Source organism: Puma concolor, chromosome D4, assembly GCF_028749965.1.
Source record: "Puma concolor isolate L17-30 chromosome D4, mPumCon1.1.hap2, whole genome shotgun sequence".
Lineage (NCBI taxonomy): Eukaryota > Metazoa > Chordata > Mammalia > Carnivora > Felidae > Puma > Puma concolor.
Window position 1 is genome coordinate 24310933 of NC_141679.1, and position 144179 is coordinate 24455111.

General features: G+C 40.7%; 1 protein-coding gene and 1 long non-coding RNA gene across 6 annotated transcripts in view; one reads left to right on the top strand and one right to left on the bottom strand.

Annotated features, from left to right (window-relative positions):
* Nucleotides 1–7499: 7499 nt before the first annotated feature.
* RASEF (RAS and EF-hand domain containing) lies at nucleotides 7500–88004 on the bottom strand. Of its 2 annotated transcripts, XM_025931663.2 has the most exons (17): nucleotides 87284–88004; nucleotides 54670–54816; nucleotides 51443–51533; nucleotides 45613–45708; nucleotides 42098–42175; nucleotides 39414–39529; nucleotides 36091–36159; nucleotides 33937–34021; nucleotides 32446–32534; nucleotides 28976–29210; nucleotides 28536–28673; nucleotides 28272–28419; nucleotides 26647–26728; nucleotides 24888–25002; nucleotides 19977–20096; nucleotides 17311–17387; nucleotides 7500–10768 (listed from the first exon to the last, which is right to left on the bottom strand). In XM_025931663.2, exons 1-17 carry the CDS (start codon nucleotides 87703–87705, stop codon nucleotides 10663–10665), a joined length of 2214 nt encoding a protein of 737 aa, XP_025787448.2. In that variant the 5' UTR covers nucleotides 87706–88004; the 3' UTR covers nucleotides 7500–10662. The 2 variants fall into 2 exon arrangements, with proteins under 2 accessions (XP_025787448.2, XP_086541202.1); XM_086685076.1 differs by lacking the exons at nucleotides 7500–10768; nucleotides 17311–17387; nucleotides 19977–20096; nucleotides 24888–25002; nucleotides 36091–36159 and having other exon boundaries at nucleotides 26011–26728.
* Nucleotides 88005–96167: 8163 nt separating this feature from the next.
* The window catches only part of LOC147574767 (uncharacterized), a 77797-nt gene continuing 29785 nt past the window's right edge, over nucleotides 96168–144179 (top strand). For 3 of the 4 annotated variants that reach the window (XR_015243483.1, XR_015243484.1, XR_015243482.1), the window contains exon 1: nucleotides 139176–139458. This is a non-coding gene — a long non-coding RNA (uncharacterized LOC147574767). Of the gene's footprint in view, nucleotides 96373–97620; nucleotides 97733–139175; nucleotides 139459–144179 lie in introns of those variants that run through there. The other variant, XR_015243485.1, reaches the window with a different exon arrangement.

The following is a 144179-nucleotide window of genomic DNA, read 5'->3' on the forward strand; positions in this document are numbered from 1 at the left end:
ACCTGGCTGAAGTCGGACGCTTAACCGACTGCGCCACCCAGGCGCCCCCATCACTGTGGTTTCTTAACTGCCTTCAGGTCTGTTTCGTTCCTTTACAGCACAGTGATGGGTGGGAAGGCAGGGGTAAGGTAAGTCTATATTATATACCTAGGTTTTAGGGGATGGTGGGAGGGAATATTTGTTCCTTTCAGCTTCTCTCAGGATCCACAAAGTTTTGCTTCTCACTAACATTCACATGGTGTAGGATAAAGAAGGGTGTTCAGATGGCTGGTAGGAAAGAAAATGGCAAATGTCTACCACTGGTTCTGATCATCTGAATTATCCAGCACAACATTTAGTCAAGAAATTTAAGATACTCATGAAGACCCATTCATCTGTAGTTATAAAAAACATAAATAATTTAATCTCAAGTCAATTAGAGAATGTTTGCAAATTCTGTTCCATGTAAAGTGTTCCACTTTCCTCTTTTTGTCCCTCCTTCCTTCTTACCTTCTCTTCCCTGCTTCTGGGTATATCATTTGAAAATCTGGCACATTAGTCTCTGGAAACAGTATTTACCCAAAACTGGCAATCTGGGAGGATCTAGTGTGAGCTGGGTACTGGATGTCTGCAGCAATATAGGCAGGGAGAGTGTGCAGCTTTCTTCCTCTCTCTCCCTCTCTCTCTCCCCCTCTCCCCCCTCCCTTTTATTTTCTAGTTCCCCATGGCCTCCCACCACCTCCTCGGAAAGGTAAAAACAGAATACTCCTATGGGGTAGAATGAGCAGCTAATCCAAGCAGCAGGGCATGAAGGAGCAAGCAGAAACTTCACCAGCACAGGGCAAGGACAGGAGAGCATAGATGTGGATCAGGGCCAGGCTTACCCTGCCATTCTGTCCTCAGATAAAAAGATGATGTACTTTGTGGTGAATGGCACTTTGTGGTGACAGCTCTCTTAAGTCACACTGTTCTAATATGGACCAGTATCCTCTGCAACAGGTAAAGTCTCTCGGCCTGGGCTCTTCCTTCACTGTCTGTTGCCCTGGGATTGGACATTCCTGTGCTGAATGTCTTACTTTCTGTACTCCATGTCACTTACTCTTCCTTTGTTATAGCAAGTCCTCCTCAAGCTTCTTTAGAAAGGGTATATAGTGTATGAGAGATAAGGTTTTGAGACCCTGACTGTCTTGAAATGTCATTATTATTGACATTTTATCAATGGTTTAGTTAGGTATAGAATTACAGGTTGAAAATAATTTTCCTTTGGAAATTTAAAGGCATTGTTTCATTGTCATTTTGCTTCTGGTATTTCTGTTGAAAGATGCATAGCCATTCTAATTCCTGTTTCTTAATTTCTTTTTTCCTCCCTGCAAACTTGGAGAAATTTTTCACTGGGCAATGGGCCCAAATGACAATATGCTTTATTTCCATTCATTCTTCTGAATTTGTTAATGTTTATTTATTTTTGAGAGAGAGAGTATGAGCGGGGGGGGGGGGTGCAAAGAGAGAGGGGGACAGAGGATCAGAACAGGCTCTGTGCTGACAGCAGAGAGCCCAATGCCAGGCTCAAACCCATGACCTGAGCTGAAGCTGGGTGCTTAACTGACTGAACCACCCAAGCTTCTGGGTTTTAGATAAGCTTTTTCAATCTAGCAACTCATGCCTTTCAGTTCTAGAAATTTGTCTTGATTTATTTGGCTATGTAGTCCTGTTTTCTCTGATGTCTCCTTGTGGAATAGCTATTTTTGGATGTTGGACTTCCTTCTGATTTCTCTTTATGTGTTCCTGAAAGACTCCTCGAATTTGTCTTCCAAACTCTATGTTGTTTACTTTTTTTTATACTTCTCCCATGTTTTTAATTTCTAAGAGCTTACTTTTGCTCTTTAAATGCTCCTTATTGACAGTAACTTGTTCTTGTTTCATGGCTGCAATAGTTTTGTCTCTCTCTCTAAATATATTCATGATAATTTTTTTTCTTTTCTCTGCATGAGCTCTATCTCCCCCAACTTGATATTTTTGTTTTAGTTGGTCTCCATCTTCCATGCTAGAGACTTTCCACAAATATCCAGTGATCCTTGGATTATTCAGAGGAGCTAAAATCCTGATGGAAAGTGTGGGGCGTGACTTGCCAACTTTGAACTTTACTGTAGGATGATGGTATGGAGGTTATATTTGTTGGGAAAATGTCTGATGTTAGTGTCTTAAGGTCTTCCCTCTTGACTGGTCATACTCCAGGGAAAAGTCTTTGAATCTCAGAAAGATAAAGGTGTCAGTGTCCTGTAAGCTGAATGAGGAATATTGGCTTTTAGCAACAAGCACCCAGAATGTATATTGTCACTTAATTCCCCCATTTGTTGTTGTTTTTTTTTGAATAGTACCAACACTCAACTATGCCTGGCACCCATCCCCCAATTTAGCAGCCCTCTGTTTTATTCCAGAAAATACATCTCCAGATGTTGGTCTGGGTAGTAGTGGCATAGCATTGAAGAAAAATACTTTAGGATAGAACTGCTTCTCAAACTTTCATCCCACCTTTCATCGAAACACCAGTTACAGAGGTATCTGCTTCCCTAGTTCCTCAGCTTTTTGGGAAATTCACAGTGTAAATCTAGATTATTCTCAGCTTTCTCCCACTACTGGTTTGGGATTCAACTTCCTAGGGTGCCTAGGTGGCTCAGTCGGTTAAGCGTCCAACTCTTGATTTTAGCTCAGGTCATGATTTCATGGTTTGTGGGTTCTAGCCCTGCATCAGGCTCTGAGCTGACAGTGTGGAGCCTGCTTGGGATTCTCTGTCTCCCTCTCTCTCTGCCCTCCCCTGCTCACTCTCTATCCCTATCAAAAATAAATAAACATTAAAAAAAAAAAAAAAAAAGGATTCAGCTTCCTTAGGTTGTTCATTCAGTTCCCAATTTTCCATCTACTTTGCAGCTTCACAATTTTGTTGTAACGGTCTTCTGTCCTTGTGGGTCTATCTTTAAAAGAAAATCTATAGGACTCTAGTTTTAACGGGATTTTAGAGGAGATAATTTATATGCTCTCTCACCCCTGAAAACATTATTTCTGATTCCTGAGTCTTATCCTCAGTCTTATGTACCATGTGCCAACTTGTGGAGGTTTTGCTGTCAATTTGCTTTATTTTTGCTTTTATTTTGAGGGCGTTAGGCCTTCCTTACTTCCTTAGCCAGCATTCATGGCCAAAAGAGGAATCATGAAAGCAGGCTAGTTTCACAGCTGCAGTTATGAGGCAGAAGGTAGGCTCCAACACACTTCTGCAAGGGGCATATTTTATCCTTCAATGTCAGCACACTGGATGGTCAAGAACGGCAGGCCACGTGCCTTCTTTTTCTTTCATGAGATCTATCTGGCTAACATGTGAAGCAGTATCCATGTTGTAAGCACCATGCTTCCCTTCCCTGGACCTTATGGGGAGTGATTCTGTAGTAAGTAGTACATCAGGGATGCGGAAAAGACAAGGGCGACGGAGCCCCTTCCCATGTCAGGCTTCAGGCTGAAGCAAGCCTGAGCTGGAACAGAGAGAAAACTAACACCACTAAGGCGAACTTGGAGTTCTGATTACGTTAAGCAAATTCTCATCTAGATATACCTTCTCATCAAGGGCCTGAGCTTCCTACTTGGAGCAATGGATCCATTGCCTCCACAGATAGAAACCCATTTAACTTGAATGGGACAAAAATTACACGTTTATTTTCACTAAACTCTAACTGAAATTTAGCATGTCAGTTCATATAAAATGCTGGCAATGAAATGCAGTAGTATTATTGGTACCTGTGACCACCCTGTCCACAAAATCAGATATTCATAATTTACTCTAGATTAATGCAGATGTCTCAACACACGGTTTACTTTCATGACTACATCACAAGTATGGGGACTCTTGGATCCATCACCAGATCTTGCACTAGATCTTGTGCCAATAAAACAGCAAAAATACCATATTATCACATTGTTTAAGTATCCTGGGAATAGTCTTTCAATAGCATTGGTTTCCTTTACAATCCTCTGTATTTTGTTTTATTCATTTAAAAACATTATTCCTAGGGGTTACTGGGCTTCAAAGGAGTCCATGGCATAAGAAAGTTGAGACACTGATCCAGAAGAACCATGAACCTGCTGAAGTGTACATTCAGGGTGGAGGAAGCTTACTTCCACTCAGTCACGTTTAAAGGGCTGCAGGAGGTAGAAATCATCCAGCGTGCCAGGTGCACAAGTCAGCTGATCATGGCAACCACTGACGAAGGGCTGCGATGGGCACTGCAGGGAGACATCACGGAGAGGAGGCTCTGGCTCAGACCTGAGTGTCAGGCATAGCTGCCAGGAGGAACTGAGACCAGCAGTGCGGACAGGAACTGGGTAGGGCAAATGGACACGAGCACATGGTTCTCCAGGCAGAAAGCAGAGCCTGAGTAAAGGGTGGGGGTGAGAGGGCTGGCATATCTGAGAACAGATGTTTCTGTGCCCAAAGGTAGACTTTGGAGTAGAGAGAGGTGAGGAAGAAGCAGAACGTGGATCTTCTTTATTTGTCTGCACATGTTTCATCAAGGCCCACCAGAATGTAATCTGCTTGGGAGTCTATTTTATTCACCCTGTATCTCCAGTGTCTAGAATCGTAGCAAATGTACAGGTAGGAGTCAGATCACAGAGAGCCGCAGAGATCATGTAAAGTTTTTAGATTTTATCTAAGAGGTAAAAACATCTGTTTCTGGAATGACTGATCAAGAAAAGAAGATAGGTGTGGTGAATTAAAAAAACTCCTGAGGCACCTGAGTGGCTCAGATGGTTAAGTGTCCAATTCTTGATATACACTCAGGTCATGATCTTGTGGTCATAAGATCAAGCCTTGCATCAGGCTCCATGCTGAGCATGAGCCTGTTTGGGATTCTCTCTCTCCGTCTCTCTCTGCCCCTCCTCCATTCACACAGGCTCTGTAAAAAACAAAACAAAAAAACAAAACAAAACAAAAAAACAAAAACAGAAAACCCCACAAAACTCCTAAACCCACACTGGAATTATTCATAAGATATGCCTGAAGGGATCTTTGTCCAGCTCTTGAGTTCTGCCTTGCTGCACAGCAATGGGAAGATGTGCCAGAAAACCTGCATGGAAAAATTTCCAGAAAGCCAAAATCCTAAGGACAGTGAGAAACTCTACTAAAGTGTATGTCAAATGCTATGAAATGTGGTTTGTGAACTGCCAGCCTGAAAGGCCACAAGTTAAAGGACCTTGCACCTAAATCCCCATTCTACAGAAATTTAAGAAATATAAATTCACAAATAAACCTGATATGCAGATGCAGAAAAAAATAAAGGAAATTGGGTAACTATTTCTAGGATTTTTCATTTGAAAATTTGCCTTACCCTGCAATTTTAAGTTGAGGCATTTTTGCCTGTTTTCCATTTTCAGCTATGAAAAAGAAGTGTAACATCTAGATCTGGAAAGAAAAGATGTTATTTTTACTTTAAAGCTTGTAAAACAATATGCTTTCCTAAGGATTAATTCCCATCTTGTGGACATTTGCATATATCCATCAGAGATCCTTCTCAACAGGCTACCTGTCATGGTATAAACATAAAGGTTACTCTCTAATTAGTTTGAGAACATCATTAACCACCACCATTGTCTACTGTCTTTTATTTATTTATTTATTTATTTTTTTTTTTTTTCAACATTTATTTATTTTTGGGACAGAGAGAGACAGAGCATGAACGGGGAGGGGCAGAGAGAGAGAGGGAGACACAGAATCGGAAACAGGCTCCAGGCTCTGAGCCATCAGCCCAGAGCCCGACGCGAGGCTCGAACTCCCGGACCGCGAGATCGTGACGTGGCTGAAGTCGGACGCTTAACCGACTGCACCACCCAGGCGCCCCGTCTACTGTCTTTTAGATTCACACTCTCAATCACAGCTCTGGTTTTCTCCATCCCTTTAACTATTTGATACAATTAGACTTTAATAAATGGAGGTTCCACACCTGTAAGGACTCCATTCACAATTTTCCATTTTAATTTTCAGACCTTCGTTTTTCTCTCCATGATTTCCCCCTCTTTTAATTCATCTACACAATAGCCTATCCCCTGTGATACCCAACTTCATGTCCATCGAAATACCAAGAACATATATGGGAAGTAATCAATGAACTTATGTCAAAGTGAGTCCTCTACAATGCCCTATCCCCCAAGTAATCTGGTAAATTTTTTTAAGGTTTAATTTTGAAAGAGCGAGAGAAAGGAGAGAGAACACTAGTGGGGGAGGGGCAGAGAGAGAAGGAGACAGAAAATCTCAAACAGTGCGCAGAGCCTGACACGGGGCTCTACCTCATGAACCTGTGAGATCCTGACCTAAGCTGAAATGGAGAGTCAGACACTTAACTGACTAAGCCACCAAGGCGCCCCTCAAAACTTTCAAAGTGAGGGTGATAAAAGTGCCAGGTAGTATTCCAAGCCCTTTAAATACACTAACTCATTTAGTCTTCATAAACTTTCTGTGAGAATAGTACTTTTATCACTATTTTATCAAAGAAACAGCTGGGGTCCACAGAGGTTAAGCCCCTTGTTCACAGTTACCCCACTAGTAGGTATATGAGGCTGGGTTCATCCCCAAGCAGCCTGGCTGCAGAGCTCAGACCTATGGCCATTAACATATGTTGCCTTGGGGCTCCTAGGTGGCTCAGTAGTATGAGCATATGACTCTTGATTTCGGCTCAGGTCATGATGCCAGGGTCGTGGGATGGAGCCCTGCATCCGGCTCCATGCTGAGCATGGAGCCTGCTTAATATTCTCCCTCTCTCCCTCTGCCCCTCTAGCCAGTTAGTGCTCTTTCTCAAAATAAATAGAAAATAAAATATGCTGCCTCCTGATTACACTGTCCATGACTATTGTGTACGTGCATCTATGTCTGCAGAAACCCTTTGCAAAGCCTGCCTTATTTAAAGTTAGTTATTTGCTCCCCTATTTAAGCACTGCATGCAGCAGAAGGGAGGCAGCAGCAAAAGGCTCAGGGCATGTGTCTAGTTAAACAAGTATAAGGGCAATAAGGATGCCAATCAGTTCCAACGGATGCTACACAAGTGAGGGCAGGAAGCCTCATCCTATTTTAGGGGGTTGTGAGGGAAGACTCCCGAAGAAAGTGACGTTTCTGCTAAAACCCAAGGACAAGCAGGAGTTGGCCAGGCAGTGTGGGGAACGGAAGGAGCAGAATGAGTGTTGGAGAAAGGCACTAACCCCTGAGGTCATGAGGATGGCCAGAACATGCCCTGAAATTTTCCTGCAAAGCCTCCCAATTCCTGGCTGTCACATCCCAAGCTGGTTGACGTGCTGCCCCACTGGCCAAGGTGACATGGCTGTACCGTAGCACCAAGTAAACCATGTGTTATTTGTTTCTCTAGCCAGCTGCTGTCCAGGCCAGATAAGGCAAGTGTTTTAGAGGCATGATTTCATGTAGGCACATCCTAGAATTAAAGTTATTTAGGGATGCCTGCAGGAAAGCTGAAGGAAACACCCCAAAGGCCAACAGAAGCGTGCTTTACTGAATTTACAATGCAGAAAATATTTGTAGTTCCTTAGACATTTGCATTGCTATAAAAATTACACTTTATGGTATAATTATTAATGGTTTGAAGAGAAATAAACAGTATAAGCGAAATATGGCCAATACTATGAAAATGTAAACCATATAAATCAAAATCATGAAACAATTATTCAATACCCAGAGGCCTACTTAATATATACATATGAAATTACTTATACACATATACAATAAAAGCCCACAAAAGCCTTCACTCTGAAGCCGATCACTGTACAAATATGAAAATAAATCTTTATCTTTTAACCTCAATTTTATCTTCAGCAAGAGGGTTGTATGACTTGGGTTTATGCAAATCACATTTGGTATTAAATAATCAAATGTCACATATGTCATATAAAGCAGCAAGTGGAAAAAATAAATTATGAAAATGCATGAGGCTAAAAGTTAACAGTGAAAAATGTCTCCTTATCCAACATTCTTTTCCATGATGAAATTAAAATATTATCCAATGTGTCAGGATGCATAAAAAAAGGAGCATAATAGAATTGTGATTTTAAAAGCTCTCAAAGGAAAAATTGAGTCAAGATGAGTTAGCTGCACAGGACTATGCAATTGTGTCACAATAAGTCTAAGTTAAAAACATTAAATATTTTTTTCTTACCAAAAATACACTGTAACTTTGAGAACACCTTCATGAAATCAAATGTGAGTAATAATTATGATTTCCCACCAATGCAGCTGAAAGAACTTTCAAGTAGCTTTTCTTTAAACAAGATTGCTAACCAAAGCTGTAAGTCTCTAATTTGGATTTTATTGCCAAAATATTTATCTAGGTTCAAATAAAGATGATTGCTTTGTCTATTAAAGGTGCCTTTGTAATCTCCGAATCTATGGGTGTACTAACCATACAATCCAGAGGCAAAAGCGAAGATAATACTTCTGTATCAAAGGTATACTCTAAGTACAGACCGTCATACAAACACAGAGAGACACTTTGGGGGAAAATAAATAAAGGCAACACAACATGTATATTAACACAGTTTTGTGCAACTGCACCAAACACCTGAACATGTGTCCCCTATGTCAACACAGAAGATCCTTTCTAACCTGGGCTCCAAAAAGTGCCACAGAGACAAACAGCAGTGGCCAAATCTGCATCTCACCATAGTCCCAAAATAACCACCTCCCTGCCCTGTTCCATTTGACAAGCAAGGCATTCTTTTCAGTCAAAACTATAAACTTCTTTTTCTGCAACCAAAACCACACAACAGAAATGCATGGTAGAGTTGCTGAGGATAGATCAAACTTTCCAGTGGGGGGAGGGGGGAGGGGGGGCTAGATGTCAATAGAGAAAAGGCAAGCTTTTCAAAGCTAAAGGATGCTGTGGTTATTTATAACCTGTGTGTGTAACATATCTGTCAGTTTTCATTTAAAAAAAATGAAGCTAGGGAATTTAAGGTTTGATCATAAAAATCATAAACAGGAGAAAACTGCTACATGGGATTCTTTTAATTCAGCAAAAAGGAACGTTATTAGCTCACATAATACCATAAATAACCACTATTCTTTAAGTTTTTTCAGCAGACTGCTTGGAACCTGGACCTATATGAACCAAGGTAAGTTCAAACGTCTGATTGGAAATAACTTAATTGGTTCAAGACCACTGAAAACCAAACACCAAAACCAGGCTTCTCTCTAGGGTCAGGTGTCGACTCTCTCAGCTGCTAGCGACATTTCGGTGGAGAAATCTGGGAGGCACTGCAGGTTCTAGAAGAGCAAGGCCAACCAAGATGTTGGTGAGGAGGAGTCACTAGTCACATTCAACAAAGGACTTGGACTTCCCATTCCTAAGGACAATTCCTCTTTTGAAGAGTTGAGTTTCCAAAACCACACATTTCTATCACTGTTCATTATTTCAGGAAGCAAATGCTGGCAACTAGGGAGTTGAGGGATTTGCACTGTATTGGAGATTATGTTTGTAAACCATGGGAAGGTAGGAATCAAGCATGCACATTTTCATTTGGCAAAATGTTAAATTGTTTCTACTGGTAGTGTTTTTTTTTTTTTTTAATGAGGTATAATTCACATGCCATAAACTTCAGCCATTTTAAATTATATAATTCAGTGTTATTTTGTATATTCACAGTTGTACAACCATTATCACAATGTAATTCCAGAAAATTCTCATCCCCCAAAGAAACCACATACCCATTAGCAGTCACTCCCAGTTCCTGTATGTCCCCAATCCATGGTCATGACTTACTGGTATATATTTTTAAGTAAAGAGTGACAACTTTCCTGGGCATTGCATTTTTAGTAGTATGTGGCCTCTTAAATTTTCATTAGAATTTTTAACATTGACTCTAAACCATGGATTTTGTAAGTATTCTGAGATTACAGTACCATTTTTTTCCAACTCTTTGTCACAAAAAAATGTTTTTTTCTTTATATATATAAAAAAATAGATTTTTCTGTCTCCACTGGAGCCTAACACATTACCATGTTTTTTCTCAAGTTCTGTTGTTTCAGAAATGAGAAAAGTCAATATCCCCAATATTTAAAAAGTACAACCAACCAGAGTCCTTATTAACTGTGGGCCAGCAGGGGCTCCTTCCCGCTCCTTACAGCGCACAAAATCTGAGAGGTCAAGGCCCGCAAGGCCAAGATGCTTGTTTCACAGATGAGGAAACAGATCTAATGTGGGTTGCTGACAGATCTCAGGCCACAGGCTAGTTAGCAGTAAAGCTAGGATGGTAACCCCTTTTTACTAATATTCTATTATCGAATATTTGAAATAAAATTTTGTCATGGATTATCTACAAAGTCAGCTACACATGAATCTAATTATGTCAGTTTCTTCTACAGCTTTGATCTGAGCAGGTGACTTTTTTTTTTTTTTTTTATCACTTTTTACACATTATCTTGGAGACTCTGCAAGGACAAGTATATTTAACCAGGGGGCCCAAATCATTCACTGAAACATAGCAAAAAGCCAGGGCTCCAGAGAGATCTAGAGCACGATTCAGACTCCCACACTGTAACTTCCCACAGGCAGTGTCTGTAGGATGTACCACTCTGCAAGAAGCAAACAGGTCATGGGAACTTAGCACTCTGGGACTTGAGAGGCCAAGGATGTGTGGGATTTAACTACTGCAACAGTTCTTCATCTGGGTTGACTTTTTGGAACTGGTCCCGCTCAGATTGGTAATGGATTTGCTGTCATCCTCATCAGTTCTTTTTTTCACTTCCCTGGGGGAAGGGGGAAAGGGAGGGAGGGAGATAGGAAGAGAGAAAGAGAAAGAGAATGAATTATCGAGGTACAAAACCGAACCACAAATGGCTTTGTAGAAATAAAAACAACACTGCTGAGCATTTGCTGTGTGCCACCCAGACCTTGTGGTAAATGCTTTATAGGTATTGACTGTCTTAATCCTCACCAGGACCATATGAATTTGTTGTGCCCCATTTGATATATGATGAAACCAAGGCAAAAAAAAAAAGGTTAAGAAATTTCCCTTCAGTCAGGCAGCTGGAGGAGACACAGAGCTGTGCTCTGAGCACGAGGCCACACTCACACGTGCACAAGGCAGGCACACACACATGTGCATAGGTACACACACACACACACACACACACACACACACACACACAGCCTACTCTTGCTCTCTCTGGTGGTTTCATATACTTTATTGTCTCCCGCATGCATAGCTCACTCCTTAATACTCTGGAACCTGGCTTCCATCCCTGACTCATGCTCGCTGACCTTCATGAAAACAACGATAATTTTATAAGCATTCTTTAATTATACATGATCATGGATGTCGTGATGAATGTTTAAGTTAAAATCCAGAAAAAGAAAAATCTTCCTAAATTTCTCTTAGAATTAACAGCCAGAGGCAACAATGACAAAAGATCTGTAAAATCTTGCAAAAGTCTCCTAGGGAAAGATCCTTCCACGTGTATTCCTTGGGATGCTCGTGAAACATGCAGGGACCCTGAAGTCCCACCTGAAACTACTAAGGACTGGCATATTCCTAGTACAGCAATATATTTCAGTAGAAATAGAATATAATCCACATATGCAATTTTAAATTTATTAGAGACCACATCAAAAAATGTAAAAACAAACATGCAAATTTAATTTTATTAATATATTTGATTTAAATGAGTATAGCAAATATATTGTTATTTCAACATTTATTATCAATAAAAACAGTAATGAAGTATTTTATAATTTTTATACTGTCTTCAAAATCCAGCATATACTTAATACCTACAGCACATCTTAATTTGGGTTAGCCACACTTCTGGAATGTCTGAATTGGTCAGCACAACTCCAGAAGGTGCTCATTTTTGCTAATAACTTTTGAAAACCACTATACTGTGAATTCGAAAGAAGATGCCTCAGTGGAAGAAAAAAAGAGAGAGAAATTAATTCTTGCTGAAGGCCAGCTAATAAATGCTAGGCTTTACGTTTTTACATTTTTCTTATCTAATGCACACTCACATGCACACAACATAAACACACATGCAACCCTGACAGGTTGACAGGTGAGTACTATTATCCTCTCTCCACAGGTAAGGAAACAAAGACTCAGGATAAGAAGGAAGAAACACGAGCCAACCTAGAACAGCCCACGAGACTCATTTCAGACTTCTGACCACCAGAAGCGGAACATGATAAATTTGTACTGCTTAAGGGACTACGTTCGTGGGAGTTCATCACAGCAACAACAGGAAAGTGATACAACTTCCAACTGCATCATCTCAGACATTTGGTCATTCAACAAACTCTGGGACCCTCTCTGTGAGCTTTGAGGGGGAGAAAGTCTAAACAAATCATTACAAGGCCCTGAGAGAGCTGTTAATGCCCATACACAGTGTGATGTGGGAATACAAAGGGTATACCACAGTCGTGCTGGCCTGCAGGAAAGGAAGGCTTTATGGAGACAGCTTCATGGAGACTTTGACAATGGAAGGATCTCTTAAAAGGACAGGGATTGAAGGGTTCCTGGGTGGCTCAGTTGGTTAAGCATCCGACTTCGGCTCAGGTCATGATCTCAGTTTGTGAGTTTGAGCCCCATGTCAGGCTCTGTGCTGACAGCTCGGAGCCTGGAGCCTGCTTCGGATTCTGTGTCTCCTTCTCTCTCTGCGCCTCCCCGACCTGTGCTCTGTCTCTCTCTCAAAAATAAATAAATGTAAAAAAAAAATTTTTTTTAATTAAAAAAAAAAAAAAGGACAGGGATTGGCCTTCAGTTAATGAGGAAAGGAGAGTCCAGGTGCAGGGAACAGCACGCATAAAGGCAAGGAAACATAAAAGAGCCTGGCCACAACTAGAAATAAAGTTTGACTGTGTCCACAGATTATCACTCCTTTGGGAAGCAAGATAAGAGATGCCACCAGAAAGGTAGGTGAGGCCAGGCTGTGAGGGTTTAGACATGTTGGATACAGTCATGCCTTCAGAATTTCTACTTGTTGATGGGTTGGGGATGTGGTTTTGGAATTTTAAAAAGAAGTGGAGGTTAAAAATACAGAAAGTGGAAGTCACCAGCTAGAGACAGTTCTAGAAACACTGGGGACAGAAGGCATTAGGTGGAGAGAGAGTAAAGAAGAGTATGTGGAATGCAATCCTGAGACTGCCAACACTGAAGTGACAAGCCTACGCTTCAGATTCACGTGACAAGTCCCAATGATGCCACTTAGTGGCTGTGTCACTTTGAGCAAGTTGATCAAGCACTCTAGTTCTCCATTTTCTGATCTGTAGAATGGGTATAATAATCATAGCACCTTCACAAGACAACTCCTGTCTCTCCTTCTGGGGGTTCCAACAGCCTCTATCAGCTACAATCATCTGGCTGCCTGGTCATATGTTTCTTCTTTTCCTCTCATGTTATTATTTTTTTGTTTTCAGAGACAGGGAGAGAGAGAGAGAGAGAAAGAGAAAGAGAGAGAGAGGGAGAGAGAAAGACAGTATGAGCAGGGGAGGGGCAAAGAGACAGAGAGACACAGAATCTGAAGCAGGCTCTAGGCTCTGAGCTGTCAGCACAGAGCCCGATGTAGGGCTTGAACTCATGAACCGCAGGATCATGACCTGAGCTGAAGTCGGACGCTCAATCGACTGAGCCACCCAGGCGCCCCTCTTCCTCTCATGTTAAATTGCATGGCCTGTCTCATATTTATTTCCTCGGTATCTTTACTGAATCATGTATGGGGCCTCCATGGGCTGAATGCTCATATAATGCAGACATTATAGAACGTGAAAACAAATATTAAGGAGGAAAAACATGTACCCACATTTTTTATCCGGCCTTCGGGTTTCTTTAATCGATCATAAATGCAGGCATGTCCCACTTTAAGGAAATCAACAGTGTTAAGGCTGGGAAAACTAGACTATCTCTCCAAAAACTACCACATGCCTAACAGCTGCATTTTAGGTGAGTCAGTCTCATGAATGGATTTACACCCACAGGCTCAGCTCCTCGGCTGAACTGATAATATCAACCTAAGCATTTTTTGTGGGTTTTTTTTTTTTTTTTCAATTTTTAGGCCATTGATCAATTAAATGCCCCTGGAACTTGAATCTAGTGCAAAATGCTTAAAGCTTGTGGTCCTGGTATGGCAAATTCACCTGCCAAGGGATGATGATTGTGACAGATGTCCCGTCAGCATTACAAGGAAACTGCATTTCTAGGAGAAACTTTTCCTGGGATTGAGAGGTTTCCAGAAAAAGCAGTATTAGTAGTTGCAGGTGTTAACCAGACATTTATGGCCTCCTTTCAAAACAGAATTCTGTTTCAGACAGTGCAAATTCATAAACTCTTATAGTACACGTTTTAAGATGTAACACAGTGTGAAAGGGGCCACGACAGGAATTATCTTGTGAGATCCAAATCGAGAATGTGACATGCTTTGGATGATACATAGCTTTCTGAAGGATGAAAAACTTTTAAAAATGATAGTTTCACCTGTGGTGACTCTGCCATTTCAAGACATAGGTACTTTGACAAGCAAATCTGAAGGCAGGATAGAAAGCAAATTCAAGCATTTACACGTTTGCCCTACTTGTAATTTTCACATTTAACACATCGCTAACGTAACTAAACCAGAGGCCTTGCACCAGGCCACAATGCAATAACAACAATAAAAGAACTCCTTGATAAGTGATTCACGAGAAGTGACCTCGTTATCAAAATGCCTCTGCACACAGGTGTTCTAAGGAAAGAAGCACATGGCTGTGCGGATGCTGCATGGTAAACAGGGCGCCGGGCGGGAGCAGATGGGGAAAAGGCACAGGCGGCTCACAGCCTCTCCCATCTTTACAATACAATAAAGGGAATCGATTCTGTGCTCTGGGTGTGACTGTGGCAATTTGGAGTCATTTAACTTTAATATGACCCCGTGAAGACAATTCAGCATTAAACAGTGATTATGGGATTCAGTGGACTACTGGCTATTATACACAGAACCATGGACTGTCAGAACCGGAAGGACCTTGGGGGTCGTTTCCTCCAGGCTCCTTCCTCATTTTACAGATTAGAGAGGCCGAGAGGAGACTCCATGGCTGTGCGAGGGCAGATTTAAGATTGGACTTTGAGCCTCCTGACACTACAGTCTTCCAAAAGCTAGGCAGCAAATGACAGCCTCACAGGGGGCCTGACGTACAGCATCCTTTTCTCCCCACTGCCAAAGCTAAGGCTCCCTCCACCTCCCCTGGGGTTCCAGGTCAGCCTCGGGCCCTGCAATGTTCTGCAGACCTGCAGGCAGGCCCTTCCCACACCCATCGAGCCCAGCAAGTGCATCACCTCCACCCTGGAATCCCCAGGTATACTGCAGTGAAACACCATATGACCACCTGGAAAAGTGTAAACAACTAATAGTTCAGCAATGAATCCATCTTTCGTGCATTTCGCTGAATCTCTCACCACCTCTACTGAGTGAGCCTTCCTTGGTCAAAATGGCAGGAGGCCCCTATGCACACAGAGGTGCACGAAGTCACTTATTTCACCCAACTTACAAAGGTTTTACTTGGGTTCTTGTTTGACAAATATAATACTAGCCCATGATTCTCCCTGCGACTCACAGGCAGAAAACCAAGTAATTCCCCTGAATCTACAAATGTTTAATGCTTACCTTTTTTCTACCTGTTCTAGGTCACACTCAAAGTTAGCACTGCTTTTGCTTTAAACAAAGATGATTTCCAGTGTGGTGGGGAAAGGTGGTTCTCTATCTTGGACTGATAGCAAAGGAGATAATTTTTAAAGACAGGCCATTTAAAATCCTGGGCTAATTTCCTGGGGCAGCTGAGTGGCTCAGTCAGTTAAGCATCTGACCCTTGATTTTTGGCTCAGGTCATGATCTCATGGTTCATGAGATCGAGCCCCACCAGGCTCTATGCTAACAGTGTGGCACCTGTTTGGAATTCTCTCTGTCTCTCTCTCTCTCTCTCTCTCTGTCTCTCCTTTCTCTGCCTCTCCCCACCCCCAACCTCACCCCATGTGTGTGCCTGCGCACTCTCTCTCAAAATAAATAAATAGTCTTAAAAAAAAAGTCCTGGGGCCCATTTCCTGATTCTCTCAAGTGAGGGCAAGGATCTTGCCCAAGGCCCCAGTCGAAGCAGCTAGTAAGCACTAGAAACACCAAGTCATCAATATAAAAGCAGCACTTAAAACACTGCAAGGTATTTTACTTGTCAATGTATATTAGCAAGCCAACTATCCTTCTAAAATTAAGATTCTTGTAGGGGTGCCTGGGTGGCTCAACCGGTTGGGCATCCGACTTCAGCTCAGGTTATGATTTCACAGTCGGTAGGTTTAAGCCCCATGTCAGGCTCTGAGCTGACAGCTCAGAGCCTGGAGCCTGCTTCAGATTTTGTGTCTCCCTCTCTCTTTGCCCCTCCTGGGCTTGTGCTCTGTCTCTGTCTCTCAAAAATAATAAATAAAAACATTGAAAATTTTTTAAAAAAAGATTCTTGTAAAACCTCACAAATGACCAGGAAAAAAAACCTACACAAATTACACTAAAATTATGGCTTTGTCAGTAATTAAAGATCACTGGCCTGAATCTTGCTAATGTACATTTTCTTTTTTTCCTTTCCTTTCCTTCCTGTTTTTTTTTGGATATTTAATTCCTTTAGGCCAGTAAAGAATCATCTTTTCATTTGTGGCAGAAAACTAGGCAAAAAAGAGAGATCTAACAGATAATACTGTTATTTCCTAAAAATTAAATTTACTCCAAGGATTAAAACACTCACATTTACATTCAAGTTCCTCAATGATATAATTTTCATTCTAATCTATATCCCAAAGTGTTATTTATTATTAACACCATTACCTTAGCTTAGTAATTATCTGACTAATAATTTTAACAAGGTGCTTCCAACTGGCATGACATACAATTTGCTTTGTTGAGGTTTTTTTTTTTCCCTTTACCCAGGAAAATGTCATAATAGATAATTTCATAATAGTCTCTTGTGTTTAAAATCTGGTTCCTGGAAATGATTCATACAAGTCAACTATTAGCTTTGCAGTGACATTTTGCAGAAATGTCAACGACACCTCAGATGCACCTGTTTTGTTTGGCAGTAAAGGTACTTTGCCAACATTCACAGTGCAGAGGCAGCATTACCAGTTTTTATAAAATCTGTGCTCAATTGTTTCACTCACCACTACTAAATACAAGACTTGTGTTTTCGAATGTATATTCATGTTACGGTCAAGAAATTTGATACATGCACCAACTACACGGAAATTCAATCCTACTTCCAGTTTTCCAAATATGAGGCAGCACTTTACCGAGCGAGATGGAGAACAGCTTCCACTACATTCGAGCCATCTTTGGCGCTGGTTTCACAGAATAATGCCCCATAGGTCTGTAGAAAAGAAATACACACAATTAAATGAAGAATTCTCTCTCTCTCTCAGGTCTCTTTCTTAGGTCTCCCGGAATTTTAGCTTTTAAAACCAACCAATAAAATAAAAATACTCTTCTGTTGAGGATGTTAATAGCCAAGAAACTGGATTCAGAGTTTCAATGCTTTAAGAAAGAGTGAATCTGAATGTAGTTGTGCCAGAAACAGTTTCTAGTCAGAGGAATTTTATTTTGCCTTAAAAGTAAGCACTGTACACAATTTCATGTTTTAAGGTTCTTCCCACAGTCCTATCGCAGTTGCTACAAATGTTCTCTAAAAGATCATCTGAGAGAAGTAAAAATGATAGTTTAAGGTAACCACTCACGAATTAAATGTCCATCAAAAGTATGTGTCCTTTGGGCCAGCAGCTAACACACATCCCTTCACACTATCATCTTTTCCTATCAAGATTCAGCAACCTCCATGTTGCTAAAACCAATGGACATCTTCTAGGCCTCTATTATTCAACCTCCCAGCAGTTATGTATATGATGATCACAGATCATATTCTCCTGCTTCAAACCTTTCAATGCTTCTCATTCCTCCTCAAGTAACGCTCAAGTGCTTCACCACGGCTGACAATGCAGTCCCAGCCCACCCCCCAGCTTTACCTGCCATCATCTCCCCTCACTCACAATGCTCCAATTACCCTGACCTTCCCTCCATTTCCCCAATGTTCTAAATTCCCTCCTACCTCGGGACCTGTGCACCTGCTGTTTCCCTTACCTGGGTTATGCCCTTCCCCCATCAAACCCCTTCTGCAGGCTGACTCCTACCACCCTTTGGGGTTTTCAGGTAATCTCCCCGGAGGTTAAGATTCAGTGTTGTCTCACCCTGACAAGTTGCTGCACAGCCCTGTGTGGTTTTCCTGCATTGCACTTGCCACAAGTGTAATGGATGAAGTTACTTTTGTGTCTTTGCCTGGAGACAATTTCCCTCAGGAAAGGCCTGGGTGTGGGCAACACTGTCCATGTGGGACAAGGGGAGGATGTAATGGCTGCTCTGGAGCATGGAGAGAGAGAACGACACAATGGGGAAAGATTCCACTCCACAGTGGGACCTTCACCCATGAGCCCCTGTGGATTCCACAGAAAATGCATAAAAAATCACAAAATTCTAGTGGAAATGGGGAGCACTGCTGCTGAGTTCTAGAGCTAGGATGTCAGGGGGTGAAACAGAGATTGCCTCCACAGATGCACAGGGGTAGGGGTCACAAGACACACAGGTAAACAAACCTTGGGAACTCAGAAATCGTGAGATGGGAATAAACCTGGCATATGGCCAGGAATGATGTGCTCTCAAGGGGGTGTGTGGGACAATGTGGCACGCGCATTATGTAAGTTTTACATAAATCTCCCCCAGAAATAAACTACATGAAGACAAGGACTGTCTGCTTTGTGCTCTAGTCTCTGCTCAGCACACAATGAAGTGGATACAATGAAGCGTGTGTTGAATGAATCCCCTCTGTATTTCACTGCCTGGTTCTGATGTTTAGCATGTTAGGCTCACAATTCCAAGATTTAAATCAAGAAATATTTTCCAACTGAAAATAGTGACACTGAAACTCATTGTTCAAGCCCGCATGTCCATGCTACAGGGCAGCTCTTCCATGGTGCTGATGACAGACAACAATGACCACATTATCAGATCAGACTGTTAGGGCATGAATTTATTCGACCCAAGTACCTCTGATTCCTTGTTGGGGAAGGACAGGTCGTGAGAGGGCCCTGGAGCATTCTCACACACTGGTAATAATGGTAGAATAAACACTTCCCATGGTAATAGGCTGGATAGACATGGGCTTCATCCTCTATTCAAGTGCATAACCAAATTTAGACTATTCAACTAAGCACAAATCTTAGAGAAAAAAAAACAACAACAACAAGTTTCCCAATGCTCTTCCACCCAAGTGACACACTGCCCTTTGGCACAGTAAACCTCTGGAACTCAACCACGTTTTCTAAACAGGAAACCCTTCTTTTTCCTTGACATTGATTCCAGAACTACAGGAGTCCAGGAACTGGTAGAGAGTGGGGAGGAAGGCAGGATAACTCTGGCTACTCTTTGTCAATGTTCTCCACTGGAGGATGACCAAGTGGTCATTTTACTTCCATGAGAGGTTTAAATCCTTGGTACAACTACATCCATTAAAGGGAGGTGAGCGGAGTTCTGCCTGAATAAGGACAGGAGACCCATCAAAAAGGATGGAGGTTGGGGTGCCTGGGGGGCTCAGTTGGTTAAGCATCTGACTTTGGCTCAGGTCATGATCTCACCATTCATGGGTTCGAGCTCCACATCGGGCTCCGTGCTGACAGCTCAGAGCCTGGAGCCTGCTTCGGAGTCTGTGTTTCCCTCTCTCTACCCGTCCCCCACTCCCACTCTGTATCTCTCTCTCTCAAAAATAAATAAACGTTTAAAAAAAAGTTTTAAAAAAGGATGGAGGTTTGCCAAAATACCTCTTAAAGTGAATGTAGACAAAAGTGAAGGGCCATAAACTACAAAGCTCATGAACTGCTAAGGTCTATCCCAATAGACCCACTTTTACCCTTACCATGGCTAGCTTTTCTCCAAAGTATCCTGGGACACACTTTTGTCCCTCTGCTGCAGCAGCGTCACGAAGATCAGCCTTGTTTCCCACCAACATGATAGGAATGCTCTCCTGGGTTGCATCCTGCCATAAAGAATAAAATTGTGTGTTCATCAAACACCGAACAAGTTCCACTGACAAGAGCAGCAATACCAACCGCAGCTTCCATTCTCCAAATGCCCCTCGGGTGCCAAGTGACATAGAGGGACGATCTTTAAGCCTCAAAATATCTCTAAAAAGAGTCAGACTTCTTCCCATTGCCAAGTGAGAACACTGAAATTCAGAGAAGCCAAATAAGAACTTGTAAAGGCCCAGGCCACGGTCCAAATGCACTCCACCCCCCCCTCCCCCGCCACCATACAAACCAATATAAACTCAAGAGGCATGACCACAGAATTATATTTGGCTGTGGCGCCCACAGCATTTTCTGCAGCTTTCACTCCAGTGAGCGGTGATGACCAGTCAACTTCGTTATCTCAGGTACAAAACACATAGGAAATCCCTCAGCCATAATGGGATAAAAACAGAGCCTGAGGGCTCCACATGCACTGCTGTCTGGTTTACAACAAAAGCAAAATATGAAGGTTCTAAAAGGTTCATTTTTCTTACAAGAGTTAATTACCAATCATTCAAAGGAATCAATTGTAAGGATAACGCTCCTAAATCAACTTACACAAACTGTACCACCATCTGGGACCACACAAGCTGGCAGAGCGTGAAATGAGAGAAGCACAGCTGAGGCCCCCCCACTCCCACCACCGGGCTGCCGGTGTGGGTGTGTGAAATCAGGCAAATCTCTTCATGTTTCTGCCTCAGTTTCCCCACTTGTAAAATGAAGGAGTTAGTAAGAGCACACCTGACCTCAAAAGGTGCTGATGAGAACAGAGGAAGATGACCTGACCAGCACAGAAAAACAGGGTTCTGGTTCCTAAGCACGAGAAGCAGGAGCCCCGACTAAGGCACATGGGACATGCCCTTTGCAGTGTCTAAGATACGAGGTGTTCTTTCAGTTTGGTGCCCTACCTGTCATGAGATCAAGAAATAAGCATTAAAAATGATGACATTATACCTGACTTCCTTTCTCTTCAGACCATTTTCCTTGCACCAGAGTGTGATAACAGCAAAGGGGGAAAGGAAATAAAAGGCCCTCCCAGAAACTAGGCACTCCATCCACTAACGTGTTAATTAATTGTGCTTCTTGGGCAAACTGCTCAGGTTCCAAGGGGGCACCATTTGGAAGCCATTAAACAAATATTCACTTAAGTAAGCCAAGAACCCAAGCATCCAAATGACTTCCCAAAGTCATTCCAGTAAAGACTGGCAGTTCCTTCAGGTCTTGACTCAAACTTCACCTTCCAGGGAGGCCACGCTGACCACACCACCTGCGGTCCAGTGCCTCATCATCAGGCCCCTTCCCCTGCCCTCTTCTTGTTGCTACAAGATTTGTTATTTTCTACCATTCTATTTATTTTACATATTTATTGCTAGTTATGTTTCCCCTACTAGAGTGCAAGCTCCGTAAGGATAGGGCTCTCCGTTTATTAATGGATACACTGCAGGCTCTAGAATAATACGTGCACAAAGGAGGCACTCCCAAAATGCTCTTGAACGTGTAAAAGTCAGGAAGAGATCCCACATCTCAAGTGTCTCCTCCCTTCAACTTTCACCCAATTATTCAATCAATACATTATTCACGACAGGTGAGTAAATGGCCAAAATTTAACTTTATCCCTAATTTTGTTGCACGATTTTGTAACCCAGTGGTTTTTATCAAAGTGTATTCATTAATAATTCAGAGGGTCTGTTCACCGCTGAAGTTCTACTACAACCCTCTGGCTTACCCCAACAATCATAATCTGAGTTTCTACCCATATTTATAGTGGCCATATAAACTGTCCCTACAGGGGATGCCTGGGTGGCTCAGTCAGTTAAGTGGCCAACTTCAGCTCAGGTCACGATCTCATGGTTCCTGAGTTCGAGCCCCACATCAGACACTCTGCTATCAGTGCAGAGGCCGCTTCCTATCCACTTTGGATCCTCTGTCTCTCTCTGCCCCTCCCTGCTCTTGCTCGCTCTCTCTCTCTCCCTCTCAAAAATAAACATTTAAATAAATAAATAAATAAACTGTCCCTGTAGAATTTCCTCAAATTAGAGTGAGCCATGGCAAAGGTTTATCACACTTTGTTTTTTTCTGAAGGTGAAAGTCTAATGCCAACTGGTATCTAATTTTTCCTCATTGCAAATTCAATCATTCATCTTCAATACAGTTTTCATCCTTTCCAGACCCTGTGAAAGGTGATCCAAAGAGCTAAAAAGGTCACTTATCATGTGTTGGTGATTAGCAAATCACGGCAAATTATGAGGTCCTGGTACATGCTGTGACTGGTCACTAAGGGCCGTTTCAACATGGGCTGACCTTGCCTTTAGGCCTCCTTGCCTTGAGCATAAATCCAAAGACTTAAAGACTAAGTCTAAAAACAACAACAACAATTAAAAAACCAAACAAACAAAAAACAACGACTAAGTCTGATAGTTTTAACAACAAAAAGTTTTGCTATAGATTTTGAATTTCTGTGGGGTATGAGTTTGCTGGGATTATGTCATTCTGGACTCATCGCTCTGTCCCAGGGAGGTCTGTCTGTTCCCTTGAGCAGCTGCTTTTCCTCTGTTCACTGATGGTACCTTGGAATTCCTTTCTGGACCTCAAAAGCTTTTCTCCACCCACTGCTTACTCTGGCGCTTTATCCCAGTAGCAACCAGGGTTGAATCAGGAGAGCCAATTCCCCATTCAACTCCTAACCTCTAAATAACCACAAGCCATTGTCCTATTCTTTCTCTACCTCAAGTTTCACATAAAAAAGTGAGAAAAACATTACACTTTTTACTTCTTTTCTCAGATACATTACAGAGATGAATATAACATGTGGAAAGTTTTGTGAAATAAAAATCCTACATAAATGTCAACACACTTTCATCGTTATTTATAACAAATTTAAGTCATGATATTTCAGTAGAACAAAATGCACATTTCTTTGTCATTTCTCACATCACTTCTTTAGTTAGAAAGAGATCATTAATTCTATTTTTGATAGGGTATTAAATAGGCCCAAATGAAGAATCTAGAGGCTAACCTGGTATCATACAGCAATCAGTTCTGTGTTTAGCCACCACTGTACTATTTCATGCCTGTTAAAAATTATAGATAATGGACTTAATTGAAAAATTATATTAGCCACTATTTTTTTTTTAATTTTATTTTTCCTAAAAGAGTATATTGAGTGGTGCCTGGGTGGCTCAGTTGGTTGGGTGACCGACTTTGGCTCAGGTCATGATCTCTCTGTTTGTGAGTTCGAGCCCCGTGTCGGACTCTGTGCTGACAGCTCAGAGCTTGGAGCCTACTTATGATTCTGTGTTTCCCCCTCTCTCTGCCCCTCCCCTGCTCACGTTCTGTGTCTGTCTCTCAATAATAAATAAATGTTAAAAAAAAAAATTAAAAGAGTATATTGAACCATAGCTTGTAGTTTTATGTTGATTAATAACTGTTGGGGGCTCTGGGTGGCTCAGTCAGTTAAGCGACTGACTTTGGCTCAGGTCATGATCTCATGGTTCGTGAGTTTGAGCCCCACATTGGGCTCTGTGCTGACAGCTCAGAGCCTGGAGCCTGCTTTGGATTCTGTGTCTCCCTCTCCCTCTCTGCCCTTTCCCCATTCATGCTCTGTCTCTCAAAAATAATAAATAAACATTAAGAAAAATTAAAAAAAAAAAATAAACGCTGACAGCAAAACACCTGGGTGGCTCAGTCGGGTAAGCATTTGACTTTTGATTTTGTTTCAGGTCATGATCTCGTCATGGTTCTGGGATCGAGCCCCACATCAAGCTCTGTACTGACAGCATGGAGCCTGCTTAGGATTCTCTCTCTCTCAAAATAAATAAACATTTAAAAAAATAAATAAAACTTAAAAAAAAAATAACCTCTGGCAGCACACTATGGTCAAAATCATTTCCTACTTTCAGAAATTATTCACCATGAAACCAAAGATAAGAAAGGTCCTCAGATGAAAGGCATCATCTCATTTAACAAACAAACAAAAAAGAGCACAGATGTTACCACATATGTTTAAAATACCAACTGGAGGGGCACCCAGGTGTCTCAGTTGGTTGAGCATCCGACTTCGGCTCAGGTCATGATCTCACAGCTCATGAGTTCGAGCCCTGCATCAGGCTCTGTGCTGACAGCTCGGAGCCCTGGAGCCTGCTTCAGATTCTGTGCCTCCCTCTCTCTCTGCCCCAACCCACTTGCATTCTGTCTCTATCTCTTTCAAAAATAAACAAACATTTAAAAAAAATTAAAAAGTAAATAAATAAATAAAATACCAACTGGTATTTCAGTGATACCCAAATTACTGCCACCACAAGGCTGAGAACGCAGGTGCCACAGAACTGGGCCGTGCACATGCTCACATCCGTGATGCGACACCCACACGTCCGGCATGCATGGAAGGCCCTGTGCAACACCCAGTCATGCTACACACTACCCCATGTGTAAAAGCAGCTTCTTCTCAGGCTGCCTACATGTGCATTTACTTCCAAAAGGGTTCTGATTTCATCTGTAAGAACACCCCCAAGTTTCATTCCCAGAAGCTCCCTTCAGTGGTATCCATGGTTCTGTGGAAACCTACCCAGCTACTGAGGAAGAGACCAATACTGCCAAGTGTCACTGGAAACTCCCTCTAACACCCAGTCCTTCCTGTGACAGCCTGGACCAATGGTCTCTACCGGTGTGCACTTCAACCAAGAAAAGAAATCGCACGTTCCAAGACGGCCTATGACTCTCTTGTGTAATTTTTGGTTTGTTTCTCTGTGTTGAGGTCTTACCTCAATCATATCTACCCACTCTCGTACATTAAGAAAGGATTTCTCGCACGTCACATCATACAGCAACAGAACGCCATCTGCTCTCCTGAAGTAAGACTTGGCAATACTTCTGAATCTGGCAAAGAGAAAAGCATGTTAAGTAACGGTTCTAATCAGTCCACTGGGCAGGAGCTGCCCCTTCATCTTTTATGCTTTTTTTCTCATCTTCTAGAACAAGCCTCCCCTGAGAAGACTCTAACGGCAACCGTCACTGTGAAACAGCCACCTCCAAGGACTGGGATGTCTCAGCGGAAGGTAACTGAACAACAATCTGGGGTGCTAATCTACAAGAGCCAATCAATTTCTCCATCAAACTACCCCCAAGAATGTCTGCAAACCGTAAAACATAACCAGGACAAGGTTGAAGCATAATTTCTTAAAAATTTCAGCCTTGGCAACAAGCTCCTGAACCTACACGTGGGACACAGAAGAGGGAGGGAGATGCACAAGAGAGAAAATCTCCGTTTTGGCGGGGGTGGGGGGGTGTCACATGAAAGAAGAACAACGGCTGCAACAGACCAGAAACTGTATACACAGGGTGAGGGGCAGCTCGTGAGGGGAAGAGCATATACCTCAACGTGTATGTCCCAACTCTAAGCCAACTGCCCTATTTTATATTATCTTCAGTAAGGCCACATCAACCGTGAATGTTTTTTATTCCTTTTTTTAAAAATATTTTTTAAATGTTTATTTATTTTAGAGGGCAGGGGCAGAGAGATGGGGACAGAGGATCTGAAGCAGGCTCCATGCCGACAGCAGAGAGCCCGATGCGGGGCTTGAACTCACAAACTGTGAGATCATGACCTGAGTTGAAGTCGGTCGCCCAACCAACTGAGCCACCCAGGCATCCCAACCACAAATATTTTTTTGTTTTTTTTTAATTAATTTTTTAATGTTTATTTATATTTGAGAGAGAGAAAGAGAGAGAGAGAGAGAGAGAGTGCGTGAGTAGGAGGGATAGAGAGAGACGAAAACAGAGAAACTGAAGCAGGCTCCAGGTTCTGAGCTGCCAGCACAGAGCCTGACGTGGGGTTCGAACCCACGAACTGCAAGATCATGACCTGAGCCGAAGTCGGGTGCTTAACTGACTGAGCCACCCAGGCGCCCCATGAATGTTTTTTAAACGTTGAAACTCAGCCTGCTCCAGAATATGAGCTCCAGGTGAACAGCTTTTACATATCTGTGTCTGTTTACTGCTGAATCTTAGCAGCCTGAGTAGTGCCTGGTACACAGGCAGGCAGCATCCAAACTTAGTTGAACAACTGGAGAGATTCTATTTCCAAAGAGTTAGACAAGATTAAAACCTGTGCTTAATACTTATGGTCATTGGCAATGAATGCAAGATAAGGCAATGCCACCCAACATGAGTCTTCCATTTAGTTTGTGCCTCTGCCCCTGAACTGAAGGAAGCGGACAGATTCTCTTTTCCATCACTTACTGTACCCGACTAAGTACCTGCCCCCACTGATACTGCATTTGGACTGCTGGGTCACCTAAATTCCCTTGTTCTCTTTTTCCCAAGTCAACACAGGCTCAGAGGAAGCCTAAAGATCTCCACGGACAACTGACAGGTAAGTGAAGGAGGTAAGAATGTGGCAAAAAGTGCGCATTCCTGAAACTGTAATATAATTATATGATCACGAGTAGAAAAAAACACCAAGCACCTTAGGAGGCTTGTCTAGGCAAACCTAAGCAGAGCCCGAAGCACCAAAGCACTTGCCTCTCCTGACCAGCTGTATCCCAGAGCTGCAGGACCGTTCGCTCTCCATCCACAATGAGAGTTTTCATTTGAAAATCAACTCCTAAGAAGGAATTATAAGAGAACATGAGGGAACATGATGTAAATAATTCTATTGTTCTTTTACTCTCAAGCACTACTGGGATAAGAAAAAAGCCAATAAGCCCAAGCTCAGTGAGGTAAACAGGAATGAATGTGGCCTTCAAGGGGACTGACCTTCAGATACTAATTACAAGTCAGACCACACGTGTGCACACAGATGTACCATCTGCAGGTTGGCTGACTTGGGGAAGGATTTAATCTATGGACAAAAGGAAAATCTATGTTCTATTTGCTTAGGTAATCAGACAAACTCAGTTATGTCTCTGTGTTTGTGTGTGTGCATGTGTATGTGCTTGTGTGCACATAAACGTGCATATGTGTATGTATGTGCATGTGTATGAGTGTGTATACGGGTAAGACACACATACGTGCCATGCTCTTTAGCAACTGAACAAAACACTGCAGTCTTTTTATGAATCAAATTACAGTGAACTTTCAGCTTTGTTATCTTGAAGGGTATGTAACAAAGGACCATAAATTTACAAAGACACCCACTGTGAAGAGGGTAATCAATCTGTTCTAATATTTCTAGTTATCAAAATAAGAACTCTTAGATGAAGAACAAAAGTGAATGATAATTTGCATATCTTCAACCCTATTTACTGATTATTATGCAAATCTGGGAAATCAGGACACTTCTTTTCTTGTTCTCAGAAGTATTTACTCATGTATTCCATTGTAAAGGAGGGGAGGGATCATACACCTGCCTATGATTTTGACCATGACACACTGGCCATTAATAATGTCACTTTAGGGGCGCCTGGGTGGCGCAGTCGGTTAAGCGTCCGACTTCAGCCAGGTCACGATCTCGCAGTACATGAGTTCGAGCCCCGCGTCAGGCTCTGGGCTGATGGCTCAGAGCCTGGAGCCTGTTTCCGATTCTGTGTCTCCCTCTCTCTCTGCCCCTCCCCTGTTCATGCTCTGTCTCTCTCTGTCCCAAAAAATAAATAAAAAACGTTGAAAAAAAAAAATTAAAAAAAAAAAAATAATGTTACTTTATCAACAAGTGACATCTTATCAGAAAAGCTTTCCCTGGTCACCCTGTGTGAGATTTCGCCTCTCTCCAAGCCTCATATTTTTTTATTTGTTTTTCACCGACTCCCATCCTTTGGGATGTAGCTTCCTTCGAGGCTGGGTTTTAGTTGACTGTTCATTGTGTGCCCTCAGCACCTACAACTGCATTTGGCTCATAGCAGAACCCAGGAAATGTTTGCTGAACAAATGAATCTCCAGCTCTGAACTTGGTTCAGTTTTTCTGACCGGCTAAGTAGATTATCTTTGTCCTTTGTCAGTCTTCTTTTCCTAAAGTTGGGCCTTGACTAAAACAGAAGAGGACCATTCTACAGACAAGGAGACACACACACACACACACACACACACACACACACACACGCATGTACGTATACAGAGAGAGATCTGTATATCTGTGTATCTAATCTCTAAAGAAAATAAACTCAAGCTAAACAAGGTCATCTCCCCATTATCAACTGAAGAAGGAACCATACCCAAAGTGGCACTTGTATTTCCTCGAAATTCATTCTTGCAAAGTCTCATGAGGAAACTAGACTTCCCCACTGCAGCATCTCCAGCAAGCACAATCTTGTAAGCCTTCTGTGAGCTGGAAGATTTATGGTTACCATCCACCATGTCTGTCTAGGGGACAAAAGCCACAGTGGGTGATAAAGGTCATGCCAGTTTTCTTCCTAAAAAGTTATATGACACCGAAAATTCACAGTGTTCATGAATAAAATACCTCAGCAACTACCTACCGGTGGTGACAGTGCCGAGATGGGCTTTCTCGAAGAACTGACAATGCTGCCTTCGCTAGAGGGCCCCTGGGGCTTCCAGTCCAAGATGGAAGCCACGCCTTCTGCACCAAACGTCTCTTCATCTCTTATATCAGGAACCTAATTTTTTTTTTAAGGCAGCGATTAAAAAACAAAGTCTCTCATTACACATATACCTCATGGATTAGAGAGAAGAAAAATAAGTAGCTGAATCTATAGTCAGTGCTGTTAGGGAACAGAGTAGCCCCGAATGGCAATCTGTGAGAATTTCTTCCCAACTTGGTGGAGGGAAAAACCATTCGGCTGACTATGTTTCATGTTTATAACCGTTAAGTCGTATTCCCATGACGGATACAAGTCAAATGGGGTGACAGATTTCTATCAAAGGTAAGGCCCAGGAGACCATGATTTCTGGGGCTTACGTCTGTGTCTGAAGCATCGCCCGCAAAGCTCTCCTGCGTGCCGTGTGACCTCTGAAGTCCCCTCTGGTGCTTGTACTCCACCTCTGAGTCGTACTCATTGGAGTCTCTCAGGGTAGACAAGCCGCTGTCGAAGCAGCTCTCAGGCAGGCTGTCAACCTCACAATTCATTCTCTGCATTGGATCACAGAGGGCCAACGAGTCACAGTCCTCATCCACATAGGAAGAGCGGGATGACCTGGTGACAAAGGGGAAGAGAGATTTACCAGAGAGCTCACAAAGCTCAGGACCACACAGCAGTGGACTCCAGAAGATCAACACTCTAGCTTTGGCCAAGAACCACAATGTATTCCATGATTATGCATCATGGGAAACAAAATGTTCAAAGCAATATCAGTTCATTCCATGCAACAATTAGTTAACATAAAGATACTCAAATCAAACATTTAACAAAAATGAAGCTGTTTTTAAAACCACTTTATTTCCTGATACAAAAGGAATTACAGTGTCCAGGGCATAAATGCAATCTCAAGTTAAGAAAAATGTATGCAGAACATGTGAACCTTTTTACTCTGATGTGTTTGGACCATATTCCAAACAGCTTGTCCATTTCTGGATAACTCTCTACTTAAAAGAGATGCTGAGAACCTGGACAGCGAAGGCATCTATGGTGACATGAGACTCAGATGCAAGAAATAGTTCCGTGAACTCAGCTTAAGTCTCGTGAACTCAGCTTAAGTCTTAACAGTTTCTCTCCTCAAATACTCAAAGAGCGACACATAATGAAGAAGAATACATTCTCTCAAGTTGCACAAGACAAAATAAGGGCCAACTGATAAACTTTTCCAGGAGTCATACTTCTAAACAACATGGTGAAAAATGACAGGCAATTAGAAAGGTATGGTACTGGAATATGACCTGGGAGTTTTCTGCCAGTAGGTGTTGATACAGAGTCTAGAAAGACTCCTATAGGAAAGGTACTTGGATAAAGGCTAGATCCCCTGACTTCTATGGATGTTTCCATTTATCAAACTCTCTAACATCTTATAAGTGAGGCAGAGATTAACATCAAACAGGAGAATCAAAAGAAACCACATTATTTCCCTATATACTTTTGCTTTTCCATTTGATTTTCACAAAAACCTAAGTTTATGTTGAAATAAAAGCAAGGGCTATAACTCATTTAGTCACCACTACACTCTGGGGACCATTCTGGCCACTTGGCATAGACCATCTCATCAGAATGGAGAAATGGGCAGGGTATATAAGTGTACAGAGATAAAAATATTAAGAGATTAATATGCTTAGAAAACAGAAGGTGATCTCAAATATAAGTAAATATAAGCCATATAAATCTGAGAACTCAAAAATATTTTGGTGCCATTAGCAAATGTGTCAAATTAATTAAAAAGGTAGTAACTTAAACCACCAAACTCTCCCTAAATATGTTGCTCATATCCTGGGGCATGTATTCACACCATATCTGTAGCTAGCTATCTGTGTGTGTGTGTGTGTGTGTGTGTACATTTTCTTGTTGTTTTATAATTTATGAAACTCTCTTTCCAAAACTGATTTAGGTAACACTATAAGGAAACTAAGAAAACCATACTCATAATATAATACAAACTACTTCAGCTCCATGTAATTATTGATCAGAGCTTTTTTTAAAAACTTATTCAGATTTTTGATAAGGAATGAAGAAGTGAAATCCTGAATTGAGAAATCACTTCCATGAATATCTAGACTCCAAATTAAAAATATAGGTACAGATCAGACTTTCTCAAAATCAAGTTCTAGACATACTCTTTTAAAAGTAAACTATTCTTACTTCCCCAAAGAATATTTTCATCATAATTAAATATGTACAAATATAGAACAAGTCATATTTTTGTTACAGATCTTAGAGAAAACACAAAACTAAAACAAATAGACAAGTTAAAACCCAGTAAGGCCACAAAAGCAATAAAATTCACAATGTGCTTTTGAGTTTTTATATTAGCATCAAAAAGTAAATTTAAATGTTGATTTCTTACATCAAATTAATGACCCTCCAAAGGGGACATCAGTCCAGACCCCACTGGCCCACTGGTTCCTATTCAGGGTGATGAGCACCTGAGTGCTATGCTCTTATCTCTCTGAGCCACAGGCGTGTGATGACTTTGTCCCTTAGAACCTACTGTTGAGGAGTTCTTAGTCCAGTACTATTCAGTCTTACCCATAGTGTGTAATCTTTTCCAGAATGAACTATGGTAAAATTTCTGAAATTATTTTCAGTTATATATCTTTTCCCTTATGTGCTTAGAATTGATCTTAAATATCAGTCCAGAAAAAGCACATTGCACCCACACATTGTTAAAAAGAAGGAGCCTGGGTGGCTCAGTCGGTTAAGCTGTGCTGACAGCTCACAGCCTGGAGCCTGCTTCAGATTCTCCCTCTCTCTGCCCCTCCCTTGCTCTCTCTCTCTCTCTCAAAAAATGAACATTTAAAAAAAAATTTAAATAAAGATGAAAAATGTCTACTGCTTAGTAACAGAGCAACCAAGTTGCCTACACGTCTATAAACCATCCACATTTATTATTTCACAAATCAGTGAGCAACAAAACTTCTGATACCTGGATAGAATTTTCCTAAAAGTGACCACCAATAAGCCTTGGTAACAGACCTTTCTGAAAGGGGACCTGACCATCTTGCTATCTCTGGGATAGTAAGTACATTATTCTTGAGAACAAAAGTTCTCAAATGCAAAGGGAATGAACATGAATTGGAGGGTTGCACTGGAAATGGAGAGCTGGAAACCTAGAGTTTATGTGCTCACTTCTATTTACAAACTTTGATACACTCCAAAGTTAACTTTTTAAGTACGACAAAGGACATATGTGTTTGTACACACATGTATACATACATGTAACCTTTCAGTCCTTATCACTAGATCTCAAGCTAGGACCAATATTTCACTTCATATGATTCAGAATAGAGGTAAATTCTCACTTCAGCTTCAATACAATAGCTCACCAACACCTACTAGTCATATTTCTATTTGTTTTTAAAGTTTCCCTGCCCTTGAACACAGCTTACATATTATGCTGAGCTATTAAACATTTACAGATCACGCCAAGAGTCTCAAAATCATATACCACACGTACATCAACATCCTACACTGTAATTCCATTTATTTCCCTGAAACAGCACTCAGAGTCCATTTCTTAGGAACACGACATGATGAGGGATGAGGTAATGGGGAGCACATGTAAAATCAAGTCATGATAACATCTTAAGGAAACTACTTTGCCCTCTCTGGGACATTTTTACTTGGAATTTTTACAGGTTTCAGAAATTTACAATGACATAGCAGAAAATAGAAATTTGTGCCCAAAGTAGATTCTACTATTTTATTAATTCACCTTTAAGGAAATTCACTTTCCTTTTAACTTTGATCCAGAATTCAAACAAAAAGTAAGTAGGTGTTAACATACCTGTCATAGCCCAGAGGTTGAGGGGAATGACCATTAAATTTGGGACTGCTTCTAGAAATTGTATTCCCTGGTGATATATTATTTATGCGCTGCAATACAAAAAATATATAAGCAATTTTTTGTTATGCCAGGTACATATAGTACATATACATATACACATATATACAACACACTAGTTAACTTCCACTGTAATTCAAATCTTGGTATCCTACATGAGTAAGTGTTGAGTACGGACGCTGAGGTAAAAACTTCAACAAGGCACCTGCACACAGTACCTTTGCCTCATTGTGTCTTCAGTCCAAGCCTTACTGCATAAGCGATAAAGGGGTATCCCAGTTCCCCACATCTGCCAGGACCCTGCAATACCAACTTCTTTGGATTTCTCTCTTCTCAAACCATAATTTGGCCGAGTGACTGACCTGTCCATATGTAAAGCTACTGCATAGGAACCCCAAACTGGAAGCTGACCTCCAAAAGTGGGAGAGGAGGATTTCTGGCATGTGCCCTCTGGGGAAGTTCCTCAAATTTCCAAGAAGGGCTTAGCTTGTTTCCACAGCAGGGTTTTAAAACTAATGCCTCCACTCTGATAATCTTACCACCATAGAAAATACTTACTGTGTCTAAATGCATGCCTCAGTCAGAAGTGCGTTCTCCCTCCTCAGAAATGAGCAGTATTTTCTTTGTACTTCTATAAGATTTCCCACTTTTTCTTATATTATTGCCATCCATGCACATCTTAACTCCCCACTACATTATAAACTCTTCTGGGACCCAGGTCACACTTTATACATCTTTCTCTGGTTTCCCTGAACATCTAACAGAGAGTCAGTTAACATCTAGGTATTTATGTCTACAGAGGGGTGGCATATTTTTTAATTTGGGAAAATGTTGCTTCTTCTCATTAAATGGAATAGTTTCTCATTATTGTAAGTTCCCCTTTAAGAAAATACATGATTTGTGGGGTGCCTGGGCAGCTAAGTCCATTAAGCAAGTCTGACTCTTGGTCTTGGCTCAGGTCATGACCTCACTGTTCATGAGTCCAAGCCCCACGTCGGGTTCTGTCCTGCCAGTGGGGTCCTGCTTGAGATTCTCTCTCTTCCTCTCTCTCTACCCCTCCCCTGTTCATGCTTGCTCTCTTTCTCTCAAAACAAACAAACAAACAAACAAAATACTTTAAAAAGAAAATACATTATTTTCATCAAAATATCCCACTACAAGAAGGAACAAAATGTATTCTAAAATTCTACTTGCGGGGCTCCTGGGTGGCTCAGTCAGTTAAGTGTCTGACTTCAGCTCTGGTCATGATCTTACGGTTCGTGAGTTCAAGCCCCACATCAGGCTCTGTGCTGACAGCCCCGAGTCTGGGGCCTGCTTCAGATTCTGTGTCTCCCTCTCTCTCTGCCCCTCCCCCACTCACACTCTCTCTCTGTCTCTCAAAGATACATAAATGTTAAAATTAAAAAAAAATAAAATAAAATTCTACTTGCATACCAAAGATCTGTTGAACTTGCTGTAACTGTTTTCAAGGGCACTCCTCAGGCCGTCATTACTGTCATGCAGTTTCCGGTTAGCTGTTCTACAGAGCAAATAAATTAAATAGATAGATAAGGAAAGTGGGGGTGAAAATCACTGCCTTTGCAGGCTCTCATGTTCATTCTATGGAATTACTTACCACCTCTTGCAACTTTGTACCACTCCCCTTCAAACCTCATCAACTGAGATCATAATTCATTACTAGAACTACAACTTGGTGAATCACCTCTCTTTTAAAGGTTTGGAGGCATTTAAGGAAGGAATTAGCTATGCTGTGGAATCCCCTCCCTCAGGTAGGTTCACAGTGTGAGTAGGTTTCCTGCAGGTCTCTGTTCCCTAAGTGCCTGGATCCAGCTGGCCCCCTGCGCGTGTCCCAGCCAGGTGTGGATGCGATGTGTTTTATCACACTTCTTTCTCCTCCTGGCTATTCCCACATCCTACTCATGGCCTGCCACTGCCCAGGTACCAGTTAAGGTTCCAATGTTGACTGTGGATTCAAATCCCAACACAGGCATGTACTTTCCATATAATTTATGGGAGTCATTTAAGCTGTCAAAGCCTCGGCAACCTCTTCTAAAAAATGAGGACAATAACAGAGACCCTGCCTGAGAGCAGCCAATCTTTTCCTACTGAAGGCTTATCCATCCTTCAGATCTCAGCTCAACTGCTGCACCTGCCAGAACACTTTCTGGACCTTCCTGGTTAGGAGGAAGCTCTGTCCTGTATGCCCCTGGGGGACACGTCCCTTTCCTCTGTCCCACCTCCCCTGCAGCACTTTATGTTTGTTTCTATAATTATTGATCAGTTTCCATTCTCTTTCCCTAGATGAGCCCCATATCTAGAGAGACTTTTTTTTTTCTTTTCTTTTTACTTGTACTCCATCCTCAGCTCCTGGAACACCTGACCCATAAAAGGTAACGAATGTAAATCTGCTGAATGAATGAATAAATGAACGAACAGAGTTACTATGTCAACCCTCCTGTACCTGCTACAGGTGAGAATTAATAAGCATTGTAAATGGTGAAAAAAACAAAACAAAACAACAGGGGCGCCTGGGTGGCTCAGTGAGTTAGGCATCTGACATCGGCTCAGGTCATGATCTCAACGTTCGTGAGTTTGAGCCCTGCATTGGGCTCTGTGCTGACAGTTCAGAGCCTGGAGCCCGCTTCAGATTCTGTGTCTCCCTCTCTCTCTGCCCCTCCCTCACTCACACCCTCTCTCTCACTCTCAAAAATAAACATTAAAAAAAATTAAAAACAAACAAACAAACAAACAACAACAACAACAAAACTTGACAAGCCTGACCTTACTTCCTTTGGGAAGACAAACCAGAAGAAAATACCTGGATATTGAAAAGAGCAGGGTGGAGGAGGGGAAGGTTTTGTGGAGAAGGCCCTCACAGGCTAGAATTACAGTAACTCAGGAGGAAAGTTGACAGGGTGGGTATAATATTTCCAGTAGGGTTTAAAAAAAAAAAAACTAAGAAAAATAGCCATGTCACCAAGAACAATACACTGGGAAAGAATGATCCTGTGTACCTGGTGCTGTGGCATGAGCTAACAGGACTCCTGACAACCTCTGCTGGGCTGCAGAGGAAACCTCTGAGGTCACAGCCCTTAGACTTTTTTTTTTTTTTTTAACTTTTATTTATTTTTGAGACAGAGAGAGACAGAGCATGAACGGGGAAGGGGCAGAGAAAGAGGGAGACACAGAATCGGAAGCAGGCTCCAGGCTCTGAGCCATCAGCCCAGAGCCCGACGCGGGGCTTGAACTCACGGACCGCGAGATCGTGACCTGAGCTGAAGTCGGACACTTAACCGACTAAGCCACCCAGGCGCCCCAGCCCTTAGTCTTTACAGAGGTATTATAACATACCACCTGACTTACGAGGGTTTTTAGAAAATTACACTCTAGCCTCTGGATTTGAATAGTTTACTTAGGATTAAAAGCATGAGAAAACCAAGCGGATGTGCTGGAGGCAGCATGGCGAGAAGAAACAAGCATATATCCGCAAACCCAGTATATGGCAACTTGTGTCAGATGTGGCACGGCTCTTATTAACAAAACATTAGGAAAATGTAGATGTAATGAGCATTTTATATGAGAACTTACTGGAGTATTTCGATTTGCCTCTCAAGACTATTTCGATCTTCTGTGTACTCTTGGATTATTTGCAGATCCCTGTAAAATCATATTTTATGTTTGAACAAGAAGTAGGTATTCATTCCTGCCTCACCTGTACCTATCTTCCCAGACCCCCTTTCTCAAAGATGTGTCCCTGGCCCTGGTTTTCTAGCTCCCTGCGCTTCCCGCGCTCCTGCTCGGTTCCTCTGTGCCGTCAGCACATCCCCTCTGCTTCCTGTGCGAGTTTCAGCCTGTGTTCCTCCCAGAACATCATGACCCCTCCCCTTCTGCTAAGTCCACTCTCCCCAGGCACTCATCACCAGTCCCTTCAATCCAGCCTGCTCTCTCACCTCTGACCCTTCCCTGCTGATTGCCTGCCTTACACAATCCCAACCCAGCTACCTTCTCCTGCCTTGTGATTCCTTCTCCTCTCCTTGCCTGGGCCTCCCCTCCTCACCCTGGACCGCAGAGGAGTCCGCAGGACCAGGCTTTCTCCGTCTGCTACAAACCTATGCTCAGAGATTCCTGTTGCTTTATTACAAAGCCCTGGCTGCCTCCCCATAACGTCCACTGAAAACAGCCACTCACCACCAGCCCATATTCTACCCCCATTCCTAAGTGGACAAATCCCTAAGCTTCCAAAGACTCTGAGGCTCTCAACTTTTGTTCACAATAACCTGTCTGCTCACTCTCTTGATGATAAAGCTCAAAGTTTCCCAATGGACTATAGGAATTTTTTTTTTAATTTTTTTCAACGTTTTTTATTTATTTTTGGGACAGAGAGAGACAGAGCATGAACGGGGGAGCGGCAGAGAGAGAGGGAGACACAGAATCGGAAACAGGCTCCAGGCTCTGAGCCATCAGCCCAGAGCCCGACGCGGGGCTCGAACTCACGGACCGCGAGATCGTGACCTGGCTGAAGTCGGACGCTTAACCGACTGCGCCACCCAGGCGCCCCCAAAATTTTTAATTTTGTTTAACTTTTATCTTTCCATTCAAAATATCTTTTTCTGTCCAAACGTCTGAGCACTGTTCCCCAAACAGTCTTATCTGTCCCTATGCTTTTGCCTCTGCCTTGGTTACTGCCTCACCTGGAACATCTCTGAGACTCTCTTTTTCCATCTGTGAAATAGGAATACTAAAAGTCCCTATCTCGGCTAGTATCCAAAATCTATAAAGAGCTCACCAAACTCCACACCCGAAAAGCAAATAACCCAGTGAAGAAATAGGCAGAAAACATGAATAGACACTTCTCTAAAGAAGACATCCGGATGGCCAACAGGCACATGAAAAGATGTTCAGCGTCGCTCCTTATCAGGGAAATACAAATCAAAACCACACTCAGATATCACCTCACGCCAGTCAGAGTGGCCAAAATGAACAAATCAGGAGACTATAGATGCTGGAGAGGATGTGGAGAAACGGGAACCCTCTTGCACTGTTGGTGGGAATGCAAATTGGTGCAGCCGCTCTGGAAAGCAGTGTGGAGGTTCCTCAGAAAATTAAAAATAGACCTACCCTATGACCCAGCAATAGCACTGCTAGGAATTTATCCAAGGGACACAGGAGTACTGATGCATAGGGGCACTTGTACCCCAATGTTCATAGCAGCACTCTCAACAATAGCCAAATTATGGAAAGAGCCTAAATGTCCATCAACTGATGAATGGATAAAGAAATTGTGGTTTATATACACAATGGAGTACTACGTGGCAATGAGAAAAAATGAAATATGGCCTTTTGTAGCAACGTGGATGGAACTGGAGAGTGTGATGCTAAGTGAAATAAGCCATACAGAGAAAGACAGATACCATATGGTTTCACTCTTATGTGGATCCTGAGAAACTTAAGAAAAACCCATGGGGGAGGGGAACAAAAAAAAAAAAAAAAAAGAGGTTAGAGTGGGAGAGAGCCAAAGCATAAGAGACTGTTGAGAACTGAGAACAAACTAAGGGTCGATGGGGGGTGGGAGGGAGGAGAGGGTGGGTGATGGGTACTGAGGAGGGCACCTTTTGGGATGAGCACTGGGTGTTGTATGGAAACCAATTTGACAATAAATTTCATATATAAATAAAAAAAAAAAAAAAAACTTTCTGGTTACCATGGGAAAAAAAAAATAAATAAATAAATAAATAAATTAAAAAAAAAAATAAATAAAAAATAAAAGTCCCTATCTCATAGGATATCCTATGGACTGAAAGAGTTAATACTAGTAAAGTACTAAGTACAGGGCCTGCAGACGGTAATGCTACTTTTGTTACTTGCTGATGTTGCCCCTTCAGCCAACACAAACCAACTCCTTTCAAGCTCACCTCAATGTCTCCTCTTTAATAAAGTTTTCACTTCTTCTGAATAAAAAGTACATTTTGCCTACCATCACATGGCAGTGAACCCCACCTGTAACACTGCTGCTGGTATTGTTTCTGACCCTGCTTAGCTCTCACGTTAACTCTGTCATCTTTTGGCTTTGAATCTTTCTCAACAACATTTGATGTTCTCACAGAGCAGAGACCACATCTTTGCTTTTTTATGTATTCTACACTCATAACTCCTTATTTAGTTTAGGAGCCTGTGTACAGTAAGTACTTGCTTCGCTGCTTTTCATTACAGGACTTTAATTCTGATTAAAGTTTGCAAGCAAATAAAACAAAAAGCAAGATAGTTTTCCCAAGTGTACATGTTTTATATATATGAGTGTGCATATGAATGTATGTGTATGTGTATACACATACATACATGTACGTATTCTGTGCATATATCCACATATGCATTCACATGCAAGTGTGTGTATACAAATACATGCATTATACATTTGTACACCTTTACCTATATAAATATACAAATATATATAAATGCATGTGTTTGTGTGTGTGTGTGTTAGGTCTTGTGTTATTAACACCATACTAATAAAACTAAAGCATATCAAAAGGAAATGACTTACTAATAAGATGCTACTTTTTCCCCTTTCATATGTTGAAGGGCCAGGATTCCCACCTTCAAAGCACTTTAATTAGCACTGACTCCTGACACTTCATATTCTTCTGGTCCCAATAATTTAAGTATTTATTAAGTCCTGCACTGTCCTAAGCACTCAATAACTAAACTAATCTGTTTGTTAAAAAAATTAAAACACAAAAATCACCAGGAAACATGACACTGAAAGTGAAAGCTTTAGAAAGAACATATCAGCAAAAGTTAATAAACAACTCTTTATTTACTTCAGTTATTACACAGCTCAGCTTCATTCACATGAATGGTCATCAAAACAAACATTCCACTCAAACTAAAGAATAAAATGGAGAGTTTCATACCTTTCTGAATTCAGACTCTGATCGGCATAATCACTTTTCAAAGCATCTAATTCACTCTGAAGAAAGGCTATGTTTGTCTGTGCTTCTAAAAGATCTTTCTTAACTTTCTGATTTTCCTGGAGAAGAGGAACAGCATGGGCAGTTAGATTCAGGAGTGTCTTCCACCTGAGAGAGTCAAGTGCAGGGGAACCTCGCGCACCAACCTTACCCCTCCACCGTTCTTCCAATCTTGGTATTCCAACAAACTATCAATTCAAGGTGTTTTAAAATTATTATAAAGTATTAAAATCTCAAAGAACTAAATCCTTGAAGCTGTTCTTTTTTTTTTTTTTTAATGCTTGACATTAGGTGCCAAACATTAGTCTAGACCTGATCATGAGGTCCTTTAACATGTTATTGGCAAATAAACTCCAATCAAATACTTAAACATCTGTTTTACTCAATGAGAGCTACAAAAATGCTGACAAATATTCTGTGAAATTACTAGTACCGTTACCAAGTAGACTGCCTAGTTTTTACAATAAATCCTATCACCTAATGTTTGTAAGTTTTGCACTTAAAAATAAACTAGTGTGGTTTAAAAAATGTCCATATTTTTCAAAAAAAAAAAACAAACCATTGGGGCCTTCTGGTTCAAAATGATGGACTGAGCACTATTCTTTCCCTTTTGAGACCCCATTAACATGAGATACCAAATAACATGAAATAAACCAATACAAGTTAAAAGAACGGAGGAGGGGTCCCTCAACCATTCAGTGAATTAAATACATTTTTGGAAAATGGAAACTGGATGGAAATAAGCTAAAGGGAAGAGAACAGGAGCAAAGGAGGTACAGAAGAGGCAGAGGTGAAGGTTCTGCCATAGAACAAAGGAGGAGGCAAAGGAGAAGACAGTTGGAAATGGGGCTAAAAACAGAGATTAAATTTTTATATTAAGGCACACCCCCCCCAAGGCCATCCCCTTTATACTAGCAAATAATAGCAGATAGTTGATTCCCAAGGCAGTAATACAGGGCATGTCTTTTAAAAAATAACTGGAAGACCCTGATACTGTTAGCTACAGCTTCTCGATTATCCATACCCCACTCATTCCGGTAATCAGGGGTCCCACAGTCTGACAGTCAGCTTCACACACAGAGCTCCTAGGAAGACTCTCTTTCAGGGAAGAGGCCTTGAGGTAAACAGATCCATTTACCTAGCTGCACAGGGATCCTACACCAGCAACCTTTTAAAATGCTCAGAAATTACAGGATGACATAAGGGGAGCAAGTTTGAAAAACAATCACTCCAATAAGAACTGAAACTTTGTGGACTCCAAAATTAATATTTTCAAGGAGAAAAAACAAACTCCATGCATTGGGAACAATAAATAAGAACCTGTAAGGCATCAGTGGATGATATCATGAAGATGCCAGAGTTGGGGTTTTTTTGTTTGTTTGTTTGTTTTACAAGAAACCAAAAACTCAACCAGAAAATCCAAGAAAAACAAGCAATTCCACAAGAAAGTCACGATCCAAGTACAAAGCCAACTAAGATGTGGCAAAATTTGGAACTGCTGGTGCATTCCACTTTGACCATAAAGCTGGGAGCTTCCCTTCTGAACGGTACGGAGTAATGACTACAGAGAAAGAAAGGCACTTCTGCACAGCCAGCTCACTTCTGGCTCTGCAATGAGAATATTTAGACTCATAATAAAGGAAATGCTCACTACTGGCTTTCAAGAGTCCACCTAAAAACAAAATAAAGACAATTTTAAGGATGGTAACAAAACAGATGCAAATGCTGTCAACTGCGGCAACAGAAAGAGCAAAAGGTATGGTCAGCAAAAGATGGGAAAGGGACAAAAAGAGGAACGCTGGAGGAAGAGAAGGGCAATAACAGTCATCCTACAAAGCCAGGGACACAGACAGAGCTGAAGTTGTAAGAATGCAGGGTTAACAATTTCGAGTTCAAGGGCGATGCCATTACTGCTTTGAATTAAAAATTAAGTAAAAGCATTCACAATAGGGGGCACCTGGGTGGCTCAGTCACTTAAGCGTCTGACTTCGACTCAGGTCATGATCTCACAGGTTCGATTTGTGAGTTCCATTCAGAGTTGGAGCCTGGGGCCATGTGGGGCTCTGCACTGACAGCTCAGAGCCTGCTGCCCCTCCCCTGCTCTGGTGCACACATGTGCACATACTCTCTTTCTTTCTCAAAATTAAATAAAAAATATTTTTTAAAAATCCAGAGGAATGGGGGTGCATGGGGGGCTCAGTCAGTTAAGTGTCTGACTTTGGTTCAGGTCATGATATCATGGTTCATGAGTTTGAGCCCCACATCAGGCTCTGTGCTGACAGCCCAGAGCCTGGAGCCTGCTTCAGATTCTGTATCTCCCTCTCTCTCTGCCCCTCCCCTGCTCGTGCTCTGTCTCTCAAAAATTTTAAATGTTAAGAAAAATTTTTTTAAAGTCCAAGGCAATGCTTTATACTTAAAAAAAAAAAACCATTCACAATAGTTGGGGTATCACTGAGGATAAAAGCCTGAGTAACACCCTTGGTCAAAGGTATGTCAAAGACTTTAACTGCGGTATTAATTTTTCTCTATGCTTCCATCCCTGGAACACTGAAATAACAGCATGATTATGTCTAGGAAACAGTCATCTAAGAGAAAATGTATTTCTGTAAGTGAAAGTTGATTCTTACCATTGACAAATCATAAATTTGCTTTTTTAATGCAGCCACATCTTCCTTTTGACTTATGTGTTTTGACTGTTCTTCTAGCTGAAAAAGCAAATAAAAGTTGTGCATTTTGCAAACTCGCTTTGAATTGCTTCAGTTAAGTTTCTGAATATCCATAAGTGTAGATACAGGAATTCTGAAAGTCTTCAATTTTCAACTTTATCAGTCATTAAACTACACATAACTCATGAGGATTTGAAAATTTGCTTTAAATAATTTCAAGTTCCTGAACTTGAAAAGGGGGTTTTATTGTTTAATGAACTTCCTTCGAAACAACTGAAAAGTCCTTTTGGGAAACCTTTCAAATATTCAGCAACCTACCTTCGCTTTTTCGGTTATGCTACATAGGAGTCTGGACCTTTATATTCCCCAAGAACTTTTATCTGTACTTTTTATCTATCCTCTATTATGATTATTTATGAAGGCCTTAATTCTACCAGAGTCTAAGATTTTTAAAAGAGGGTTAGTGTCAGATTCAACTGTTTTCTTCACAACGATTTCAGTAAATGCTTATTAAAATAACTGAAATCAATAAAATGTAAGTATGACATAAGGCTAATGAATACATACTTTAGTTCTGCTTTCTGGCTGACTTATTAGTATATGAATATATACACAAACTACATGAATACATACACAAGCTTTGCTTTCTTATTGACTTGTTAGTATTACCAGACTAAACTGGCTCGGGAGCATCTCTAACATGGACAACAAAAAATATCTTCCCTACAAACAGCTTACTTACCCGGAACCTTAGGGATTTGTGGGTTTCCATTAATTGAATAGTTAGGTACTGAGCAAAAGGAATGCTGTATTTCATCAAGTCTAAGTCAAAGGCTAAGTAATCTGATGCTGGACTTTCTTCATCTTGCCAGACATCATCAACTAAAGATTTTCACACAACTATGCCGTGACTGCCACATGGCAGACCATACGACTGTAACTAAGAAGAGCTCTTGATTTTATAAGAGGGATGTCAACTTCAGAGAAGAAAAACTGTGTGTGTGTGTGGCGGGGGGGGGGGGGGGGGTAGGATCTAGCTCCTCAGCATCAATGGCATAAGGTAATGGCAACTGTAACCAATTTGTGAACGTTTCCATAGTTCTTTAAATCCTTTAATGTTCTTACCCTATGACCCAGCAATGACACTACTAGGTATTTATCCAAGGGATATAGGAGTGCTGTTTTGAAGGGACACATGCACCCCAATGTTTATAGCAGCACCATCGACAACAAAGTATGGAAAGAGCCCAAATGTCCATCAACAGATGAATGGATAAAGAAGACATGGTATGTATCTGTATGTATGTGTGTGTGTACGTACACACACACACACACACACACACACACACACACACACACAATGGAGTATTACTCGGCAATCAAAAAGAATGAAATCTTGCCATTGCAACTACGTGGATGGAACTAGAGGGTATTATGCTACGTGAAATTAGCCAATCAGAGAAAAACAAATATCATACGACTTCACTCATAGGAGAAATTTAAGATACAAAACAGATGAACATAAGGGAAGGGAAGCAAAAATAATATAAGCGAGGAGGGGGACAAAACATAAGACACTCTTAAATATAGAGAACAAACTGAGGGTTGTTGGAGGGGTTGTGGATGGGGGGATGGGCTAAATGGGCAAGGGGCATTAGGAAAACACTTGGGATGAGCACTGGGTTCATATGTAGGGGATGAATCACTGAAATCTACTCCTGAAATCATCATAGCACTATATGCTTAGATGTAAATTAGAAAATAAAAAAAATAAAAATAAAAATAAATAAATCCTTTAATGTTCCCTCACATAAATCATTGCTTGCTCTCTTGCAGAACAACCCTCAAGCAGGCAAGAAGTCTGGTGTGAGAAAGCACAAACTGTGTACCAAGACCACTCCCTTGCTTATTGGCTCTGTGACTCTGGACAAGTTACTTCACTTCACAAGGAACTCAGCGTCCTTACCTGTGAAAGTGGGAGATTTACCTATCCTCAGAGAAAGTTTGAGAATTAGATTTAAAAATTATGAAAAGGAGCTTAGTAAATCATGAAGTCAAAAAAGTATTGGTTATTACGGTTAAGCAAGACGGCCAATGATTAACCCCATATTACGGATGAGAAACTAAAGATAAGATAAAGAAGCCAATTGTCCCAGGTGTTACAGGCAGAAAGTGGCATAGTCTCGATAAGAACTCAGGTCCCAGGCTTCTGACTCATGCTCTTCGCTGACTATTTGGTCCTCATCATATGCCTTATCATGGTAAGAAATTTTGTGTCTTTCTTGTGTAACTTTCTCTTAGCCTAAAGATTTGGAAAGGCATGAGGATAACTGAGGACAGGGACTAGGAGAATCTGTGATTCTGGCATAAACAAAGAATTGGTCCATTCAAATTCTGTAATGCAAGCATTATGTATGGTCTAACGACCTTTGGAAATCAGAGAAAAAGGCTGACATCAATAATAATTTCCCAAGAAGGCTATTGGGGAAAATTTTTAATAATTCCAGAGGTTTGAACTGCAATAGCCCACAAAATACAGTTAACTGTCCCTTAATCTCATGAATATAAACATTGGAAAGAGCTTGAAAGCTTATCATATCAACAACCAGAGAAGCAAAGTGATGTGCCAGAATCCATGATGCTACTTTCAGGGATGATTATTTTTTAAGTAGCCATTTGCCTTTTAGCAAAGATATTTCCACTAGTTATGGAGACAATCCACATGCAAGAAGCGGATCCCGTACCGTGCTGCAGACAATCCGTACCCGCAGGTGAGAGCCTGTTTTAAGCATCTCTTGCAAACTCTGCACTTAGTGATTTGAAACTATTAATGGTGGGAGTATTCACAGCATAGAAACTGGCAAATTTGCAGACTCCTCCCTTTCCCCCTTCTGCCTCCAGAACCAGTTGTTAAGTATCTACCAGCACACCACTCGGTGACACGTAACCTACTCATTAGAAACCAAACACAGCAAAGGCCAAAACCAATCACACCTTTTCTCACATTTCAACAAATTATCTCCCAACTCCTACTGATCTGGAACTTTCTACGTAGAAGAAAGTATTTACTTCATTTAATGTTCACTGAATACTGACTGTGTACCTTGAAGTAAGCTGGGGATAGGGATACAGGAATACGTGACGAGTAAAGACAGTACCCCTCCTGTCATGAGCAGAGTCCACTGAACGTGTGGGAATTGAGGGCACCTGAGGAAGGAAAACTGGGGCTTGATGGACAACTGTTCAAGGGATCAGAAATATTTATTAGATCTGTATGCAGAAGATAGGTTCCCCTTGGAAACAGAAAAGGAAATCAGGGATCTTCAAAAAAAACATCTTTCCAGAGAGTGCAGTTTGACTCTGAAATCTGATTCCAACTGCTGCTTTAATATGATTCCAAATGTTTTTAGTTGCCAATAATTAAACACACCGATATACTGAGACTATTCCTAGAAGCCTCACTGCCACAAACCTACCTTTCTGAGTTTCTTTATTGTCACCTGTAGATCCCCTACTTCTGTTTCATACTGACGTCTGAGGTCACTGAGGGCTTCCTCAGCTTTACGTTTTTCCTAAAAAAAAAAAAAAATTATTGATTAAAAAACTTTTTTTAACATTTATTCATTTTTGAGAGACAGAGACAAAGCGTGAGTGGGTGAAGAGCAGACAGAGAGGGAGACACAGAATCCGAAGCAGGCTCCAGGCTCTGAGCTGACAGCACAGAGCCCAACGCGGGGCTCAAACTCATGAACCACGAGATTACAACCTGAGTGAAGTCAGATGCTTAACTGACTGAGCCATCCAGGTGCCCAAAAATTATTGATTTAAATAGGTTCTTCAACACCTCATAAAGCAGGAAATGTTTTGTGTCAAACTAAGGCTGACCCCAAGTCTCCCACACAGGGAGTGTGAGAAGGGATGGAAGAAATAAATCAAATGACTCTTCTGGAACTAGAACCTGCAGGAGTGAAAGAAGAGTGGAACACTAGAGCCTACGTGCACACATCAGCTGAAGAGACACCTCTATGACTATTACCCACATTGTGATGGAAGGCCATAGCACATCAATTAACTAGCTAAATTAATTGTTGTTGTTATTAATTAAAAGATATGGCAACAGCCAAGGGTCCAAGTGCTTGCCTGAACCCTAGCATGTCATCAGTGCCTAGGAAGGTTTGGTGGGTTTGTCCTTTTTCCAAGAGCTCACACATTACCGGAATTCAAATCACATCACCTACACATTGCTATGCTAAGTGCTTCCACATGGGCTCATACTTCCCAAATGTGTCCTATCTGCGTCAGAGAGTGGCAAGGGGCACTCCAGGAGGTCAGCTCCTCCCAAGAGCCCAGGTATCTTCAGATTTCCTTTTTCTCTTAACAAAGTATGTAACTTTATATCCTATGTTTAGTATTCAAATCAAGTTTTATGTTAATAACCAGTGAAATTGAGTGTACAAATATCCACTGATAGCCAACTATATACCAACAGTCCTGGGCACAGAGGAACAAAGCAGGAGCAATGCAGACAAACATGCATCCTGGTGGGGGAAGCCAGGAAACAAAGATGACCTCCGGAAGTACTACTAAGGAGAAGCTAATGATGAGATGTGACAGGAAGTGAGTTAGATGGGGGTAAGGTAGGGCGCTCTCTGCACAGGAGACCTGACCCCATGTCTAAACACCCGCCTGAGATCCAGGGTCTTGCTGCCCACTTACTGGCTGTTTAGCTGGGACAACTTACTTGGTGCCTCCACTTCCTTACTGGATTAAAGGGAGGACTGTGTTAAATTATCCAAGTAAATTAAATAACCCATATAAATTAAATAACCCACATAAATTAAATATTCAATGCTTAGGAGAAAATATATAGGAGAAGAGCAACATTTGCACTCATCATAACCTTTGCCTGAGTAAGCCTCCCGACTTTATCCAGCTTTACGGGTGAGGCAGCCAGTGTCGCCACTTCATGGGTGGGATGAAGATGTGCAGACTTCCAGTGAGGCGCCACCTTGGACAGCCTTCCTGCCATCAAAATGGACCCAGATGTCACTAGGCAAGTCTCCTCACTAAATCCAGGGCCACGACCCCAAACAGGAAATACAGGAAATTATACAGGAAATAATACAGGAAATTATCACTGTGTAGCTCTCTCCATTCCCAACCCGTCACAGGTAGATGTCAAGAGATCAGATAGGAGGTCATCGCAGCAACCTACGTGAGACGTGGTGGTGGTTTGGACCAACTCATCACAAACTTCCAGGAAACTGAAGGGAAGGAAAGCCTTCCCAACTCATTCTATGAGACCACCATTAGACACATCAAACACATCAAAAGAAACCTATAAACCAATATCTTTTATGAGCATGGATGCAAAAATTATAAACAAAATTTAGCAAAATGAATTCAACAAGATATGAAAACAAAAATACATCATAACTGAGGTTTACCCCCAGAGTGCAAGTGTGTTTTAATACTCGAAAATCAATGTGATTCACCACACTGATATTCTAAAAATGAGAAAAACCATGGTCATTTCAATAGAGACAGAAAAAGCATTTGCCGAAATCCAACCTTCCATTCCTGACTGGCACAACAACTCTTAGCCAACTAGGAACCTGCTCAATTCGGTAAAGGGCATCTATGAACAACATGGACAAGGATGGCTGTCTCACCACTTTTCTTCTTCTAACCACTGCAAGTAAGGAGAGAAAAATCAATAAACTGATTATTCACATCAGAAGTAAAGAGAAGTAAAACTGTCTTTATTCATAGATTACATAACCATCTACCTAGAAATTCTGATGTAATCTACCAAACAAGCTACTGAGTGTGAACAAGGTAAACAAAGGCTCCAGGGTACAAGATCTACATGGAAAACTCAAATGTGCTTCTGTAGATTCACAATCAGAAATGGAAATCTTCAACAACACTGTGTAGAGTAGCATTAAAATATCAAATACGTAGGAATAAATCTGAGGAAAGATTTATAAGATCTTTATACTGAATACTACAAAACATTGCTGAGAGAAATTAAAGAAGACCTAAGTAAATAGAAAACGCATCAGGCTTATGGACCAAATTATTCATTATTGTTTAGATGCCATTTCTCTCCAAATTGATCTATGGATGCAATGAAGTCCAACCAAACCCCCAGCAGGTTTTTGTTTTGTTTTTTAGAAATTGACAATCTGATTCTATGGAAATTAAAGGATCTAAAATAGCCAAGACAAGACAACTTTGAAAAACTAACATTACCTGACTTTGAGACTTATTATAAAGCAATAATGTAATACTGGCCTAAAGCAATCAATGGGGAAAATCAGCAGGCCCGGAAATAAACCCACACAAATACAGTAAACCGATTTTGGACAAAGTGCAAAGGCAATTCAGTGGAAAACAATCTTTTCAACAAATGATACAGGAACAACTGGATATCTACCTGCAAAAAAAACCACGAACTTTGATCCACACCTTGCAAAATGGATCCTAAATGTAGAACATAAAACATAAAAAAAAAAAGTACAAAAGAAAACATAGCAGAAAATCTTTGTGACCTTGGGGTAGGCGAAGATTTCTTAGATGCTGAAAGCATGATCCATTAAAGAGAAACTGACAAATTGGACTTCATCAAAATGAAAATTTTCGACTCTTCAAAATACACTGTTAGGAGAGTGAAAAGACAAGTCCCAGTGTGGGAGAGAATGTTAAAATCAGAATATATAAGAACTCTCAAAGCTTCATAACAAGAAAACAACCTAATTTTAAAAGTGAGAAAAAGACTTTAACAGCTATTTCACCAAAGAAGATACACAGCAGTGGCCTGGCAAGGAGGGCAGAGGAGGGAGGAAGGGGCGTGAGGAAACCCACAAGATGGACGGATACACCCCATTATCTTGACTGCGGTGATGGTTTCAGAGTATACAGATATACCCACTATTGTATTCTATGCTTTAAATACGTGCAGCTTCTTGTATATCAATTATACTGCAAGAAAGCCATTACACTAAAAAAATTTAACTGAAGCAATGAATAACACTATACATACAACAGGAGCTATGGTCAGGAAGAGTGGAATACAGGCCAGAGGACTGGGAGAGAGCATCAAGGAGAAGAGGAGACTTTCCCTGAACTTTGCCAAGTTCAGGAAAAGGGAAAGGAGTGGGGCAATGGTTACCCAGGCAAAGAAAAGAGCTGGAGCAAAGCCGGACCAGAGCTGTGTGGTAAAGAATCACAGGGAGCTGAGCTGAGCCAGATGTTATAATTAACCAAACCTGATGCTATAAGGGGTGGGGGCCATGGTAAGGTCTCCAATACTAACAACAAATATGTCTGTTCTGTACTTAGCTGGAAGAAGCAGGGAGACTGGCAGCAGAATAGCATATGTGCTCAATAAGTGTGCGATGCAGGAGTGAGCACACAGATTAATGGACGGAGGGAAAAAAGGAAAAGAATTTACGATTTTTCTGTTTCTAGACTACAACAAAGAAGTGCTAACAGAAGAATGGGATCCCCACTGCACTGAAGCTGGGCCTGTGGATTCTGAGCCATTCACTCAGTTGACTATGACTTCCCAGTAGTTATTAAATATGTCATTAAAGGGGCGCCTGGGTGGCGCAGTCGGTTAAGCGTCCGACTTCAGCCAGGTCACGATCTCGCGGTCCGTGAGTTCGAGCCCCGCGTCAGGCTCTGGGCTGATGGCTCAGAGCCTGGAGCCTGTTTCCGATTCTGTGTCTCCCTCTCTCTCTGCCCCTCCCCCGTTCATGCTCTGTCTCTCTCTGTCCCAAAAATAAATAAACGTTTAAAAAAAAAAAAATATGTCATTAAGAAATAAGACAACAGGGGCGCCTGGGTGGCGCAGTCGGTTAAGCGTCCGACTTCAGCCAGGTCACGATCTCGCGGTCCAGGAGTTCGAGCCCCGCGTCAGGCTCTGGGTTGATGGCTCAGAGCCTGGAGCCTGTTTCCGATTCTGTGTCTCCCTCTCTCTCTGCCCCTCCCCCATTCATGCTCTGTCTCTCTCTGTCCCAAAAATAAAAATAAAAACGTTGGAAAAAACAATTTAAAAAAAAAAAAAGAAATAAGACAACAAAGAGACCTGAAGTCATGCATGTGAGAGAGCAGTTTTAGGCAAAGAATGTGAAAAAAGGCAAAGTACGCAAAGCAACAGGAAAGAGCGGGTAGGCCCCAGGTGCGATGTGCCCACCATACCTCAGGCACGGTGCTAGGCACATAGCCAGATCATCAGGCTTAACCTCCACAAAGCAGGTAGGTGATATTACCCCATTCTAAGATGGAACCACAACCGTCAGAGGGCAGGTTATTTTCCCCGGGCTACCTACCCCAGGCAGGAAGCACACTAAGGCCTGTCAGATGCCAATGCTCGGGCCTTCTTACTCCCCCCTGCTGCCTCTCAGTGGTAACAGAGCAAATGAGTGGAAAAGAAAATAGAATGTTCAACTGAACGATAGCCTCAAAGATATATCATATCTATTTTCTGTTTTCAGTAAACATTAATCACCTAACCATATTACATAAGGAAAAAAAAAAACAATTATTGTGTCTCCGGGAATCACTGAAGGTGTAGCAACTTTCAACCACAAGAGTGCCTATGATGAATAAAAAGTACATCCCATTAGGGGTGGCCTGGGTGGCTCAGTCAGTTGAATGTCCGACTCTTGATTTCAGCTCAGGTTATGATCCCAGGGTTGTGGGATCGAGCCCCATGCCGGGCTCCACACTGAGCATGGAGCCTGCTTAAGATTCTCCCTCTTTCCCTCTGCCCCCTCCCCTGCTCACACACTCTCTCGCTCTCTAAGAAAATAAATAAATAATAAATAAATAAAATTTTTAAAAAAGTATATTCCATTATAAAACATTGAAGTTTGCAGAGAGAATTTTAATTTCCCCACAACCTAGATTTAAAGTTGGCAGTGGACATGGTCAGTGACAAAGGTATAAAAGCTGAGCCACCTTCCTCTACCAAAGAGGGTTCTGCCTTCGTCCTCAGGCCTCAGCTCTCACATCGCCTCTACAAAGAGGCTGCTGGCCTCCCTGCCTCCTTTTCCCATTGCGGTCTACCACACTTGCTTTTCACTGCACTTGTTGTGCTTGAAATTATCTGCCTTATTTGATTACTTATTATCTCTCTCTCTCTCCTTACTCTCCCCACAAAGCCACCACCACCAAAAATTGCCCTCACTGAGAGCCCCCCGGAGCCTGGACTTGCTGCACCACCTTGCCTGGTGCCCGGTCTACAAAAGGTGCTCCCTCAAGATTCGTGGAAAGAAGGGGCCGATCCCACACACTCACGTCTTTCCGCGTCTTGTGCTCTGCCGCCTGAATCCTCTGGTCCATTTCCTCCTCCAGCTCACTCAACTGCATGGCTGCCTTGTCCTGGGCTCTGAAATTCAAGAGGATGCACGCCTTGTCACCGCAACATGCAGAGAAAACTTCAACCTCCGCTATTCCAACCCCTATTTTTACAGATGAGGAGAAACCCGCTGTTTAAAGTAATATTCCCTGTTCCTTCCACGTAATAAAACGAGATTGGCAATTTGACCATTTGGGTGTAAAATGACATTAAAACTAGACATTAAATGGTATAAATTAGATAGAACAGTATTAAACTACATTGTGGCAAAGTACAGATAAAGATACCAAATCACTGGGAAGCTGTCAATAAATTCTGAAAATCCTTTTTACTGCCATGACTGAGTGACAACTCTGGACAAAAAAAGAACCCCATGGCAAACAGATGGTTAGATATAATTTTGAAATTTTATTCTATGAAACACACAGTACTACAGTTAGAAGGGGAAAAAAAAAGGAATCTCAACAACTATTTCTAATCAGTTCCCAAAGTTCTAGAATACAGATATATGGTCTTTACATTGTAGAAAAATTCTGCTTCTTTTATTAATGTCATCACTAAATCACCTCTCTCTAGAGGCAGAGCACACGGATTTGCCAAAAAGTCAGAAATGGGAACATTTCACTGGAAAGAGTTCTGGGATAGTTTTCTTGAGCAACTGTCTAGTATGGAGACATCTGCCACTTTACAATGGTTGAGGCTTCAGATTAAACCCTAGAAAAAGTATCATTTGTTCTCTCTCTGCTGCAGGTCTGATTATCTAAATTTTATCCTGCATGAGCCTTGCCTACTCAACTAGATTACGAGAGACTTGAAAGCAGCCACGTGAGATTTAGACGATCAATGACATGCTGTTAATAAAAAGTAGAGACCAGGACCTAAATATAAGACCTCCCATCTTCCAGTTCGAAGGCTTCTGCCATACCATCCTACCCGCTTTCCACTTACTTACTCCTTGTTAACAGTCTGTTCATGCTATAATTTCTGTATCAAGTTCCAAATGAACACTGAGGGGTTGGGAGAAGGGCCCAGAATAAAATTTTTCATGATTTCCTACTATTTCCTGCTTGTGTTTTCTTCATCCTTACCTTACAGCTTGTCCAAAGGTATGTTAACCTGGTTTAGAAAGTCAGCTATTTCTGGTTCGTTTATAAATACATATCTGAAATCTAGGAATTACATATCTCCAGAGCAACTTTGGTTTGATTTGGTCAACTCTGGGAATGTAAACAGCCAAGCCACATATCCCTTCTCCCTCTATGACCATTTTTCCAACTGCCCCTTCTAGATATGCAGATGCTCCTTCTAAACATCTGGGCATCTGAGACTGCTCCTGAATGTGTTCTTTCTGCCTCCTCATTTCTGAGCAACTTTTTTTTTTGGTAAATTGGGGTACTCTATAATGACACAGTGTTTGCCTCCAGCAATTCCTAACTCCTAGTGAAATGTCTAATGAGATGAAGACTGTCCACTCTAACCTAGTCCAGGGCTCCCATCTAGACACTAGGACCATTCTTCAGGTCCAAGTGCAGGGCGAAAAGATGGAGACCCTCCCCCAACCAAAAGCCCAGGTGAGGACGAATGGCCCTCAGGTAAGAACTGTAAGAACAGTTGTCATGTAAGTCCTTCAGCGAGGTCTCAGACAGCTAGGGCAGAGCCTGACTGTGGATTCCACCCAGACAACACAGAAGCAGGAAGGAGAGAAGCACTAACACAGCTCAACACACATGACACACTCACTCCACAGGAGCAGAGCAGCCTGGCTGCTGATGAGAACATTAAGAATCCCATTCTTTTTTCCCCGATGGGTTTACATGGTAACATCCTTAAAGGTCACATGTAAATGTGTATGTGTGTGTGTTCCACATGGTTTTGTGTGAGTCTGTGTGTGTATATATGTGTGTGTGTGTACAGGGAAGTTAGTCTGTTTTAAGACGTATTCACTGGATACTCTAAAATCTCAACACGTGTGTCTGTGAATCACCCCCAGCTCCATAATGCTCTACAGAATTTGGAATGCAGAGGACCACCCTCCTATCCTACTGAAAGCCCCTAGCAGGCAAACTTGAGGGAGAAGTTCAGGGTCAGGAACTGAAAATTTTCTAAGAAATCCCCTGTGAATGGTACAACTCTTGCGTGACCTCAGCACTGTACAAAGTCCTACTTAGCATCAATGTTTTAAAACATTACTCTTCTATATGTTAATTCCCTTCACTTACTGCAGAGAGTCAATTAGATAGTTTGATCATCATTTTGAAGGAAAGAATAAAGAGACAGAGGAACAGCCCTCTCTTGTCCCCATGCACATGGGGCACATCCTATCAAAGAGGCTATCACAAGTTCTGGCAGAGACCAGCAGGACGTGCTGCACGCTCGGAGATGTTGGTAAAACAGATGGCAGCAACGAGCATCTGTGGGGCAGAACACCCAGGAATTGGGGCAAACAACATGCCCTCTTTCCCACTACTGCCAAAGGACTGTGGTCCTTCCGGGGGGCAAAAAGGCTGATGTTTGGATTGTAACATATCTAAGCTCTTTCTCTGCACTGGGCTGCTGGTAAAACCAATAAGATGAATGGCTTACACAAACTGTCTGCATGACAGTACGCGATTAAAGCTTTTTGGCTTTCAGTTCAGGCTGGGTGGGGAGGGCCGGAGAGAGGAAGAGTCCCACCACTAAGCCCGCGCCAGGGGCTCCAGCCATGACATCATCGATTGCATCTCAACACCCTGAGAATGTGAATATTTATCGTTTCATTCTGCAGATGCAGAAACCTGCCCAAAGTCACACACCTGTCAGTGATGAGGCCAGGCTTCAAATGGGAGTCCTGTCTGCCTCTCTGGATGAAAAGTTTCCCATACGTTTCAAGTGGCTGGATAGAAGATAACAAATCTCTCTGAACTGGTCTGTATGGAATCATTGGCCTTGAAAAGTTTATATGACAGGGTCACAGCGACCTACTGATGGGCTGCTGGCCGCCCCTACAAAGTACTGCCCGACACAGCTGCCCTCATAGCTGGCTGAGTTTAGGCAGCTCCAGATTCCTGAGGCTCAGGAAGTCCACCCACAACATGATGCGACAGTGCAGTTCAGTCCACGTGCCACCTGGTCAGAGAGCCAGTTAAAGGACCCCCGCGTGCCACAGAGAAAGGAAAGGTTCTAATACCTCTTCACTGCAATGGCCAGGCTTTCCATTTCTGTGCTTTGCAGTTTGATCTCGCGGATGAAGTTTCTTATAACATGTTCGTATGGCTGAATTAGTCTTGGCTCCACAAGGTTGATGTTTAGATACAAGGTACTGACTTGCTCTTTTCTGCCAAAAAAAAAAAAAAAAAATTTTTTTTTTAATTAAAATTAAAAACTAAATTAAACCAAGTAAAAAATAAAAGGCAAATTTTCACAATACTTTGAGGAATAAGATACATAAGAACCAAGGAAGAAAAAAGCAACAATAGAAGGACCGGAAGAGAGGGAAGAGATGCCGTTGCGTTATTCTCTGTATTATTTTTTAAATGGAACAGCAAGCTCATTTTTTCCTGGATTTATTGAGGGATGACTGGATAAATAAAAACGGTATATATTTAGTTTTATAAGGTCATGGTTTAGTGTTAGAAGATGTAGACCAGTGCATAGGGAGGGAATGATAGGGAGTTACTGCTGTTTTTCTTTTTTTTTTCCTTTAACAGAAAGGTAAAAAATAGATGTACAGAAAAAAAGTGAGGTAACCATTAAACCGATTAATAACGTGTTCCACCAATCTCTAATAAGACATATTTCAGCATTTATGATCAGAAGAGTGAGTATACCTGTTATTTGATAATCCATTAAAAATTACTTCATATAAATTCATATATATTTATATGTGACAATTCTATTTGTCATTAACTTTTATTAAAAGACAAATACTCCAGAGTCATTTCAAAAGAAAAACTGATGCGCCTTGGCAGCCTGCCTGCCGGAGGATAAAGGAGTGAGTCAGGGGGGCTCGCGGTGCCCCTGACTCAAGTTCAGGACCTGGTGCACGAAGGAAGGAAGGAAGACCCTGTGAAGACACAGAAAGGTGACCATCTAAAAGCCCAGGAGACAGGCCTCAGAAAGAACTAACCCCGCTAACGCCGTGATCTGGGACTTTTAGCCTCCAAAAATGTGAGAAATCTTGGTTGTTGAAGCCACCCAGTCTGGTATTTGTTACTAGAGATACCTAGGCAACCAGAGCCAATGATAAAAAGTCCCTGAGTGACTGAGTGACAGAGCTGGGATTCCACCCCAGTCTGAGGCTGAAGACCACATGATCCACCATAACACTATTTTGCTTCCCAATTGTGTTAGACATCTGAACCTTGCAGAAGAAACGGGATTCAAAATTAATCCACTGAACTATGAAACAGTGAAAACTCTGAGGTATATATTAACCTAGAAGCTTAGTTAAGCATGGCCTCCAGGGGTGCCCATGTGGCTATAAAATCCCCTAGGTCTTAAATAAACTGTTCAATCTGTGTAGATGCCAATTATGATTCAAAAGAACTGCTCAAGTGAAATGTTATTAATAAACCTGCAGGATTAAGTCACTTTATTTGATATAAGACAGAAAGCAGTCATCACCGTTCCCATCAGAATGGAGTACAAATGCTAGTTGCAATAGTGAGCTGTACTTACTAGAGAAGGAAACAAAACAAAAAATACTCTTACCTCAGTGCATAACTGGATCATTAACTTCTTTGCCTTGTGTCATTTACGGATCACCAGCAGAATACAAAACATAAAAACTTTCTCCTTAATAGGGACCTGCCTGTCAGAGATGGCCATTAAGATACTGTCACCTAGAGTCCTTGTTTAGTGGCTAACAGCACAATAAAATGTTCAGAAGCAGAGATCAGATTTCCTGACTTTCTGCAAATTTCAAAAATAAGAAAGACACATAAAGATTTCTAAATCTTCTCAAGTCTTTTGCTGGTCTTGACATTATAAAGAATTTTGGATGGTTTACAGTGAAGTATACAAACAGATCAATTCTAGAAAATATCTGCCATCATCAGAAGATTGGTTCTATAGTTAACCATCATGCTACAGACTACTGGAATGCTCATCTGTCCTGCTTCTTCTTACTGGGCACACAGGGAGAAGTCACTTCCCAGAACCACAGGCAAGTACACCGGAGCCATGTGACTAGTTCTGATCAATGGAGTGGGAAGAGAAATGGTGTGTTTGCCACTTCATGGCTTATTCCCTAAAATCCTTCATAAAATCCTCAGCTTATACTCATTTTTGTCTGTCTCTCTCTCTCTGTGTCTCTCCTTCCACCCCCTTTCCCTCTCCCTCTCTTCCCACTCCTCTACCTATTTCCATCTCTCTTCCTCATCCTCATAGTTTAAGTGGAGAACTCTATTATGGCAAAGACACAGGATAGAGTGCGCTGGGATTCTGGAGTCCCCACACTGAGGTCACCTGCCCTGCAGGGCTGCCTGACCACTTTAATCTGAATGACACGTGAGAAAGAAATAAGTTTGTATTTTGCAAGTTTGTTCCAAGCCACTATGACTTGGAACTTGTTACAGTCAGTTTGAACTTAAAAAGCTGGCATTATAGTTTCCTATGTTGTTTTTTTAATCATCCTCTTCCAGATTAAATTACTTCCTCATTCTCTTCCGTGCTAGCTTTATATTTACTATGTAAAAGCCTCTATGACCAGGGTTAAGTCTTTACCACCACCACCCACTCTCTTTCAAGGAAACAAAAGACTCTTCTGAAGCATTCATATACTGAAGCAGATACTTACTAAGCACCTTCCATATGTAGTCCAGGCAGTGATTTAGCATTTATTATGTACTAGTCACTCAACCCTCCTGGCAACCCTATAAGGAAGTTACCACTAGTATCCTGTTTACCGAAGAGGAAACTGAGGCAGAGACAGGTAAGCATTGTCCTGATAGCAAAGCCAGGATTCCATCTCAGCCCATCTGGCTCGAGTCCAGCTCCCCATGGAGAAACTAGCTCTTCGTGCCAAGAGTAGATGTTGAGCTGGTCTTCAGGGGTCCCAAGGGCATGAAGAAGATTTAACATACCAAGATTTTTAAAAACCTACTTTGCAGGAGGATGTATATTATCGCTGCAGGGATTGTCCACATCACAAAGAGACTCCTTTAAAGAAGGAAGGCATGACTAAGATTAAAATGAGATAATCTCATAAAATTTGGTTTGCCTAAAGCTATTTGGGGAAAGCACGTTAGGAGACGATAAGGCATATTCCGACCTTCCCCCGCCCCCCATATTCCTGTGTGCTTCATTTGGTCTCTATCTGTGAAACCAGAGAACCACCTGGATTATGCTGAGACAGCCACCAGAAAGTACCTGGCAATTCTGACACCTCATGGAAAAAAACAAAGACAAAAAATGTCTTATTGTAACAAGAGATGATACCTGGTCCCTCTATGCAAGCTTTCAATGCTGTGCCCTGTGCACAGGCAGCTAAACACATGTGGGTTCTTCAGCTCAGCAGACCTGGTGCCACTATTTGGTGCCAAGACGATCTTTATTCTGCTAAGAGTGCCGCAGTCACCGGCCTCCCCAGTGTCCTTGCTCCTGCCATCAAAGGTTAAACAAGCAGAGGATGCACAATGCCACACACACAGATCTGTTTTTTTCTGGCCCAACCCAGGGTGGCACAGGTGGGTGCTGAGTGTGGTGCCCGGTGGTGACAAGCCTGAAGCTCTTTTAATTCGTTAAGTCCAGGGACTCATCTCAGGCAATTACGTTTGGATTCACAAGTACCACGTACACCTGTTTATAGGTGTGCTTGACAAATACTGGGTAAAAACAGAGGGTCGAATCATATGCTTTAGTCAGCCAAGACAAAACATGCTCTCTGCACTTTAGTGCTGGGAGAGCCCCTAACACTAAAAGTAATCTAATTTATGTCTGAAGGAAAGAGATCAAATGAAAGGCTGAGAAAGACATCAGATCAGAGAAAAACACACGCTGAATTGTCAACCAGCTTTAGATGTTTAAAACTTGAGCCTACTCATCTTCTTGTCTGATAAACTACAAGATCATTTGTTTAAAAAAAAAAAAAAGACAGCAGTGATGACTGACTACTGATGAAAAATTCACAACTTAGAATTTTAAAATTGTCCCTGGGAAAATAAAAAATAAAAACCAAAATAAAATTATCTTGGGAAATATGCATTTTAAATCACAAATATTCCCACTGAAGCTGAAAGGGCTATTACATGAACTTGGAAGAAAAACAGGTATGCTTAAGATGTGCAAAAATTTTTAAAGGGTCACATATTTTCACGGGATTAACACTTTACTTAGAAGAGCACGTCTATATCTACCTTTATGTGTATGTAATGTAGTAGAGCTGGGATTTAGAATGCCTGCACACTTCTGGTCTAAGGACACCTCTGGGGGGCACCTGGGCGGCTCAGGTGGTTGCCGGCTCAGGTCACAGTCTGTTTGTGAGTTCAAGCCACTTGTGGGGCTCTGTGCTGACAGCTTAGAGCCTGAAGCCTGCTTCAGATTCTGTTTCCCTCTCCCAATCTCTCTCTCTCTCTCCCCCTCCCCTGCTTGTGTGCTCACTCACTCTCTCTCTAAAATAAATAAACATTAAAAAAATAATAATAAGGGCACCTCTGGGAACAGCCAAGCACAGACAACACCACTCCGCACGAAGGAACACAGTGATCCAATAAGGTTGTTAGGAAAAGACTCCATTAGATTCCAAGTCTTGCTCCCTTAAGCATTAAAATAGGGAGCTAACCTATTCATTCAAACTATAAGTTAAACAGATCTAAAGCCCAAACAGTTTGCTGTTGCCAGAAGCTAACAGCATTAAGTACCAATGTCTACATCATTGTACACTAGCGACTGCCATAAGAAAACTGACATTATGACACTAATATATGAGCGTGGGAAATTAAAACATCCATGCCATGCAAGGGGCACCATGCTACATCCTAAAAGTAAAATGCTAAAAAACAGACTGAGTTCCTTCCCTCATTTGAAGGTTAAGTACAAGATGCTCTGGCAGCATAGACAGGTGAACATGACCAGCTTTTAGGGGATTACTTGAGGGAAGAGTAGATCTCAATTAGGCAGAAAGTAGGAAAGAAGTGAGGGAATGGTGGCCTGTCCCAGGCACCTGTAACCATAAGCTGAAGAGGTGGGGGCAGGGAGCAGGTAACTGGAAGAAGCTGGTGGGACTGGACAGCTCAGAGTGGGGGAGGGACAGCAGCAGCAGCAGATGTGGATGTGGCCTGAGAAGTTAGCAGGAGCCAGAGGACCTCACAGGGCCTGAAAGCACAGCAGAGACACGGTGGGGGTGCAGGGCAGTTACTGAGAGAGTAGGAATCCAGTGGAAGTGTTAAAATGAAGTGATAACTTAATCAAGCATGCATCGTTACTATTCCCATCTTCACAACGTTTTGGCTGAAGCAGGTAATTAAGCAAAGGACTTTGAAACAAGTTTGTAGAGATAAAGGTAAATCTAAGTCCATTGTCATTGAATCCAGAAATGTACAACTTCAGAAGTTTTCATGAACTTCTACTTTCCTTTGCCATAGAATGTGTAAAATTATAGACAAGTAAAATCTGATCAGATAGACCAACAGATCACGAGAACTGAACAGAGAGCTCATAAAGAGACTCAGATGAATATAGTCAATGGATATTTGACAAAAGAGCAAAGGTAATATACAATGGAGCGAAGACAGTCTTTGCAACAAACGGTGCTAGAACTGGGCTTCCTCTTACAAAAGAACCAACAGAGACACAGAATTTATACCCTTTGCCAAAATGAAGTCAAAATGGATCACAGACCTAAATGTAAAATGCCAAACTACAAAGCTTCTAGAAGATAAGAAAGGAGAAAACCTAGATGACCATGGGTATGGCAACAAAGTTTTAGATACAACACCAAAGGCATAATCCATTAAAGAAAAAACTGAGAAGCTGGACTCCACTAAAATTAAAAACTGCTTTGTGAAAGTGCCAAGAAAATGAGAAGATAAGCCACAGACTGGAGAAAATATCTGCAAAAGGTACATCTGATAATGTAGTGTCATCCAAAATATACCCCTCAAAAACCCTTAAAACTCAGTAAGAAAACAAACAACCTGACGTAAAAACTGCGTCAAAGACCTTAACAGATACCTCACCAAGGAAGATATACAGATGATAAATAAACATATGAAGAACTGCTCCACATCATTTGGCATCAGGGAAATGCAAATGAAAACAAAAGATACCACGACAACACCTATTAGAATGGCCAAAATCCAGAACACTGACAACATCAAATCCTGGTGAGGATGTGGATCAACAGGAACTCTCATTCATTGCTGGCAGGAATGTAAAATGGTATTCACTTGGGAAGACAGTTTGACAGTTACTTAGAAAACTAAATGTACTCTTAACCATACAATCTAGCAATTTACCTAAAGGAGTTGAAAACTTATGTCCACACAAAACCCTGCATATGAATCCGTATAGCCACTTCAGTCATAATTACCAAAACTGGGAAGCAACCCAGATAGATGTTCTTGGGTAGGTGAGTGGATAAACTCGGGTGCATCCAGACAACAAAATAGTGCCCAACACTAAAAAACTGACCTGTGAAGCCATGAGAAGAATTGAGGAACTTTAGATGCATATTACTACATGAAACAAACCAATCTGAAGAGATTACATATTAATTCCAATTCTATGACATTCTGGAAAAGGTAAAACCTGGAGACAGTATTTCATTAGGGCAATGAAAATACTCTGTACCATAATAATGGGTATATGTCACAGTACCTTTGCCCACATAATGTACACAAGTGAACCCTAATGTAAAATAAGGAATCTGGGTGACTATGATGTATAAATGTAGGTTCATCAATTGTAACAAATGTATCATTCTGATGGGAGTTCTGGAAAATGGAGGAAGTTGGCAAGTGTGTGGCCAGGGGGTATATGGAAGATCTCTGCACATTCCTCTTAATTTTTCCATGGACCTAAAATCGCTCTAAAAACTAAATCTTTTTTAAAAAAATCTGATAGTTTCAGGGTGCCTGTGTGGCTCAGTCAGTTGAGCATCTGACTCTTGATTTTGGATCAGGTCATGATCCCAGGGTCATGGGATCGAGCCCCATGTCAGGCTCCACACTGGGCATGGTGCCTGCTTGAGATTCTCTGCCTCTGCCCCTCTATCCCACTTGCTCTCTCTCTTTCTCTCTCTAAAATAAAAAATAAATAAAAAATAATTTAAAAATCAGATAGCTTTATTTCTCTTTGGGGGTAATAAAAATGGGTATATTCCTATTCAGGTGACACCAGCTGATCTCTCTGGATGCCCTGAACCACCCATACTGTCATTTGGTCAGTAAGTGGAAAGACTTACCCCCACACAAGTTAGGTAAAAGGTACTGACTGACTTCAAAACGTACTCTTATTACATAGTACATCATATTTCAGAATAAACCCCAAATGACTAGAAAATAAATTCCAACAGCCAAATCCAGCTCTGGCCCTAAGGCAGCATTAGCTCTCTCTGTGAAGTTCGTGTCTCTCTCTCCAGACAAGGGTGTGCCTCTCGGCCCACTAACCGCCTGAAGCCGGCCGCCTCTGACTGGAAGTGATTCCCGCTGGTGTTCTCACAAAAGGTGAGAACATTAACTCAGTTACAAAATTATTTCCGGCTCTCCCTTCCAGAGGGAAAAAAAAAATAATGATCTCTTCAACTCGGTCCCACAGACAGAAAGACAAGCCAGTCCACTGGCCTGGCCTTTCCTTGGCTCTGCTTTGCTACTGCTCAGGCAGAGGATGATCTAGTCTGGGTGTTCAACCACCAGTGCCTCATCCAGGCCCCCTCCCAAATACATCTCCCACGGATAAAATTCCTTCAGGATTCCCATCACCCTGACGAGTATTTTACTTCCCTAAGCACTTATATGGGTAACATTCCAGCAAAGATTTTAAAATGGAAACTCCCTGGGAGATGATTCAAAGTCTAGAAACATTTCAAATTGTAAATTGCTTCCTATTTGAAATCACTGACATTTAGTTACTGGGAGTTTACCAATGGAGGGAGGAAGACAGAAACAGCAAGAGGCACTGTGCTAAAGGTTTAGGGAGGGCACGCTCCCAACAGCTGAGGCCTGCCTCAGTCATGAATGAATAGTGCATGGGGGAAGTGTAATGGCCTGGCTAAATCAAATGCTTCCTCACCACATCTGGCTTCGTGACCCAGGGCAAAACGCTTAACCTCCTGAGCTTCAGTTTCCTCAGACATAAAGCGAGGACAGTAATGGAACCTACCACATAATGCGACCATTAACTCCTATTGAAGCACACACAACTGTACCAGGCACACTGCAAGGAATCCATAAATGTTGGCCATTATTATGGTCTGTTATTGCTCTTGACTCCTCTACCCCAATGCATTAAAAAGAACTAGGGGTTATCTCCTGTGTGCTTCTGGGTTGTGTTTTGGGAAGGGGCCAAAAGGGAAAAAGTGATGTGATGTGGAAATCTCACAGACAGAACTGCCGTCTTATGGGTGCCAGTGCCGAAGAAACTAAAAAATGAGAACTGGGTCATGCCCGAGATCAGTCTGCAAAGCTTATGGTCTAGGCATGTGATATAATGATTCATAAGAAATATATATTTGGTCACTCAGGTGACCAAAATACATTTCTCAGATAGATTTGGTATTCATCCACAGTTCCTGAAAAGCTCCAGAGCCATAAAGGTGAAATGGGAGTCTTTTTATTAACGAAGGTGACTTTTGGATCCCATCCTAGGGCAGTGATTGGTTGCCAGGAAGACCAACCATAGGATGAAAGAGTTGAAACTTTCAGCCCCACCCACCCCACACCATGACCTCCAGGGAGAGGAGACGTGCCAATGGCCAACAATTTAGCCAATCATGACTGTGTAATGAACCCTCCATAAAAACCCAAGAGAACATCTTTTTGCTCCTTTTCAGAGAGTTTCCATGTTTGGGGAAAGTCAGAACACTTCCATGTGCCACCGAGGTGGGCCCCAAGCTCCATGAAGACAGAATCTCCTTTGGTTAGGACCTCATCCTAGGTATCTCTTCATGTGGCTGATACATATTATGTCATACCCTTTAATAAACTGATAAATGTTAAGTAGGTGTCTCCCCGAGTTCTGTGAGCCTCTCTAGTGAATTAATTGAAACCCAATCAGTCAGAAGCACAGGTAACAGCCTGGGGCTGTGACTGGCATCTGCAGTGGGGATGGGGGATGAACCCTTAACCTATGGCATCTGATGTTATCTCCAACTGTCAGAATTGAGTTGAATTCTTGAACACCCTGCTGGTGTTCAAGGATTGCTTGGTTTTGGTGGGGGAGGGGGTGCAGAGGTCAGCCAACCACCCATGCTGGAATTGGGTCCAAGTGCTCCAAAAGAAAGAGTCAGTAAAAGTCTTCCATAAAGCACCAGTCAGAAAGCATTTACGATTTCTGTTGCAAATACTCAACCTTGCCATTGTAGCATGAAAACAGGCATAGACAAACCATAAATGAATGAGCTTGGCTATGCTCCAATAAAACCTTATTTACACAAACAGGCCGAGGGCCAATGGACCTTCCTTTGATCCCTGTTATAAGTCTATTAACAGAAGGCCCTGAGCACAGTAATGAGCATGGGGCAATGTAGGCCTAGCTTTCTATACACAAGGGAACGGGCGGGCCTTCGTTCACATCTTGCCCCTAGGTGCAGAACAGTTTTTTTTTATATACGGATATCACATCGTCAGCGTGCTCTATATGTGTGCAGGTGTATGTGAGAATACATACCTCTTTACTTAAGAGTACTGACCTTGCCCCCAGTATTTCTCTTCTATCAATTTACCTGGCATCAAGTTAAATGTAGGCATAATCCAGTAATGTTAGTGCAAGCTGGTGTATTTTCACTGAAAATCTCTTTGTTTTGGTAAGAAAGATGGGAGTTAGGGAGAAAATAAAAGAGTGCCACATCAGTTCCTATTCAAAATTTTCCTTTAGAAGACATCTGTCACCTTCCCAGGTTTGCCTGGGACAATCTCAGTTTATCCTGTTGTCCTGTATTCTGTCTTGACTTAAAAAAAAGGAAAATTCTGGATAAATGCTAATCAAAAAGCTACATTAACAGTAGGTAACTATTACTAAACTATGTACTAACTATGCACCGAAGTTATTAACAGCTGCATTACAATAAGCCAGGGTGAGCTGTGGATCTGTACCCTTTTACCTCTTGCTGTCACCTAGTGGTGTGTGACATACCCCACCCGTGCAGTGGAGAAACTTCTCACCAACAGGTGGCTAAATCAGAAGACAATCAGTGATAAGCCCATCTCTCCTTTCCTGATCCTTTTCAGACACAGTGTAACTAAGCCTTTCCTTTCAGGACTAAGGAACAGAATGCTCGCTGATAAGACACATTAGGCTCAGACAAGAGAAGCTGTAGACAGGTAACTCTTGTGGATCTCAGATGGTGGTGGAGAAAGGCTGGGGACGGCTGCCCTGCTGGCCATCCGGGCAACCAGCCTATTGTGCCACTACCTGCAAGATGCACAGGGCAGCCAGGTGGCTGTGTGGCCAAATCAATGGGAAATTAGGAAATTAAAGGCACAGTGTACATGAAATTGGTACAGAAAACAGAAGTCGGACCACCCTGCCCCACAGCAACAGAAAGTAACTAGAATGCTCTTGCTATTGTAACTGAACCATTTTAGTAAAACTTACACGTATAACTACTTATTTTATTGAATAGTAATGCCTTTACATTTTGCAATAAACCCTTCTAGCAGCAATGACTTCAAAGAACAAAGGTTCATGCTTTAAAAAGGTAAGTACCAAATCTCCTTTCTACAAAAATGATGGTGATAAATGTGTAACTTGATCATCATGTTCGCCACCTGTCACAGCCAAGAGGAACTGATGCAGATATAACAACTAAACAGAATGTGGTGTCCTGGATGGGATGCTGGAACACAAAAGTCCACTGGGGAGAAACTGAGGAAATATTAATAAAGTACGGACTTAAGTTAATAAGGATGTACCAGGATCAGCTCACTAATTGTTAACAAGTGTACTATACCAACACAAGATGTTAATCCTGGGGGAAAGTGGGTACAAGTTATAGGGAAACTCTGTACTATCTTCACAACTTTTCCGTAAATCTAAAAACATTCTAAACAAAAGAAGTTTTTGTAAAAAAAAAAAAAAAAAAAAAAGTTTGTCAACATTTAGCCTCCACCATGGTGGACCAGACTGATACCATTAACCGCAAGAAATCCAGAAGATAATAAATAACAAATCTCCTAAAAGCATCTACGTCTTTTTTTACAAATTTTTTTAATGTTTATTTGTTTTTGAGAAAGACAGAGAGACAGAGCATGAGTAGGGGGAGGGGCAGAGAGAGAGGGAGACACAGAATTTGAAACAGACTCCAGGCTCTGAGCTGTCAGCATAGAGCCAGATGCGGAGCTCAAACTCACAAACCGTGAGATATGACCTGAGCCGAAGTCTGACGCTTAACCGACTGAGCCACCCAGGGGCCCCGCATCTACATCTTTTAAGAAAACTGTTCAGGGTCTACAATTCATTCATGCAGCTGCAGAATGAAAGCATGCAAAGCATGACCCTTCTCTTAGATCAAAAGACTATCTTTCTAAATTGATTCTGTGTATTTTCACTTCCAAGTTTTCTTGTACAAATGCACATGGTGACACAACAAGTGTTTATGTGTCTCTGGTTAGCAGAAAAGGAACTCTGCAGAGATAAATGAGGCCAGTTTTATATCAGTGTCATCAATGCTTCTAAAAGAAAATCAGTGGAGTTAATTCCAATAATGGTTTGATTTTGTTTTTTTTCCATCCACTTCATGCAGAGTAAAGCTTTTGGAAGTTCGTTTTGTTGAAGGTAAAACATCCAAACTCATTACAAATGTGACTATAAATTCAGTGCAATATAAAACAAAAGCACTTTTAGTAAAAATCTTTTAGTTAAAAATTAAATTTTTACTAAGTTAAGAAATGTATGGAGTAGAAATACATGTGGAACTGTCAGTGGTGCATATGACTGCACCCAAACAGGCTTTGATATTCTTACCAACTAAAAGAGAAGCTGTAGCTATCAGAATTTCAAATATATTCACACATATCATTACAGCATCTAAAAATTTTTGTGGAGATTACTTTTTTTCGTGGCTTATCATCATTCAAGTTTTGGAAGCATTTGAACCTTTCGAGAACTACTTAACAAATCATCCTATGGTTTTTTTGTAAACCTGTCCCCTAAGTTGGCATTACATTTTGTTCAAAAGCTGCTGGAAAACTTTTATCAAATTAGTCAACAATGGGAGCTACAAAAACTACCTTCAGCTTCTGTAGCTGTTAGAGGTTGGAATTCACTGAAAAATAAGCCTGAAAACAGGAAGGCACTGATGAACTAAACAGATTAAGAGCTCAAATGTTGCACAAATTAAATTCTAAAATTCCGTAATTATGATTAGGAATATCTCCACCTCCTATTTTTACTTGATTAAATTTATACTCTGTACCAAAATAAAATGAAATTGAAAAGGCCTACAATTCTGGAGCATCTCAGTACTGAAAAACATTCCTAAGAATCATAATAGGAGACAACTCATCTGATAAGTCTTATCTTGTAAAACTTAAGAAATCTGTCAAAGTATTTGTCAAAGAAAGTACTTTGAAAGTACTTTGAAGACAGAAAGCATAGAACTTGTGACCATCAAGGGTGGAAATGTTTACGTATGTCAATATTTACACTTCTCCATACTAAAACTAAATACAATTGAGAATATCTGCCATTTATCAGAATTTGCTCTAAGCTTATGGCAGAATTTTCTCTATGACTGTACCTCAGCGCTTAGACAGAGAATGTTTTCTCAGTTAAAAACATGATGACCTTCAAAGAAGCCTCAATGCTGATGTCAATAATTTCAAATTTAATAATCATAAAATGGAACTCTAAAGAAGATCACAAACAATTTTATGGCGCAGAAAAAGCATAAAAGACCACAGTGAAGAAAGATATATTCTTCGTGGAAGTACTAGAAGTAGTAGTATGAATAAGATAAGTAACTGATTAAAGTGCTGAAGTATTTTCCAAAACTAACTATTCCACTTACACAATTTTTTTAACAGTCACAAGATTGATCAAAAGATTTTCTTTGCCTTAATGTATATATAATGTGTGTATGTTTTAGAAATAACCTTATTTTTAAAACTTTTTGAGTAGAACTATTTCAAGGACCACATATATAATAAAAGCAATTTGTCAGACAATAAAATACAATTCCAAGAAAGTTAGATAATCTCAAGCATATTAGTTTCTCTCATTTTATTCACAGGAAAATTCTGGGTTTGAGGATCAATTCTATGACCACTCTACTTCCTACTTCATTTCCTTCAACCTGCTCATATTCTAAGCACTCTTAGGTGCTCACTGTCCTCAAATATTTTCGACAGTGCTCAACATGTAATACATAAATTTTCAACAAAGGAGACAATGTTCAGATCAAATACGTCACTTTGGTTGATTTCACATCATCCCATTCCTTAACCATTTTTTTCAAATTTTAAGACTGAAAATGGGTTTGGAAACACATGCATCCCTTCCTGGTCAAAGTGTACTTTGATATTGCTCTCTGATCAAATCAAAACCCTTTGTATTTCCTATCTAGAAAGTAAACCCTGGGGCACCTGGGTAGCTCAGCTGGTTGAATGTCCAACTCTTGGTTTTGGCTCAGGTCATGATCTCACAGTTCATGGGAATGAGCCCCACACTGGGCTCTGCTGATGGCATGAAGCCTGCTTGGGATTCCTCTCTCTCCCTCTCTCTCTCTGCTGCTCCTCTGCTTGCGTGCTCTCTCTCTCTCTCAAAAAAATAAATTTCAAAACAAACAAATAAATAAAAAGCTCTTTCAGAAAGTGAACCCTGCATATCAGTCAAGGCTCTCCCAAAAGTTGCCTCCTCCATGAAGCCTGCCCTGTTTCAACCACAAGAAATCTTCCCCTTCAGATCCCCTGCCACACTTCATCTGAAGCTCTGTGGACTGTTTTCTGTGAATGTTTACCTTCCCTGTTACCCTATCAGCCTCCATATCCCTTGCAGCACCAGAGAGCTGACCTGACACAGATCTTGCATCAATGAATAAAGGAGGCCAGAGCCTAGAGAAGGAGGACTCAGTGGGAGCTGAAGAGGAGAAGAGAATATGGACTTCTGTGCTGGATCTGAGGTTGGCTGAGGAAGTCCATGCTGAGGAGGGAGCAGATGAACCTTGCTGGTCACAGAGTCAGAGATGAGACTAACTAAGGGAAATCGAACTGCCAAGGAAGAAGGGCCAATCCCCTCCTGAACGCTGTGAGAAAGCAGGGCTTTCCAGAAAGCACATCTCAACCCTACAGGCAAGAGCGTACACTGTTACTCTAAACACACTGCTGCCCTTCATTTATTTTTCCCTTTTCTCATTTCGCATTGTTTCTAACAGGGGACGTGCCCAATATTTACCATATAATACTAGGAAAGAGTCCAAAATTGTCTACTCCAGAAACTGTCTGTCCTGTAGAGGTTTTTCACTAATATCTCTAATAGGCACAGGTGCCTTCGTTGTCCATCCACCTCAGATCTGCCTTTCTGAGTTCTGAGGTTGCTGAAATCAGAACTCCAGCTGAATGGCTGAACTAATGTTGTGAATCCTGACTATATTTTCTCATTAATAAACAAGGATGCATTTGTAACAAACGAACATGTACATTTTAGTTTCAGAATCATGAGTACCACTAAAGAGCACATTTTTTTTCTCCTAAGATTAGCATATTCTGGAATATAAGTGCATCCTACCTGTTCACTCAGCAGCAAACATATTTCTTGAATTTGTATTTAGTATATGTTAAAAACCTACTACTGATTATTCATATAATGCTAAATTATTATTGACATCATGGAAAGATAACTGGTGCCAAAGCTATAGTCACATTTTCTTGAACAGTTAAATCTTGACCTTATGCCGGTGTATGGATGATATGGGCAAGAAATTTTGTTGTACATCATATACAACCCACTCTAGCCTTCTTAAAAACCTCTCTTGAGGGTTACTACAGTTTTCTCTGAAAGATCATGTAATTAAATAAGAACGTTTTTTCTACGGCATCCTTGAACTACCTTAAAACTATTTGTATACATGGCAATGTTTGTTTAGTTACTGTATGAAAAGCATAGCAAAGAATTTTTTAATCTACTGCTTTTAAAGTATCATTGATTTTTACCTACATACCTTCTTACCTAACCATCAAACATAAAGATAAATCAATAATGGCTTTCCAGTCTCTCTGTTTTACGCAAAGAGGTGGATCCAAAATATTAAACTAAAGTTAAATTCGCTGTAGAGGTTTCCTCATAATGTTTTTGAACACATTTCCCTTTTAAAGTAAAATGCTGCTGATACCATTAATCTGACATTTCAAGAGCTAAGACCTCTTGAGAGACCGCTGGTCTCATTCAGTGGTGCCTAGGGCGTGTTTTCCACAAGGGAGAAGCTTCCCGAGATACACTCCACTGCTCATCAACTGTCCATTTCAATGCTTTCCAAGCATCCTGCAGGAAAGTTTAATTACTTTTTCATTTGATTTTCTCAACACCCAAAGGGTGATTTTCTGGAATGTGATTTAAAAAAAAAAAAAGAAAGCAGCCAAAAATCTGACTTTTTCACATTATACCAGGATCAGTTGTCCTGAAAACAAATCCACTTAGGAGTTTCCAGAGCTGCAGCCCACTAGCAAACAACCTTCAGATTTGCAAACACTATCTACTGAGGGAATCTGACCTCAGCCCCTCAGGAGAGCCAAGAAAAGAACAACTGGTCTCTTAATTGAGTCATCATCTTAACTCACTGGTTCATCAGATTTAAAAAAAAGAAGGCAATCTCAGTGAGCTGTGTATTTACATTTATCTCAGTTTATATTTTTCATCCCAAACCTTTACTCTTCCCTGGTTTGTAGTTCTGGTTCCCTGTGGTATGAGCTGCCCTCTGCTCTCATGTGTGTGGAAAACATCCCCTCTGGGCAATACAATTGGCCCAAACGCTACTAAATAAAATGGAAATAGATGTTGAATGGTTGCTTTCAATCCAAGTACTAAAGAAGGGGCTTAATAAAATGACATAAGCAATAAAATTATTATAAAAATTCATATGAGTGGATAAGGAGAATGCACAAAGCTGAAGTAGGTGTTTACCTCCATGGATAGTTTTTGTAGCATTTCCCCAAGACTCATAAAAAAAAGCATTAAAGGGGTGACTGGGTGGCTCAGTCAGTTGAGCGTCTGACTCTTGATTTTGGATCAGATTATGATTTCACAGTTCTTGAGATCAAGCCCTACACCTGGCTCTGTGCTAACAGCACGGAGCCTGCTTGGGATTTTCTCTCTCCCCTCTCAGCCTCTCTCTCTCTCTCAAAATAAATAAATAAACTTCAAAAAAAAAGAGCATGAAAAATAATTTCAGTGACCAGCTATTGGCCTGGAGGCCCATGACACAGGTGAAAGCCCCCACACCTGGCCAGACTCCCATGGGCTCATCCAAGCATATGCCCACTCCTACTCTTGACTAGACACTTATTTCTCACATGTATTCATAATAATAAAATTGAATGTTCGTGCTTATCCAAGTATCATCATTTCTACAAGGATACTTTAGAACTATCAGGTCTACTTTGCAGAACTTTCAAAATGAACATGGGAAAAGGAGCTAACTGGAATAAAAATTAAGACTGCAAATAATAATAATAATAATAATAATAATAATAATAATTTCAAAATGACAACAGCACTCCAGCCACCTAAAATTCAGGGATCTGGCACCAAGAAGAATCCAAAGAAGGTTGAAAGCCAAGAAAGAATAAAAAACAGCCTCTACGACACCCCTGCTCAGTACAGGAATAACCTGCATTCAAACAGGGGTTTGAAAACACAATTCTAATCATTTGCTTTGTGAATCTTCAGCAGATGGAGGTACCCAGGAAGGAAGGAAGAACTGACAATCATGAAGTGTCACCGGGTAGCCTGACAGTTAGAAGAGAAAATGTATATAGGAACTCAAAAAGCCACGCTGAACTACCATCTCCACAAATCCTGGGGATATCACTATACTACAGCCCAGGATGAAACCAGACTTCATGATGATGTCCCTGAGTTAGCAAGGAAATCTTAAACCATTTTGCAGTTATTAAGAGCAATGCATTGTATGTGTCCATTTGTTTACCAAAGACATGTGACAGACTGCTCATTTTACAGTAACAGCCACAAAGTAGAAATTTCCCAAATGGATAAGTAAATCCATTTATTTATGGGATACTCTACACACAGGGATACTCTATAGCAATGGAAGTGACAGATGTACAACTCCAAACTCATGAACACAATGTGGAGCACAGGAAGGAAGATACGCTGTTTGGGGCCCTGTATGTAAATTAAAACAAAAAACAAAAACAAAAAAACCCTGGCAGGGGCACCTGGGTGGCTCAGTCGGTTGGGCGTCCGACTTCAGCTCAGGTCATGATCTCACGGTTTGTGGGTTTGAGCCCCATGTCGGGCTCTGTGCTGACAGCTCAGAGCCTGAAGCCTGCTTCGGATTCTGTGTCTCTTTCTCTCTCTGCCCCTCCCCCACTTGTGCTCTGTCTCTTTCTGTCTCTCAAAAATAAATAGATGTTAAAAAAAAAGGCAAAGGATAATGACTGTTCTGGGGCTGAGGACAACAGGGATTGAAAGGGAGCACTGGGGACTTCGGAAAAATTGGTAAAATGTTCAGGTTCTTGATCTGGATGCCGATTACGTGAGCATTCCATGTGGGAAGATCAAGGAAGATTAAGCTCTGTGAACTGTTCTGTATGCGTACGTCTTTGAAGAATACATTCACAAAATACACAATATATTCAGTGAAGTATCAATTACTTATCTTCATGGTAAATTCTGTCAGGAACACTTCACAATTCAGATTTCAGACAACCAGGGCAACCCAAGGCATAATTCTGGCATACGTCAAGTTCATATTTTCTAAGTTCAACATTCTCTTTCTCGGTCTTCTCTATCTCTTTATAAGCAACTCCCAAGCAAAAGTGGCTAAATCCCATACTCTCATTTCTCATTTTACTGGCAGAGTTAAAACAATTTTTAAATGTTAATTTATTTTGGAGAGAGAGAGAAGGGAGAGGGGAGCGGACGAGTGGGGGAGGAGCAGAAAGAGAGAGGTACACACAGAATCTGATGCAGGCTCCAGGCTCTGAGCTGTCAGCACAGAGCCTATCTCGGGTCCAGAACTCACGAACTGTGAGATCATGAGCTGAGCCCAAGTCGGACGCTTAATGGACTGAGCCACCCAGGTGCGCCTCCCTAACAGAGTTTAAAATGTGCACAAATCACCCAGGGACCCTCTTAAAATGCAAGTGCTTCAGCAGGTTCATGGTGGGGCTTCAGAGTCTGCGGTTCTAGAACCACTACCAGGTGCTGCCAGTGCTGCTGGTCTGCACTGCTGAGTAGCAGTGCCTGAGAACAGGTGTGATTTAAAAGAAGCGTCTGCTGGGGTACCTGGGTGACTCAGATGGTTAAGCAACCGACTCCTGATTTTCGGCTCAGGGCACAATCTCACAATTTGTGGGTTCAAGCCCCGAATCAGGCTCCATGCCAGCAGCCTGCTCGGGATATTCTCTCTCTCTCAAAATAAATAAACTTTAAAAAAGTAAAAAAAAATAATAACGAAAGCAGTGTCTGTTGAGCTCCTGGGAACTGAAAAATGAGCATGCAACTAGCAGCTTTCTTATGGCTGAATTTTAGGACTTTTATCTGGTGGAACACTTCTGGGATTCCCTATGCCTCTCAAATTGCATCCTTGTTAGGAGCTACCAATTCAGGGACTAAAACTAGTAGTTGGGGACAGTAGAGGAAGAACCTTCCCTGCTCTAAGGAACTTCATAATGTTTCTCATTATCTTTGGACTTCGTGGCATAATGACTTTTCCACAGCATCTGCAAGAGGGAAGGAGGGAAAGAAAGGGAAGGAGGGAAAGAAAGCGAAGGAGGAGAAGGAAGACATAAGCAAGCAAGCAGATGGTTTGCCCGGGAAAGGGCAACAGTGTGGAATGCTGGCGTGGCTTGATGCGGCCAAGGCTGCTTCAATCCAAAATGCCTCTTCTGTCAGGTGCTTGGTTCAGACTCACGGATACTGTGATGAAGAGTGGGACTGCAGGGTAAGGATGGAGCGGTACAGAGGAAGCCCATTTCCCCCCAGGGGGCATCTCAGAGCCATAAACACATGCAGGGCAAGCCTTTTCTTGGCAGATAGAAAAATAACAGGAACCACAGAAAGCTGCCACAGAAATTTGGAATGTTGTTTTGGACTGTTTAGGCATTTGGAAGGGGCGCGGGAGGAATATAACATACGTACTGGGGTTTTTTTCCAGATTCAAGTAAATATCCACAAGTTTTCTGGTATATATTTTATAACCTAGAAGCATTTTTAAAATGGTCTCTGATCTTTTCAAAACTGATTCCCAAGACATTGGGAATCTCAGAAACTGGGAACATCTGAAAAAGTTTCTTACTGGCTGTGGTTAATTTTATGTGTCAACTTGGTGAGGCTACTGTACTCAAACACTTGGTCATACACGTCTGGATGTTGCTGTGAAGGCATTTTGTAAATGACACTAACATTTAAATCAGCAGGCTCTGAGTAAAGCACATTCCCCTCCATGATGCAGGCAGGCCTCATCCGATTAGCTGAAGACCTTAAGATAAAAGACTGACCTCCCTGGAGAAAGAAGGCATTCTGCCCATCCCTCTGCCTGCAATGACTCTTCCTGGGGTCTCCAGCCTCCTGGTCTACCTCCGCAGACTCTGGACTTGCCAGCCTACACAATCTAAGAACCAATTCCTTAAAATAAATTCCTTTCTCTCTCTTATACACACACACACACACACACACACACACACACACACACACACACACAAACACACACACTTTATAGTTTCTGTTTCTCTAGGGAACCCTAAATAATATGGTAGTTTACATCATTGCACTTTGGGGCTAATCACACATAAACAAACATACCAGCTTCACAGCATATACAAGCTAGCACTGCCTAAAAGAGCTGAATAAGATTATTCAACTTACTCAGTTGAATAAATTGAATTCAATAAGAACTGAATTATTTTTCAGTTGGCAAATACGAACTTTAAGTGTCATTCGATGGAGTAGGTCACTTTTTACGGGCTCCAAATGCTCAGCTATATCGTAACATTTTAATTGTCACAGGGCTCATTAGGATTGTAATAACCTGTCTGAAAAAGCTGCAGACTTTTGGGGATTGATGGATTTTTATTGGCCTAAAGACAGCTTATTCACTATAATCTATTAGCAGCAAGGCAATGCATTATCCCCTTAGACCAGTACAAAGCCTCTGAATCTGTACACACAGAACCAACCTCCCACTCAGCGCTGGCTTTGTGCCTGGCCCTGCCCCCTCATGAATTTGTACTGAAGACCAGGACTGCTCCACCACAATGTGTGTTCCTATAGCATCAACCAGCTTGTTTCCTAGGTCAACAGGTGAGTGATGCTGAAGTGGAAGCTGTGTTTCCCAGCATATTAAGGCTCTGTGCCCCCAAGTAACAGCCACCAAATGCAAGTCCATTCCCCAAGCTGCAGCGGCAGCTGAGGTAAATACAGGGCCGACACAATGCCCACTCGGCCGGGGGCCTTCCTCTTGGCACAGATGGTCCACATGCTTTGTCCTGGTTCTCTCAGAGCTTTGTGCATTTTGTCCTTGTCCCTATAACTCAGCAGCCACAACCTATATACCTCCTCCATCAAGCTACCTTAATCTTCCAAAAAAAAAATTAAACTGTAATATCCTATATTTTTGTTTTTTAAAACATGTGCAGGTATTCCTGGGCTGTTGTATTTCCATGTCTATGTCTCTAACATGACTGAGGCTCCTGGGTGGCTCAGTCAGTTAAGCGTCTGACTTCGGCTCAGGTCATGATCTCATGGTTCATGAGTTCGAGCCCCACATTGGGCTCTGTGCTGACAGCTAGGACCCGGGAGCCTGCTTCAGATTCTGTGTCTCCCTCTCTCTCTGCCCCTCCCCTGCTCACACTCTGTCTCTCTATCTCTCTCTGAAAAATAAATAAACATTAAAAAAAATTTTTTTTGGGGCGCCTGGGTGGCGTAGTCGGTTAAGCGTCCGACTTCAGCCAGGTCACGATCTCGCAGTCCGTGAGTTCGAGCCCCGCGTCAGGCTCTGGGCTGATGGCTCAGAGCCTGGAGCCTGTTTCCGATTCTGTGTCTCCCTCTCTCTCTGCCCCTCCCCCGTTCATGCTCTGTCTCTCTCTGTCCCAAAAATAAAAATAAACGCTGAAAAAAAAAATTAAAAAAAAAAAAAATTTTTTTAATCTAACATGGCTTTTTTTTTTTATTATTGTGCTTTTTTTTCCAGTGTTCTGGTTACAAAGGTGTACAATATTGAGTGGTCAGCCCCATCCTATCCTTCTTCATATGTCTTATGTGTTTGCAGAATATTATGTCTTTCTGGAATGCATACACCATGGTAGAGCAGAATGCCGGTACTGTAATTCATTCATTAACATCCCCAAGCTAACCATTTCTGCCAGACTGTGAAGTACATGCTGTGCCATGGATCCCCAAGGAGGAAAAGAAAAAATATTTTGCATCACAAACACCAACACTGGTTTATAGCATTTCAGTCAGAAAACATGACATATGAACATCCTAAAACATGGATTTTCTAAGCAAATGTCGATGGACTCTCCCAGAATTCTTCCACCCCAGCCCAGAGCAGACTATAACTCTGTTCTACGGAAGCAAGAATTACGAAGTGATCGTGTCACGTCAAGGGATGAAATGGCACAGCCGCCATGCCCCGTAGATGAGCCACAAGTCAGTGGATGTGCCACTAGCTCCCGTGAGCCCTTTCACCTCTGCCAGCAGGTGATACTCTCACCACTGCATTCGGATTTCAAAATGAATAACTCATTTGCACGTGTTTGCTTTATATCCAGACATTTAAAAAATATTCCTGGTCAAAAATATTATGACAAAATGGCCACCTGAACATGCTCCATAATTTTATAATTGTAAATAATCACACTGGGGTATCGTGGTTGAACATTCTCATAAAATGTCCCAAAACTAATTTAAAAAAAAACTGAAATTGAATAGTGACTGCCCTTGGTGTATGTGTGTGGCGACAGAGTGCTCTTAGAATGTGTCATTACCTCAAGTGTTTCTGCCTGCTTGCCTAAAAACAGCCAGTATGAGTACATTCAAGGGGCAAAGCTTCACAGACCCTGTATTTGGGATGGCTCAGAAACAAATGACACAAACAGAAATCAAGGCACAGAGCTTTGATAACTCTTCAAATTTCTTATCTGTCTGAAAAAAATTCGTATTTCTTTAACTTTTTTTATCGTGGTAAGAAACATACATGAAATCTACCTTCTTAACAAAATTTTAAGTGGACAGTCCTGTACTGCACATTATTGTAGAGCAAATCTCCAGAATGATTTCATCTTGAATGACTGACAGGCTATACCCATCAAACGGGAACTCTCCATTGTCGCCTCCCCCCCCCCCCCACCCCTACAACCACCATTCTACTTTCTCCTTCCAGGAGTCTACTTAAGATACTTAAGATATAAGTGGAATCATGCAGTCTTTGTCCTTCTGTGACTAGCTTGTTTCACTTAGTGTAATTCCTCAAGGTTCATGTACGGTGTCCCACATTGTGGGAATTCCTTATTTTTTTAAAGCTAAATGATATTCCATTGTATTATATACATATTCTTCATCCATTCGTCTGTCAGTGGACACTTAGATTATTTCCACCTCTTGGCTATTGTGAATAATGCTACAATGATCGTGAGAGTGCAGATATCTCTTTAAGATCCTCATTTTAATCAATTCTCTTGTATACATACCCAGAAGTGTATACATACCCAGAAGCTGGATCATATGCTAGTTCTGGGGTTTTTTTTTATGTTTATTTATTTATTTTGAGAGAGAGGATGAGTGTGCATGCGTGTTGGGGAGGGACAGAAAGGGGGAGGGAAAGAGAGACAGAGAAAAAGAAAAAGAAAGAGAGAGAATCCCAGTGCTGTCAGCGCAGAGCCCGACATGGGGCTTGATCTCATAACCATGAGATCATGACCTGAGCGGAAATCAAGAGTTGGACATTTAACTAACTGGGCCAACCAGGCACCCCATATGGTAGTTCTATTTTTAATTTTTTGAGAAACCTCCATGTTATTTTCCATAGTGGCTACACCATTTTATATTCCCACCAACAGTGTACCAGGGTTCCATTTCTCCACATCCTCACTAGGATTTGTTACTTTCTGGTTTTTTTATAATAGCCATCCTAACAGCTGTGAGACGGTATTGCATTGTGGTTTTGATTTGCATTTCCCTGATGATTAGTATTGTTGAGCATCTTTTCATCTGTGAAAAATTTTCTGTCTGAAGGACAAAGTATTCCAACAGTAAAAGATAATACCACTGCAGTACCTCTTATACCCAAATTCCTTTATTTTTAATCAGAAGTCATTCCATTCTGATTGACTTTGTTACAAGTCTTAAAAATTAAGATATGCTTAAAAACTGTGACATGCCTTAAATGTTGTTCTAGCTTCAAATGAAGAGAAAGACATTAGGGTAAAAGGGGTTCTGGACATCCCAATGCATTCAGAACTCAGCCCTCCTCCCCCAAGGACGCACCTATCAGGGCAGCAAAACCTGGAGGCAGAAAATATCGTACAAGCAACATCTGTTAAGCCTGAACAAGGTGACTCCGAAAAGTACAACAATATCCAGGAGAAAAAAAACAGTGGTAGAGAGAGACTCTCTTTGGGTCAAAAAATACTACCCACAAACTTGGGAAGTGGAAGCAGCAGCCCAAGTCCTAATATAGGGTACCGTGCAATCACATGCTCACATCAACATGGATTCTCAAAGCAAAACTATGCCTGACACTTGAATTTACCAGGGTACCTTCTCAGGTAGGAAACAAAGGATGTGCAAACTAGAAATGGTAGCTTTCCCAACTCTGTGCTTTGACCATCAGAGTCTGAAAAATTGGAATTTCCACTTCAAATCTGAATTTTTCACCATCTTTTATAAGCTGGTATCATTCACAGCACTGAGCCTACATCCAGCATGACAGTTCAGAGAGGCTGGTTTTGGGCCCGGACTCTTCTCCACCAGCTCAGTGTTACTCATCTGGCCCCAGACCCCTGAGTTTGTGACCCCCACCTCCAGGACATCAGTCACGACCCACAGGATGGTAAGAGAAGGGAACCTGGAGGTCATCTGACAGGTGCCTAGAGTCCCTCAATGGAACTGTAACACCATCACAGGAGCTAGAAGGATACGACTTCTGTATCGAAGACAGGAAGAAACTCTGAATTTTAGTTTACCTGTTTGATTTCTGACCACCAGTAAGAGCTGAACTCAGACCATCCACCCATGATTCTTCCCATTCTATAACCTCACTGATGCTATCACCTCTGGATAGAGACAAACTAACTGGCCAAGAAACTCTGATTTCTAACAGGATACTATTTAAAAAAATTTTTTTAATGTTTATTTATTTTTGAGAGAGACAGAGACAGAGCTTGAGCAGGGGAGGGGCAGAGAGAGAGGGAGACACAGAATCGGAACCAGGCTACAGGCTCTGAGCTGTCAGCACAGAGCCTGACGCGGGGCTCGAACCCATGGACCGTGAGATCACGACCTGAGCCGAAGTTGGACGCCCAACCGACTGAGCCACCCAGGCGCCCCTGACAGGGTACTATTTTAAAACACCCAGTATCTAGCCCAGTCCCAGGCACATGTGGATATAAAAACATGTTATAGGAAGGAAGGAAGGATGGGTGGAAGGAAGGAAGGAGAAGGAAGGGAGGAAGAGAGGGAGGAAGGATGGACAGAGAAAAAGGTAAGTTTCTTCTGTTGGATTAAATGACAAGATTGGGAACCATTCAAGATGAACTTCTTCAACAGTATTATGCCCTCAAGTTAGAAGGTGGACAAGACTGGGGTGCCTGGGTGGCTTAGTCGGTTAAACATCTGACAGGCTCAGGTCATGATCTCACAGTTTGTGAGTTCAAGCCCCACGTCAGGCTCTTTGCTGACAGCTGAGAGCCTGGAGCCTGCTTCGGATTCTGTGTCTCCCTCTCTCTCTGCCCCTCCCCCACTTGCAGTCTCTCTCTCTCTCTCTCTCTCTCTCTCTCTCTCTCTCTCTCAAAAATAAATAAACATTTAAAAAAATTAAAAAAAGAGAGATAGACAAGATTGATAAGCAATGATAAATAAACTAACATTTCCAATCCTACATTGTTCTTGAGAATTTCAAGTCTTTTTTAGAACAGTGTATCTCACACTTGATTAACATGCAGACCTTACTTAAAAATATCTCCTATGAGTTCCAGGGTTGACATAAATATTGTTTTTACCATGTTGCTTAACCAGGAACAAACATAAACCATATATAAACTTCCTATACTTATAGCTCCAAAACACTTAGAAGACCAACATGCATTTACAAAATCAATGAAGTCAGAATTAGCAACATTCATCTAACCTGACAGGGGATACACTTCCGTCTGAAACTAAATCACCGTAGCCAACATCAATATGGTAGCACAGCTTGCACATGGCTCTTTGGAGCACATTGATACAACCAAAACCCCACTCTCCCATCACTTTCTACAGAGACCACAGACAATCCAACAGTTTGGACAGTTCATGAGTGAACTGTCATGCTGGATGTAGGCTCAGTGCTGTGGGTGATGCCAGCTTATAAAAGATGGTGAAAAATTCAGATTTGAAGTGGAAATTCTAATTTTTCATACTCTGAAGGTCAAAGCACAGAGTTGGGAAAGCTACCATTTCTAGTGTGTGCATCCTTTGTTTCCTACCTGAGAAGGTACCCTGGTAAATTCAAGTGTCAGGCATAGTTTTGCTTTGTGTTGTCAGCCACTTGACATGAACATATCACCATGCACTGTTCTGCCTATGAATGCAGTGCTGGGGATGCCACACAATCTTAACCACAAAGGCAGGCTTTGAAACAGAGCGGCCAAATCTCTGACGTAGGAGTCATCCAGGTGATTCCAAATGTGTGCAAATCAGTTTGTGTTATATTTCATCGAAATGAAAACAAAAACATTTAGGATTCTAAGACTCCCAGGTACACATGGAAAGACCTCAAAGGGTCTGATTTCAGAAACACTCTTGACATGAAACGTCCACAGCATAGGGTATGTGCCAAGAGGTATTTTTTCAGATTATACCTCATCCCAGGTCCTTCAGGTATCAGAAACTCCTATGTATTTAAGGTGGGACAATAAGCTCTTTGAAGGTCAGGGTCAAGTCTACAAAGTCTCTGTAGTGTGCCTAGGACACTGGCAGGCACACTGAGTGAATGAGAGAAAGAATTACAGAAACATGTTTGAGTTACTGCATCTGTCTATCTTTTTATAAGACATACAAACTAAGTTCTTAAAGGTCACAATTCACTATTCTCCTTTTATAACTGCTCTGACAAAAGCAATTATAATTTGGAAAATCCTGGATATTTACAAGTTGAAGCAATGGAATTTTTTTGAGGAACTAACTCCAAGAAAATCATGTGTCATACATATATTCCCCCGTTACAACTTCCCTGTAGAAAGCAGTGTTTACTTTCCATTTTACAACCTGATAGAAGACTAATGTCATCAAACAGAAGCAGCCTGAATGCCCACGATAAAGAATCTCTTCCTGCTTCTTCCTTCCAACTACACACTGCAGTCAGGAGCTGCCTCAGCTTTAACAAGTTACACATGAACCAAGAATGTGTACTGCATACACCATCTTAGGAGGAAAAACCCAGGCATTTGAACGCCCATGGTGCTCCGATCTCTCCCATCACCTACAGGGTCCCGTTTCTGCTGTCAGCCTACAAACCTCCATTCAAGGCAGATCAGTGCAATGGCGTACTTCCATTTTTCAAATGAAATAACTGTGTAACCCGGGTGGAAATGAAGAAACAGGTAAAGATTTTTTTTTCTTTTTTCTTTATTTTTGAGAGAGAGAGAGAGAGAGAGGGAAAGTGCATGCAGGGGAGGGGCAAAGTGGAGGTGACAGAGGATGTGAAGTGGGCTCCACATGAACAGCAGAGCCCGATGCAGGGCTCCAACTCACAAACCGTGAGATCATGACCTGAGCCAAAGTCAGACACTTAACTGACTGAGCCACCCAGGTGCCCCCAGAAACAGGTAAAGATATCTATATGTACAGTGATAGGAGTAGTATGACCCTGAATCTGAACAGTGATTTGGGAGAGGAGTAAATCAAAATTTCAGGTTAAAAGACAAGCTAAGAGAACAGTCTATGGTTCTTGGAGTGCAGTCTTCCCAAGGACACCCCATTTTAAGCCTTTTTCTTTATGCCCACCTCATAAGGGCGGGATAAATCATCTCTTATCAAAACCTGAGAATAAAGACCTGAACAATCAGTGAGATCTCACAATCTGAGCAGGCCACTAACCACATGGCCAGAACAGATAGTCTTCCAAGAACAGGAAGGCCAGAATACATTTCTGGGGCCAGGAGACCTAAATGAAACTATCACCTTGAGATGAAATTCAACTATCAAAACCAGAAGGGACCATCATCAAGTAGAGTCCATAAAAGCCAAGCCACCGGCAGACCCCTACAAAGCTCAGGAGCAAGTCTCGGAAGGTTCGAGGCTGAGCTGCGGTTTTCTTAACAGACACATTTCTCCCGCTCAGCAGCAGGGAAATGACACACTGAATTACAACAGAAGATGTACTAAAGAGGAGAAAACAAAAAGCAAAAGACCAGCAACAGTTAGAAAATAAATATACATATAAACACCCCACTTCTGAACCCAGAAAAGGCAGAGAATTCTGGAAAGCCTGTGGCTACTACACTGATAGATCCCAAAGCCAGCCCCAGAAGTAAATATCAGACACAGGCAAAATCACCCTTAATCCTTTTCCAGGACTGGGATCCAACCCACTGTCATGTCTCAAGGCTAGAACAAATCTTTATCTCCCCGGATGAGCACCAGATATATTCCTGGCCACATGAGTAGAAAACATACACTTATCTACAAACACACAGTCCAAAGCACCAAGATACCCACATTTTGGAGATACTCAAGAGCTAAAATTAGATTGAGCAAAGCTGGTTTGCCTCTCCCGTCTCAAGGTGGCTCATGGCCTCTTCAGTGGAAAGAGAGGGGAAACTGAGGCACTATCCAATCTGTCCATCTATCTATTGATCTCTGTCTTTCCTCTCCCCTCACCTGTACCCTCTCTTGCTCCAAGTCTCCAGCCCTCTTTCTGAGTTTTTCTTTCTCTGCCTTTATCTCTCTTCTGCCTCCCCATCTTGTGACCTTGTACCAGACCATGGAAAGGAAGGGGCTGCATGAAACAACCATGCTATTTTAAAAGAAGACAACCACGGAGAGCCTGGGTGGCTCAGTCCATCAGGCATCTGACTTCAGCTCAGGTCATGATCTCACGGTTTATGAGTTTGAGCCCTGTATCAGGCTCTGTGCTGACAGCTTAGAGCCTGAAGCCTGCCTCAGGTTCTGTATCTCCCTCTCTCGGCCCCTCCCCAGCTGTGCGTGCATGCTCAATCTCTCTCTCTCAAAAATAAAAATACATACATACATACATACATACATACATACATACATAAATAAATAAATGCAACCAGACTGGAAAGGGCTAACGTGGAACCCAAGAAGGGGAAATGTAAAAGAAACCCTGAGCAGTAGGGAAACTATACTTCAGCCTACTTGTAGCTACATGTTTTAAAAATGTCCTGCTTAAATGGGATTGGTGTTCAGCCATGGATCTTTCTCTCGATTTCCATAATCATCCCTACAGTTATATGGAGATGCTAAAGTACACTGTTTTTGACACCCCATACACAACTCACAGGTCGGTAGTTTCAGTTCTTCTCAATTAAATTTATTCTTTCTAAATTGTCAATATAAAAGTCTCCCCTTCAACACCGTGTGTGTACAAAGGTCACAAACCATAAGAAACCACACAGGACTGATTTGGGTGCCTGAACAAATGGCATCCTTGTCCTGCCTAGTGGGTCACCAATCACACTAACACCTGTTACCTTACAAGCACCACCTTGGGTCTGTCCCTAATCTGGCCATTGTAGTACCTGTGCCCATGCACAAATCCATTGTGGTTTTGGTGGCAGCTGGATCCTCATGTTTCTGTTTGTGAAAACCTGGGGCTCAAAACTGATTTATCAAAGTGAAATCAAATCACAACACAATTCGCAGCAAATGGAGTTAAGGAAGCTCTGAAAAGCTTCAGCTCCAACTAGAGGAAAGAGTTCCGCCATCCCCCCACCCCTGGTCAAATGCTCAATGCACCCACAGGCACATGCATGTAGACACACACACACACACACACACACACACACACACACACACACACACACACACCCTATTTCTCTCTTTCTTTGCTGATCTTAGAACACCATAAACAGCTCACACCAGAGTATTTAAAAAAAAAAAAGGAAGGAATCAACAAAACAAATGAAGAAAGTGCACATAACATGAACTAACTGCATTCTCAATATATGAACCAAGGAATCAAAGAACAGAGGTTTATTCCATTCGTTTTTGCAAACATTTAGTGAGCACATTTATTACGTACTAGGTACAAAACTCTCTTTCATAACACACCTGGCACAAGAAATTGGCCAGGCTAGGTTATTACAAGCCCGTTCTCTATCTCTCACCCAACGTTCTCTTCCCGCTTCGTGGAGTTTTCTTGGCCCTGTACAACCTTCCCTTCCTGAACTCTCTTATATAACCACATGGCCATGCCCATTCTGGTTTCACCTGCTGGCAGACCTAATTCCAGTTCTCTAGGAAGTGGTGATGGCCATCCTGACCCTGAAGACCATTTACACCTGCCCAGTTCAGGTTAACAGGTCACTTGACTACTCTGGACAGTCCCCTTTAATCTGCTAAGTAAAAACCAATTTGTGAGTGTGCTGACACACATCCCAGAGACCATTTTCATCCTTTCAGACAGTGCAACATTATTTCTTCTCTAAGATCACAATTACTGATGACTGGGGAGTTTAACCCAAACTTGCTTAACATTTTACACCAGGAGCTTGAATGGTCTTACAAATGGGAAATTCTGTCAACACTACCACATTTTGCCTTTAAAGGAGCCCAATATTCTTACATCTATATGTGTTCTTCTCAAACTAGGCATGAAAACCCCTTGGATAAGCATGGGATAAAGCCACCAGGCAAAATGGCACATCCTCCTACAGAAACAATGTTCCCACTGGAGGAAAATATAGTCTTTTATATTAAAATAAGCCATGACCTTTCTTATTGTTTCTTTATTTTTGAGAGAGAAAGAGAAAGCACGTGCAGGCACTAATTGGGGACAGGGACAGAGACGGGGAGAGACAGAAACAATCTTAAGCAAGTTCCACACTCAGCACAGATCCCAATGACGGGCTTGATCCCATGATCCTGGGACCATGACCTGAGCCAAAATCAAGAGTCAGATGCTCTGACCACCCAGGCACCACCCAGGCGCCCCCATGACCTTTTTAAAAATAAAAACTCAAGACTTCAAAGAAAGCTCCCGGTTATAGTAGTCCGTTGGACTGTCCTCTATGTATGGAATTTCTTGCAAAAAAACCCTCTCACCTTTAAATGTTCGTTCATGAATTTTTTGAGAAATGTTTCACCTGCACTATAAATTTCCTGAAGTCATGAACTACATTCCACACTTCTCTTTGTCCCCAGGGACCTAGGACAGTACCTAAGACAGTGCCTGGCACAAAATAAGCACTCAATAATGTTTGCAGAATTAATTTGGCTGAAATAATGCTGATGGCATTATCAATAACAAAAGAGTGTTATCACATTTGGATTAGAGGAACGGAAGGTGAACAGTTGTATGAGGAAAGTGGAATGGAAGCAATTCAATTTACCAAAAACAGTTAATGGCTGCCATGGTAACAATCAGATGCAGCAGCTCAGTTTAGTTCTTTTCCACTTGAACAAGTACAGGAAGACAAATATTGTACTTGTTAATCTCCAATCAGAAGGGGGTGGGGCTTAAAACAAGTCTACTGGTGACACTGGTGCCCATAAAATTTAATAACCTTTGGAGAGTTTGGAAATGATAATAACAATATCACCAATATTAAATCCTGGTTTGTATACTGATTCTAAGAAGATCATTCTAAATCACTTAATGGTTAAGTGTCATCTATTTGCTGCTGAGAGTTCACAACTGTGAAAAGTAGATCCGCGTGTGGATAGAAAGCATGGCATGGGTTCACCTTTCCTTATTCCTAAAATTGTTACTTTTCATTAGGCAGACCTAAACCAAGTTACAGATAAGAGATAACGCAAAGAATACTGTTTATAGCAATGTTTACATTTTTCTACTTTCCTGGTAGAGCCATTGCATTTTAACTCATTTGTAAATAACAGAAAAATGGCTATCACACCCACTTTCTCTACACATCTGCCTCATACTGCTCTGAGTCACTCTCCATGCCTCACTTTCCAAACTGGAGGGAGGAGCTGGGCAGAGGAGGAAGTGGAACCCAGGTCTCCAGGTCTGCAGGTCCACGCTGTGAATGAGTGAGCCAGACCACTGTCCCCTCCCAGGGCTACTTGCTTCTCTGAGTCTTAAGTCTAAGATATGTGAATTGCCAGCCAGAATGACACCTTTCAGTTATTAATAATGACAATCAGAGCTCCATAAGCTTTCAACCAAAAATCCAAACAGAGAGCAGAAATATACTTTTCACAGCATTCACGTGTTTGTAGTGCCAGAGGAAGAAGTGAAACTGGCAGCTCAAGACACACCATGGCAGGAAAGCAGGGACACATGCAAATTTCTCTTGCATAAAACCTGAGTATCTTTCTTTCCCTGCCCTGCCCCTGCAGGCATTCCCTTAACCCCTAAGAAGTAAGTTAGTAACTTGATATTATTTCTGTCGGAGCCATAGGAGTAGAGAATTAATTGTATGATTTTATCATTTGATTCCATTGTATAAAACCAGTTTTTCAGTTCAACAATATCTGGGATCAAATCCCTGCTCTTTTATTAACTAGTCAAGTCCCTTAATATCTTACAGGTCTAAATTTCTGAGTCTTTAAGTTTCCCCAACAATCAGAAATAAGAAAACCCACTTCCCAGGGTTGTTGCAACAATTAAATGAGCGAACTCTGTAAAATGCCTAGAACATAGTACGCATCAATGAATATGCGAATCCAGGAATATAAATGCCCAACATGTTTGATCTTCTATGTAGTTGTAAGAAAACAACAAATACAAAAACTACTTGTAGAGTATGCCGATCGCAGCGACGCTCCGGGGTGCAGCATGGAGGCCTTGGTAAAAAGTGCGATTAAATGTAGGGAGCGCTCCCAAACCCTTGCCTGGGAAGAAACTCTGGACCCTGCGGAATTCACTGTGACCCAGGTAATTAACAAAGTGCCCTGTGCAGGGCTCAGAAATAAGCAAGCAAAACTTTCTCCCCAAACCCGAACTCTGAACGCACTCCCGTTCTTCAACTCTAGGGGGTCTCGACTTGAAAAAGTCAGAGTCCGTGGACCCGGAATACAGGAAACACCATCCTCACCTTCGGCCCTCCAACCCATACACGCACCTGGGGATGAACTTGGCCTCTTCCCCGAGTCGCGCCTGGAAGTCCTGCCAAGCCTGGACCGGGCTCGCGCGACCCCAGGGTGCTGCCAGCGTCTCCGCAGCGTCCTCCTCACCCTCGTCCTCCTCGCCGTCCGGCTCCACCTGGCCCGCGGTGGACGCGGGCTCCCGAGGCCCCCAGCACCGGTGCCGCCCCCCGCGGCGGGCCCCGCGGAAGCCGCGCGCGAATTCCTGGAAGGTGATGGCGCCGTCCCGGTCGGCGTCTAGACGCTGGAACACGGCCTCGGCGTCTGCCGGCCGCACGCGCAGCTCCGCGCACAGCGCGCCGAACTCCTCGCGCTCTAGGCGCCCCGAGCGGTTCGCATCGCAGGCAGCGAAGACGGAGCGCAAGCGGGCCAGCTCCTCCTGGTCCCCGTCCGCTTCCATCCCGCCCGGCGGGGACAGCCCAGACAGCTCCGGGGCGCAGTGCCCGCCGGGGCTGAGGTGACGGGCAGGAACTCCGGGGCCACCTGCTGCCGCCGGGAACCGCGGAGAGTCGGGCTCGTCCGGCTGGTTCGGCCACTTGCAGGAATGTCCGGACGGGGCGAGGCTCCTGGGCGGGCTGGGGGCGGCGCGCTTCGACGCTGGTCCCACGCGCTGCCCCTACCGGCCCAGGAGCAGTGTTAAGTGCGCCCCCCCAGCTCCGCGCACCGCGCAGCCCCGCCCGCCCGCCCGCAACTGAGCGCCGGGGACCGGCGGCCCTCACTTTCCGGGCCGGCCGGCTCCGCCCAGCCAGGTAGGAGGAGCGCATGGCTCCGGTTCCCACGCCTCCGGAACCCGCTCTGGTTTCCGCGCCAAGCTCCAGTCGGCGGAACCTGGGTTGGGGGGCTCTTGGGTTTAGGGGCCCGGCCGGAACCCTGGCACTAGAGTCCCCAGGCCCTTCCGCGTAAACACTGCTCAGGAAAGCCAAGAGCTGGCAGAGGTGTGCAAAGCTAACCGGACAAAAAGAGAAAAGGAAGATAGGTGTAGGATTCCAAGTTGGTGAACGTTATGTGTATTTTTATTCTCTTGTAATTCCGGAAAATTGGTAAACTTCTGCATATACAAGTTTTTTGACAAAGTAAACTAGACGATTTACAGAAGACGCCGTTCTCTGTTTTTACCGGCTTTCCTTAACCCAGGTCCTTCCAACATTAAGGTACAACTGGTTAATACACACTAGAAATCACATAGATCTTCCAGATACCCACATCCAAGTAATTTTTTCTCAGTCCTTGTTTCCTCAACCTGAGAAAAAAGTAAAAACCGGGGCGTCTAGATGGCTCAGTCGGTTATGCATCCAACTTCTGCTCAAGTCCTTATCTCACCCTCAGTTGAGTTCAAGCCTGTGTGGGGCTCAGTGCTGATAGCTCAGAGCCTGGAGCCTGCTTCAGATCCTGTGACACCGCCCCCCCCCCCCCCCCCACCGGCCCGTCCCTCCCCTGCTAATGCTCTCTTTCTCTCTCAAAAAAAAAAAAAAAAAAAAAAAAAAAAAAGATTTAATAACCCAAATCCTTTGGCAGGCAGCAGCATTTAAACAAAGACTGGGGTTGCTTTTTTCCTTTTTTTAAACAAATCTTATGGGAATTCTATATCCAAATGCATGTTACCCTTTGATCTTAAACACTTATTTCAACAATACTATTGTTTCTTTAATACTGACTGTTTAATGGGTACAAGATCTTTAAAATTCTGTCATTTTGATTTTTTTTTTAAATCTTGTCCTGTTTCCAAGAGACCCTCACTGTCTTATATGACTTATGCATATGTTCCCTTTGGTGATTCTAATAGCCTGTGAAAATGCATTTTGGTTATTCCTACTTTACTTACTTTGTCCATTCCCTCCATGCTTTACACGTTCTTTTATTTACTGCCAGTTCTTTTAGTTATGAGTCTGTATTTCCATTTTATCTCATTATGGATTTTCTTTATTGCTTATTACTTTGATTTTTTTATATGATTAAAATAAAGTAGGGGATTTAACTGACATTCCCTCAGGCTGGTGTTCTTAAACATACAACTAAGCGCTAACCCTCTGAGAAACTGTTAATTCTTGAATAGTACAATAAACAGGGTCAACACTCAGCATCTATCAAGCCGTAAATACCACTGATAATCACCATCTGTAAATTCAACTGGTAAGTTATGAGAGGCATTCTATTAGAGGCCCCGGTCTTAGCAATCTAATTGCTAAGTGAATAGAGTTCCATACAAGTGGACAGCTAATACATTGAAATGAATTTTATCATCAGTGCAATATAAATTGTTATTGATTTTGAGTTTATGTTCTTTCCTGTTTAGTCTAAAGATTGATTTTTCCATATAAAGTAAAAAGTGGCTAGCTTGGTAATGCTTTTAAAGCTTTAGAAATATATGTATTAAACTGAATCTTTGAAGTATTATTATGATTATACTGTTAGCAATTACTAAATAGCTGTAGTTTTCAAAATAGATGAGTTAATATTCATAACTGCTTAGATAGAAGTGCTTTCTTGGAAACTCTTCATGCAACTTCATTCCTGAATTCCCTTGACCTTTGCACTCGGTTTATAAACACTTATATTTTTTGACCTGCTCTGCCCTTTCACTGAGTCTCTTCACTGAAGAATCATCAAGAAATACGGATTCTTCCGAATGCCTTGTGTACACATATTTTCATTTCCAGTGATAGTGATCTACTCCAGACCTACTACAAGTTATCTATCACTGCATAACAACACAACAGACACTTAGTGATTTAAAACAGCTACCATTTCATTTGTTCATAATTTCATTGTCATCAGCTTGGTCAGGGCTCAGGTGAATACTTTTTCTGCTGGCTTTCCTGGGATCATGTAGTCATGGTGGCTTCACTGTGGCTGCGTGGTGTTAGAAAGCCTCACTCCTGTCTGGCTGGAAGTTGGTGCTGGCTCTTAGCTGGACCATGTGTCTTCAGGAGGCTAGCATGGGCTTTGTTACATGGTGGCAGTGTTCCGAGAGAATAAGTCCCAATGCACAAATGCCTTTCCAGTCTCGGTTTGTGTCATGGTTGCTGATGTTACCTTGATCAAGGCAAGTCACATGGCAAGCCCTACATCAGTGTGGGAGGGGACTATGCAAGGGCACGGATACAGGGAGATGTGCTTTATTAGAGGCCCTTTACTATTACAATATACCATAGCTAGGGGACTGGGACAGCATTAATACATTTTCTCAGGTTCTTGTCCTGCTGTCCTTCTGTCCATTCTACATAGCCACAACTGGATAGTCCTTTTAAAATGCCAATTATTCTGTCATTCTAGAGCTCAGTTGTTCTCAAACTATGATAATTTTGTTGCCCAGGAGACATTGGGCAATGTCTGGAGACGTTTTTTGGTTGTCACAATTGTAAAGGGGGAGATGATACTAGCATCTAGTAGGTAGAGGCCACAGATACTGCTAAGCATCCTGTGATCCACAGGGCTAGTTTCCCATGACGAAGAATTATCTGGCCAAAAATATCAATACGGATAACAAAGTCTGCACACCCCCTCCAAAAAAAAGAAAGCTAGCTCATAAACTCCCAGAGGTTCCCCAGTAAAAAGAGAACCAAGGGTAAATTCTTTATCTGGTCATTCATAGTCCTCTATCTACCTTTAATCTCTCACCAGGGCTCCTACAATCCCCAAATATGCCACCCTTGATTACATAACTAATGTTAATAGTGTCTTATTGTCATCACAAAATGTAAATATCAAACACCCTTTAGCTTTCCTCTCTTTGGTCTACCAAATCATTTCCCAGACTGAGTGGAAGAGTTGAATCTTGCTTTTCCTACCAAAGTTTCCACAATTTCACTGTGACCTGTCACTTACAAGGACATTGCTTAGTTTGTATTATGTCAGCTCAAATATGGTTTTATTTTTCAAGTTAAAATTGTAATCCATCTGGAATTTAATTTGGGTCAGGTGTGAGTGATTTGTAGATTTAACTTCACTATTGTTCTGGATTTCTACCTAGTGTCTCAACTCTCACTATCTCTTCCCCATGGATTGAAATGTCACTTTTAGGGGGCGCCTGGGTGGCGCAGTCGGTTAAGCGTCCGACTTCAGCCAGGTCACGATCTCGCGGTCCATGAGTTCGAGCCCCGCGTCGGGCTCTGGGCTGATGGCTCAGAGCCTGGAGCCTATTTCCAATTCTGTGTCTCCCTCTCTCTCTGCCCCTCCCCCGTTCATGCTCTGTCTCTCTCTGTCCCAAAAATAAATAAACGTTGAAAAAAAAAAAAAAAAAAGAAATGTCACTTTTAGCATATACTTAATTCTTCTATTTAGGTTTCTTTCTGGACTTTCTAGTCTGTTCTATCAAGTCACTCACATTTTGAAAGGACTCTTCAGCTTCAAAAATATTCCTAAAGTTCCTATTGGATCGTCTTTTGTATTTTTAAGTGTTTGTTTATACATCAGTAAGTACATGGCAGAGAAGATCATGGAAAAGAGAAGGAGGCAGTGAAGCTTAGGACTTATCTGTGAGGCACAAGCACAAATTGATAATACATCTGAAACTGTCATGTAAATCAGTGAGAAAAAAAGTTGATGTATGGAAACAGTAAGGAACCTCCTATGTACCTAAAATGTGAGATGCCTCTGCAAAGCCACTCAACAAGTTACTGAGGAATGCTTTTGAATATACCAGCAATATACTCAGGGGAAGGCCAGGGTTATATAATCTGTCTCTAATTTTTCAAGAAAGAGAGGGAAGAAAGAAATAGGAAGCATTTCTTTTCTATTTTAGTATCCAGAAACAGCTAGTGAGAAATTGGAGATAACAGAGCAACCTTTGAGAGCCAGTGAATCAGTAGGTAAAGAGAGCTTGCCTGTATTTATCAGCATGACTTTGAGATAGATCGGCTTGCTCGGTGTCTGCTCAAGGATTTTAAAAATCAGAGATAATCTTGTTAGAGTGTGTTTCTCAAAACAGTGAAAAGATATTATTGTGAGCAAATACATTTCTAAAATACACACCAAAAAAATTGGAAAAGAATCCTATATCCGTTCTTGGATGAGATAAAGAAAGCTGTTTATACTTGTTTAATCTAAAATTTCCTAAATGTGGGCGCCTGGGTGGCGCAGTCGGTTAAGCGTCCGACTTCAGCCAGGTCACGATCTCACGGTCCGTGAGTTCGAGCCCCGCGTCAGGCTCTGGGCTGATGGCTCGGAGCCTGGAGCCTGTTTCCGATTCTGTGTCTCCCTCTCTCTCTGCCCCTCCCCCGTTCATGCTCTGTCTCTGTCTGTCCCATAAATAAATAAAAACGTTGAAAGAAAAAAAAAATTTTAAAAAAAAATAAAATTTCCTAAATGTATTTGACTATGGAAGTAAGGTTTTTGGTTTTGTTTTGGTTCTGTTTCAATTTCTGAGGGCTCTCCACCAAGTTATCGATCTTGAGAACATACTTTGGGAAACCTCTCGATAGACAATGACCAGGGTGATGAATCATGAGAAATTCTCCCTTGCCACAGTATCAAAATTGGCCCAATTTCCTATAATGGGGAATGAGCCCCACCCCTTAACCTCCTCTTCACCCAGTAAATGGGAGAGGTTTTTAATGAAAGCCTGTTGTTATCTATCCTATAGGATTTCCTTCAGGTACAAGAGCGTTCCTCAAAGTCACTTAACACTGCAGTTACTCTCAGAAAGATCCAGTAAGCCTGTTAAGATGGAACTAGATATCCAAGTAATGGCATACCACTGAGGGACCAATTAGTAGGTTCAGACAGTCTCTCAAACATATGCACCCTGCGAGACCTTGACTCTTCGTTCTCTCATGAATACTTGCCATGGCTTGCTGTTCCAAAGGAAGTTACAGGAAATTCTTGAAGATTTTACAAAAAAGAATGTGTCAGCAAATTTACATCGTAGCGACTTAATGAATCGTTATGTAAACTTGAAAAAAAAGAAAAGAATAATGTAACACCCATATACCAAGAAATTGCAAATGTGAACATTTTATCAGATCTATTTTTTTTTTTAGAAAATATAGCATTACAGAACCAGTTGAACGTCTTCTTTGATTGTATATTGTTTCTGTAATCAGTATACAGCATTGTTGTGTGTGTGTATGTGGCAGTTAACAGGCTTTGGTAGGTCTTTCATTATAAAAAAATTAAATATCTCTATAATGCTCTAAATAGTATAAACATATTTCACAAACCAGAGCAAGGTAGACCATTCGGTACTAGGATTGGGTGAGAAGTGTTGAGTTTCAAACTTCTGATCCCATTTTTTGATGACCAAGCAAAGCTCATATGTCATTTTCCCACATTAAAAAAAACTGTCTCATACATACATCTTGTTTCACTCAGTCGAGACAAAAGTTTGCATTTTATATTATACATCCAGGTAATGGAAAGAGAAATTCAGTGCAGTGAAAATACATCCATCTCAGTTCAAATTTTGGACAGTAAAAAAAAAAAAAAGGCCAACTGTGATAAACAGAACTGTCCAACAGCCCCCAAATTCCCATTCACTGCTGTATATGTTCCATATAATCCCTTCTTTTTCACAGTGAGCAGATCTTATGAATATGATAGGATAATCACCCTTGTGATTACATTATGTTATATAAGACTGGGCAGTCTGGAGTGAGATTCTCCTGCTCATATTGAAGAAGTAGCCGCCATGTCGTGACAGGACTCCATGGCTAGGGCCTCAGAGATTAGATTTAAGGTGATCAGTCTTTTCTAGAGTTTCATGTAAATAGAATCATTCAGCATGTACTCTAACATGCCTGGCTTCTTTTGCTCAGCATAATTATTTTAGGTTCATCCATATTGTTTCATATTTCAGTAATTCATTCCTTTCTGGTAATGCATAGGATTGCATTATACAAATACACCACATTGTGTTTTATCCATTATTTTGATGATTGCTATTTGGGATAGTTCCAGATTTTGACTATTATGAATAAAGCTGCTGTAACTATCCCTGTACAAATCTTTGTAAGAAGAAACATAGGTGTCCATTTCCCTTGGGTAAATTCCTAGGAGTGAGATTTCTGGATCACGTGGTAGGTTTATGTTGAACTTTACAAGCAACTGACTAAGTGTTTTCCAAAGTGATTGGAATTTTACATTCCCACCAGCAGTATAAGAGAGTTCTATTTGCTCCATATTCTTGCCAACCCTTAATGCTATCAGTCTTTTCAAATTTAGCCGTTCTATGGGATGTGTACTGGTATCCCATTGTGCTTTTACTTTGGATTTCTCGGGGCACCTGGTTGGCTCAGTCAGTTAAGCAGCTGACTTCAGCTCAGGTCATGAGCTCACAGCTTGTGGGTTCAAGCCCCATGTCGGGCTCTGTGCTGACAGCTCAGAGCCTGGAGCCTGCTTTGGCTTCTGTGTCTCCCTCTCTCTCTCTCTGCCCCTCTCCCACTCACACTCTGTCTCTCTCTCTCAAAAATAAACGTTGAAAAAGCATTTTTTAAATTTGCATTTCTCTGATGACTGTGATATTGCATAACTTTTCATATGCTTATCACCCATTCTTGTATCTTCTTTAATGAAATGTCTGTTCAGATCATGTGCCCATTTTTTATTAGGTTGCCATCTTACTGAGTTGTACATGTTCTTTCTGTGTTCTGGAAACAAGTCCTCTGTCATTTAAATGTACTTTGAAAATCTTCTCCCATTCTGTGCTTTGCCTTTTCGTTTTCTTGATGGTGTCTTTTGAAGGGCAGATGGTTTTAGTTTTGATAAAATCCAATGTATCAATATTGTATTTTGTATTTATATTTTTGTGACCCATCCAACAAACCTCTATCTACCTAGAGTTGCAAAGATATTTATGTTTCCTTCTAGAAATATAGATTTCTCATTTACTGTTGCATCTATGATCCATTTCAAGTTAATTTTGTGTACGGGATGAGTTTAAAGTTGAAGTTTATTTCTTCCTATATGGACGTGCAGGTCTTCCAGCACTACTTTTTGAAAAAAGTATCCTCTCCCCATTGAATCACCTTTGTCAGAAATCAAATGACCATACATGTATGGGTCTATTTCTGGACTTTTTATCCTATCCTATTGGTTTGTACATTTACCCTTTCACCAATACCATATGGTCTTGATCACATTGCAAGTCTCAAAATCAAGTAGTATAAGTCGTCTGGCTTTGTTATTCTTTTTCAAAATTGTTTTGGATATTCCTGGTCTTAGGGATTTCTATATAAATTTTAAGATCAGTTTTTCAATTTATACATATATATCTGGCATTGTGATTGTGTTTGAATCTTGTAAGTCAATTTTAGGATAACTGATATCTGAATATTAAGTCTTCCTATCAGATAATATGATATATCTCTTGTTTATTTGTTGCCAGCATATAAAATGCAATTGATTTTGGAATTATCACAAACTTGTATTCTGAGACCTTGCTAAATTCACTAATTAGTTCTGGTCACTGTTTGGTAGAATTCTTAGCATTTTCTCCATATGCTATGCTTCTTCTATGGGAATAAGAGGATAGTTTTACTTCTTCGTTTCCAATTTGTATGTGTTTTTTTTCCTTACTTTATTGCACTGGTTTGTACTTCTAGTACAATGTAGAATTACAGTAGTAAGAACAGATCTCGTTGCTTTGTACCTAATCACAGGGGGGAATCATTCACTCTTCCACTGTTAATTATAATGTTAACTGTAGGGTTTTTTTTTTTTTGTAGATGTTCTTTATAGGGCTTAGGAATTTTTCCTCTATTTCTACATTGCTGAAAATATTTATCATGGGTGGATTTTACATTTTGTTAGATGCATCCAGCATCTACTTAGATGATAGTGGTTTTTTGTTCTCCTTTATCTTGTTAATGTGATGTCTTATATTGATGAATTTTCCAATTCTAACCCAACTTTTACTTTCATAGGGCTTCAGGGACTCTTCACATGGTCTCTCCCTCAAGATAGTTGGACTTCTTACATGGTACCTCAGGACTCCCAAGAATGAGCGTTCAAAGAGTCTTGGGCCAAAGCTGCAAGCCTTCTTTCATCTAGCCTTAGAAGTCTTAGAATGTTAGTTCAGCCACCTTCTATTCACCAAGCTCATCACTAAGGCCAACCCAGACTCAAAGGAAAGGTAGGTAGTCCTCATCTCGCAATAAGAGTCCTCACCATGCAATCATATTTCATCCTTTACATATCCTTCATGAGGTTAGACTTCCAAATTTTAGAGACAAGAAAATTAAATCTCAGACAAAGTGATCACAGGACTAAAATCACACAGCTACTAAAACTAGCATTCAAACCCAGATCATCTTATTCAAGTTTGCTGCATGTTTCCCCCCATAGTGCAAGTAGCAAATGCTATCTTGCTCTGCCCCATCCCCTTAGATTCCCCTGGGCATGTTCACAGCCAGCCCCTGTGTCACATATTGGAGGACTGCCCTCAGGCTGCTAGAGTTTGCTTGGCTTGTGTGTCTAGAGAGCTGTAGGTGCCTGGGAAATTTGTATCTTCTCTGAAAGTAGTGGTGTTCAAGGCCCCTCACTCTCTATGTAGAACAGCTCCGAGTTGACCTGCACAACCTTCAGCATTGGGACGGAGACAAAGTCACCCACTGGGTGACACTGCTTGGTGTCAGTGTTGCACCGTTGCTTATCCTTCTTCCCTTCACAGTTCTACCCACCCCACTTCCCTCGACTTCCACATGCGCATGAATCCTCATCCCAGGGGCCAGGTAACCCAGCCAAAGCTATGCACAGCTACTTCCCTGGGATGAAATACTCTCTATAGAGACTCAAGTCAAAGGGCATGGCCTTGTCTGGAGTTTGTGAAAGGATCCTGTGGGATAAATGGGCTCCTCGGATGCCACCACAACGCCCTGACACAAATCCTAAAGAAATCAACACATTTGGCATTGCTGTATTACATATAAAACAATGGTGCATACAATTAAATATGTATGAGATATGAAAGAGAAAATATCCCTCCCAGAAGGTTGGGATTGCAATTAATTAAATACATCATAAATTATAATTATACATCATAAATGAATAATACAAGCAAGAAAAATACCAATATTTAAAATTTTGTACTTTTTTACTTTATTATTACGGGGGGTATAATTGTGTGGCATACAAAAGTGTATTATTTTTGATGAGATGCCAGCACTTCACATGGAATTATTCCTTGATTATCTATCTCCACCTTAGCTCAAAAATAATTTATATCTCACTTTAAGTGGGAAAATTTTCTGGGCATATTTTACTTCAAATATTTTCATTGACTATTACTAGAAATTCTATTTTCCTGAAAACATTAGCATGTAAGGGCAGAAGTGTCATGAAATACTTTGACTCTTTTGTAAGCCTCTTTTATTTTACACAGGTCAGAAGTGATGGTGCAGCCATAAAAATGGAGAATTTTCAACCTAAAAAAAGGAAAAGACAAGACCCCAGATTATGTGGAGTGAATAAGTGGAACCTATATCCTAAGCATGGTAAGCACATGAAAAGTCTTTAAAATAACCTTGACTGGTACTTTATGTTTCTCAAGGGGAAAGATAGCATCAAATTTGAGAATAACAAGTACATTTTAAAAATCTGTCACATTAGTGAGGAATGGTAAGAATATCTGAAGTTGAAGACCAGCTGCATTCTGAAGGAAAGGGTGTGTTCAGTTCTACTGGGACACTTACTGTCCATAAATAAAGTTTTATTGGAACACAGTCATGCCTGTTCACTTTCATGCTTCAAGGGCACAGCTGAGGAGTTCCAACAAACACATATGACCTGCAAAGCCCAAAATATTTATTCTCTTGCCCTTTACAGAAAAATGTTTCCAACCCTGCTCTACATGAAGAAGTGAGGGAAGGACACGTTTCACGTATTCTCATAGCACAAGTTAACATAATGCACTGGCAAAGAAGCTCCTTCTTGTCAAACTACTCCTCTACCTTTATGCCTCTAAACATTCCTCAGATCCAATAAAAACATATTTCAACAGACAGGAAAAGAAGTGTAGTAATCACAAGGGAACAGTGGTAGCATGAAGGAAGAATGGAAATTCTATTGATGGTGACTTACTTAAAATTTTTTATTAAATTTTTTTAATGTTTATTTTTTTTTAATTTTTTTTAACGTTTTTATTTATTTTTGAGACAGAGAGAGACAGAGCATGAATGGGGGAGGGACAGAGAGAGAGGGAGAATCAGAAGCAGGCTCCAGGCTCTGAGCCATCAGCCCAGAGCCCGACGCGGGGCTCGAACTCATGGACCGTGAGATCGTGACCTGAGCTGAAGTCGGACGCTCAACCGACTGAGCCACCCAGGCGCCCCTTAATGTTTATTTTTGAGAGAGAGAGAGAGACAGAGACAGAGCACAAGCAGGAAGGGGCAGAGAGAGAGGCAGACACAGAATCCAAAGCAGGCTTCAGCCTCTGAGCTGTCATCACAGAGCCAACAGAGGGCTTGAACCCATGAATCATGAGATCATGACCTGAGCCGAAGTTGGACGCTTAACTGACTGAGCCACCCAGGTGCCCCTACATTTTTTTTTTTTATTAGAGAGAATGAGAAAGAGAACACGAGCAGGAGAGAGGGGCAGAAGGAGAGAGAGAGAGACAGAGAGAGAGAAAGAGAGAATCCCAAGCAGAGTCAGTGCTCAGCACAGAGCCCAACACAAGGTTCGATCCCATGACCATAGGATCATGACCTGAGCCAAAATGGAGTCTGACACTCAACTGACTGAGCCACCCAGGTGCCCCTAACATTTTTTTAACATTTTTTAAAATAAAGGAACACGGACCAACCAGAATCTTGTGCCATTGTCTGGTTTGTCTCATTGTTAAGGTTTTCAGTTTCTCAGTATTTTAGAAGAATCCTATGATAGATTCTTCTTAGAATTACCAGGCATCATTTTAGAAGGCAAAAGGGCCATATTTTATGGTGCTTTCCATTTTTCCTTCCCTGCCAGAAATTCCAGCTTAACATTTAGTGTTAAACTGTGGCACTCACCTTAACCTCAGTTCCATTTCTCCTTTTTCTCCACCTGGTTTCTGATCATTTTTTAATATAATTTTGAATTGTTGAGAGGTGTGCTTGTGTGTGCACGTGTGTGTGTGTATGTGTGCACTTAGCTATAAAAAAGTCTCAAAGCCTTTTGGAAAGTAGGCAGGACTTAAAATTAGGAATAATTAGGAATAATTATAAATACCTATTAGGCAGTTGTGTGCATTTTAATGTTGGCAATATTGGAATGATAATCATGTCAATATTTCCTTTAATTTACCACTTGTTTTAGAGCTGCTTAGGACAGGCTTAACTTTTCCCCAAACTTGTATTCTAACAAAAGACAGATCATGTCTTAAGACCACAATGGATTTCTTCCTAAGAAAGCCTATGAATTTGATCTCAAATGCTCAAAAATTACTTTTAGCTCCAGGGAATGCAATGTGTGCATTGTTAGATCAGAGATACATTTACATTCATCCAAAATAATGGAGAAATGTACATTTCTATGTGATATGAAAGTAGTTCCCGATTTTATAATACAAGATGTTAAAATATTAATCTTTTTTTAGACTAAGAAAGATTAAAGCTCCTGTTCCCAAAAGTACAAAGTGAGACAAACTAGATCAGTCAGATAGAGATCTATAAAATTCTAAAACCATTCCTATTCCTTTGGAAAGCATTATGTAATTCAGTATTCAAATGATGAGATACTCAAATAAGGCTTTTTTCACCAATACCCTGGAGTCTCGGCTTAGCAGTGAACTAGGACACTAATTTTTTTTACTAATGTAGTAATTGGAAATACAGAATCAGGATTTGTAACGTTGTTGCATGTATTCTTTAATTTGAAAATCTTTAATATTAAAGAAGATGGGTGAATAAAGTAAAAAGTAAGAGGTCACATTTGCAATGAGATAGTGGAAGAAAACAGAATTCTTTGCCAACCAACATATTTGTTGAGAATACCATTTCTTTAGAGATGATTTATTAAAATAATGTAGATTCCATTATATCTTTTAAGGTCCCAACTCACATTTCTTAGTAATAAATTAGTTAATATTTTATAAGATATTACAATCCGCACACCAGATTTCCTCAGGCTGTTCCATTATTTTGTTTGTTTCAAAACCTGAAAAGTTCCAGGGCTCCATACAGAAATATTTGTTCTAGGGATTCCCCCATTTGTTCTATGGATTCCTCTATTTCCTGAAAGATTAATTCCTTACAAAAAATCTTAGATTTCATTAAAAAAGCTCAGATTTCATGGACTAGACTATGATTAACCAAATAGTTCTTGAAATATGGGACATATGAAATGGTAATTTCAACTCTGATAACTCCTCGAATATTTTTCTTTCCCTGGCTTGTATATCGTTCTGGTAAATGGTGTTCCAAGGACAGAGGCCAACATAAAAACTGAAAGGTATCTAAGTTTTTCTAAGTATTTTTTCCTGAGCTTTTTAATGACTACTAAAGTACAAAGGAACTAATATAATTTTTGCAATAAGAGAGGTCATGAAAACTTGGTTTAGTCTTAAATAAAGTTACCAGAAGCTATTTTCTGGGAAATATTTAATGATTGCTAGAACTCTGTGTCAATAAAATGATAACAACCCTGGGGATTTATAAATAAGCATAAACCAGTGCACAGCTCATATCAAGTTTCCTCTTTATTTTATGATGACATTTAAGACTGAAAGAGACACAGTGGGCAAAAATCAATATTCTCTTACCGTCTACAGTTTTTGCAAAGTTTTTTAACCACATCCAGGGTGACATTCTTGCAGAAACTGAGTTTCACACATTCCAAACTAATGTGACAATAATTAGCCAATGAACAAACTCTGGAAAGGAAAAAGAGAATAAAAAGTTATTAGAATAGATAGTTAAATGCACTTTTTACAAAGTTTTCAAAAATTCAGCCCTCAAATTTACCTTGGCCCTGCAAGTCCACTAACCCTACCCTATCCCTCCTCACCTCCTGGTCCTGCCCTCCCAACCAGGCTGAGACTCCAAAAAGAACTCCCTGAAAAAAGTACACACAATGAACACAACTAATAAAATTTCCAGACCAAAACCAAACAAAAACAGTAAAGATGACAGGAACAAAGATCTAAAGATGTAGATTTTACTTTGAGATTCTTAGAGAAATGGTAATAGTAGATAAGTCCAGAGAGTGTTATCATTTTGATGCGTATTTAATAATAATGAAGTAAAAGTAATTACTATGTTAACATCTGACACCAGAATTACTCCCAGAAGGGAACCATCTTTGGGATAATGTTAGACTTGTCGAGGAAAGAATGTGCAGGACAGCACATGATAGTTCTGCCACTTTTCAGGGACAGGGATGGGCTTTTCTTCCCCCTGATATGTGGGTAAAGAAGACCATTGAGGGGAGAGAGATAGAAGGTAGAAAAACAGAGAGAAGGGCTGTTGCTGTGACCCTTGAGGATTAGTGAAAGTGATGTAGGCCCTTCTTAGGGTTCCCTGAAACATTTCTCCTGACTTTTGCTCACAGATGAGCTCAAAGAAGAGGCTGAGTTACTGTTGTCCATGTGACAGGGAGCAGGACCCCAAAAGGCAAGACAAGAGGGAACGTGAGGGTATAAGTCTCCCCCAGAATTTGTCAAAATCATGGGCATAGAATTTTGACAACCTCAAGATGTTTACCTAGATCTTGGGAGTAAAAAGGCCTCTTCTAGGACAAGGGATCCCTGTATACCATAAATCACTAGTTCTCAAAGGATGGCTCCTAGACCAGCAGCATCAGCATCACCTAGGTGCCTGGATGGCTCAGTCAGTTGAGCGTCTGACTTCGGCTTAGGTCATGACCTTACGGTTCATGGGTTTGAGCCCCACATCGGGCTCTGTGCTAACAGCTCAGATCCTGGAGACTGCTTGGGATTCTGTGTCTCCCTCTCTCTCTCTGCCACTCACCTGTTTGCACTCTGTCTCTCTCTCTCAAAAATAAATAAACATTTAAAAAATAAAAAATAAAAGAAATTCGGGTGGGGAGTGGCACAAGGGCTTCACTCCTGACCCACTGAGTCAGAAACTATAGGGGTGGGGCTCCCAGTCTGTGTTTTAACAAGTCTTCCTGGTGATACTGATGCACATAAACATTGAGAATCACCGACCTTCATTGAACAATGGTTCACAGCCTTGGCCACATATCAGATGCATCTTTGACATGATTAGCAAATGCTGATACCAGGGAATCATTCTCAGTGATTCTACCAACCTAAACAAATTATACTTCTAAGAAACAAACTGTTGAGAATAAGTCTATAAAGTCAAAAATCTCTGGTAAGCAGCACTTTTAATTGACCTTATCACCGGGTTTCCTAAAAATAGTAATTCTGATTTAATAGAATCCATGTTCAGTATTTATGGCCTCCAAAAGCATTAATTCTTCTTTCCATTTCAACCTTTCCTGTTAGTCCAGTTACCAGGTTTTCATAGAAAAATTGGGTGGGGGGGGCAGCTGTAGGAAGGCAGGTAAGAGCAGAGAATAGCAAGAAGGAAGGCAAGTTAGGGCAAGTAGGTTGTAGCAAACATATTTCCACTTACCCAGAACTATTGCACAAATGGGACAATCATCAATGTCAGAAACAGAAGATGGTCTCGTATAGATATGGCCATGCCAACATTAAAGACAAAGTAAATTTCAAACTTAAATCCTAAGTGTTATCATCTTTGCTCTCCAGATATAGACCCGGATGGTATGTGTGGTCTATATGCACTATCAAAGATGACGTGGGTTGGAGATTGTGAGTGTTTCACATAGCACACCATGGAGAGTGCTCCTGATGTTAACAAGGGCAAGGAAAAGCTTCTGTAGACTGTCCTTGAAATATTTCTCCAGGTTTCATAATGGTGAGAGCAATATACATATAAAACCTCTAATTTCTGTCCTTGCATTTCAAATGGACTTTTCTCTAGTTTCCAATTAATAACAAAAATTGGAGGACTTTAAATGTCATGATGATATCCATAAATACTGAAATTCTGATATCTCTTTGGATTCCACTGAGTGATTAGGCCAGTGCTATCGAAGAACTAAGTCTCCCCTATAATAATTATGAAAATTCAAAATTCTTCATAGTGAGTTTATTCAAATTGAGTAATGATAATTTTTGCTTTCTTTTTAATAATACACTATTGAGAGAAAAAATAAACACCCCAAATAAGGAACATGAATTTAGGTCTAGTGAATAATACTTATTATTTGAATGAAGAAAAGTTTAATGGTATTTATAAACAAATAATAGTGTCTAACACAGAGTGCTTTTCATGTGCCAGGCCCCTAAATCTTTTCCTGTGTTAACTCACTTAATCCCCACAAGGCTTCTGAGACAGGAGCCATTATTTTTATCTTCATGTTACTGATGAGGAAACTGAGGCACAAAGAGGTTTAAGTGTTGTACCCAGCCAATAAAAGAGCTGGGGTTTAGGCCACAGAATTGGGCTCCAAAGTCCATGCTATATCAATCTTACCTCTGCAGTGAAAGAAAAGATTCAGACTACTTTCACAAGAATTAAATGGGTGTTTTCCTGAACACTTCGGTGAAAAATCTTATTGCTTCACAGGAAAAAAGTAATCTGCCTCTCATTCTTGATAGTCTATTTGTGAATGAGTGGGCAAGACTCTGTTTGATAATTGTTCCTGATCATTTCTGGCCCAAACCTTGAGGATAATATAAAAACCCCATGATTGCACCCCAGGATACAGACACAGGTTTCTGTTGAGTGTTTTCGTGAGCACAAGAATGGTGTCCCACATCTTCTTCTAAGAAAACAAATTCACTTATGTGAGGAAGGCAATGTATGGACAGGTTTTATATTGCTGGAAATGTTTCTTTCTCAAATTCTTCAACCACCATTGGAAGTACCCATCGCTTTTAGAGTAGATCATTCTTTTCTCTTATAATTGAATAAATCCTGCTAAAATAGGCTCTACTGTAGAGGTACCCATGCTCTAAGAGTTGCAGTAAAACAATGAGACACAGAGTGTCTAGGTGCCTGTCATATATTTACTTACTTGGTCACTGCTCTATAAATTAAGCTACTGAAGTACTGGCTTGGGTGCAACAAAGAATGCAATGTAACTGGTTTTGAATTCACATTTGAATTAATTGAATATTTTATTTAAGATGTGGAAGTAAAATATAAAAGGAACGTACTGAGGAGGCATGAAACAGATAATCCTGTAAGAGTGCCAGGAGAGCCAACAAAAATGGGGATGTTGCCATAGTTACCAAGAAACACACACACACACACACACACACACAGCCTACAATCTCCATGTCAGTAAGATATTGAAAATAAGCAAAATAAGCTCTTAGGTCTGGGGTCATTCTCTCCTCTGTACTTTAATTAGTACGATCTTGGCCTTTGGAGACACGCCAGAATGAAAAAAATGTCTTCAATTCTGCCTGTTAGTAAGTTTCATCCTTATGAAACTCACTCTGAAGCCTCTGTTGCATATTAGTGTAATTAGAGACATAGTACCCTTCTAAAATGAAGATAGTCTCCTAATTAGGGCATTGACCAGAGCTGTCTATCATTCATGTAGGCCCACCACCAGAGGTAAGACAGGAGAGACTATGTTTCTAGCTGAATCACCCTTTTGTTAGTTCCACATCACAAAGGAGCTATTTTTGTCTCATAAACAAAAATCAGTAGAAGTGTGACAGTGGCTTATCATTAGCTCCACCATACCATATATTCACTTTTTTCTTCATTATGTCTCAGTCAGACATTTGTAAGTGAAATTCAAACACGTACAGTAAGCTGATCAATGGGATGATGAGCCCAGTCTTTATCCAGGTATTTCTAGGTGAAAGACAAATGAAAGAAAGGCAGAGAGAGAGAGGCAATTTCCATCTGTAACTTGGCTTAATCATAAATAACAAATGGGGCCTAAAGGAAAAGTAGGCTTCAAGGCTATAATGAAGTAAATTCATGATGTCTTCCTTTCTATTTGCTTTGACTGATTTTTCTCATAGAAAAATCTGTAGGACTCTGACAAGTGTCCTCTGTCAACTAACTGCTGCAAAGTATGAAGTAGATCATGGACAGAAGTGTAATTAGAAAGAGGGATAATATTCATGAAGTTGCAAAGAGGAGAGGAAGCATGTCAGTGCTGTAAATCTTTTCTTTTTTTAAGTGCTTATTTAAATTTTAGTTAACCTACAGTGCAGGAGTAAAATTGGTTTCAGGAGTAGAATTCAGTGATTCCTCACTTACATACAACACCCAGTGCTCATCACAAGTGCCTTCCTTAGTATCCATCACCCATCTAGCCTATCCCCCCCCCCCCACCTCCCTCCATCAACCCTCAGTTTGTTCTTATTATTAAGAGTCTCTTGGGGGCGCCTGGGTGGCTCAGTCAGTTGAGCGTCTGACTTCAGCTCAGGTCATGATCTCACGGTCTGTGAGTTCGAGCCTCGCGTCGGGCTCCGTGCTGACAGCTCAGAACCTGGATCCTGCTTCAGATTCTGTGTCCCCTCTCTCTCTGACCCTCCCCCATTCATGCTCTGTCTCTGTCTCAAAAATAAATAAGCCTTAAAAAAAATTTTTTTTAAAAGAGTCTCTTATGGTTTGCTTCCCTTTCTCTTTTTCTCCCCCTTCCCCTACGTTCATCTATTTTGTTTCTTAAATTCCATGTATGAGTGAAATCGTATGGTATTTGTCTTTCTCTGCCTGACTAAATCACTTAGAAGTTCTGTAAATTTAATGGAAGTGTGTGGACCCAGTGATCTGCAAGTAAACAGACATATATCTGTATGTACTACAGATAATACATCTGTAGTAAATGAATGAAAAATTCCTGGGTAGTTTGAATTCTGTCTATTCCATATGACCCTATTTTTTCCATTCAGACCCATTTATATATATGTGTGTGTGTGTGTGTGTGTGTGTGTGTGTGTGTGTATGCAGGTTCACAGGAAGAAACCAAGTATAATCTTTATATATTTCTTCCAGAACATCAATGAGCCACACCCTAAAACACCACCTTAGAACAAGTGAGTTCCATAAACAGGGCTTTGTGTGACTTTCCCAGATTGATACATGATCGTTTCATATATTATCTTTAATCAGAGATTTTCAAGTTTAACAGATGTTGGGGGCACCTGGGTGGCTTAGTCGGTTAAGTGTCCAACTTCGGCTCAGGTCATGGTCTCACAATTCATGAGTTCAAGCCCCACATGGGCTCTGTGCTGATAGCTCAGAGCCTGGAGGCTGCTTCAGATTCTGTGTCTCCTCTCTCTCTGCTCCTCCCTCACTCACATTCTCTCTCTCTCTCTCTCTCTCTCTCTCTCTCTCTCTCTCTGTCTCTCTCTCAAAAATAAATATACGCTAAAAATAAAAATAAAGTAAAAATAAAATTTAAAAAACAAATTTTGACCAGACTTATTGTGGAGATAATTTTGCAATATATACAAATATTGAATCATTATGCTGTATGCCTGAAACTAATATACTGTTATTTATCAATGATATCTCAATAAAAAATTTAATAATAAGAGTGCCTGAGGTGGCTCAATCAGTTGAGCATCCAACTTCAGCTTGGGTCATGATCTCGCAGTTTGTGGGTTCAAGCCCTGCATCAGGCTCTATGCTGACAGCTCAGAGCCTGGAGCCTGCTTTGGATTCTGTGTCTCCCTCTCTCTCTGACCCTCTCCTGCTTATGCTCTGTGTTTCTCTCTCTCAAAAATAAATAAACATTTTTTAAAAATTTTTAAAAATTAATAATAAATAAGCAGTTTAGCTCTAGAAAAATAGAACTGTATGTGTTTATTATTGTAACATATTGTAAAGTATGTATATTTTGTACATATTCATGTATTCTACTTTAAAATGTATGCAATATATCAGGAAAACCTAAGAGAATCAACTGGAAAGCTTTTCATAAAATGGTATACTTGGACAAATTCCCACAAAATTTTTTAAAAACCAAGCATTAATACCATAATATCTATAAAGATTTATTATACATCTATGAAGCAAGATATATGTTTCAATAGTAAAGAGGGGCAAAAAAAAAAACCCACACATACACACACACAAAAATAAAAAATACATCAAGAAATGCAAAATGCCATTATGAATATTAATAAAAACTTAATGTCAAGAATCAGCAGCAAAACAAATCAAAATAAGATACGCCCTCCATAATTTGGCTGTGTATGTGACGGAGCACTGAGGTTTCCAGTGGTGCTGCAAAACAGGCACTTCTATATGCTGCTATTGGAAGAATATACTGTACAGTGTTTTGGAGAGCAATTCAGAATATTCACTAGAAAGCCTTAAAAATGTTAATTTCATAACTTTTTGAACTAGCAATTCTATTTTTAGGGCTTATACCAATGAAATAATCAAAGATGCAAATATTTGGGTATAACGATATTTTTTACTGTGTTATTTTTCATAAGTAAAATTAGAAGCAATCTATATGCCCAATAATAAGATAATATTTAAATTAATTATATCACATTTATGTAAGGGGATATCAAGCAAACATCAGAATAGTGTTTTTGGAAAGATGATGGTTAATTAGAAGATGGCATAACTTTACATGGAAATGCAAGAGACACAAGACTGTATTTATGAGATGATTCATATTTAAGTGTATTGTAATAGTGACATATCTTGATTTTACTATGATAAACTAAAAATGTTTTATTTTGAAGATCTTAAGACAGCGGTTAGAATACTTTCTCTTAAGGGGCAGATAGTAAATATTTGAGGTTTTGCAGATTTTAATTTGTAGTTAATCACAGGCTAACAAGTAAAATCAAAGATATCATATAGGCTTTTTATATAAGCATTTAAAATATAACTATTTAAAGTTGTAAAAAAACATTTTTAGCTTGCAGGTCATTAAAAAAAAAACAACAACAAGCAGCTGGCTACAATTTTTCAAGCCCCCTCTTATATTAACAAACTTGCAAAGTTCTTCTTAAGTTCTCTCTGGCTTACTATGTCTTATTCAGCAAGTGGAACTATTAACAACACCTGCCCTAAGCACATTGCTGGATTGTGGTATCTGATTTGTAGGGAAGCTTTTGGCAAATATAACCTGTTTTTTAAAAAATCACAATATGGAAGAACTTGTTCTCTCCTGGACTTCCTTTTCCTCCCTTCTGCCCACCTAAATCCTCCCAATGCTTCAAGGATTATCTGAAGTATTTTTTCCAGAAGTCACCCCACTCTTAAGGCTACAGAAATCTCTTCTTCAAAGGATGTGTATGGCATTTATTTTTTCTCAAAATTAGGTGAGAAGTACCTTGGAGGAGATACTTGTCTTGGATACTGTTTGCTATCCCTCACTGCAAACAGCTCACCTAATTATTTTGAATTTATTATATATTTAAAATGATCCATTAAACTAAATGACAGGAACTGCATTGTTGCATCTATTCCAGGAATATTCAGCTTTGTGATTCTAGGGAATGAAGACTTAACCACAAAGCAATCTTTTACTTGACAAATTTTAAAGATATGTACCAGTAATGGCAAATAGGTACAAGAACATTATTTGATTTTACCAGGAAAGTAAAATTGCTTCCAGTAAAGGCACAGCCATCACTATGCCCTCCTGCTTCACTACAAACTGAGAATAGTAATAGTAGTCATATCTAGAAGCTGGAGAATCCATTGACTTCTTATAATCATTAGGAAGTTGATTCTCTATAAGTTTGCTTATTCTGAACTGTTATTATTTTATAGATATAAAATGTCAGTTTTCATGATATTAAATAATTTAAGCATCATTTAAAATGTTGCAGAACTTCCAACAGTAATTATTGGTGTGCATGTGACCCTTCACATTGCGTACATTCCAAACCAATACCCCCTTTATGTTTATTTCAACATTTTTATTTTTTAAAATATTTTCAGGTATCTTTGGCAAACAAGATGCTTTAAGCAACCAGGTGGGTAGAGCTTACCCACTAATGACCTTGTGGCATACTAAATGTACTAGGTGTTATGAGGGATGTAAAGAAGTAGAATCAATCTCTTAAAATCATATTTTTACAAGATGACCATTCAGAGCTCAAGAACATCTTTGTTAAAATATACATCCACAAAAGTGACCAGACGTGATGTGTGGGCTTGGGCAGCAACTGTCCAGAGGTCGTCAGTGTCCTACTTAGTAAGTGAAAATAATAATACCAGCCCTGAACACTTGCCATGTGTGTTAGTTGTATGATGCATCATAAATTACTCCCAAACTTAGAAGCTTAAAATAATAACCATGTATTATCTCTGTTTCTCTGGGCCAGGAATCCAAGTGCAGCTTAGCTGAGTGGTTCTGGCTTAAGGTGCCTCATGAGATTGTAGTCAAGCTGTTGGGAGGGCTATAGTCTCATCTAAAGGCTTGGCTGAGGGAACATTTGCTTCCAAGCTCATTCACATTGGTTGTTGGCACATTGCTGTTGTTCCCTTCTGGCTATTGGCCAGAGAATTTAGTTCTTCACCATGTGGACTTCTCCCTAGATTGCCTGAGTGTCCTTATGATATGACAGCTGGCTTTCCACACAAGAAATAATAAGAGAGGTAAGAGACAGAAAAACAGAGAGAAAGCTGCCCCAGATAGAAGTCTCAGTCTTTTATCACCTATTCTCAGATGTGAGATGCTATCACCTCTGCTGTGTTCTGTTGATCTCGCAGACCAATGCTAATACAGTGTTGGAAGGGACTACTTAGGGCATGAATTCCAGGAGCTGGGAATCATTGGGGGCTACCTTGGGAGCTGGCTACTACAATGGTAGAATATTATCTATCTAATATTAACTGTGATTGAATATTAAGTGTCACTAATACAGGTATTTTGTTACATCCCTTGACTTGTTTGGGGCCCAGAAATGCAATAAGAAACAGTAGATATATCTGACCAATAAGGGGCAGGCATTGCAGTAGAAGCAAAATTACAGAGAGAAACATTGAAGACAAAAATGAAAAGAAGGCACCCTACTATGGACTGAATCATAACCGCCCACCCAATTCATATATTGAATCACTACTCCCAATGAGATGGTATTTAGAGACAGGGCCTTTGGGAGGTAAATAGGTTCAGATTAGGTCATGAGGATGAGGCCTTCATGATAGGATTAGTGCTCTTATAAGAAGAGACTCCAGAGAGCTTGCTTGCTCTACCCCCACCTTATCATATGAGAATACAGCACAAAGGCAGGCATCTGCAAGCCAGGAAGAGAGAGTTCTCAGCAGAACCCAATTCTGCTACACTGATCTTGAACTTTCCAGCCTCTAAGACTGTGAGAAATAAAATTAGGTTGTTCAAGCCACCCAATCTATGGTATTTTGTTATGGTAGCCCAAGCAAACTATGCACACCCTAAGTTAGCAGTAGGTTAGCCTATGCTAAGCTATACGATAAGGCCAGAGTGTCATAAGGGAGCAGTGGTTCTGAATATACCATTTATATATGTGCATGTGTGCGTGTGTGTAGATAGATAGATACATAATATATTACATATATTACATATGTTGTACATTGACTTTATTCAACATTAGTGAAGGTAACCCCACACCATGGCATAAGTGAGACTGTCCCTCAGGTTGGTAAATGTTGGGACCCTTGGAATATAGCCTCCATTGGAAGACTGGTCTGTGAGTTCCAATATTCTGGGGAAGGGTAATTATGATTCAAGAGTTTAAGAGGAAATGCTGACTGGGGAGAAAAGAAAGGTGGCAATTCAGGAACTATGAGTTGACAGGTGTCAGGACCAGTTGTAATCAGTAAAATAATTCCCTGGGAGGTAGCTGTGCAAAGGAATTGAAGGAACTAAACACCAACAGGAAAATATTGAGATCTCAGTCTTGGGGCACACTGCTTAGAATTGAGGTATTGAGATCATTCTCCCTCAAAGATTACTCAGTTGGCCTCAGCAGTGGAGATCTGGAATCATAAGCATCACTGCAGTAGAGGACACTGGAACCCACTGAACCATCTTCAGCATCATCCCTTGTGGCAGCAGGAGGCAATGGCCATAGTGGGCTCATTGGCTTCTGGTCTCTTCACCTGCGTGAAGCTGGATAAACTCCCTCCTCTTTTGATTATATAAGCCTTCAGGGTTCCAGGATAATTAGTGAGGAGGCCAACCAAAGAAGAAGAAAATATATTTCTTATCAATGAGGCAGGGATTGCTTAAACAAGAAATTAATTAGAATGGGGGCACCTGGGTGGCTCAGTTGGTTAAGCGACCTACACTTGGTTTTGGCTCAGGTCATGATCTCACAGTTGTGAGATCAAGCCCCACGTGGGGCTCTGAGCTGAGTGTGGAACCTGCTTAGGGTTCTCTTTCCTTCTCTCTCTGCCCCTATCCCACTCACATGCTCGTGCTCTCTCTCTCTCTCTCTCTCTCTCTCAAAATAAATAAACATTAAAATGTTTAAAAAGAAATGTAAGTAATTACGACCATATTTTTAATTCAAAGTCTGTGAAGTAGTTCATACCAGACTATACATATCGTTTGTATATATCCCTCTTGGGAAACAACTCCTCTGTCAGTTGATTGGATAAATCTCTTCTATTCATATTTTCATTTATCATGGATTTTCTCTTACAAGAATCTATAGAGATTCCTTTTGCCCTAGCATATCATAGTCTACATTGTAGACTCACAGGTACCCTTAAAATGATGAACTGAAATGGACAATTAATTCATGATTCATTTTCTTAAAGCAACGGGATAAAAAAAGAATCTGCAAATTCCCTACCCTCTTTTGCTTATTCCTGTAGAGCTTAGGTCTAGATATTTGAGCTGGTGGCAGCTTCTTGCCAATGCATGGATTCCTGCATTGGTTATCTGCCGGCATCCACTCACATCAAGATACCTGTAGAGTTTAAATAAAAAGGATTTAGTAGGGGCTTTTCATAAATTGGCACCCTCATTTTCCCCTCTCCTAACTAGCAGGTTAAGAGTTGGTGTTTCTATATGGAGAAATATTAGCTTCATATTTATGTAGCTGAGAGAAGACACTTCAATGGAATTTGTTGTTTTATAAAGAAAACACATAACAAAGCAATTTAAATCACATTGTTCTTTACCCAAGTCTTACTTTCCTAGAGATAGAACTCTGTCTACTATGCCCCCCATATCTACTCGGTTAAGTACCATGAGCTCTAAGTATCTAAACAAGTTAAGTCTTACCTAGAATTTCATAGACTGTTCTGATCATGAGAGTTATTTTAAGAGGCATTAAAGATAATATAAACAGTTTCCAGGACCAGAGTTCAAATAAAGATCAGATGTCTTTGCTGCTTTCATTTAAGTGTTTTTAAGTATCAAAATCAAGAAAAAGAATAGTTTTCTAAATGAAAAACTATTTGAGAAATCATTGTCGAATTTTTGCAAGAGCAAAAACAGCTTCAGCTTTCATAATAGAGAAAGGCTTGTAATAGAAATGTCTACACAGATACAATAACTATATTTTAACTTATTATTTACATTATTTGTATTCTATGTTATTAATCTCTTAATTTAATCTCTAAGTCACCTTGGAGAGTCAGTTTATAACTCTTCAAGTCTATGAGACAAAAATCACCCCCAAGGTCCTCTTTTCTAGAGTCTTTCCAGAAACCACCATACGGTACCTGCCTTGCTTCTCCAAGGAAGCAAATAAACAATTCTGAATGCCTCTGCCGGGCTTGCCTGGAAGCCATCAGTAGGAGCCTATAACAAGGGGTGCATTTATGGCAGCAGGAATGGCATTGCTTGCCTTTACTCCCCTTTTCCTCCTTCTAAAGGAAAGCAGACATTCTTAAGAAATGGAAAACCCACTAGACGGATTCAGGTGCTGGAGTAAAAAATGCTGGTTTCATGCCCTTGTCCTCTGATGCATTCGTTTGTCCTTACAAGGCAAACTTCCATCAAATTAGGGTACCCCTATCTATTTATGTTGCATATTAAAGATTAAAACGGTTCTCCTGCTGGGGAAAATATAGCACAGATGTACAGCCAGATGACTTGGTGTGGAGGCCTACATTGCCATTTACTGATTAGGCAAATGTGGACAAGTTACTCAATTCCTTTGAGCCCCAGTTCCCCTTGGGGGAAAAATGGGAATAACTTTATCATTTAGAGTTATTATGGTGGTTAAATATATGTGTCTGTGAAAGTGCCCATCAGATAGAAGGCAATATTATTATTTTTTTAATGTTTATTTTTGAGAGAGGCAGTGTGTGTGAGCTGGGAGGGGCTGAGAGAGGGAGATAAAGGATGTGAAGCAGGCTCTGAGCTGTCAGCACAGAGCCCAAAGCGGGGCTCAAACTCACGAGCCACAGGATCATGACCCGAGCCAAAGTTGAATGCTTAATCAACTGAGCCACCTAGGCACCCCTAAAATGCAATATTGTTAAAGAGGTGGCATATTGATGGATTTCCCAACTGTTACTCTGTCCCCCATGTTTTCACTAGTGGTGGCAGTCACTATTTTGTGAAACTTTTGATGCTGCTGGTGTCATTTGTCATTCCAAAGTTCTCTTCTGTCAGATAGAGTTGTTTGTAGTGAATGTTGCTCAGTTGCTAATACTCATTCAGTCTGACAGACAGAGTACTTGTTGGTCAGATCCCCTGGGATCTGATCCCAGCCCTACCAGTGTGTGAACTTGGACAAGTCACAGCACCTCTCTGGACCTTGATGATACCCTTGTTATATAAACAAGTGTTTGGATTAGGGGATCTTTAAGGTTTTCTTCAGTCCAAAAATTCTAAGTCTATATATAATTAATTTAGAAGTTATATGACAAGGTATTGGTATTTCTTTAAGTTCCTCAACTATAGAATGGGCAGTGGCCATTTTTTTAATAGCCATAAAAGTTTTTTTGACATTTGTCCACTGAGAGGCGAGATCTATGTGCCCTCTCCTATAGAACGGGGCACACCTGTTAACTGCTTCAGTCAATAGAGTACAGAGGAAATGATACGATATGAATTCCAATGCTAGTTCATACAAAGTGATGCAGCTTCCTCCTCATTTCCCGGGACACTCATGCTAGAGCCCTGAGCTGCTGTGGAGGACGTTTCATTGTCCTGTGGCTGCCACTCTATGGGGAAGCCCACACCATAGGGAAGGCCACATGTAAGTTCTTCAGTTGACACCATCAGCTGAGTACAGAGCTCAAGTCATCCCTGTCCAGATGCCAAACATGTGAGTCAGAGAGCCTCCAGATGATTCTAGACCCTTTCAGTCTTCCCAGCTGAGGCCCCAGACACTGTAGAACAGAGATGAGCTGTCATTCCTATGCACTGTCCAAATTCACAAACCACAGAATCTGTGAATCTGATAAAAGGGTCATTTTACGTGACTCAATTCCAGGGTGGTTTGTTATACAGCAAACTGGAACAGAGGCCCACAATGCCAGAGTATTAAAGACATGAAGTTATCCTCCATGTATTTCACAGCTCTGTAATTCTGAGTTCAAAGAAAGTAGAGAAAATGGTAAGGAGCACATTAAGTAAATGGTCCTGTGGCTCAGACCCTTTAGAACATCACCTCTCAGGCCATGCCTTTTTCTGGTGAATACTTGTGGGTCAGTGGGCTTCTGTCATGGAGGGCATTTTCTCTATGCCTACTCTGCCTTCCCCTTACCTCTTCTTACCATCCCCACTCTTGCTTACATTTGATGGGGAAGGATGAAGACGTTAAAGCCATTTACTGGTATTGTAAGGCAGGCCCGTTAGGAATATAGAATGGTCGCTGTTCTGAAATATTATCCTGAATTTGCCCTTCAAAAAAATCTTTGGTCAGACAAAATCTCACAAATCCCCAAACCGTGCATCTGTTCCTTTCTGTTTCATCCTATTCCAGTCAGTGTTGATGGGTCAGGTCACTTCACAGAATAATGTTGGCTGTTCTACCAAGACACAAAAATGTATCAGGCAGAACCCTGGCTTCTAATTCATCCATCCACAAGAATGTATGGGTTATTTCAGTGATTTTTTTTTTAATTTTTTTTTTCAACGTTTATTTATTTTTGGGACAGAGAGAGACAGAGCATGAACGGGGGAGGGGCAGAGAGAGAGGGAGACACAGAATCAGAAACAGGCTCCAGGCTCTGAGCCATCAGCCCAGAGCCTGACGCGGGGCTCGAACTCACAGACCGCAAGATCGTGACCTAGCTGAAGTCGGACGCTTAACCGACTGCGCTACCCAGGTGCCCCATTCAGTGATTTTTTTAAAAAAGAAAAATACACAGATCAAAGTCAGATTTCTAAAGAACAATGGGACCACTTTGCTGGGGTCTGGTTATGATGCTTACAGAGGGGAGATTACCTGAGGGTTCGCAGATAGGTGCTGATTTCCACCAAGCTCACATCTGTTACCTGAGAGCAAGAGCTGAGGACCAAACTGTCCAGTTTAGGACACTGTGTCACAATGCAATGGACAATCCGATCCCTCAGCTACAGGAGGAAACAAACCAGAATTATTTTCAAGCATAGGGCTCTCTGCACAGAAAAGACAGGACGATGAATTGTGTGTGTTAACGATAAAAATGTGCATTTTTTCCCAGATGCATTATCATTATTATCATTATCATCATGTTAGTAATTCTCTTTTGAGGAGTGCTTAAGGTGTGTCAAATCTTGAGCTAGTCACTTCATATACACCAGCTCTAATCCTTGCAATGGTCCTACAAAATAGACATCAATACCCCCACTTTACAAGAAGGAAATTGTGCGCCTGGGAGTTAAATTGCTGAGGCTGCCCCTGAGTAAATGGAAAGCATACAGTCAAATCTAGAACTGATGGTCCCAAAGCCAGTATTTTTCCAAGGTACTTTCAGTGAAGAACTAAACTAGTAAGAGTCAGTCATCTGATGCAAGCACTGAGGCTCATTATTAATATAATTGGTAACTAAGAGAGACCTTGATAAATTAATGATATAAAACGGAATTAGTTGTAAGATTCTAAAATGAATGTCAAATTTAGGCTTAGTAGGTTCTGTTTTAGGTTATTATTAGAATAAAATGAGTTATGAAACACTAAGAAACTGAGGTGTTATGAAGGATCTGAATGCACCAGACAAGAAAATCAGATCTAACTTGTGATTAACTGCATTGTTTTCTGATTTTTCTGCTTATTTTAATCACTGTTCACTATGGTTTTTTCACCATAATGTTAATAGCTACTGAGCACTGTCTTAGTAGGAAGATTTTATTCATCTACCTAAAATTATTATCGTAAAAAGTAACTAATAATCACCTAATTGCAACTAGGATGGTGCTAGGCACTGAATGAACACAGACTCAGATTTTCCTTCTTATAATTTATAATAGGACAGGATCTTAGAAGCCCTGTCCCTTTATATACATATAGGTGTAGGCACCTACAGAGAAGGGGAAATCAACTCCTCAAGCCCTCATCCACCTTACATCTTTATCTGTCCATCTCTATGTCTTTACATAGATTTATATCTATCCATGTTCTGTCATCCATCCATTTATTTTTTATGTTTTATAATTATGCTATAAGAATTATTGCCTTTACCCCATATAGTCTGGTTTAAGTGCACATTTACATTTATGCTCTCTTACATGAGTGAGTCTGAGCCCACTTTTCAAACCTTGAGCTCTGTCTGGACCACAAAGCCTATGGTTTCAAGAGCAAAGAGACCTGTCCTTCTTCCATGGTGACTCTCAAGTCCTTGCTGAAAAGCTTGGCATTTAGAGATCATAAAGGGTCTTTGACTTTCTGGGACATAAGAAGATAGAAAATCACAAGAGAGATCCTGTCCAGGATATCATGCTGTGCTAAATGATTTTCTCACACACTCAGGTGACCCACACTTTAAGAAAACCTTAAGTAAGAGAAAGTCAAACTTAAACAGTAGGCAAATTAGGCAGTACCTATTCATTTAAAAATAATTCCATACAAAGTTATTAAATAGAACAAGCCTTCCCTATGCATTCAAAATAAGACCTGACTCACAATATTTCAATCAACACATAATTTACTGTGATATAGCCTTCACAGCCTGGTCTCAGCCCAATCATTAAGTTAACACAAATTTACGTAGCACTGACTGTATTATAGCAACTGTGCCTTGTTCGTGATCAACACTCAGGGCCCCAAGACCTTTTGGGGCTGGGCTCCGAATCTGTGATCTTATATGGCTGTTTTAGTGCCAGAATCTATAGAATTCCCATTTGGTTATATAAATCAGAATGTCATAGAGGTGCTTTGTCCCATATTGTACTTAGATTAACTAAGGAGCCTCAAATACTATAGTGATACAGCATTTCTTAAACTAGGCTCACAATTTAAGTAATGGGCTCTGCCTATCTTATTCAGGATATCAAGTAATCCAACATGGCATACATAATGCTAATTTGGGAGCTCTTCATATGTTAGAAGCGAATGCCAAACATGAAGTAAGATTAAGCTATTGTTACTGTGCGAGTTTGCTGTTTTGAGTAAAAAGAGACGAAGAATTTTGAGTTTGTGAAAAGACTTTCCCAAACATATCTAAATACATCATCAAGCAAGCTAAGAGCAGACTGTCGACTTTTCAGTGGAGAATGCTTTTCAAGGACATGACATTTTGATTAAAAGAAAAAGAAATGCAGTATTGTTCTTCTCTCATTACTTCATTCAGAGTGGTGTTCAAGGCAAGAACACTTCAGAGCTCAAGATGAGACTATAAAAGAGAAAACTGAGCACAAAAAAAATTTTTAATTCAACTGCTTACAGCAGCTGACCCTTTCACTGGCTTCCAGTCAACCAGTACCAAAAAACACGAGGATGTTCTGAGCCAGAAGTACCATCCACTCAAAGTTCACAGAATTGCAGTTCATATTCAGTTTGTGAAGATCAGCCTGCCCCATGGTCATGTCACCTTTTGGCTCATCTGGTGTGGAGGGAAAAGTCAGCCTGCCTTGTCCTTCCACATACGGGTGGAAACCGGTGGATATGGGGTGGGGGGTGGGGGGGACAGCACACCTGGGTCCAGGCTTACTAGCTTTGTGACCTGAACCATATCTCTTTCAACCCTCAGAACTTCAATGACTCCATCTGATAATTGGGGATAATGTTGCTTCTCCCACAGGGAGGATGGGATGCAAATGAAATAATATGTGTAACAAGTGCCTTGTACAGTTCCTGGAATATGGGAGGGGCTCAATAAATGATAGCTATTATCATTATCTCTTATTTGTTCAATAGTTTTATTGAATTACGGTAAATATTAGTTCAGTTGCAAAAGTGGTAAAAGATCCAGTTAATGGGTCGACTTTTAAATCTATCACCTGATCCATAACTATATAGCATTGTTTCCTTAGGGAGATCGTATTTGCTCCTCTAGTTTAAAGTATTTTGAGTGGAAAAAATAATCCAATGTCCAAACCCTTTCTATCCAGGTACTATGGGATTCTTTGCCTTCTGTAAATGCACATTACTTCATGATGAGGCTGAAAAGCCACAGAAACATTATTAGTTTTGGGTTCTGGAAATGTAGGAATGTGGAGACCTCGTTAAAAGTCTGCAGACCAAGAAGTCTCACCATTTTGAGGCCAGCGACATTAAGTGCAGTTACTTCTCGTAAGTTCTCCAGGATCCTGACCAGGCAGGCCTCAGAAACCTTGGGGACTCTCCCGATGTTCAGGGTCCGCAGGTGTGGACATTGCACAGCCAGGGAACCTACACTCTTGGCAGTGAGAGCAAGGCAGCCAAATACTTCTATTTTGTGGAGACTAAGGAAGGAAAAAAAAATTAGCAAAATATATGGTGCTTCCTGATCCACTGCACATGAGAAGATCCCTAAAGTCACCTGAGTGACATTTTTACTTTTTCATGGTGGAAGGAAGGCCTGTATTTTAATGTCATACTTGAGGCATAAACATATAGTGCTGATAACATGAAATGAGTTGGTAAATTTCATCAACAGACAAATAAAATTCACTAAGTGTGGTATTCTCAGCAAAGACAAGTCTTGATTCTCCTTATTCCTGATAGCTACGTTCTATAAAGCTGCTGCAAATACTGGATGAGTGAATACGTAACCATTGTTTCTAAGGGAAATACAAGGTTAGGTTCCCACAAGCCTTTGGTCTTAACATTTTTGTCAACTGATCGATACATAACCTTGTTTTATGTGTGTTCTTGCTTAAAGACACTTATTTTAATATATATTATTGATTCATTAGCATTGAACATGGCCAACACTGTAACTCCTGCCTAAATAAATTAAGGTGACACATGTAGACACTTTACAACCTTCTTGCCCTTAGGAATACTACACAGCACTTCAGTACAATGCTTGGGGGCCATTTTAAGCAGCAAAATCACCAACAAAAAAGCACAAAAATGTGAAAAACACAGCATTCAATAGACTGCATAAAAAATACTTTACACTATGAGAACTGAAACAAGAAGACAGAGCCTCGCCCTGTTGGATCTCAGCTGAGAATACGCACTTTGGGCAACTCAAATTTGTTACCGCTCTATGCATGTCCACAAATGGCCAGGAAAGCTCCTCGAGTGTTGATTTGGGGGTTACAGATAAATTTTAGTAAGTAGGCAAGTTCACAAATATGGAATCCACAAATAATGCGCATCTTCAATATCAGTACACTAAATTCAGCAATAGTATATACGATTAAAGGCAGCTTCTAAGAGGAAGAACAACCTTAGCTTATATTAGCAGCACCTGAATTACAGGGTAGCTGTGCTCACTGGCAGTGCAGGTTTATCAAAAATATTTTCACATTTCTTACAAATTGATATTACACGGGAAGATGGAACCATCCCTCACCTCAAACTAATTACAGGACTTGTAAAACCTGTCTGCTTTAAAGCACTGATAAGGCTTGCAAATCTGAAGTATCCTTTTTTTTTTTTAACTATTTTAATTTATTTATTGAGAGAGAAAGAGCAGGAGAGGGGCAGAGGAAGAGAGAGAGAATCCCAAGCAGGCTCCACTCTCAGCACAGAGCCTGACACAGGGCTTGATCCCACAACCGTGGGATAATGACCTGAGGCAAAATCAAAAGTTGGACGCCAGACCGACTGAGCCACCCAGGTGTCCCTGAGGTACCTATTCTTGTAGCTGGTGCCGTGGTGTATTTTTCACACATATTTGCCTGATCTGGGTTACTTCTTGCCGTGTTTTAGGAGCCTCCTCTTAGAGAATCTCCATTCAGAGTAGAAGCATGGGGAAGGATTAACGGTGTCTCTGTGGTATGAGGCTACAAGTTCAAGAGTCAGCTCTGAAGGAATCAGGAAGTTCCCACCAGCTCCTCCTGGTAGCAGCTCTCCAAATGTGCTTCCTGAACCAGTAGAACCTTGTTAGAAATGCAGATGGCTGGGGCCTCCCCAGATCTATGGTATCAGAAGCTCTGAGAGTGGAGCCCAACAATCTGTGGCTGAGCCGGCCTCAGGAATTTTCTTCATCCTATCCAGGTCACTTTAGTACTTAGCACAGGCACATGGGTCCTGGATCCATGTTTACATCTCGGATATGTAAGTTCACTAGTGCATAATGAAGCTTTAATTATTTCCCAGAACCAGTACAAAGTAATAAGCTACCTTAAGTGATAGCCTCCTTTTAGGGCATGATTTCAAAATCAATCCATATGATAATTAATGAGTTATTGTCAAGTATTTTAACAGATAGCCTGTTAATTTATTGCCCCATCCATCTAGACAGGTTAATTTGAGTCAAGGAACTTCTTTAAAAGAGCAAAAGGAGAGTGAGTTTTCAGGTGTGGGGGTGTTTATGTTGTGTGTTAGTGGATGTTTGTGAGTATTTGTGCATACATAAGCAACAGTCAGAAAGAAAAATCTGGCATATTACAATAACAGAATTATAATGAAATATGACATAAATTGTTATTAGAACATTTTTTCACAAGAAAGTAATTTCCTGGGGTGCCTGTGTGGCTCAGTCAGTTGGGTTTCCGACTCTTGGTTTCAGTTCAGGTCATGATCTCACGGTTTATGGGGTTGAGCCCCACTTTCATTGCGGAGGCTGCTTCGGATTCTCTCTCTCCCTCTATCCTTCCCCTGCTTGCTTGTGTGTGCGTGCCCACATGTGCGTGTACTCTCTCTCTATCAATTACAAACTTAAAAAAAAGGTCATTTCCCAGTTGTCTAAATAAATATTTATTATACTGATTGTGCTATGGCCAACTATAGTAGTCCACTAGAACTTGTGATTGTGAAACATGATCTATATTGAATAAAAGTCAGATTTTACTGAAAATTATCAGTGTAGTAAGAGAATATGTCCTTTAGTGTCAAAGACCTCCGCCTTTTTTGCAGCCTGTGTTCTTAGGACCAGTCCTTTACCTCTCTGAGGCTCGGTTTCCTCATCTGTAAAATGAGAATATTAGATTTAGAGAAGTCTATGGTGCCTGATCTGAGATTCTACCTAAGGTGGACACTGAGCTGGATATGCAAGCATTAGCTTGAGAACTAGAGTCTCAGAGAAGAGGAAACATTTGAGGTAGAGTCAGGTACTGAAAGCCTCAGTTTCAGTCCTTCTCTGTTGACTATTATAAGATTGCATGGGATATGCAGCACCAACAGGAATGGTAGCCTGAGGGAAGAAATACTGGGGAGGCATCAACATCAAGTCCAAGGGAATGCTGCTTCCTAGTCCTCAGGGAATGTATCTGAGACGACATTCATACCTAAGAAAAATTATAATTGCCCCTGGAATTCAACCCACCTCGGGAAGCCAGCAAAGTAATGATTGCCTATTGCCACTCAATTATGATGTTGTTCACGTGCTATTTACCTCATTTCCTTTGTCCCCATTGCTCTTCTTTTATAGAGTTTGATCTCCAACCTGATTACCTGACCCTGGACCCTCAACCAGCTTCCAACTAAGCTTGTCTCACCTTAGAAAGGCCTTGATATTAGTCTCAAGAGATTTTACTCAGCTTTTACCATCTTGTTTTATTGTTTAATTTTTTAAATGTTTATTCATTTTTGAGAGAGACAGAGCATGAGCGGGGGGAGGGTCAGAGAGAGAGAGGAAGACACAGAATCCGAAGCAGGCTCCAGGCTCTGAGCTGTCAGCACAGGGCCTGACACGAGGCTCGAACCCACAAACTGTGAGATCATGACCGGAGCCAAAGTCAGACACTCAACTGATCAAGCCACCCAGGTGCCTCACCATCTTGTTTTTAAATGTAGGTTTTATTATTATCCAAGTATAGTGAGACCAACAGATCAACAGTTCCTAAGAGAAGGGGCATGCAACACAACAGTGTGCCACATGGGGAAGCAACAGAGGGAAGTGAAGGGAAAATATGGGCAAGAGTCTTTATTGTGCTTCCCATGGGAAGGAATGAGTGAGGCAGGGTAAGCAGGTTTAGGATTACTTGGTTTGAATAATTTTGATGGGCTTTAGGGCACAGGGGCTGTCGCTGGTTGTCTGGTACCTGGCCCTGTGGTGATTAGGACAGATAGATAGTGGCCTGGGGTATAACAGCTAGGTAAAGAAGGTGGTTAGGGGATATGGGCTTTGGATTGGTTGGCTTGCATATGAAAACCATACTTGCAAGTGAGTCCTTTACTCTTTCTAGGAACTGGAGCCCTCGGAACAGCAGTGTCTCCGACGTCAGCAAGTCCCCAGATGTCAAAACATCAGAATAAAAATGCTTAATACACATCTCCAATGACCACTTTCCTCTGGCTACCCTCAGCATCCTTTAGTTCATTCTCAGGTATCACAAGACTGAAAGAAGGGAGGCTCTGCACAAAACAGATGAAGTCAAATATTCAAAGAATAGCCTTTTATTTGATATGGTCATATATACCGCAAGTGCAAAACTTAGCTAAGTATTTGTAGGGGACCCAAGTTCAAAACCCACTGTCACTATTCAGTAGCCCCTGAAAATGTCATTAACAATCAAAACCTCTGGGTTTGTTTTTTTTTTTTTATATGCTAAATAGTAATAGAGTAATATATAACAAATGATTGTGATAACTTCATGAGATAAGGCACTTTAAAACTGTAAATCGCTATGTAGGTTTTAACATTTAGAATGATTTTAACATAAAATAGATTGACAGAGGCAAATACTGAAGTGTTTATGGGTAAAATAATATATCTGGGATTTGCTTTAAACACCTCCTTCCCCCCAAAACAAACAGAAAAGTAGAGGGGATTGATGACACAAGATTGACAAAATACTGGTACTTATTGAGACTGAATGATGGGTACATGGGAATTCTTCACACAATTTTGTGTATTTCTGAATATCTTCATAACAAAAATTAAAATTTTTTTTAATGTTTATTTATTTTTGAGAGACAGAGCGTGAGCGGGGGAGGGGCAGAGAGAGGGGGAGACACAGAATCTGAAGCAGGCTGCCAGCACAGATCTGTCAGCACAGAGCCCGAGGCGGGACTCCAACTCTGAAAGGTGAGATCATGATCTAAGCGGAAGTCAGATGCTCAACCGACTAAGCCACCCAGGAGCCCCTCATAACAAAAATTTTAAATACAAGTTGAGAGACATAGAGAAAAGAAGCATTAGACTTTACAATCTTTGGAAGTTTGCTATTCTATAAAAACGCAAACTCTACCATACAATATTTATTTTTGCCTACATGAATCAGAGGCCCTTCCTCTTTCCTTGGACTTCTGTATTGCTAAGGCGACTGGATCTTATCAATGGTTCCAAGTACCTCTAGGCTAAAATTGACGGAGGTTAATCAAATTCTTGTTATAATCCATTTGTGTTAAGCAACGGAATTCCTAATGGTAAAACTATAATCAACATGTTATGACTGGTTTATGATGAGAGGTCCTATCCAATTAGAAAATTTCCCTAATCAAAGGCTCTTCACTCTCAAGAGAGCTTCACTGAATAGCGGTGGAGGTTGCTTAATTAGTAAGGTTAAAACATCCTTCAGAAACAAGGTCAAGATGACATTTCTATCTGTGCCAAGTTGATGAAAGAATCCTCCAAAGACAGCACTGAGAAATCTTGATGTGAAAATTCCTAGAAGACTTAGCAAAAGAAGGAAACGTAAAATACATTGATATTAATAATATCAATGGACTTTTCTCTAAGCACATTCTAGGCAATGGATTTACATAAGCATTTCCTTAAGCTTTCCATAAAAGTGACCAACTTTTTGGCTTCAGAAAACTCTTTCCCCAAATGTATTATTATTGTTTTAAAAAATAAAAATCCTTAAAATAACAATAAGCCCTCAACACCAGAAAACCATAAACCACAACTCTAACCCAATCAACAGAGGAAATTAAAAAAGAGGCAATTCTCAGAGAGTCTTCTTTTCATGATATCTATAAGGCCACTGAAAGAGATTGCAAGAATCACTGAGTCAGTCTGTGCAATAAAAGGAGAATAATAACATAAGACTCTTTAATCAAAATGCTGTACGCAATGACAAAGAAGTTGATAATCAATGTCAACTAAACAAAAGCTCAGTGACAAATCCTGATTTTTTTTTCTTCATCTGACCAGACAATTCTGCTTCCCAAACAATTACATTTTTGGTAGATGGCATCAGCTTTCAAACCCTCATTTAACTCCGTGTACTTTAATATAGCCTACAATGATATTAAAATGTTATCTGCTCTCTAAAAACATTTAGCTATTCAAATTAGTAACAGAACACCCAGATAGTATAAAATAAAACAGGTCCCATTATGTAACACTTGCTCACTATCAAGGCTGGCTTGCCTCAGACAGAAGACACCCTTTCTACACTTTCAAACTTCACTTTAGTGCCAAGTGTAGACACTAGTTCAGCTAAAAGGAAGAAATGAAAGTCTCACCTTTATGGAACAGTCTACCTTGTTCCAGGTAAATGAGTTTTATAACTTTCATTGTTAATAGGAAGGAAAATGGGGTTTGGGAGCTATTATGTAGCTGACTCAAGCTTGAGCATTTGTAAGAAGGTAAGTTTCTACACTTCATGCTTGTTTGTTTTTTTGTTTGTTTGTTTGTTTGTTTTTGCTACTTCTGAGGCCAAACTGAGCTTTATATTACCAACCAAATATTCACAGTATCAGCTACTTCCCTCCCGATCGTGAAGAGTCACAAAGCTAAATGAGAGAATACAGACTCCTGCCCGGAGGACCATTATTTAAAAAGTGAAAAGGGGCGTCTGGGTGGCTCAGTCGGTTAATCCTTAATCGTCTGACTTTGGCTCAGGTCATGATCTCGTGGTTCATGAGTTCGAGCCCTGCGTCAGGCTCTGTGCCGACAGCTCAGAGCCTGCAGCCTGCTTCAGATTCTGTGTCTCCTCCTCTCTCTGCCCCTCCCATGCTCATGCTGTGTCTCTCTCTGCTCTCAATAATAAATAAATGTTAAAAAAAAAAAAAAGAGTGAAAAAGAGTGGAAGCCATCATCAAGTCTGGGGAACAACCTGAAGACTCACCTGCTAAAATTAACTTCAATTTGACCATTCAGGGTCTCTGAAAACTGACAAGAGATATACCTCGTCTTTCACTCCTCAAGCTTATTTTTCAAATCTTAATCCCCTCAATGTGTTTTTTTCATTTCCACATGAGAAAACAATTCATTTAACTGAAATTATTAACCCAATATAAAATTTTCTTTTCTCAGCCTGAGTTTTCCCATAATTGTGGATAAACCACAAGAGAAAAGCTTTGTGTTTATAAAAAGAAAATGCAAGGCATTATTTGGGATCATGTGCTTGAAAGTACCTTGAAAACTGGTCCCAAAGCCTGGAAATACTATGAAAGTATATGACTGCATGATTATAGATCCCAGCCAATTTATGGCAAACAAGTATGATGCCAGGATATAGCAGCTAACCTCATCATAGCCAGGAATTTTGATTACAAGACTGAATAACAGTAAAGGTTTTATACCATCTCATGCCTTAGCTGTAGGGTTGCAAGTGACTTGACCGAAGGCCAAGTGACTGCAGAAATTGCAGCTGCTGGGACCAGTATCATCTAAGAGAAATCATCTGGACATGGGCCCATTGCCCACTGTCCTCAAAAAGATTAGCTGAAAACCCACTATGCATTTTCACCAGGAATACCCAAAGTATGAGGCTCTGGCCATCCATTCTCTCCTCCACCCTCACCCCCTCTGTCATACTTCTGGGCCCTTGACCCAGCCCATCCCTCCCCTACCCCATCTAAACCCTTGAGCTCAGCTCTATGGAAATACCATTCCATACACTAAAATCTTCTATGAAGTTATCAGTTTCTTTGCTTAATCTCTCTACCTTTCCTTAAGGGAGTCCCCTCCTCCTCCATGCAGTTACTTTCCCACATCCCTCACAAGTTGATACTGTTCATTCTCTCACTGTTATGTAGCTCAAAATCTTGATGGAGAGATTTTGTCCTCTGTGTTCCCCACCATCACTTGCCAGCAATTATCACCTCCTCTCACATCATGTGTGACCGACTGACCACCTCTCCCCTTCCTCTTAGCTGTCACTTACCACCCTTGCGTACACATCAACTTCCCATATCCCTCAATCACTACCATTTCTAAAAGACTTGCCACGGGCACAGTCTTCCTTCCCACCCAACTCCTGCCAGTATCGTGGGCAACTTTAGTAGCCAAGTGGATGACCTGTCTGACACCTTGACCTTGGGTTCTTGACCTCCTTATCTCTTACAGTCTTCTCCTCTGCACACCATCAGCCACCCATTCCATCAGTATGGCCTTAGACGTCATCATACTGTGAAGTTACTAACTAGGACATCCCTTATTTAGATCTTGACTTCTTTTCCTTCCAGCTAACAACTACTTTTCAAGCTACTACGGCCATTCTTCCACTTCATCAGGGTCTCCAAATAACTGTCCAGATGCAAGGGATTTTTCAAACATACACACTTTTCTTAAAAAGATAAAAGTAAGAAAGACTTTGTAATGGAAATGCTGTTTATGCGAGCATCTAAAAACAGAGTTCTGGAATTAGGGAGAAGGGTAGGAAGGGTATCATAGGAAAAAGTACAGTACAACCTGCTGCTACTAATTTAGTCTGTGCTCGTTACAAAATATGGGGTAATCAAACTCATTGTGTAAATGAAGTCCTTAAATGAACAATATGTGTGTGTTTGGGGGCTCAGTGGAGAGAGGTAACTCATGCACGAACATGAGCTGATGTGAACAGTAGTTCCTGAAGATGATCATGAGTCAGCTGAAGCAAAAGACTAAAATCAACAAAACCAGAAAACATCTGCCTGTTGTAGGAGGGTCTAAAAATGTTTCTGTAATAAAGTAAAACTTAACAAAGACAGCAGTGGAAGATGTGATGGACATGAGTCCATTTGAAGTTTATAAGCCCTAAATGTGTTAACAATCTAAAAGCATATGTTATGTCAATATTTAATACATAAAAGCAGAGATGGTCAGGTAGCCTCAAGAGAACAAATTAGGCAAATACCATGATATGGAGAACACAGGACTTCCTGGAGAAAAAATCCACAATGAAACCAATAGAGGAAGACAAAGCCACATTCCCACCTTTAAAGTTTAAGCATAGAAATAATGGAAAATAGATGTTGTTCCACCAGGAACTCAAATTCCTAAGTTCCTATGGCTGCAAAAGACTCAGGGTCAGAAGCAGTCCAGAGATGGACTACAATCTGGAGAGTTACCCAGAGCTAGCGCTGTTTGTCTAATTTCATAAAGTAGACCCCTGGGAATCACCCTTGGTATCTTCCATTCCTCCTGTACTATCCTAGTTTCTCAGCAACTTCTCTCCATTTTAACTTGTAAATATCCTACTTCTCTCTGAGTCTTCACTGCCACTGCCCTTGGATACCATTGTCTCTGGTCTAAACCACACCAATAATAATTACTAGAGGAGAGCCCTGCTACTCAAACATGATTCTCATGCAGGTGGCATCAGCACTATGTGGGAACTTGCCAGATATGCAGATTCCCAGGCCATACCCCCTGAATTATAACCTGAATTATAATCTGCATTTTAACAAGACTTCCAGGTAATTCATATGCACATAAAAGTCTGAGAAGCACTGAACCAAAGGACAAGAAACTTCCTCGAAATTTCATGAGCCAATGGTAGTATAACACCAATTTGGTTTCTACGTGGTCTTAATATGAGCCCTCACTTGTTAAGAACACACTTACAGGTGCCTGTGTGGCTTAGTCGGTTAAGTGTCTGACTTTGGCTTAGGTCATGATTTCAGGGTTCATGGGTTCGAGCCCCCAGTCAAGCTCTGTGCTGACAGCTCAGAGCCTGGAACCTGCTTGGGATTCTGTGTCCCTCTCTCTCTCTGCCCCTCCACACTCACTCTCTTTCTCTCTCTCTCTCTCTCAAAAATAAACATTAATTTTTTTTTTAAAGAATACATTTAAACCTTTAAATTCTTCAATGAGTAAAAAGTACTCAGTTCATGTTTCAATTTGTTGATGTTATTTGTAACTAAGAGTGCCTGAATTTCAATTTCTGTGTTTGTGATTTAACTCCAGGTGGTGGGAGGGTACAGACAGCAATTCTCCTGCATCTCCTTGTGGCCCCTAGTATAGCACTATAAACACCAAAAGGACCAACAAATTCCTGCTAGTTAAGCAACTGGGGTCTTCAGTAACAACAATATAAAGAACCAGGATATCTATAATAAAAATGTATGTGTTCAAAAACACAGGTGAGCCTCAAAAACAAACATGCTGAGGGAAAGAAGTCATATACACAAAAAATACACACTGCTCTATAATCTCATTTAAATGAAGTTCACCCGGGTGGATTGGTGTCTCATTTGGTTAAGCATCAACATCAGCTCAGGTCATGATCTCACAGTTCGTGGGTTCGAGCCCCACGTTGGGCTCTGTGCTGACAGCTCAGAGCTTGGAGCCTGCTTCAGATTCTGTCTCCATCTCTCTCTGTCCCTACCCTGCTTGTGTTCGTGCTCTCTCTTTCCCTCTCTCTCTCAAAAATGAATAAACATTTTAAAAATATTTTAAATGAAGTTCAAGAAAAGGTAAAACTAAGTAAACTAAGCTACAGTGATAGAAGAGTGAAGAATGATTACTTCCAGGGAGAGGGAGATTACAACTACAGAGGAACAATAGGGAACTTTCTGGAGTGATGAAAATAGTCTATATCTTGATGTGGGTGGTGGTTATACGGATGTATACACATGCAAAAATGCGTTAAGTTGTACTAAGATTTGACCATTTTACCCCACATAAATTATACTTCATGAAGACACAAAAAACAAAATAAATAAAATTCATATATTAAACATGATTTTCATAAAAGGGAAAACGTGGATATACTCACTTCAGCACAGTATTTTGAACATGAGTTCTTTTTGGTTTTGTTAAGTTTGTTTATTTTGAGAGTGCGAGCAGGGTAGGGGCAGAGAGAGAGCAAGAGAGAGAGAGAATCCCAAGCAGGTCCAGCACTGTCAGAGCAGAGCCGGATGCAGGGTTCGAACTCATGAACCTTGAGATCATGACTTGAGCCGAAATCAAGAGTTGGATGCTTAACTAACTAAGCAACCCAGGTGTCCCTCAGCATAGTATTTTGAAAGTTCATGCTACCAAATCATAGCCTAAGCTGGGCCACCATGTTTTTGTTTAAAAAAAAAAAAAATGTATTGGAACACAGCCACACCTATTTGTTTACAGAGACTATATGTTCTTCTAAACCTAAAATATTTACTATCTGGTAAATACTATCTGGTCTCAGTTTTAGCCAGTCCTGTATCAGTCCATTTATTTTGTTCTCCTTCTAGGTGACAGTCTATATACTAATTAGCTTTAGAAGTTTTTCTGAAAATGTCTACAGTTGGTACCGGGGTAGACCAAGAACACCAGAAGTGACGAGCTGGTGTCCTTAGCCTCAATACTAGAGAAGAGCACAAAGCAATAGCTTACAGAGAAGTGAGCGGTCTCACATCACATATGAAGAATACTGACATGTTTATTTAATAGACCAAGAAAATAGAGGAAGCAAAAGCACGGGGACCAAACAGTGGAGTGTATGTGGATACTGTGAGCTCTTTCACAGCAGGGCTAGGCCCACGCATCTATTTAGCCCCTGCAGCACCTTGCACGTTGTAAGAAACTAATAAGCAATAAAGAAATGGATAAATTAAACCAATTTATAAAAACAAAAGTCATTATTTTATTTAAGTGGTTCAGGCTTCCTGGGAGCAACATGATAGTTTGATTTATTTTGCATTACATAAAAAGACAATTATGAGTGGGGAACACTCCCTGTGTTTCTGTAATTCTGATTTCATATTAACGTGCTCACACAACATATATCAAAGGTCTAGTTGGTGGGAGGCCTGCCAACTTATTAGCACCATTTATTGTCCTGAAAGAAAGCACTCACAGAGTCATTTGAGGAGGACACGGCATGTTTGACCAATTCCTAAATAATTTTAAAAAAAGTTCACACAAAATAAAGACACCTCAGTCAGCATGATCTCTGATCTAATGCTAGTTGTACAATTTTCCATTACTGCCTTCCTAGCTGCTTTACAAACAGTGGGTGGCATTTTACAAAAGCTGATTAATGCTGGGATCTTAAATTGCTGAAAATTGAAGGAATGTGCCCATGCTGACAATTTGTTAACCAAAAAATTGTCATTTCTGTCATTGTGCAAGGCTTTAGACCATCTTATTTTTTCTCAAATGCCATGTTACATATTCTCCCCTCGGTGAAACTGAATGCTTTTTTCCCCAACAGTAAAAAGGTTTTATGGGTTCATCAAAAGGTTAAATCTTTCTATTTCCAATGAATCAACTACCAAAGTGGAAGGAATATATTTCTGAGTATATTTGCAATTTTTTGTATCAGTTTGATAACAATTCACAGATCTGTGGTGACACTGACCTCTTATACGTTTATCAAAACAGCATTGTATTACTGATACAATTATATTTTTAAAGAAAGTGAAATGTGCATATTCAGTTGTAGTAGGTAGCATTGTTAAGCCCTCAGAGCAACTGGCCTACATCAGCCTATGCAAAGTGGCCATCTCAATGTAGACAAATGATGACCATCAGAAAAACCATATTTAGGAGCCAGAGTGAACTCAAAATAATATAAGCCACTAGTCCCTGTGGCTCCTGACCCACACAGTCCTAGTGGCTCTCACCATCCCTTCCCACTTGGCTTAAAGTCAAGGGGCACGTCCCTCTCTCATTAGAGTGTACTAATAACTTATTCCTCAAAATCCCTTTTCCAGCGCTTTAACCTTTACTTCTCATACAGGCTGAGACTAAGCATTTGCCAATCCTGCAGAACTAACAATACGTTCCGTTAGCATATCCTGTATGGGTGGTCTAGCATCTTGATTTACAATGAAAATGGGAATATTGTCTCAAACCTTGTATTTTAAGGGCACCACAGAAGACAGGATGTAAACACCCTAGGGTATGTAGGAAGAGGGGAGTCAGAAGAGAAATGTGCACACAGAGGCAGGATTCTTAAAGGTCTCTAACTTCAGGAAATAATAAATTGTCCTCACCCTAGAAAAGGAGACACCGCAGAAATTGCCCATCTCCCTGAATATTTATAATCATATTTATATTTATGTTTATAATCACACTGCTTTGTGGCCTAAATTTGTACCACCTGTTTGGTCTGAAAAGCCCTAAGTCCAGAATTTCTTCTAAGGTGATTCTGATTTAGCAGGGTTGCAGAACCAGGAAGAAGAAAAGGCAAATGCTTACCAGAGAAATGTACATTTACCCTGTTCTTCTGCTGTTTCCAAAGGAGCTTGAAACACGAGCTGACATTAAAATCACAAGCCACAAGAGGAAACAAGGCACCATGAGCAACAATTGCCAGAAACAGGGGCGCCTGGGTGGCTCAATAGGTTAAGTGTCCAACTTGAGCTCAGGTCTTGATCTCGCAATCTGTGAGTTCAAGCCCCGTGTCGGGTTCTATGCTGTCAGCCTGGAGCCTGCTTTGGATTCTGTATCTCCCACTCTCTCTGCCCCTCTCCCACTCGCACTCTGTCTCTCTCAAAAATGAACATTAAAAAAGTTTTAAAAAAAAACGAATTGCCAGAAACAATAAGTGGCAAAGTCAGATGCACAGAACCTGAAGATATTGTAATTTTTAGATGCAGAATATAAAATAAGAATATGTACTATATCTAAAGAAATAACAGAAAATATTGAAAGTACTGTATGTGCAATAACGAAAAACTATCAACTTCGTTAGGCTGATAAGAAAGGAAGGAAGGATGGAAGGAAGGAAAAGAAAAGAAATCCACCAGTAAATATGTAATAATTAAAATTTACAACTCAATTGATGGATTAAATGGCAAATTGCATGCAATGCAGGAATTAATGAGGTAGAAATCAAGCTGAAGATTCTATGCAGAATGCAAGTGTTTACAAACTTGACAAGATATCGATTCTTCCAAGATAACTTAAAGTTTAAAAAAATTAGTAAGAAAATTTTAGAGAGAATTTTTGAAGGAAATTGATAAAACATTTCTAAATATAGTCCAGAAAATGGAACAGGAAAGAATGGAGAATAAAATGTTTAAAAATAAAATGAAGAGCTTCTTTTATATATCAGAATATTTGATAAAAATATAATAGAAAAATGTGCTGTTAGCACAAGAATTGACAGACAAATTAATGTAATAGAATGGGTTGCCATTCTATATGTTCTGATGAGGAGGAAAGCTTACTATCTGTTAAAGAAAGCATTCTAAACCAATAAGATACTATTTAGAAATATTTCTATCTAGCAAATAGTATTAGGAGATTGGCCCAGCTTTCAGAACTTATGCCAAATCCTTACTTGACACTAAAATGAGTGAGAAGGGATCTTCAGGGTTGGAACTTTAACATTGACTCTCTTTTCCTAGTAGCCAATGGAATGAATGACCAAAACCTGAGAAAAGTGAAAACACTGCAAATTCTTCAATAACAACCCAGAAAAGACAAAGATCATTGAATGTGATAAACTTTAAAAAAACTTTTGAAAGGAAATAAATGGATTCTGAAGCTGAGAGGGATCAGTGTGAGTTGGCTCCCAGCCCCACGCACCCCAGAATTCATGCTAACAACAAAATACTGAGAATTCTCAGCAGTTCCTACAAATATGTAGAGCAAAATGATTTTGTGCACAATGAGTTTATAAATCATAAGTATATGACTTTTTCCTTGAAGAGATAAGAAAAAGGAAGACTGAAAAATATTTAAATATTAATAGCAGATAATGTGTTAAGAATACATATAATTACATTTTCTTGGTAACATTTTTAGTTTCCAAAGAATAACATCTTAAGAGTTAACTGAGGGGCACCTGGGTGGCTCAGCTGGTTAAGTATCCAACTTCAGCTTGGGTCATGATCTCACGGTTAGTGAGTCGAGCCCCGCATTGGGCTCTGTGCTGACAGCTCAGAGCCTGAAGCCTGCTTCAGATTCTGTATCCCCCTCTCTCTCTGCCCCTCCCCTGCTCGCTCTGTCTCTCTCACTTTCTCTCAAAAATAAATAAAACATTAAAAAAAATTTAAGAGTTAATTGAGAAAACATTTTAAAATAGAAAAAGCAAATAATTAATTTCACAGGTTTCAAAGCCTTTTTTTAAACTAAACACAATGGAAGAAAACATAAAGGAGATTAATATAACTAAATAGTTTTTATAATTCTGAACATAGAAGTGTTTTTTAAATTTTTTTTAAATTGGGGCGCCTGGGTGGCGCAGTCGGTTAAGCGTCCGACTTCAGCCAGGTCACGATCTCGCGGTCCGTGAGTTCGAGCCCCGCGTCAGGCTCTGGGCTGATGGCTCAGAGTCTGGAGCTTGTTTCCGATTCTGTGTCTCCCTCTCTCTCTGCCCCTCCCCCGTTCATGCTCTGTCTCTCTCTGTCCCAAAAATAAATAAACGTTGAAAAAAAAAATTTTAAAAAAATAAAAAAATAAAAAAAAAAAATAAATTTTTTAAAAATTTACATCCAAGTTAGTTAGCATATAGTGCAATAATGATTTCAGGAATAGAATCCAGTGATTCATCCCCTACATATAACACCCAATGCTCATCCCAAGTGTTCTCCTTAATGCCCCTTGCCCATTTAGCCCATCCCCCCACCTACAACCCCTCCAGCAACCCTCACTTTGTTCTCTGTATTTAAGAGTCTCTTATGTTTTGTCCCCCTCATTTTTATATTATTTTTGCTTCCCTTCCCTTATGTTCATCTGTTTTGCATCTTAAATTCCACATATGAGTGAAGTCATATGATATTTGCCTTTCTCTGACTGACTAATTTTGCTTAGCACAATACACTCTAATTCCCTCCACGTTGTTGCAAATGGCAAGATTTCATTATTTTTGATTGCCAAGTAATACTCCATCGTGTGTGTGTGTGTGTGTGTACCACATCTTCTTTATCCATTCATCAGTCAGTGGACATTTGGGCTCTTTCCATACTTTGGCTCTTGTAGATAGTGCTGCTATAAACATTGGGGGTGCATGTGTCCCTTTGAAACAGCATACCTGTATCCCTTGGAATACCTAGTAGTGCAATTAATTGCTGGGTCATAGGGTAGTTCTATTTTTAATTTTTTGAGGAAACTCCATACTGTTTTCCAGAGTGGCTATACCAGTTTGCATTCCCACCAGCAGTGTAAAAGGGCTCCTCTTTCTCTGCATCCTTGCCAACATATGTCATTGCCTGAATTGTCAATTTTAGCCATTCTGAAAGGTGTGAGGTGGTATCTCATTGTGCTTTTGATTTGTATTTCCCTGATGATGAGTGATGTTGAGCATTTTTCATGTATCTGTTAGCCATTTGGATGTCTTCTTTGGAGAAGTATCTATTCATGTCTTTTGCCCATTTCTTCACTGGGTTATTTGTTTTTTGAGTGTTGGGTTTGATAAATTCTTTATAGATTTTGGATACTAACCCTTTATCTAATATGTCATTTGTAGATATCTTCTCCCATTCCGTCAGTTGCCTTTTAGTTTTGCTGATTGTTTCCTTCACTGTCTTGATGAAGTCCCAGTAGTTCATTTTTGCTTTTGTTTCCCTTGCCTCTGGAGACGTGTTGAGTAAGAAGTTGCTGTGGCTGAGGTCAAAGAGGTTTTTGCCTGCTTTCTCCTCGAGGATTTTTGTGGCTTCCTGTGTTATGTTTAGGTCTTTCATCCATTTCCAGTTTATTTTTGGGTATGGTGTAAGAAAGTGGCCCAGGTTCATTCTTCTGCATGTCGCTGTCCAGTTTTCCCAGCACCATTTGCTGAAGAGACTGTCTTTATTCCATTGGATATTCTTTCCTGCTTTGTCAAAGATTAGTTGGTCATATGTTTGTGGGTCCATTTCTGGGTTCTCTATTCTGAACATAGAAGTTTTTAAATGTAAATGCAAAACTGGAAAAATGCTTGCAATAGCTATGATAGAAGGTTAATATCCTCTATATTGAGAGTTCTTAAAAAAGAAATAAAACCTCTGAAATATAAACATATATTTCACAGAAGAATAGAAACAAATAATAAACTTCTGATAAATGTTCTTTTTTTGGGAAACAAATGTTCTATTAAATGTTCAACTCTGCTATCACAGAACAACAAAGTAAAATGATAAAGCATGGCTTAATTATATAAAAGAAGCAAATATTTGTATTTAAAATTATAATAATGCTCAATGCCAGCAAAACAAGGTTAGAGCAACACTTCTACATTCTGCTGGAATATATACTATTACCACTTTCTGGAAAGCTATTTTGCAATACTTATGTTCAGTAATTTCATCTCTAAGTCTCCATCCTAAGATTTTTCATCATATCATATATAATAGCAAACATTCAGAAACCATTCAAATATGTTAGTGAATTTGTACATTAATTTTATGCAACCATCAAAAATTATTCTTTCAAAGGATATTTAATGAATTGAGAATATTCTTTCAATGTAGTCAATGAAAATAAATAGTACAAAACTCTATCCTTGTGATCATGGTTTTGTGTAATTACTTTTTTAACAAACAGAAAAAAAGACTGAAAGAAATTGATCAGATGTGAACACCTCACTTGGTAGTAAAATTAAGGGCAATTTTTATTTTCTTCAATTCTGTATGTTTCAATTTAAGAAAAATGCTTTGTTTTTATATTTAAAAAATAACCATTGCATTTAAAATTCCCTATGGGTTTAAGAGTCAATTTTCAACAAATATATAAGAAATAAAAGAAAATATAGATATAATTAATATCTAGAGAGAAAAGAGCTCTGTTATCTTAAAAGAAATGGATATAATGTCTTTGTTACAAAAATCACTATGCTTTCCATAAAACTTGAATGGAAAATTTACAATTGAAGAAATGCATATAGCTAACATATGAATACAAAACCAAGCAAAGACAGGAGTATTAAAGTAAGCATGCAACATCTTTTTTTCCTTATTAAATCAGTGATGTTCACTTTGTCCCTGCCCCTCAATTCTACCCCACTCCAAGGAACAGTGACTGACAGGAGTATGATGAACAGGCATTCTATTCCACTGTTGATGGAGCATAAATTCAATCCTTGAAATCATCTGGATATGTGAATCAAGAATTTTTAAAAAATTTTTAAGTTTATTTATTTTGAGAGAGAGAGAGAGCATGAGCAGAGGAGGGGGCAGTGAGAGGGGGAGAGAGAGAGGGAATCCCAAGCAGGCTCCATGTCAGCACAGAGGCAGATGTGGGGCTTGAACTCATGAACTGTGAGACCATGACCTGAGCCGAGATGAAGAGTGGGAAGAAGCTTAACTGACTCAGCTACCCAGGTGCCCTGTGAATCAAGACTTTAAAGTATTTTCATGCAGTTAGACCTAGAAATCTCCCTGTACATATTCTAGCCTAAATTCATAGTCATAAAAGAGCTGTAGGAATCTCCATGCAGAAAGATGTATCGTTAGAGCAGTATTTATTTTCAAATATTAGAAACCTTTAACTGCTCAACACTTCAGAGATGGCTAATAAATTTTGCAAACATTAAACTGATGTTAATCGCAAGTTTTCAATAATGTAAGAAAGTATTTGCTAAAATGTTAAAGACAAAAAAAGCTACAACTATTAAAAAACAATGTATTATGGGCGCCTGGGTGGTTCAGCTGGTTAGGCACCAACTTCAGCTCAGGCCATGATCTCACGGTTTGTGAGTTCGAGCCCCGTGTCAGGCTCTGTGCTACAGCTCAGAGCCTGGAGCCTGCTTCAGATTCTGTGTCTCCCTCTCTCTCTGCCCTTCCCCCCACTCATGCTCTCTCTCTCTCTCTCTCTCTCTCAAAAATAAATAAACATTAAAAAAAATTTAAAACAACTTATTAATAACACTTAAAAGCAAACGTATCCAAACAGTAATAGCTATAACAATGAAACAAGGACAATATACTGGAATTTTTCAAAACCAAATGATTAATATTCCAGAAGGAGCAAAGGTGCAATTTGAAACAACAGGGACCATTTTGGAATTCTCTGCCAAGACTTCATTTCTAGTTTTATCTTTCCATTTAATGTTGACTTCTGTCAAAATTGTACAAGGACAAGGATTCAAGAAACTTGAGATAATTCAGAGAAACCAGAGCCGGCTGCCAACTTATGTAAGAAATGCTGACCTTCTTAATTTACTCATACACTTTGCCAATCAGAATTCAATTTGATGAGGCTTTTTATTGGCCAGCTGCACTTTTTTTTTTTTTTTTCAATCACAGGGGTCACGCTCCTTGGTGTGTTTTTCTACCAAATGAACTATTACACAATTCACAGGCTATTGACCTTGGGAGGATTCATGGTGTTTTCCCAAATTATTTGTGTAGTGTGTCAGATCCCACAGGTGCAAAATGTAGTCTTGCTTTGAAAGTTGCTTAAGGAGACAAGGTTATCATATAGAAATATTGGGGAATAAACAGTCTATGATACAGGCATTCAGAGAAGTGGACAATCAATGTAGGCTGGAATAAAACAAAGTGGCATTTACGAAGGACATACTTAATACCAGTCACTGCGAGGTGGGTGTTTTTGTTTTGTTTTGTTTTTATTTAGTAAACATTTCCTTAATTTTCATAGGAGCTCTCTCTGATAATCATTTGACCCATACTTTATAAATAAGGTAACTGGGACTCAGAAAGTGTATAACTTTCCTAAATTCACATAACTAATGAGCAGGCTTATATGATTCCATTTTTTCCCCTCCTACTCAAAGAATGATTCACAGAGAAGGTTTGAGAAAACAGTAAATAACATGTCAACAGGTTAAAGGATAGATATTCTGTAAACAAATTATAATCCATCCAATACTTTCTCTTCATAAAAAGTTGATCAGTGATTTGAAGCAGTTTCATAGAATATTTTTCTTCTTATAAAGTAGAAAGTCTAAGGTATCAAAAATAACCACAGTCTTAAGCAAATATCTAGAGCCTCTCAGTCTTTCCAAAAGCACAATATTAAACATATTCCTATGCCTCATGGTTTATAAAATTATGAAGAAGAGAGTTAAGCAGAATGAGGATGTTTCAAACAGATTCTTGACAAAATATCAAACTCCCAATTCACATCAGATTCATCATTTGCCATGTTGTTTTTTTTTTTTTAATTTTTTTTTTCAACGTTTATTTATTTTTGGGACAGAGAGAGACAGAGCATGAACGGGGGAGGGGCAGAGAGAGAGGGAGACACAGAATCGGAAACAGGCTCCAGGCTCTGAGCCATCAGCCCAGAGCCCGACGCGGGGCTCGAACTCACAGACCGCGAGATCGTGACCTGGCTGAAGTCAGACGCTTAACCGACTGCGCCACCCAGGCGCCCCTGCCATGTTTTTAAAACATCATCACATCTAATGTACTACTTCATTAGACTTTCCCAGGCTGGTAACATTGGAAATTTTATTTAAAAACAAACAAACAAACAAACAAAAGTTGAAGAGAAGGTAGTAGCCTCTCTCCCCGGGGAGTGGCCGAGATAAAAGTTCTGTTTGTCCAGGAGCTGTTTATGCAGAGAGTCCCGTGCACCTTGGTCTCACACTGGGCTGGACTCCCCGGACTACTTTGGAATGTCCACAAATCAGAAGCAGACTCAAACCAGAGGAATAAAAATGTGTCATCCTCTGAATCATCTCACCCCAGAAATATGAAGAAGCCAGCCCTGCTATTCATGAAGCTTCTTTCTCAATGTTTCCTGTAGGTGTGGAAGCAGCAGCTGCCGCCCTGAGAGACCAGACACCTTATCTGAGGACTCCATGCACCCCTGCTTGGTGAGCCTTCATGTTACAGAAAGCAAACCTCATCCAGCCCTATCCTGTGAGTCTGCAGTGCCTTCGCACAATGCCATCTGCTCCTGGTCATCTTACTATAGTGGGTGGGCAGCTCCTCCCCCAAAGTGTGGGGAAATGACAGCTGCTGAAATTATAGTCATGTGATCTTTCCACAATGGTGGGGTAAATGCATGATAGTAACTCTTACAGTTCGTCATTAAATCATGATGGGGAAAGTCTCTAGTTATTTGTGATTAGCCTTGAGGTTCTGAACAAGAGGAGAAGAAAATGTTTTCCAGATCTTTCCTTCAGTTGTTCCAGAACACAAAGAACACTCTGCTTGAAACTGGAAAGTCTAGCTTCTGTATCTTACTGTGTGCCAGTTAGCATGTCACTTAGTGGCCCTGGGCCTCAGTTTATTCAACTGACAAATAGGGAAAATGAGTGCTTGATGAAACACCAAATAACATAATACAAATAAGACAATAGAATGCTCTCTGTGTAATGATAGGTGATACATAAATGTAAGGTATATGTAAATGAGAAGCTTATCACTATTACCTGTTTCCATGTTTTTTCACTAAAGCTCTAATGGCTTTATCTGTAATCTGGCATCCATTAATGGACAGTTCTTGAAGGCTGGAAGTTTACAAAAAAAATTACATCTCAATAATGTCTCTATTTAAAAAGAAGAATTTCATAGCAAAAGCTTGCAGTTGCAGTTCTTTATTTATTCAAATAGCATCAAAATATCTGAAGAGGAAGGGCACCTGGTCGGTTAAGCCTCTAACTTCAGCACAGATCATGATGTCGTGGCTCGTGGGTTCAAGCGCTGCTTTGGGCTCTGTGCTGACAGCTCAGAGCCCAGAGCCTGCTTCAGATTCTGTGTTTCCCTCTCTCTCTGCCCCTCCCCTACTTGTTCTTTCTTTCTCTCTCTCTCTCTCTCTCTCTCTCTCTCTCTCTCTCTCTCACACACACACACACACACACACATTTTCTCTCTCAAAAATAAACATTGAAAAAATAATTTTAAAATATCTAAAGAGGAATTTTGCTTTGGTAAACAATGCACTTTAATTTTGGTTTATCAACTTGGGGAGGGCTCGATAAATCAGGCACAAATATTTATCTTTATTTCTTGGATTTCTTTTCTGTAACTTTGATTTTGCCTTTTTAGAAAATATATTTTCATTTCAAATTATTTTATCCAGCCTTTGGTTGTGTCCAAGGAACCTGGTTGTGGAAGGGCTATGGTATATTCCTGGGTGTAGTCATTTTAAGTATACTTTCCATCATCACCATCATGTTATTAAGTCAAGAATGGCTTTCTATAAATTAAAGAAAGCATACAATGACATCATGACCCTTATAAAGATTCTCTATGCTCAACAGCAGTCCAGGCTTCAACTAGAAATTAACAAAGAAATAAAATACACTGAGTCTTACATAGCCTTTAATTTTAGATTTACCACCATATATAATGGGACATAAAAGCAACCATGTTTTTTATATTACACATTCCTTCCCATTGGATGCACAAAATCAAAAAAGCTACAAAAGCATCTTACCTGACACCAGATTAGTGTAGCAGTATGGATTCTTTCTAAAAGCAAGGCTCAATATAAAATTCTTATCTTAGAACATCCTATAAGGAAAGTTTTCATGTTGAGAAGCCTGATGGAAGGAATATTAGTAAAGTCATATGTTACAGAAATGTGTATCTTACATTATGGCTGGAGCAAAGGAAGAATACTAAGACAATAGCTGTGGAGATAGAGATTTCCCTCCCCATCAGGCATGCCATCTGCAATTTTGAAGCAGGCCATGAAGGAGTTGCAAGTTGCTCTATTCTCCTTACATAGGCAACTGGATGAAATTATTGATATTTCTCAGTGCAGCCATTTCCTGGTTTTCATCTGTTATATACTTGGGGTCATCGTCAACAGTGGATTCCTATCTCACTTTCTCCTTTTGGGAAACCAGTAAAGACATTGATATCTTCAAAATGATACTAAAATACATTTCTTAAACTGTTCATATGGACCCTGTGTGTAGAAATTACATTTGTGATGATTGACAATACATCTGGTTTTGCTACTTGGGATGGAAAAGCCATTATGACTTCTGCATCTGACATATTGACATCAAAGATTCTATTAAAAATTCTGAAAGAAGCCTTGCGTACTGCTGGAAGAGTTATCAACTTCATCAGAGCTAGGGACTGGGTGGTTAAAGAGGCAGGTGGAAAACTAAAAACTACTTTGGCCATAATTCTACTCTAGAAGAAGGGATTAGAAAAGGTCAATTATCATATCAGGATGGCTGTTCAAAATTGCCTGGCTTTCTCTTTCCTTCTAGAAATGTGCTCGGATTGCAATTCTACATTAGGTGGGGCTCACTGCTTTGACTATGAAATATAATCAGTGGCGTTAGGATCTGGTGCACGCTTCACCACGTTCTCTTTTCCTTCTTCTGTGACGTTTGCCAGGATTCCAGACAGTGATTACTCTTCTAGCCTGGGCCCTGGTCTTAGCCCAGGGTAGCTGTGGACTGGAGCCTCCAACCCATCCAGGATGGACATGAGCAAGAAATAAACCTTTGTTGTTTTCAGCTCCTGAGATCTGGAGGTTCTTGGTTACAACATAATCTAGCTTCTCCTGACTGATTCAAGGACTATGACAACTTTCGATCACCAGAGTACTTCTGCAAGTAGAACTCTGCAGATAATCAGAAACACTGCAGAACTCTTTTATGTGTTTCTTAAACTCAGGTGACCCTTAAAATGTAAATGTAGATCTGTAATCCTTTTCTTGCTGCCATAAACAGCACCAATGATGAAAACCTTGCCACAGTGACCTCTTGCTTTAGGAACAAAGGAAGTAATGCAATATCGTTTCAACTTAAGAGCCTCTGGGAAACCCAGAATGCCTTGATATCCATCACCCATTATCTGATAAAGAGACCTTCTAGAGTTCTGATTCTATTTATGTGCCTCTGCAAGTCAGGGCTGTCAGCTCTCAGCTTCTGTTACCATCAAAACAAAAAGTCACAACCATTAGGATGTTAAAGATGATATTTGCATTCAGGAACAGCCTTTATAGAGTTTCACTGGAGCAAATTTAATTTTTGCTTTATGCTTTAATTATGCAATTTGGAACTTTTTCATGTTGTCAGGGATGGAATTAACTTTTGCATGAAAGATATTTATGAGATAAGTTATCTGAAAAGATTATGTTCTGATTTTTCTGAAAAGAATCAATGTTCAAGGCAATATATTAGTAAGTGTAAATATATCATACCAATTAATATACACATATGTGTATCAGGTGACATATACCTACATATACTACAGACATACACATATTTATATATATTAATATACTTATCAACATATGTAAAAGGTTTTATGCACGTGTTTATGTGGCTCATTATGGGTAAGGAATCCATTACTTTCATCTGATTCTCAAAAAAGTCATACTCATAACACTGTAACTACTTCTCTCAACTAGGGGTCAACAAACTATGGTCCATGGCCCAAATGTCACCTGCCACCTGATTTTGAAAACAAAGTTTTACTGGAACATGACCAGGTTAATTTGTTCACATATTGTGTATGACTCCTACCAAGGCAGAGTTGAGTAGTTATGACAGACCGTATGGCCTACAAAACCTAAAAATAAACTACCTGCTCTTTAGAGGTAAAGTGTTCTGATCCCCGCTCTGGACTCTGCTCCATCTAGAAATCTGGCACTCCTGGCTGTGAACTTATATTAACAGGGCTGACTTTACAAAAATCATGGCTTGAGTACAGCCAAACATTAAATCCGTCCTCACTATTTCTTTCTGCAGGAAACAGATATAAGGCAGAGGGTGATGAGACTCTAGGTTCCAATGCAGACATGCAGACTCTACTACCTAACTCGTTGTGTGAAGTTAGACCAGTTACTTGATCTCATTTGCCTAAGTTTTCTCCTCAGCAAATTGAAGAAAATAGCAAGAACACCTACATCATAGGGGTTAATATAATTCATAAATAGAACTTAGAACAGTGGCTTGCGGGGAGCCTGGGTGGCTCAGTCAGTTAAGCGCCAACTCTTGATTTCGGCTCAGGTCATGATCTCAGGTCATGAGATTGAACCCCACATTGGGCTCTGAGCTGACAGTTCAAAGTCTGCTTAGGATTCTCTCTCCCTCTACGTCTCTCTCTGCCTCTCTTTCTCTCTATCTCTCAAAATAAATAAGTAGAATATTAAAAAAACACAGTGGCTTGGGGTGCCTACGTGGCTCAGTCGGTTGGGCATCCGACTTTGGCTCAGGTCATGATCTCACGGTTGACGAGTTCGAGCCCCACGTCGGGCTCTGTGCTGACCACTCAGAGCCTGCTTCGGACTCTGTCTCTCCCTCTCTCTGCCCCTCTCAGCTCATGCTCTGTCTCTCTCTGTCTCAAAAATAAATCAACATTAAAAAATTAAAAAAAAAACAAAAAAAAAACACAAAAATTAAAAAAAAACATTAAAAAATTAAAAAAAAACATATAACAAGAGCAAGAAGTGTTATTTCCAAAAATGTGTTATCAGTGAATTAATTGGAGGCATGACAGGGTAACTCTTGGTGCATTACCTTGAAGCTCCTTGTATGAGAGCCATCACACCCACATCTGTGGCTCCAGACCAACTCACGTCCACTGCTGTCAATCTGGTGCAAAGGGCCCCAGCATGGAGCAGGACCTTGTCTCCTGTAAGCCCAGGACCACTGCAGCTTGTCATA

Excerpts from the sequence above, each read along its gene's own strand:
- RASEF (XM_025931663.2), bottom strand. The coding sequence starts at position 87,705 with ATGGAAGCGGACGGGGACCAGGAGGAGCTGGCCCGCTTGCGCTCCGTC. Across the intron at positions 42,176-45,612 it reads CAATAAAGAAACTCAGAAAG|CTAGAAGAACAGTCAAAACA; the intron begins GTAGGTTTGTGG and ends TTGCTTTTTCAG. Across the intron at positions 36,160-39,413 it reads CAGAGTCTGAATTCAGAAAG|GGATCTGCAAATAATCCAAG; the intron begins GTATGAAACTCT and ends ATGATTTTACAG.